We start from the raw sequence: 121,896 nt of genomic DNA, 5'->3' as shown, positions 1-121,896 counted from the left end.
GGACGCACATCTCTATGGACTTTATCTCGGACCTCCCGGTTTCTCAGAAAATGTCCGTCATTTGGGTGGTGTGTGACCGTTTTTCTAAGATGGTTCATTTGGTACCCTTGCCCAAATTGCCTTCTTCATCTGAGTTGGTTCCTTTATTTTTTCAGAATGTGGTTCGTTTACATTGTATCCCGGAAAACATTGTTTCTGACAGGGGGTCTCAATTTGTGTCTAGGTTCTGGCGAGCGTTCTGTGCCAGGATGGGCATTGATTTGTCTTTTTCGTCTGCATTCCATCCTCAGACTAATGGCCAGACAGAGCGAACTAATCAGACCTTGGAGACTTATTTGAGGTGTTTTGTGTCTGCTGATCAGGATGATTGGGTCGCCTTTTTGCCGTTGGCAGAGTTTGCCCTCAATAATCTGGCCAGTTCTGCCACTCTGGTTTCTCCTTTCTTTTGCAATTCAGGGTTTCACCCTCGTTTTCCATCTGGCCAGGTGGAATCTTCGGATTGCCCTGGAGTGGACACGGTGGTGGATAGACTGCACCGGATTTGGAGTCATGTGGTGGACAATTTGAAGTTGTCTCAGGAGAAGACTCGGCAGTTTGCTAATCGTCATCGTCGTGTGGGTCATCATCTCCGCGTTGGGGACTTGGTGTGGTTATCTTCTCGTTTTGTCCCTATGAAGGTCTCTTCTCCTAAGTTTAAACCTCGGTTCATAGGTCCTTATAAGATTTTGGAGATTCTTAATCCTGTATCTTTTCGTTTGGACCTACCAGCATCTTTCACCATTCATAATGTCTTCCATCGGTCGTTGTTGCGGAGGTACGAGGTACCGGTTGTTCCTTCTGTTGAGCCTCCTGCTCCTGTGCTGGTGGAGGGTGAATTGGAGTATGTTGTGGAGAAGATTTTGGACTCTCGCGTTTCCAGACGGAGACTTCAATATTTGGTTAAATGGAAAGGATACGGTCAGGAGGATAATTCTTGGGTGACTGCCTCCGATGTTCATGCCTCTGATTTGGTTCGCGCCTTTCATAGGGCGCATCCAGATCGCCCTGGTGGTTCTCATGAGGGTTCGGTGCCCCGTCCTTAAGGGGGGGGTACTGTTGTAAATTCTGTTTTTGGGCTCCCTCTGGTGGTTACTGGTGGTACTGGCTGACTTTTGTCTTGCACCTGTTCCCATCAGGAAACTGGGAGTTTCCTATTTAGTCTGGCTTCTCAGTCATTCTAGTGCCGGCAATCAATGTTACCAGAGCACCTCTGTTGCTTGCTATCTGCTCCAAGTCTGTAATTCAGCTAAGTTGGATCTTTGGCATTTTTTGTGTTTGTTTGTCCAGCATGCATTTATATTTCTCTTGCTGCTGGAAGCTCTAGTGATCTGAAATTACTACTCCGGTGTCATGAGTTGATAACGGAGTTAAAGTAATTTCAGGATGGCTGTTTAGGGTTTTGAGGTGACCGCGAAGTCCTCTTTTGTATTTTCTGCTATCTAGTCAGAGGGCCTCTCTTTGCTGAATCTATATTCATACTGCGTACGTGTTTTCCTCTTACCTAACTGTTATTATATGTGGGGGGCTACTATCACTTTTGGGGTTTCCCTGGAGGCAAGCCAGGTCTGTGTATTCCTCTACTAGGGGGTAACTAGATCTCCGGCTGGTGCGAGGTGTCTAGGGATAATCGTAGGCACACCCCCTGGCTACTATTAGTTGCGTGTTAGGTTCAGCATCGCGGTCATCTGAGATTCCATCATTCCTAGAGCTAGTCCGTTTTTGCCTGAGTCCCTGCCATTGGGAACCATGACAGAGGTTGGTGTATGTGTGGTGAAATGTGTGCTGAGGGTGGTATATGTGTTCGAGCACGTGGTAGTGTGTGGCGCATTTTGTGTGTGTGTTCATATCCCCGTGGTGGTGTGGTGATTATCCCATGTTGGGGCCCCACCTTAGCAACTGTACAGTATATACTCTTTGGCGCCATCGCTCTCATTCTTTAAGTCCCCCTTGTTCACATCTGGCAGCTGTTAATTTGCCTCCAACACTTTTCCTTTCATTTTTTCCCCATTATGTAGATAGGGGCAAAATTGTTTGGTGAATTGGAAAGCGCGGGGTTAAAATTTCACCTCACAACATAGCTTTGACGCACTCAGGGTCCAGACGTGTGACTGTGCAAAATTTTGTGCCTGTAGCTGCGACGCCTCCAACACTTTTCCTTTCACTTTTTCCCCATTATGTAGACAGGGGCAAAATTGTTTGGTGAATTGGAAAGCGCGGGGTTAAAATTTCACCTCACAACATAGCCTATGACGCTCTCGGGGTCCAGACGTGTGACTGTGCAAAATTTTGTGGCTGTTGCTGCGACGGTTCAGATGCCAATCCCGGACATACATACATACATACATACATACATTCAGCTTTATATATTAGATAGAGGAATGAACACATATCCCATATAAACAGGTGTATATTATATTCCCTGTGCTTGGTAGGTGGGGAATGCGTATTATCATTCATATCATTATTCATTCCCCACCAATGAGGAACAGGGAATATAATATACACCTGTTTATATGGGATATGTGTTCATTCCTCTATTATCTACATATAATCCATGTTCATTCCATGGCTAAGATACAGAAGAAATCTATAATACCTCTCTATATTTTTGGACCGATAAGTTATTATGCTCATTCTATTTATTTATTCCTTATTCTTTTTACTATGTGCCGTGTTATACCGGGGGGCAGGACGGGGCCATGACTGGATGTAGTGATCATGTGTCGCCGGTAACAGCTCCGGAGATTTCTTACATGGGATCTTTATGATGTTACATCGTCATCTTCTCCCCATTCAGGTCCCTACAATATCGGATCCTCTCAGTGGAGATCTTCTATATAAGAGAATTCTCCTGAGTGACCCTACAAGGATGGATAGGGACAGGGACAAGATGGCGGAGAGGATATTACACCTCACCCTAGAGATCCTCTTCCGGCTTACTGGAGAGGTGAGAGATTCTGATGACGTCACATTACATCATTCTTATCTATGGGAATAACAGATGGACAGAACTGGAGAGGTGAGGACTCTGGGAATGTCTGTAGTGAGATTTATTAATGTGTCTCTCCATAACCAGGATTACACAGTAGTGAAGAAGACCTCTAGTGAGTGCTGTCAGGCCCCTGTGTCTGAGGGATGGGGAAGACCCCTAAGCCCAATCATGGGACATCCACCTCACCCCCTGATACATGAGGACATCAATGACCAGAAGATCCTAGAACTCACCTGCAAGATGATTGAGCTGCTGACTGGAGAGGTGACACTGCTGGGAATGCTGGGACATTATACAGTAACGCTATGGAGGGATCGGGGGATGACGGTATCATTGTATGTGTCAGGTTCCTATAAGGTGTCAGGATGTCACCGTCTATTTCTCCATGGAGGAGTGGGAGTATTTAGAAGGACACAAAGATCTGTACAAGGACATCATGATGGAGGTTCCCCAGCCCCTCACATCACCAGGTAATAGACAGCACTAAATACACACGGCCTATAATTATCTGTATGTAAAGAATGAATTCAGTCCCTGTATGTGTTTCCTCCAGTTCTATCCAGTAAGAGGACAACACCAGAGAGATGTCCCCGTCCTCTTCATCCACAGGACTGTCAACAAGAAGACCCTGATGTTTCTCAGAATCAACAGGTAAATAGTGAAAAGGTGTCATGAAATCTTCCTAGCAGTGGTGCAGCTAGAGTCTAATGGGCCCTGGTGCAAGATTTTGTCCAGCCTGCACCCCCCCATCCTGGTATATATGTCCCTTATCCTGGACCCCTTGTTATTATATACAGGGTGATTATAAAAGATTCATTGGGTTTCAAATTGTATTACATGCACAATGGTGAATGGCACATAACGAACATAAGCTCTCCAAGTTTAGCACATGATGTTTATAAATGTTGTATTTATCGTCCTTTTGCCACATGACACACATCAATGCGGCAATCCAGTTCTACCCGACCACGCTGCACCACGTCCCCGTCGATATTAGAGCGGCTGTAATGCAGTCTCTGAGGTGATCCAGTGTTGCTGGCAAAGGATGCAAATAAACGGTCTTTGACATACCCCCAAAGGAAGTCACACAGTGTCAGATCAGGATACCTGGGGGCGATTCTCTTGCATAGTTGTCATTTTTGGATCTGATGTTACCTGGTGAGTTTCAAGTCAGTCTCAAAATCTGAGATGTGACCTGTTGATAAATTATTACAAACTGGTGAAATTTATGTCTTTGCAGTAATATAAATGCAAAACCAGATGAATCTTTCATAATCACCCTGTATATATCCCTCATTCTGGCCCCAATCCTGGTATACATAACCTACATTCTTCTCTGCACTCCTCTGCCGCGCTGCGATCTCTTCAGAAGCCGGCCTCCACCAGTCACGTGCAAGCCGATGTCAGCTGCTGGCCTCTGATTGGCCGGCAGTGTATATTGCTGCGTACAGACTGTACTGGTCTCTTTGCCACAATACACTTCAGCTGAATGTACGTTCTTGGACGCACATCCAGTTGAACATTGTGCTGTCATTGGCTGGGCCTCCACCCGCTCAGACCTGGTTGCCACCATGCTTCCCAGTGATATGTTAGAGGCTGTGAATGTCTTGTGTTTAGGTTTGCCACGGACACACATCACGTTGAAGATTGTGCTGGCGTCAGTGGGCTTTAACCTGCACGGGCCTGGTCGGGACCTTTACAACAGTGGTTGTTACTCCAAGCTTCCCAGTGATATGTAGAAGGCTGTGAAGGTCTTGTGTTCAGTCTTGTTTTATCCACCAGTATTATACACTGAATGGTCGATTTATTAGAGACACCAAAACTTTTCTAATATAATCTTTTGTGAATAGAAATGTGACCAGTGACTCCAGAGTGCAGCAGGAAATCCAGTGATCACTTTTCTGTGGACATTTGCAATCTGAATCTACAGTATAATGGGAACATAAAGTGATGTGATCGACTTTGACCATTTATTACATACAGTGGTGGTGAGATTATACTGAGAGTGTTGTGATTGAGGAAAAACATTCAGGAAAAAGAGATCCTATGGATACAAGAAACTCATCAACTGAAGAAGTAAGAAGCTTTCATGACGAGTCATTCTAAGAACAGGCGGTGCACAGTCATGTCCTGCAGCTGAATACAATGCTGGATCTACGACTAGGGTGTACAAATAAACAAGTCTTCAGCTCAGGAGCTTACCTAGGCTTTGTGGCCAGTGGTCAACGAAGTTCATCCTTTTCTGGCAGAAGGACACTTACGGCAGGACAATGCTTGATGCCACAATGGTCATATAGTCATGGATTGCTTCTAGGAACATGATGGTACATTTCTTCTTGCTTACCCGGCTCTTATAGTGTTTAGTTCTTAATCCTATGGAACATCTGCATTACGAGCAGGAACGGCTTGTTCAGAGCAATTCATCTATATTGTGGCAACTGTAAAAACCTATCCTGTCTTCAAGGGACAATATTCATGCAGAAGGATTAACACTTACTGGAATTTACAAAATAATAATTTGCTGAAGCTCTGAAAACGGGCTACTAGATGAGTGTTCCTAATAATGTGGCCATTCAGTGTGTGTTTTATACTTGGTGGAGATGACAGGATAAAGTTGATCATAGACATTAGATGTTGTCTGGAGACTTCTCACAATTATTTTTCTGGTTATGGAGACTGCTGGTTACAGTTAGAAGTCGACAGGTTGGATTTAGGCTGGGTTCACACTGCGTTAGTGTGACCCGTTTAACGGACTACATTACACCACGGCATAACGCGGTGTAACGTAGTCCGTTAAGGCCACCATTGAATGCAATGGCGGACGCATCGCTAGCGCACGCCCACAATGGGCGTGCGCTAGCGATGTGCCGTCATTGAGTGACGGACCCTGAGACGCGGGCTGCAGCGTTTCCGGGTCCGTCACCGCTAGCGCAGATAGAGCTAGCAGAGCTCCATCTGCGCTAGCGGGATGCAAACGCCGGCACTTGCGCTAGCAGCAGCCCGTTAGTGTATGTGCTGAACGGGCTGCTGCTAACGCAGTGTGAACCTAGCCTAATACAGGAGACCTGCATTTATCTCATCTTTTCTGTTCTTCTAAATAATTTCTTATGACTTTTTCATCTCTCTCTGACTTTTACAATATTTCTTTCAGGGTGAAGATCTGCCCCATATTAATACTACAGAGACATATGTGAGAGGTGATGAGCGGTGTAATGAGGAGATTCCTACAGATAACCGCACAGGTGAGTAGTGGCCACTAAATGCCGAGAAGTAACATTATTCTCAGTCACTGGATTTTAGAAATATGTGTTGATAATTTTAGGATCTGTAACACAGAATATTATTGTCTGATCGGACTGGCAGAAAAATTTGATTGCAAACTTTTAAATTGACTAAATTAAAAGGTGTGTTTTACACACAATAATCCAGAGCTTCATGATGGGCGACTATAAAATGATGCAGTATACTGAAGAAGAGCTTATGTGATTGCAGGTTTAGGTCCCCTTAGGTGCTAAGTAATATTGCTGTCACTCCTGAAAAAATAAAGTAAAAACAATAAAATTGTTTCAATAAAAAGATCAGCTCAGCAAGCAAAAAACAATCCGTCATACAGCTCCACTGACGGAAAGGAACGTTAGGAGTTTGAGTAAACGGCAACTTATACCAACTTGTTTTTTATTTTTTGCAAAATACAAGTTTTGCATCTCTGTAATTGTTCTGATCTGGAGAATCATGTTGCCGGATAATTTTTAAAGCACAATGAACTCAAAACCCAAAAAGCAATGGCAAAATGATTTTTACTGTTCTCCAGTTTGTTGTATGATCAAATAATTATTCAAAACGAGAATTAGTCCCACAAAAAAAAATTCAAGCCATCACATGAAAAAATAAAAAAGTTATGGCTCTTGGAAGAAGGACAAGAAAGAAAATGCAAAAACATAGGTTGAATTTACAGGAACTGGAGGCTTTTGGCCAAGAAGAGTGGGCAGCTTTACCATCTGAGAAAATAACCTCATCCACAATTGCCACTAAAGACTTCAAGCTGTCATTGATGATAGAGGGGGCAATACACAGTATTAAGAAATGGGGTATGTGAACTTTTGATCAGGGTCATTTGGATGTTTTGGGTTGTTATTATGATTCAAAAAGAGAAAACACAGTAGTTTGACAAGAAATGGCTTCACCCAACCACTAACCATGAGCGGAGTTTTGAGGTTATCATTCATATTCTCTGAAAAAAAGGCCAAGAAATCAAAATTTCTGCTGGTTTGTGTAAACTTTTGAGCACAACTGTATATGTGTGTGTGTGTTGTGAAGAATATTTCCTTGGAAAAGGATGTGTAATTGACTTAGAGAATTGCCCTATGTAAATCGGATGCTAGGTGTGAAAAATCGCCTGACACTCGCATTACACTCATGCGACTCCCGGCAGGGAGACTCGGACCGATTTTTCATACGTTTAGCGTGACTCCAGCCTTACTGTTAATCTCTTTAGGGTTTGTAGCACAGAATATTAATGTTTGATTTGACTAGTAGAATAAATTGGATGGCCAAGTTTCAAATTTAGTAAATGAAATGGTGTTTTTTTCCCCCACACAAAAATACAGAAAAAGAGCTTGTGTTATTGCAGGTTTCGGTCCCCCGAGGTGCTAAAAAAATTGCTTCCACTCCTGAAAGAATTAGGTAAAAAACTATAAAATTGTTTCAATAAATATATCAGTTCACCAAGAAAAAACAATCCATCATACAGCTTCAATGACAATAAATAAGTTATGCGTCTCAACAGATACCAATATTTTTCTTTTTACAATCCTACAAGATTTACATCTCTGTAATTCTTCTGACCTGGAGAATGATGCTACCGGGTAATTTTTACAGTAAAATTAACCCAAAACCAAAACAGCAACACATTCAAAATGAGAATTCATCAGAAAAAAAAAAGAATCAAGCCATCACATGGAAAAATACAAAAGTTTTGGTTCTTGGAAGAAGGTTTGAACCAGCCTGGCTTATCAAATATTTAGGGTCAAAAACCAAAAAATGCAATTACCAAAATCAGCAGGTTTTTGAAATAATAGAAACGTTAAAACGTAACTTTTACTATGTTACTTAGTAAAAAATGTGCTCTAGACAAACAGTGTCACAAAGGTGCTGGTGCTGACTTAAAAAATACACAAAACAAACCGACGAACCATATAAAATTTCACTGTCACTGATCACCTCTAAGGGCCAAGTGTGGTCCCTATAAAGACAGAAATATACAATCCACCTGTATTGGAGTCTACCGTGCCAACATAGAGGGAACTCCCCCTCCCAGCATACTCTTATAGTTATTGGTGATAACGTGCTCCACCGTAAATACGGGGGCCATATACTCCCGTGGGTATGACGGGGGACACCTCTCACGGGGCTCCTCTAGGGGAATATACAGTACAATGATGATGTATCCTATAGTGACAGTGCGCAGATTATATACCTGGATGCACATACAAGTATAGGACCTTAACTGCCATATGTTCTGGATGGGCTGAACATCCTCCAGCTCAGTGGCTAAACGAACAATCACACCGTTTTCCACTCAGGGAAACTTTCTCTAGGTGTTTGTCCAACAGAGGCCACTTAGTGGGATTTCGTGTCACGTCCACCCATTACTTATATACTCATCTGCTTATGCTGCTGGTCATCACAGTCCTCCTGCAGAATGAGTTTTCTCAGGACTCCCTAGCGGTTTTCACATACATCCGCCCTGCGGTCTCCTGTTACTGGTATGCCTCCCGACGCGTTTCTTCCTGAATGGGTTCATCAGGGGATTATGGCATGATACTGGACAATCGCTGGTCTACTTACATGCAGCCAGCCTTTATAGCAGAAATTCACCGGTGTTCATGGTGGCGTACTTCCGGACGCTGTTACCATTTCCGGTCTGGACAGGCGTGCACGCCTCTCGGCAGCGTGCATTCATGTGACCGGCCTTATGTAGTTCATGGATCCACGCTAGGATCCTGATATGTCAAGACGCATGCACCACATTGTGACATGCATAGTCTCCCTGGCAACTGGGACGCTCTTGCCCTTGGCGTAGCGTCATTTCCGGTTTCTTGCCAGTCCTACAATCCTCGTTCTGTGGATATCTATGCGTACCATACTAGTTGGAGAGGAGAAGCACATTCACGGTCATTCATTTACGATACACCATTTTCCCGTGCTATTTCCCTCCCTTATATTACGGGTAAACAAATACCCTCAAGCCGAAAGATAGTTTCATCTACCCGTACATATCTATCACACAAACACTATTAATACCCCCATGGACCACAGCCTCCATAGAAGTGTACATGTCGGACATAAGCTCCAAACCCAGATAGAAGCACAAACCCTAGATAAAAAATATATACAAAATGCCATACATCAGTAGATGCTCTACATGGAATGACACGTCAGACCTTTCATATTGGAAATGATACGCAAAGAGTGAAAACTACACAAAACCCTACTTAGCCCTCCCTATCCTGATCCCTACCTCACGCAGAGGTTGGCACCTAAACCTGCGCAGTGGCGCCCCCACTCAACGGCGGCTGTCCCTAGAGCATAACTGCCCTGGTGCGCCCTGCTTCTACAGGAAGGAAGAAAAGCTAAGTTGGTCATTCATTAAGACCATACGGTGTTATGGTTTGTAGTCGGAATATCCATTTACTCTCCCTTTGTAAGATGTTTTTGTCCCAGTCACCACCTCTCGAGCCTGGTATACTCTGTCTATCCCCATGAATTTAACAGCCTTTAAGTTGCCTTGGTGTACCCTGTTGATGTGGTTTGCCACAGGGGTGTTTCTTCCTTTAACCGTGTCCCCGTGGTGTTCCCCCACCCTCCTTCTCAGCTCTCTACTCGTTTTCCCCACATATTCCACTCCGCATTCACAAGTCATCTTGTAGACCACACCTTTGGTCTTGCAGTTTATGAAATGATTAATGTGGTAGACTTTTCCCGTCACGTTACTGACGAACTCCACCCCTTGGCTTAGTGCCCCACAGACCTTCTTCTGAAGCTTGAAAGTGTGGTACTTGATGCAGACATGTTGCTGTGTTCCATTGATGTGGAGGCACTTTATTCTTCTATCCCACACAACAAAGGGATTATGGCTGTGGAGTACTTCCTTAACACCAGAGGGTTGCAAAGAGAGCTGAGAAGGAGGGTGGGGGAACACCACGGGGACATGGTTAAAGGAAGAAACACCCCTGTGGCAAACCACATCAACAGGGTACACCAAGGCAACTTAAAGGCTGTTAAATTCATAGGGATAGACAGAGTATACCAGCCCCCGAGAGGTGGTGCCTGGGACAAAAACATCTTACAAAGGGAGAGTAAATGGATATTCCGACTACAAACCATAACACCGTATGGTCTTAATGACCAACTTAGCTTTTCTTCCTTCCTGTAGAAGCAGGGCGCACCAGGGCAGTTATGCTCTAGGGACAGCCGCCGCTGAGTGGGGGCGCCACTGCGCAGGTTTAGGTGCCAACCTCCGCGTGAGGTAGGGATCAGGATAGGGAGGGCTAAGTAGAGTTTTGTGTAGTTTTCACTCTTTGCCTATCATTTCCAATATGAAAGGTCTGACGTGTCATTCCATGTAGAGCATCTACTGATGTATGGCATTTTGTATATATTTTTTATCTAGGGTTTGTGCTTCTATCTGGGTTTGGAGCTTATGTCCGACATGTACACTTCTCTGGAGGCTGTGGTCCATGGGGGTATTAATAGTGTTTGTGTGATAGTTTCATCTACCCGTACATATCTATCTTTCGGCTTGAGGGTATTTGTTTACCCGTAATATAAGGGAGGGAAATAGCACGGGAAAATGGTGTATCGTAAATGAATGACCGTGAATGTGCTTCTCCTCTCCAACTAGTATGGTACGCATAGATATCCACAGAACGAGGATTGTAGGACTGGCAAGAAACCAGAAATGACGCTACGCCAAGGGCAAGAGAGTCCCGGTTGCCAGGGAGACTATGCGTGTCACAATGTGGTTATCAGGATCCTAGCGTGGATCCATGAACTACATAAGGCCGGTCACATGAATGCGCGCTGCCGAGAGGCGTGCGTGCCTGTCCAGACCGGAAATGGTAACGGCGTCCGGAAGTACGCCACCATGAACACCGGTGACTTTCTGCTATAAAGGCTGGCTGCATGTAAGTAGACCAGCGATTGTCCAGTATCATGCCATAATCCCCTGATGAACCCATTCAGGAACAAACGCGTCGGGAGGCATACCAGTAACAGGAGACCGCGGGGCGGATGTATGTGAAAACCGCTAGGGAGTCCTGAGAAAACTCATTCTGCAGGAGGACTGTGATGACCAGCAGCATAAGCAGATGAGTATATAAGTAATGGGTGGACGTGACACGAAATCCCACTAAGTGGCCTCTGTTGGACAAACACCTAGAGAAAGTTTCCCTGAGTGGAAAACGGTGTGATTGTTCGTTTAGCCACTGAGCTGGAGGATGTTCAGCCCATCCAGAACATATGGCAGTTAAGGTCCTATACTTGTATGTGCATCCAGGTATATAATCTGCGCACTGTCACTATAGGATACATCATCATTCTACTGTATATTCCCCTAGAGGAGCCCCGTGAGAGGTATCCCCCGCCATACCCACGGGAGTATATGGCCCCCGTATTTACGGTGGAGCACGTTATCACCAATAACTATAAGAGTATGCTGGGATGGGGAGTTCCCTCTATGTTGGCACGGTAGACTCCAATACAGGTGGATTGTATATTTCTGTCTTTATAGGGACACACTTGGCCCTTAGAGGTGATCAGAGACAGTGAAATTTTATATGGTTCGTCGGTTTGTTTTGTGTATTTTTTAAGTCAGCACCAGCACCTTTGTGACACTGTTTGTCTAGAGCACATTTTTTACTAAGTAACATAGTAAAAGTTACGTTTTAACGTTTCTATTATTTCAAAAACCTGCTGATTTTGGTTCTTGGAAGAAGGACAAGAAAGAAAATGCAACTGAAACTACAAGAAGGAAAATTGCCACAAAGGAATTAAATAAGCATTTAAATATTAAGCTATTGTTTTTCTGTTAACATCACAATATAAAAACTTCAACACATAGTGGATGAGAACAATAAAGAAGTGTTGGCGGGTATGTGTCCTGGACGGCCATGTGAGCGGACGCTGAGGAAAGAGCTCCCGCGGCCACAAGCATAATTATCCTGAACAGACATCGGTGGCTGCCATAAATCTAGCTGTACCTGGAAGCTGAATCACCCGAGCGTGAAGGAGAGCTGTGGGGACACCCAGAGAGGCTCACAATGACGCGGAGGAGGCAGAGAGATGCGGGTGCAGGAGAGGCTGGAGGGACTCAAGATGGCGCCGAGGCCAGAGTGGACCCTGAGAAGGAGAACTGTTGTGAATTCTGTTCTTGGGCTCCCTCCGGTGGTTGTTGGTGGTAGTGCAGTTGTCTCTGGGTTGTAATCCAGGGCAGGTGTTTCTGCTGATTGCAGCTCTACTGGGTATTTAGGTGTGCAGGATCCCTTAGTCCTTGCCAGTTGTCCATTGTTCTTGGAGGGATTGCATCTCTGTCTGGCTCCTCATGCCCTGCTGTCAATTCAGCTAAGATAAGTGTCTGGTTTTTTGTCTCTGCAGCACACATGCAGTGTGCTTTACAATTCAGTGCAATTCATTGTGTTTTTGTCCAGCTTAGACTTTGTTTGGATTTTTCAGTCATGCTGGATTCTCTGGAGATGCAGATATACATTCTATGTCTTTAGTTAGATGTAGAATATTTGTATTATCTGCTGTGGATATTTTTAGGGTTTTAATACTGACCGCTTAGAATTCTGTCCTATCCTTTTCTATTTAGCTAGAAGTGCCTCTTTTGCTAAATCCTGTTTTCTGCCTGCGTGTGTCTTCCCTCTTATACTCACAGTCAATATTTGTGGGGGGCTGCCTATCCTTTGGGGTTCTGCTCTGAGGCAAGATAGAATTCCCATTTCCATCTATAGGGGTATTTAGTCCTCCGGCTGTGTCGAGGTGTCTAGGACGTGTTAGGTACACCCCACGGCTACTTCTAGTTGCGGTGTCAGTTTAGGGTTTGCGGTCAGTACAGGTACCACCTACTCCAGAGAACGTCTCATGCGGCTCCAAGGTCACCGGATCATAACAGTACAACTGGCCAACAATGAGTTAAATGCATCTCAGAAGAAGGGAAGAAAGGTGTTGAGCCATTTTTTTTTCTGTAGTCTGTTTTGTCTTTCCTTCCCTCTTTTCCTCTGGGTGACTGAGGAGTCTTGTGCTAGCATGGATGTTCAGGGATTAGCTTCTCGTGTAGACCAGCTTGCTGCTAGGGTACAGGGTATTTCGGATTATATTGTTCAGACTCCGGTTTTAGAGCCTAGGATTCCTACTCCTGATTTGTTTTTTGAGGACAGGTCCAAATTTTTGAGTTTTAAAAACAACTGTAAACTGTTTTTTGCTCTGAAACCTCGTTCCTCTGGTGATCCCATTCAGCAGGTTAAAATTGTCATCTCCCTGCTGCGTGGCGATCCTCAGGATTGGGCATTTTCCCTGGAATCTGGGAATCCGGCCTTGCTTAATGTACACGCCTTTTTTCAGGCTCCAGGATTATTATATGATGAACCAAATTTTGTGGATCAAGCGGAGAAGACCTTGTTGGCCCTGTCTCAGGGTCAAGAAGCGGCAGAATTGTATTGTCAGAAATTTAGAAAATGGTCTGTGCTGACTAAATGGAATGAGGATGCTTTGGCGGCAATTTTCAGAAAGGGTCTTTCTGAATCTGTTAAAGATGTTATGGTGGGGTTTCCCACGCCTGTTGGTCTGAGTGATTCTATGTCTCTGGCCATTCAGATTGATCGGCGCTTGCGGGAGCACAGAACTGTGCGCGCTGTGGCATTGTCCTCAGAGCAGATGCCTGAGCCTATGCAGTGTGATAGGATTCTGTCTAGAACGGAACAAGGATTCAGACGTCAGAATAGGTTGTGTTTTTATTGTGGCGATGCTTCTCATGTCATTTCAGTCTGCCCTAAGCGTACCAAGAGAATCGCTAGTTCAGTTACCATCAGTACTGTACAACCTAAATTTCTGTTATCTGTGACCTTGATCTGCTCATTGTCGTCATTTTCTGTCATGGCATTTGTGGATTCAGGTGCCGCTTTGAACTTAATGGACTTTGAATTTGCCAGGCGTTGTGGTTTCCCCTTGCAGTCTTTGCAGAACCCTATTCCTTTAAGGGGCATTGATGCTACACCTTTGGCTAAAAATAAACCCCAGTTTTGGACACAGGTGACCATGTGCATGGCGCCAGCCCATCAGGAAGATTGTCGTTTTCTGGTGTTGCATAATTTGCATGATGCTATTGTGCTGGGTTTTCCATGGTTGCAGGTACATAATCCGGTGTTGGATTGGAAGTCTTTGTCTGTGACTAGTTGGGGTTGTCAGGGGGTTCATAATGACGTTCCTTTGATGTCAATCTCCTCTTCCTCCTCTTCTGAAATTCCAGAGTTTTTGTCTGATTTTCAGGATGTATTCGATGAGCCCAAGTCCAGTTCCCTTCCACCGCATAGGGACTGTGATTGTGCTATTGACTTGATTCCAGGCTGTAAGTTTCCTAAGGGCCGACTTTTCAACCTGTCTGTGCCTGAACATACCGCCATGCGGAGTTATGTTAAGGAGTCTTTGGAGAAAGGGCATATTCGGCCATCTTCTTCACCGTTGGGAGCGGGATTTTTTTTTGTTGCTAAGAAAGATGGCTCTTTGAGACCCTGTATTGATTATCGCCTCTTGAATAAGATCACGGTCAAGTTTCAATACCCTTTACCTTTGCTTTCCGATTTGTTTGCTAGGATTAAGGGGGCTAGTTGGTTTACGAAGATTGACCTTCAGGGGGCATATAATCTTGTTCGTATTAAGCAGGGTGATGAATGGAAAACTGCGTTTAATACGCCCGAAGGCCATTTTGAATACCTTGTGATGCCGTTCGGGCTCTCTAATGCTCCATCTGTTTTTCAGTCCTTCATGCATGATATCTTCCGGAGTTATCTTGATAAATTCATGATTGTATATTTGGATGACATTTTAATTTTTTCCGATGATTGGGAGTCTCATGTGAAACAGGTGAGGATGGTATTTCAGATCCTTCGTGATAATGCTTTGTTTGTGAAGGGGTCTAAGTGTCTCTTTGGAGTGCAGAAGGTTTCTTTTTTGGGCTTCATTTTTTCTCCCTCATCTATAGAGATGGATCCGGTTAAGGTTCAGGCCATTCATGATTGGATTCAGCCCACATCCGTGAAGAGCCTTCAGAAATTTTTGGGCTTTGCTAATTTTTATCGCCGTTTCATTGCTAAATTCTCCAGTGTGGTTAAACCCCTGACCGATTTGACGAAGAAAGGCGCTGATGTGACGAATTGGTCTTCTGCGGCTGTCTCTGCCTTTCAGGAGCTTAAACGCCGATTTACTTCTGCCCCGGTGTTGCGTCAGCCTGATGTTTCTCTTCCTTTTCAGGTTGAGGTTGACGCTTCTGAGATTGGGGCAGGGGCTGTTTTGTCTCAGAGGAATTCTGATGGTTCCTTGATGAAACCATGTGCCTTCTTTTCCCGTAAGTTTTCGCCTGCTGAACGCAATTATGATGTCGGCAATCGGGAGTTGTTGGCTATGAAGTGGGCGTTTGAGGAATGGCGACATTGGCTTGAGGGAGCCAAGCACCGTATTGTGGTCTTGACCGATCATAAAAATCTGATTTACCTCGAGTCTGCCAAACGGCTGAATCCTAGACAGGCTTGATGGTCCCTGTTTTTCTCCCATTTTGATTTCGTGGTCTCGTATCTTCCGGGTTCTAAGAATATTAGGGCTGATGCCCTCTCTAGGAGTTTTTTGCCTGATTCTCCTGAGGTCCTTGAACCGGTCGGCATTCTGAAGGAAGGGGTGGTCCTTTCTGCCATTTCCCCTGATTTACGACGGGTTCTTCAGGAATTTCAGGCTGACAAACCTGACCGCTGTCCAGTGGGGAAACTTTGTTCCTGATAGATGGACAAGTAGAGTGATTTCTGAGGTTCATTGTTCTGTGTTGGCTGGCCATCCTGGTATTTTTAGTACCAGAGATTTGGTTGGTAGGTCCTTTTGGTGGCCTTCTTTGTCGCGTGATGTGCGTTCTTTTGTGCAGTCCTGTGGGACTTGTGCGCGGGTCAAGCCTTGTTGTTCCCATGCTAGTGGGTTGCTTTTGCCTTTGCCGGTCCCTGAGAGGCCCTGGACGCATATTTCTATGGATTTTATTTCAGATCTTCCGGCTTCCCAGAGGATGTCGGTTATCTGGGTGGTTTGTGACCGGTTCTCTAAGATGGTTCATTTGGTGCCTTTGCCTAAATTGCTTTCCTCTTCTGATTTGGTTCCGTTGTTTTTTTCAGCCTGTGGTTCGTTTGCATGGTATTCCGGAGAATATTGTGTCCGACAGAGGTTCCCAGTTTGTTTCTAGGTTTTGGCGAGCCTTTTGTGCTAGGCTGGGCATTGATTTGTCTTTTTCGTCCGCATTTCATCCTCAGACAAATGGCCAGACCGAGCGAACTAATCAGACTTTGGAAACTTATTTGAGATGCTTTGTGTCTGCTGATCAGGATGATTGGGTGGCTTTCTTGCCATTGGCCGAGTTTGCCCTTAATAATCGGGCTAGTTCGGCTACCTTGGTTTCGCCCTTCTTTTGTAATTTTGGTTTTCATCCTCGTTTTTCTTCGGGGCAGGTTGAGCCTTCTGATTGTCCTGGTGTGGATTCTGTGGTTGACAGGTTGCAGCAGATTTGGGCTCATGTGGTGGACAATTTGGTGTTGTCTCAGGAGGAGGCTCAGCGTTTTGCTAACCGTCGTCGGTGTGTTGGTTCCCGGCTTCGGGTTGGGGATTTGGTCTGGTTGTCTTCCCGTCATGTTCCTATGAAGGTTTCTTCCCCTAAATTTAAGCCTCGGTTTATTGGTCCTTATAGGATTTCTGAGATTATCAATCCGGTGTCTTTTCGTTTGGGCCTTCCAGCCTCTTTTGCCATCCATAATGTTTTCCATAGATCTTTATTGCGGAAATATGTGGTGCCCGTTGTTCCCTCTGTTGATCCTCCTGCCCCTGTGTTGGTTGATGGGGAGTTGGAGTATGTGGTTGAGAAGATTTTGGATTCTCGTTTTTCGTAGCGGAAGCTTCAGTACCTTGTCAAATGGAAGGGTTATGGCCAGGAGGATAATTCTTGGGTTTTTGCCTCTGATGTCCATGCTGCTGATTTGGTCCGTGCCTTTCATCTGGCTCGTCCTGATCGGCCTGGGGGCTCTGGTGAGGGTTCATTGACCCCTCTTCAAGGGGGGGGTACTGTTGTGAATTCTGTTCTTGGGCGCCCTCCGGTGGTTGTTGGTGGTAGTGCAGTTGTCTCTGGGTTGTAATCCATGGCAGGTGTTTCTGCTGATTGCAGCTCTACTGGGTATTTAGGTGTGCAGGATCCCTTAGTCCTTGCCAGTTGTCCATTGTTCTTGGAGGGATTGCATCTCTGTCTGGCTCCTAATGCCCTGCTGTCAATTCAGCTAAGATAAGTGTCTGTTTTTTTGTCTCTGCAGCACACATGCAGTGTGCTTTACAATTCAGTGCAATTCATTGTGTTTTTGTCCAGCTTAGACTTTGTTTGGATTTTTCAGTCATGCTGGATTCTCTGGAGATGCAGATAAACATTCTATGTCTTTAGTTAGATGTAGAATATTTGTATTATCTGCTGTGGATATTTTTAGGGTTTTAATACTGACCGCTTAGAATTCTGTCCTATCCTTTTCTATTTAGCTAGAAGTGCCTCTTTTGCTAAATCCTGTTTTCTGCCTGCGTGTGTCTTCCCTCTTATACTCACAGTCAATATTTGTGGGGGGCTGCCTATCCTTTGGGGTTCTGCTCTGAGGCAAGATAGAATTCCCATTTCCATCTATAGGGGTATTTAGTCCTCCGGCTGTGTCGAGGTGTCTAGGACGTGTTAGGTACACCCCACGGCTACTTCTAGTTGTGGTGTCAGTTTAGGGTTTGCGGTCAGTACAGGTACCACCTACTCCAGAGAACGTCTCATGCGGCTCCAAGGTCACCGGATCATAACAGAGAACGCTGCCTGTCAGAAGTGCATGGAAGCTGCAGCAAAACTTCAAAGGTTTGCCTGGGTGGTCGGTGGGGAAGAGGCACAAGAGACTATGGAGGAGAGAGCTGAAGGAAAGAAGGAGGAGGAGAAAGCTGATGGAGCAAGGGGGGCACAGAAGGGGGAGGAAGAAAGTAGCATGGCTGCAGTAGGAGAAGCCGAGAAGGAAGTGGAATTGAGAGGGGAGCCAACCCTAAAGGACGTCTTTATCCTCTTGTAATCAGTCCCTGAATGATTTAACCCTTCAGATGAAGGAGGTGAAAGGGGAGATTATACAAATAAAGGCTGCCGTACAGAAAATGGATAAACGCATGGGGGAGGTGGATGAGAGGATGAGTACTGTGGAGGATCATGTGGTTCAACTACAAAAGGCAGAGAGGAAGTTTGCCCAACAGATATCGGAACTGGCGGCAAAAAATGAGGACCTAGAAAATAGATCCAGAAGAAATAACATCAGGATAAGTGGGTGTTACGGAAAAAACAGAGGGGAGAAATCCTACTGAGTTTATTGAAAACTGGTTGAAGGAGAAGGTTGGAGCCGAGGTTCTGACAAGGGTCTTTGCTGTGGATAGAGCGCACAGAGTTCCGCCGCAGCCCCCTCCCCCTGGAGCCAATCCTCGTACCATGTTCGCTAAGATATTAAACTACAGAGACATTGTACTTAGGAAGGCCAGAGAAATGGAGGATCTCACTGTTGACGGACAGAGGATTGCCATCTACCCGGATTACTCTGCTGCGGTCCAGAAACAGAGAATGCAATTTACTGGTGTCAAGAGGCGACTGAGAGAACTGGGGGTGCAATACTCCATTTTTTTTCTTGTGAGGTTGAGAGTGGTTGCCTTTAATAAAGCTCATTTAATCCAGAGGACGCTACCCAATGGATCGACATCAATGCCAAGAAACTACAAGCGGCGGGAGACTGACTTTCAGCGGAGGCGTGAGCTGTTATCGTTGCCAAGATGTTTGGGATAAGAGAACTGGGTTGCTATTTGTACCCATTTAATACTTGTGTCTCTTTCACTTTTGGAGGAGTGGAATATGACTGGGTTGAAGTATTACGCCAGTTAGAGTTGTGCTGGAAAATGAGGGGTGGGGTGGGGATTTTTAATAGGGTGCACTGCAAATGATGTTTGTTTTTTTTTACTCTTTTTATTTCACTGTTTCTGAACTGTTAATAATTAATGTAAAGAGATGTGGTTCTGACGGCCGCGGGAGCCAGTTAGAGGAGGTTACCTAGGTGAGAGTACTTCAAACGGGCCAAGGAGCCCCACTCTCGATGAGAGGAAAATGCTTTATCTTGGGGGGAGGTTGGGAGTTTAAAGGGTGGGAGAGAGGGGTTAGACAGCTCAGGTTAAGGAGTAGGATTTTCTTGATGACTGTTCTGCATCATGATGAGGGACTGTATTAAAATACTGAGTTGGAACGTTAGAGGCCTAGCGGACAAAACTAGACGAGCAGCGGTGCTACAATACGCACGAGACCAGAGGGCCTCACTGACATGTCTGCTGGAGACACACTTGGTTCGTGAGAAGGTGGACGTCTTACATAGGCGGTGGTTGCAAAAAACGTATCATTCCACCTTCTCTACATACTCAAGGGGGGTATCGGTCCCAGCAGGCGTGCGCTATGAAGAGCTGAAGGTGTATGCTGATGGACAGTATGTGGTAGTGAAATGCAGAATGCTTGGTGTTTTGATGTGTGTGGTGGCTATGTACATTCCTCCCCATTATTCGATTAAAAAACTTAGAGAAGTGTAGGAATTGATTGGACGGGAAGATCCGATGCCGCTTTTAATTATTGGAGACCTCAGCAATATATGTGATGATTTCTGGGATAAAAATAAAAATACACAAAACAGGTCGGAAAGCCATATTACGCCGTTCGGAACATATATTCGAGAGATCGGTATGACTGATTTGTGGAGAGTGCGACACGTGGGGGTGAGGGGATATTTTTGCTATTCACTGGCTCATGATACTTTATCCAGAATAGATATGGCGCTCGGAAACAATATGTTTGATTCTATGGTGGGAGAAGTGAGATACTTGCCACGGGTGACCTCTGATCATAATCCGATAGAGGTGGAGTTATGGCCAATGAGGACACAAGCACGGCATAGGGGAGAGTGGAAATTTCACCCTAACTGGCTGAATAGTGTGAGTTTAAAGGGCATACAGCGGGAGGTGGAGGAGTTTTTTGAGATTAACGAGGGCAGCTCGGACATACCCACTGTATGGGAGACGATGAAGGCATATTTGAGGGCTTTGCTGCTCAGGGACATCAGTAGATGTAAGCAGCGATCAAAACAGGCGCAGAATGCCGCAAGGGAAAGGCTGAGAATTGCTGAAGATGAGATGGCCACACTGGGTACCCCTGAGGCTGGGAAACGGTTAAGAGAAGCCCAGAATAATATGGATAAAATTATTTTGGAAAGGGCAGTGTCATGATTCTCAATGGCGAGAGAACATAGCCCAGCATATATGAGAACTAGCTCTTGGAAGATGGAAACTATACTGACCATGAACTAAACCTGCCGCCCAACTAGAAGTGGCCGGGTAGCATGCCTACGTTTTTTATCCCTAGATGCCCAGCGCCAGCCGGAGAACTACCTAATCCTAGCAGAGGAAAAGACAGTCCTGGCTCACCTCTAGAGAAATTTTCCCAAAAGGCAGACAGAGGCCCCCACATATATTGGCGGTGATTTTAGATGAAATGACAAACGTAGTATGAAAATAGGTTTAGCAAAATCGAGGTCCGCTTACTAGATAGCATGAAGACAGAAAGGGCACTTTCATGGTCAGCAGAAAACCCTATCAAAACACCATCCAGAAATTACTTTAAGACTCTAGCATTAACTCATAACACCAGAGTGGCAATTTCCGCTCACAAGAGCTTTCCAGACACAGTAACGAAACAGCAGCTGTGAACAGGAAGAAAATGCAAAAACACACAAGGACAAAAGTCCAACTTAGCTAGGAGTTGTCTAGTAGCAGGAACATGCACAGAAGGCTTCTGATTACATTGTTGACCGGCATGAAACTGACAGAGGAGCAAGGTTATATAGCGACTCCCACATCCTGATAGGAGCAGGTGAACAGAGGGGATGATGCACACAAGTACAATTCCACAAGTGGCCACCGGGGGAGCCCAGAATCCAATTTCACAACAGTACCCCCCCCTCAAGGAGGGGGCACCGAACCCTCACCAGAACCACCAGGGCGATCAGGATGAGCCCTATGAAAGGCACGGACAAGATCGGAGGCATGAACATCAGAGGCAGTGACCCAAGAATTATCCTCCTGACCGTATCCCTTCCATTTGACCAGATACTGGAGTTTCCGTCTGGAAACACGAGAGTCTAAGATCTTTTCCACAACGTACTCCAACTCACCCTCAACCAACACCGGAGCAGGAGGCTCAACGGAAGGCACAGCCGGTACCTCATACCTGCGCAACAATGACCGATGAAAAACATTATGAATCGAAAAGGATGCAGGGAGGTCCAAACGGAAGGACACAGGGTTAAGAATCTCCAATATCTTGTACGGGCCGATGAACCGAGGCTTAAACTTAGGAGAAGAAACCCTCATAGGGACAAAACGAGAAGACAACCACACCAAGTCCCCAACACAAAGCCGAGGACCAACACGACGACGGCGGTTGGCAAAAAGCTGAGTCTTCTCCTGGGACAACTTCAAATTGTCCACCACCTGCCCCCAAATCTGATGCAACCTCTCCACCACAGCATCCACTCCAGGACAATCCGAAGATTCCACTTGACCGGAGGAAAATCGAGGATGAAACCCCGAATTACAGAAAAACGGGGACACCAAGGTGGCAGAGCTGGCCCGATTATTGAGGGCGAACTCCGCCAAAGGCAAAAAAGCAACCCAATCATCCTGATCCGCAGACACAAAACACCTCAAATATGTCTCCAAGGTCTGATTAGTCCGCTCGGTCTGGCCATTAGTCTGAGGATGGAAAGCAGACGAAAAAGACAAATCTATGCCCATCCTAGCACAGAATGCCCGCCAAAATCTAGACACGAATTGGGTCCCTCTGTCAGAAACGATATTCTCCGGAATACCATGCAAACGAACAACATTTTGAAAAAACAGAGGAACCAACTCGGAAGAAGAAGGCAACTTAGGCAAGGGAACCAGATGGACCATCTTAGAGAAACGGTCACACACCACCCAGATGACAGACATCTTCTGAGAAACAGGCAGATCCGAAATAAAATCCATCGAGATGTGCGTCCAAGGCCTCTTCGGGATAGGCAAGGGTAACAACAATCCACTAGCCCGAGAACAACAAGGCTTGGCCCGAGCACAAACGTCACAAGACTGCACAAAGCCTCGCACATCTCGTGACAGGGAAGGCCACCAGAAGGACCTTGCCACCAAATCCCTGGTACCAAAGATTCCAGGATGACCTGCCAACGCAGAAGAATGAACCTCAGAGATGACTCTACTGGTCCAATCATCAGGAACAAACAGTCTACCAGGTGGGCAACGATCAGGTCTATCCGCCTGAAACTCCTGCAAGGCCCGCCGCAGGTCTGGAGAAACGGCAGACAATATCACTCCATCTTTAAGGATACCTGTGGGCTCAGAATTACCAGGGGAGTCAGGCTCAAAACTCCTAGAAAGGGCATCCGCCTTAACATTCTTAGAACCCGGTAGGTAAGACACCACAAAATTAAACCGAGAGAAAAACAACGACCAGCGCGCCTGTCTAGGATTCAGGCGCCTGGCAGACTCAAGGTAAATTAAATTTTTGTGGTCAGTCAATACCACCACCTGATGTCTGGCCCCCTCAAGCCAGTGACGCCACTCCTCAAAAGCCCACTTCATGGCCAAAAGCTCCCGATTCCCAATATCATAATTCCGCTCGGCGGGCGAAAATTTACGGGAAAAAAAGGCACAAGGTCTCATCACGGAGCAGTCGGAACTTCTCTGCGACAACACCGCCCCAGCTCCGATTTCAGAAGCGTCGACCTCAACCTGAAAAGGAAGAGCAACATCAGGCTGACGCAACACTGGGGCGGAAGAAAAGCGGCGCTTGAGCTCCCGAAAGGCCTCCACAGCATCAGGGGACCAATCAGCAACATCAGCACCCTTCTTAGTCAAATCAGTCAATGGTTTTACAACATCAGAAAAACCAGCAATAAATCGACGATAAAAGTTAGCAAAGCCCAAAAATTTCTGAAGACTCTTAAGAGAAGAGGGTTGCGTCCAATCACCAATAGCCTGAACCTTGACAGGATCCATCTCGATGGAAGAGGGGGAAAAAATGTATCCCAAGAAGGAAATCTTTTGAACCCCAAAAACACACTTAGAACCCTTCACACACAAGGAATTAGACCGCAAAACCTGAAAAACCCTCCTGACCTGCTGGACATGAGAGTCCCAGTCATCCGAAAAAATCAGAATATCATCCAGATACACAATCATAAATTTATCCAAATAATCGCGGAAAATGTCATGCATAAAGGACTGGAAGACTGAAGGGGCATTTGAAAGACCAAAAGGCATCACCAAATACTCAAAATGGCCCTCGGGCGTATTAAATGCGGTTTTCCACTCATCCCCCTGCTTGATTCGCACCAAATTATACGCCCCACGGAGATCAATCTTAGAGAACCACTTGGCCCCCTTTATACGAGCAAACAAATCAGTAAGCAGTGGTAACGGATATTGATATTTAACTGTGATTTTATTCAAAAGTCGATAATCAATACACGGCCTCAAAGAGCCGTCTTTCTTAGACACAAAGAAAAAACCGGCTCCTAAGGGAGATGACGAAGGACGAATATGTCCCTTTTCCAAGGACTCCTTTATATATTCTCGCATAGCCGCGTGTTCAGGCACAGACAGATTAAATAAACGACCCTTAGGGTATTTACTACCCAGGATCAAGTCTATGGCACAATCGCACTCCCGGTGCGGAGGTAGTGAACCAACCTTGGGTTCTTCAAAAACGTCACGAAAGTCAGACAAGAATTCAGGAATCTCAGAGGGAATAGATGATGAAATGGAAACCAAAGGTACGTCCCCATGAGTTCCTTTACATCCCCAGCTTAACACAGACATAGCTCTCCAGTCGAGGACTGGGTTATGAGATTGCAGCCATGGCAATCCCAGCACCAAAACATCATGTAGATTATACAGCACCAGAAAGCGAATAACCTCCTGGTGATCCGGATTAACACGCATAGTCACTTGTGTCCAGTATTGTGGTTTATTACTAGCCAATGGGGTGGAGTCAATCCCTTTCAGAGGTATCGGAGCCTCCAATGGCTCCAAATCATACCCACAGCGTTTGGCAAAGGACCAATCCATAAGACTCAAAGCAGCGCCAGAGTCGACATAGGCGTCCGCGGTAATAGATGACAAAGAACAAATCAGGGTCATAGATAGAATAAACTTAGACTGTAAAGTGCTAATTGAAACAGACTTGTCAGGCTTCTTAGTACGCTTAAAGCATGCTGATATAACATGAGTTGAATCACCACAATAGAAGCACAACCCATTTTTTCGTCTAAATTTCTGCCGCTCGCTTCTGGACAGAATTCTATCACATTGCATATTTTCTGGCGTTTTCTCAGTAGACACCGCCAAATGGTGCACAGGTTTGCGCTCCCGCAGACGCCTATCGATCTGAATAGCCATCGTCATGGACTCATTCAGACTCGCAGGCACAGGGAACACCACCATAACATCCTTAATGGCATCAGAGAGACCTTCTCTGAAAATCGCCGCCAGGGCGCACTCATTCCACTGAGTAAGCACAGACCATTTGCGGAATTTTTGGCAGTATATTTCAGCTTCATCTTGCCCCTGAGACAAGGACATCAAGGCCTTTTCCGCCTGAAGCTCTAAATGAGGTTCCTCATAAAGCAACCCCAAGGCCAGAAAAAACGCATCCACATTGAGCAACGCAGGATCCCCTGGTGCCAATGCAAAAGCCCAGTCCTGAGGGTCGCCCCGGAGCAAGGAAATTACAATCCTGACCTGCTGTGCAGGGTCTCCGGCAGAGCGAGACTTCAGGGACAAAAACAATTTGCAATTATTTTTAAAATTTTGAAAGTGAGATCTATTCCCCGAGAAGAATTCAGGCAAAGGAATTCTAGGCTCAGACATAGGTGCATGAACAACAAAATCTTGCAAATTTTGTACCTTTGTGGCGAGATTATTCAAACCTGTAGCTACACTCTGAAGATCCATTTGAAACAGGTGAACACAGAGCCATTCAAGGATTAGAAGGAGAGAAAGAGAGGAAGGCTGCAGTATAGGCAGACTAGCAAGTGATTCAATTAAGAGCACACTCAGAACTAGAGGGGAAAAAAAAAAAAAAAATTGTAGCAGACTTCTTTTTTCTCTCCTTTCTCAGCCAGTAATTTAACCCTTTTTTGGGCCGGTCAAACTGTCATGATTCTCAATGGCGAGGGAACATAGCCCAGCATATATGAGAACTAGCTCTTGGAAGATGGAAACTATACTGACCATGAACTAAACCTGCCGCCCAACTAGAAGTGGCCGGGTAGCATGCCTACGTTTTTTATCCCTAGATGCCCAGCGCCAGCCGGAGAACTACCTAATCCTAGCAGAGGAAAAGACAGTCCTGGCTCACCTCTAGAGAAATTTTCCCAAAAGGCAGACAGAGGCCCCCACATATATTGGCGGTGATTTTAGATGAAATGACAAACGTAGTATGAAAATAGGTTTAGCAAAATCGAGGTCCGCTTACTAGATAGCGTGAAGACAGAAAGGGCACTTTCATGGTCAGCAGAAAACCCTATCAAAACACCATCCAGAAATTACTTTAAGACTCTAGCATTAACTCATAACACCAGAGTGGCAATTTCCGCTCACAAGAGCTTTCCAGACACAGTAACGAAACAGCAGCTGTGAACAGGAACAAAATGCAAAAACACACAAGGACAAAAGTCCAACTTAGCTAGGAGTTGTCTAGTAGCAGGAACATGCACAGAAGGCTTCTGATTACATTGTTGACCGGCATGAAACTGACAGAGGAGCAAGGTTATATAGCGACTCCCACATCCTGATAGGAGCAGGTGAACAGAGGGGATGATGCACACAAGTACAATTCCACAAGTGGCCACCGGGGGAGCCCAGAATCCAATTTCACAACAGGGCAGGGAGGAAGAGAGAGTTCCAACGACTAGCCTTTTACCAGGAGGGGGAGGTAGTGGGGCATTTGCTCTCGCTGGTGGCGTCGGCCCAGAGGGGTACACCATTCGTACATTCACTAGAGCCTGTTAACTGTATAAAAGTGTCGGAGACCTCGGAGATCTTAAGGGTCTTTACGGACTTCTACGCGGATCTGTACTCCTCTAGTGTGGACCCATCGGGGACTGACAACGTGGCATTTCTAGAAGGTATTGTCTTACCTAGACTGAGTGAGGAGGATAGGGAAAGTTTGAAGGGACATATCACAGGTGAAGATCTAAGTCATGCTTTAAGAGCCATGGCAAGAGGTAAGGCTCCAGGTGCAGATGGATTGCCAGCTGAAATTTATAAGGAGATGGAGGAGGTGTTGCTACCCATATTACGAGTAGTTTTGGAGGAGGCTTGGAATGGGGGGATTCTTTCAGTCTCCATGAGAGTGGCCATAATAGTTGTAATCCCGAAGAAAGATAAAGATCTACGACTTCCTGAATCATATTGCCCGATTTCTTTGCTCACAATGGATGTTAAACTTCTGGTTGGGGTGTTGGCGGCCCGATTGTTGGGTGTTATTTCTAAGTTGATTCATTCAGATCAGTCTGGCTTTATGCTCGACAGGTCCATGGCAGTAAATCTTAGAAGGCTTTTTTTGATTTTACAATTGGGGGCTGATAACGGTGGGCATAGCGTTATTGCTTCTTTAGATGCCTATAAGGCATTTGACAGTGTGGAATGGGGATACTTGTGGCAGGTATTGCAATGCTTTGGCTTCGGCCCACAATTTGTGTCCTGGGTTCAGCTATTGTATGCGCAACCATCAGCTAGGGTGAGAGTGAATGGGGAGCTTTCTCATACGATAAGGCTACATAGAGGGACGAGACAGGGGTGTCCGCTGTCCCCTATTTTGTTTGCTTTAGCCGTGAAGCCCCTGGCCGCCAAGATCCGACAGTCCGCTGAGGTTTCTGGGTTTAAATATGGATCGATAGAGGAAAAAATAGCACTTTATGCAGATGATATACTGCTGTTCTTGAGTGATCCACATGATTCATTGAGTAATGCAATTCGGCTCATTGAGGGATTTGGTGCTTTGTCGGGGCTTAAAATAAATTTATGGTGGATGATGCAGGAGGTGAGCTTGGAGATTCTATGGAAGGGGGTAGACTTAAAGTAGCAGATCAATTCAAATATTTGGGGATACTAATCTCTTTGCCGATTACGAATTACTTGCATACTAATCTTACACCGGTGGTGGGAACTCTTAAGGCAAAGGTAGGGGCTTGGTCTAAGTTGCATTTATCTGTTGTAGTCCGAATTAATCTAATTAAGATGATTCTGATGCCTAAGACACTGTATGTTCTCCATAACTCACCTATCTGGATATCTGTTGTGATGACCCCGCATGGATTTATGTCCTTCTACATCAGCTAAGCAACTTGCCCCTCAGACTATGAGGGGTCATCGCAACAGAACCAGACCCCAATCAGAGGACAATAAAACATTCCTTATCTAAGAACTGGTCCAATATTTATGGACATAACTGTTTATCACTCATGGTAATTCTGCTTCATGTCACCTGTCTTATCCATGTTTTTTTTTCTGTGCTATGTTGTGCATAAATATGTGATTCTTCAGAATTTCTTTTAGTCTTTGCCTGATGAAGAGACCTGTGTAGTCTCGAAAGCTTGCAATTTGTTACCATCTTTTCAGTTAGCCATTAAAAGGTATCAACCACTGAGGACTCTCAATTCTAAATATTTTTCTATCTACTGGCTAACACGGTACCAAGATATATATCTTTCCTGTATCAAAATGGAGGATACCAGAATGTACCGCATCTTTATGGAACTAAAACCACTTCTGAAGAAATGTGCACAAGTGGACAGCGACATTTTTTCTTATCTAAATGCAAAAAGGAGAATTTATTTCCTAAAGGACTCTGGATTACAAACCCAATTCTTCATACCTACAATACCCATTATTCACAAAACCTGTGTCACAGGACTTCTGAGAGATTAAGGAATCATCTTTTGCATGTCTGCTACAGCATAAAGAGTAAATTCCAAGGGCAATTTGAAACTCTGAGGAAGACACTTACAGAAGACACAGAGCAAAAATTACAACAATATTACAACAAACTACGGGCCCTTCTGATTCATAACAAGGAAAAGAAACTGCACAGATTGTGCCTCAATTCAGGACTCTATGCAAACAGATACAAAACAAAGCCAAAACCTGACAACTTGGACAACCACTCCATTCCAGACACAAAAGCATCTAACTGTGTCATTAATCTCTCAGATTATAAACCCAACAAAGTGGAGCTGGCCATGCTTTCCAGAGGACTCTCATTTTGTCCTACTAAGGCCCTGGATAAAACTGAACTCTACAGTGATATGGAACATTTTTTCAGGAGACTGCACCTGAGGGAATATTTCAATGATACAGAAGATTCAGAATCCACCTGGACTGAAGGAAAAGGGATCCTAACAACAAAGAAGAGGTCAGACTGGACACCTCCACCTAGACACAACCCTCATTTGGATAAATATATAGACTCCTTCAGACATTTGATAAAATCCACCATCGTAGATACCGTACTAACAGGAGACAAGCATCCAACATCAGTGCCCAGGAGAGTAAGGCCATACAGTCTCTGAAAACCAACAAAGAAATCATCATCAAACCTGCTGACAAGGGAGGTGCAATAGTCATGATGAACACATCAGACTATATGAAGGAAGCAAACAGACAACTTATGGACACACGCTACTACAAAAAATTGAAGTCGGATCCTACACAGGACTATTACAAGGAACTAAACAAGTTGGTATCTTGTCTGCCCTACGAATCCATAAGAGCCAATGACCTGATACCAGAAAGTCCAAGAACAGGGACATTCTACATGCTTCCCAAAATCCACAAATCTGGAAATCCAGGAAGACCAATTATTTCATGTGTGGGCACCAATACTGAGCAGGTATCTGGATGGGTAGAGGGTATTCTTAAACCCCTGGTAAAGGATACACCCAGCTTCATTCAAGACACAACTGACCTATTGAATAAACTATCAGCAATAGGTCCTCTACCAGAAGGAACCATCCTGGCCACCATGGATGTGGAATCTTTACTCCAATATCCCACACCAGGATGGATTTTAATGCCTGCAAATTCTTCCTGGAAAACACAGGGACTGATGCAAATTCTGTGGTGAAACTTATAAAATTCATCCTCACCCACAATTACTTTGAATTTGATAAGAAGATCTAGCTACAGGAGACTGGCACAGCAATGGGAAGTAAAATGGCCCCACAGTATGCAAATCTTTTCATGGCCAAGCTTGAAAGTGACTTTTTGTCCTCATGTCCCATCAGGCCTCTGTCCTACTACCGCTACATTGATGACATTTTAATCATCTGGACGGAGTCTGAGCCACAGCTAAAGACGTTCCATGAACAGTTTAATCAATTTCATCCTACCATTAACTTGACACTCAACTACTCCTGTACTGAAATTAACTTTTTCAACACCATCATTAAGCCGCAGAGCAATAAAATAGAGACATCCCTGTATCAGAAGCCAATCGACCGTCCAACATACCTTAAATGGGACAGTTTCCATCCAAAACACATAAACTCAATTGTCTACAGCCAAGCCATCAGATACAATCGTATATGTTCCAACCCAATGGATAGGGATGAACACCTTGGTTGCCTCAGAAAGACCTTTTTGAATCAGGGCTACGATCCAAGAACAATTGAAAACCAGATTATAAGAGCCATCAGAAAATCAAGGAATCACCTGCTACATTACAAAGCTAAAGAAGAAAATAACCGGGTGCTTCTAGTAGTTACCTACAATCCGAATCTAGAGGTGCTAAGGGGAGCTGCACGGAAATTACAACCTTTACTACAAAAAGATGCCCGATTACAATCCATTTTTCCAGACCCCCCACTACTGTGTTTTAGGCAGCCCCCAAATCTAAGAAGCATCATTGTCAAGAGCTCCCTGTCCTCTCCAACAGCTGCAGGAACCTTTCCTTGCAATCAGAAAAAATGTAAAACCTGTCCATTTATAATGACCACGGACAAGATAAAGATCCCCAATTCACATCAGGACTACAAGATACCAGGTACTTTCAGCTGCGACACTTCTAATATGGTGTACCTAATTATTTGTACTAAATGTCCAACTGGGGGTCTGTATGTGGGGGAGACAGGGCAAAAGCTTAGAACAACCGCCACACAATAAGAGAAAAAATAATGGATCTACCTGTGGCAATACATTTTTGTCTCCCAATTCATAACATTATGGGCATGAAATTACTTGTTTTTAAAGGTAGCTTCAAATCTAAGAGAGACAGAAGAGTGTGGGAATATAAACTAATGATGACCTTTGACATTCTTAGTGCAGGAATGAATATGTCGCATGGATTTATGTCTTTTTACATCAACTAAGGAACTTGCTCGTCAGACTATGAGGGGTCATCACAACAGAACCAGACCCCAATCAGAGGGCAATAAAACATTCCTTATCTAAGAACTGGTCCAATATTTATGGACATAACTGTTTATCACTCATGGTAATTCTGCTTCATGTCACCTGTCTTATCCATGTTTTTTTTTTTCTGTGCTATGTTGTGCATAAATATGTGATTCTTCAGAATTTCTTCTAGTCTTTGCCTGATGAAGAGACCTGTGTAGTCTCGAAAGCTTTCAATTTGTTACCATCTTTTCAGTTAGCCATTAAAAGGTATCAACCACTGAGGACTCTCAATTCTAAATATTTTTCTATAAAAATATCAGAAATTTTAACAAAATTTTAAAAAATTTAGCAATTTTTGAACTTTTAACCCCTTCCTGACATCAGACGTACTATCCCGTCGAGGTGGGGTGGGCCCGTATGACCACCGACGGGATAGTACGTCATCACCGATCAGCGGCGCTCACGGGGGGAGCGCAGCCGATCGCGGCCAGGTGTCAGCTGCATATCGCAGCTGACATCCGGCACTATGTGCCAGGAGCGGTCACGGACCGCCCCCGGCACATTAACCCCCGGCACACCGCGATCAAACATGATCGCAGTGTACCGGCGGTATAGGGAAGCATCGCGCAGGGAGGGGGCTCCCTGCGGGCTTCCCTGAGACCCCCGGAGCAACGCGATGTGATCACGTTGCTGCGAGGGTCTCCTACCTCCTTCCTGGCTGCAGGTCCCGGATCCAAGATGGCTGCGGCATCCGGGTCCTGCAGGGAAGGAGGTGGCTTACCGAGTGTCTGCTCAGAGCAGACACTTGGTAAGCCTGCAGCCCTGCACAGCAGATCGTCGATCTGGCAGAGTGCTGTGCACACTGCCAGATCAATGATCTGTGATGTCCCCCCCTGGGACAAAGTAAAAAAGTAAAAAAAAAAATTTTCCACATGTGTAAAAAAAAAAAAATAATAATTCCTAAATAAATAATAATAAAAAAATATATATTATTCCCATAAATACATTTCTTTATCTAAATAAAAAAACCAAAACAATAAAAGTACACATATTTAGTATCGCCGCGTCCGTAACGACCCAACCTATAAAACTGCCCCACTAGTTAACCCCTTCAGTAAACACCGTAAGAAAAAAAAAAAAAAAAAGAGGCAAAAAACAACGCTTTATTACCATACCGCCGAACAAAAAGTGGAATAACACACGATCAAAAAGACTGATATAAATATCCATGGTACCGCTGAAAACGTCATCTTGTCCCGCAAAAAAAAAGCCGCCATACAGCATCATCAGCAAAAAAATAAAAAAGTTATAGTCCTGAGAATAAAGCGATACCAAAATAATTATTTTTTCTATATTTTAGTTTTTATCGTATAAAAGCGCCAAAACATAAAAAATGATATAAATGAGATATCGCTGTAATCGTACTGACCCGACGAATAAAACTGCTTTATCAATTTTACCAAACGCGGAACGGTATAAACGCCTCTCCCAAAAGAAATTCATGAATAGCAGGTTTTTGGTCATTCTGCCTCACAAAAATCGGAATAAAAAGCGATCAAAAACGGTCACGTGTCCGAAAATGTTACCAATAAAAACGTCAACTCGTCCCGCAAAAAACAAGACCTCACATGACTCTGTGGAGCAAAATGTGGAAAAATTATAGGTCTCAAAATGTGGAGACGCAAAAACTTTTTTGCTATAAAAAGCGTCGCTGGTTTCACACTTGCGTTTTTGTCTGCAGCGTTTTTTGCACAAAAAAAGCATGCGTTTTTTCCCTATATTTAACATTGAAAACGCATGCGTTTTTTTTGTACGCGTTTGGTCGCGTTTTCAAACGCATGCGGTTTTTTTCTGCATGCGTTCATTTTCAGAAATACAACCTGCAGTATTTTCTTGCGTTTTTAAGCGCATGCGTTTGTTTGCGTTAAAAACGCATGCATTTTTATCGAAAAAAAACAGAAAACACACTGAAAAGCCACCCACCACCATCAAGGTGATAAAGGGATCCAAACCCTAACCCTACCCCTAAACTCACCCCTAACCGTTTAATGAACATTTTCTGACAGTCATAGTGCCACGTATTTCAGTGCCACGTATTTCAGTGCCACGTATTTCAGTGCCACGTATCACGTATTTCAGTGCCACGTGTTTCAGTGCCACGTATTTCAGTGCCACGTATCACGTATTTCAGTGCCACATATTTTAGTACCACGTATTTCAGTTGCACGTATTTCAGTGCCACGTATTTCAGTGCCACGTATTTCAGTGCCATGTATTTCAGTGCCACGTATCACGTATTTCAGTGCCACGTGTTTCAGTGCCACGTATTTAAGTGCCACGTATCACATATTTCAGTGCCACGTATTTCAGTGCCACGTATTTCAGTGCCACGTATTTCAGTGCCACGTATTTCAGTGCCACGTATCACATATTTCAGTGCCACGTATCACATATTTCAGTGCCACGTATTTAAGTGCCACGTATTTAAGTGCCACGTATTTCAGTGCCACGTATTTCAGTGCCACGTATTTCAGTGCCACGTATTTCAGTGCCACGTATTTCAGTGCCACTTATTTCAGTCACGTTTAGGGTTAGGGCTAGGGTTAGGGCTAGGGTTGGAGGTAAAGTTAGGGTTGGGGCTAAAGTTAGGGTTGGGGCTAAAGTTAGGGTTAGGGTTTGGATTACATTTACATTTGGATTAGGGTTGGGATTAGAATTATGGGTGTGTCAGGGCTAGGAGTGTGGTTAGGGTTACCGTTGGGATTAGGGTTAGGGGTGTGTTTGGGTTAGGGTTTCAGGTAGAATTGGGGAGTTTCCACTGTCCAGGCACATCAGGGGCTCTCCAAGCGCGACATGGCGTCCAATCTCAATTCCAGCCAATTCTGCGTTGAAAAAGTAAAACAGTGCTCCTTCCCTTCCGAGCTCTCCCGTGCGCCCAAAAAGGGGTTTACCCCAACATATGTGTTATCAGCGTACTCGGGACAAATTGAACAACAACTTCTGGGTTCTCTTGTTATCCTTAGGAAAATAAAAATTTTGGGGGCTAAAAATCATTTTTGTGTGAAAAAAAAGATGTTTTATTTTCACGGCTCTGCGTTATAAACTGTAGTGAAACACTTGGGGGTTCAAAGTTCTCACAACACATCTAGATAAGTTCCTTGGGAGGTCTAGTTTCCAATATGGGGTCAATTGTGGGGGGTTTGTACTGTTTGGGTACATCAGGGGCTCTGCAAATGCAACGTGACGCCTGCAGACCAATCCATTTAAGGCTGCATTCCAAATGGCGCTCCTTCCCTTCCGAGCTCTGTCATGCACCCAAACAGTGGTTCCCCCCCACATATGGGGTATCAGCGTACTCAGGACAAATTGGACAACAACTTTTGGGGTCTAATTTATCCTGTTACCCTTGTGAAAATACAAAACTGGGGGCTAAAAAATCATTTTTGTGAAAAAAAAAAAGAATTGTTATTTTCACGGCTTTGCGCTATAAACTTTAGTGAAACACTTGGGGGTTCAAAGTTCTCAAAACACATCTAGATAAGTTCCTTGGGAGGTCTAGTTTCCAATATGGGGTCACTTGTGGGGGGGTTTGTACTGTTTGGGTACATCAGGGGCTCTGCAAATGCAACGTGACGGCTGCTGACCAATCCATTTAAGTCTGCATTCCAAATGGCGCTCCTTCCATTCCGAGCTCTGTCATGCGCCCAAACAGTGGTTCCCCCCCACATATGGGGTATCAGCGTACTCAGGACAAATTGGAAAACAAATTTTGGGGTCCAATTTATTCTGTTACCCTTGTAAAAATACAAAGCTGGGTGCTAAAAAAATCATTTTTGAGAAAAAAAATAAAAATTATTTTCACGGCTCTGCGTTATAATCTGTAGTGAAACACTTGGGGGTTCAAAGCTCTCAAAACACATCTAGATAAGTTCCTTAAGGGGTCTACTTTCCAAAATGGTGTCACTTGTAGGGAGTTTCAATGTTTAGGCACATCAGGGGCTCTCCAAACGCAACATGGCGTCCCATCTCAATTCCAGTCAATTTTGCATTGAAAAGTCAAATGGCGCTCCTTCCCTTCCAAGCTCTGCCATGCGCCCAAACAATGGTTTACACCCACATATGGGGTATCATCGTACTCAGGACAAATTGCACAACATTTTTTGGGGTCCAATTTCTTCTCTTACCCTTGGGAAAATAAAAAATTGGGGGCAAAAAGATCATTTTTGTGAAAAAATATGATTTTTTATTTTTACGGCTCTGCAATATAAACTTCTGTGAAGCACTTGGTGGGTCAAAGTGCTCACCACACATCTAGATAAGTTCCTTAGGGGGTCTACTTTCCAAAATGGTGTCACTTGTAGGGAGTTTCAATGTTTAGGCACATCAGGGGCTCTCCAAACGCAACATGGCGTCCCATCTCAATTCCAGTCAATTTTGCATTGAAAAGTCAAATGGCGCTCCTTCCCTTCCAAGCTCTGCCATGCGCCCAAACAATGGTTTACACCCACATATGGGGTATCATCGTACTCAGGACAAATTGCACAACATTTTTTGGGGTCCAATTTCTTCTCTTACCCTTGGGAAAATAAAAAATTGGGGGCAAAAAGATCATTTTTGTGAAAAAATATGATTTTTTATTTTTACGGCTCTGCATTATAAACTTCTGTGAAGCACTTGGTGGGTCAAAGTGCTCACCACACATCTAGATAAGTTCCTTAGGGGGTCTACTTTCCAAAATGGTGTCACTTGTAGGGAGTTTCAATGTTTAGGCACATCAGGGGCTCTCCAAACGCAACATGGCGTCCCATCTCAATTCCAGTCAATTTTGCATTGAAAAGTCAAATGGCGCTCCTTCCCTTCCAAGCTCTGCCATGCGCCCAAACAATGGTTTACACCCACATATGGGGTATCAGCGTACTCAGGACAAATTGGCCAACATTTTTTGGGGTCCAATTTCTTCTCTTACCCTTGGGAAAATAAAAAATTGGGGGCGAAAAGATCATTTTTGTGAAAAAATATGATTTTTTATTTTTACGGCTCTGCATTATAAACTTCTGTGAAGCACTTGGTGGGTCAAAGTGCTCACCACACATCTAGATAAGTTCCTTAGGGGGTCTACTTTCCAAAATGGTGTCACTTGTAGGGAGTTTCAATGTTTAGGCACATCAGGGGCTCTCCAAACGCAACATGGCGTCCCATCTCAATTCCAGTCAATTTTGCATTGAAAAGTCAAATGGCGCTCCTTCCCTTCCAAGCTCTGCCATGCGCCCAAACAATGGTTTACACCCACATATGGGGTATCATCGTACTCAGGACAAATTGCACAACATTTTTTGGGGTCCAATTTCTTCTCTTACCCTTGGGAAAATAAAAAATTGGGGGCGAAAAGATCATTTTTGTGAAAAAATATGATTTTTTATTTTTACGGCTCTGCATTATAAACTTCTGTGAAGCACTTGGTGGGTCAAAGTGCTCACCACACATCAAGATAAGTTCCTTAGGGGGTCTACTTTCCAAAATGGTGTCACTTGTAGGGGGTTTCAGTGTTTAGGCACATCAGGGGCTCTCCAAACGCAACATGGCGTCCCATCTCAATTCCAGTCAATTTTGCATTGAAAAGTCAAATGGCGCTCCTTTCCTTCCGAGCTCTGCCATACGCCCAAACAGTGGTTTACCCCCACATATGGGGTATCAGCGTACTCAGGACAAATTGTACAACAACTTTGGGGGTCCATTTTCTCCTATTACCCTTGGTAAAATAAAACAAATTGGAGCTGAAATAAATTTTGTGTGAAAAAAAGTTAAATGTTCATTTTTATTTAAACATTCCAAAAATTCCTGTGAAACACCTGAAGGGTTAATAAACTTCTTGAATGTGGTTTTGAGCACCTTGAGGGGTGCAGTTTTTAGAATGGTGTCACACTTGAGTATTTTCTATCATATAGACCCCTCAAAATGACTTCAAATGAGATGTGGTCCCTAAAAAAAAAAATGGTGTTGTAAAAATGAGAAATTGCTGGTCAACTTTTAACCCTTATAACTCATATATAACCTTACATCACCTTATATAAAATTTTGGTTCCAAAATTGTACTGATGTAAAGTAGACATGTGGGAAATGTTACTTATTAAGTATTTTGCGTGACATATGTCTGTGATTTAAGGGCATAAAAATTCAAAGTTGGAAAATTGCAAAATTTTCAAAATTTTCGCCAAATTTCCATTTTTTTCACAAATAAACGCAAGTTATATCGAATAAATTTTACCACTAACATGAAGTACAATATGTCACGAGAAAACAATGTCAGAATCGCCAAGATCCGTCAAAGCGTTCCAGAGTTATAGCCTCATAAAGGGACAGTGGTCAGAATTGTAAAAATTGGCCCGGTCATTAACGTGCAAACCACCCTTGGGGGTGAAGGGGTTAATGATTATCCCTTTAATCCAAGTACTCACACCACACAAAAACATTAATAAATAACATGTCCCTCGTGTCTGCTTTATATCAGCACCATTTGAAAAATGTTGTTTTATTTTGTTAGAATTCTAACAAGTCATGTATCAGTCATTTTTCATTTTTTCAAGGAAATTTACTAAACTTATTTTTTTTAGGGACCTGTTCAGTTTAGAAGTGATTTTTTTTGGTTTCCAATATGTAGGACCCCCAACGTGATACCACTATAAAACAGTACCTCTTAACATATTCAAAATTGCTTTCAGGTAGTTTATTAATCCTCCAGGTACTTTTCAGGAATTAATGCAATGTGGTATGACAGGAATTAAGAAGTTTATATTTAGCATCTAAATTTTGATAACTTCTGAACAGGCCACTATTGCCAGCAGAGTTTAAGGCCTTTATTTGGTCATGAACTGCCACTGAAAACATCAGGACCACACGATCAAGATCTCAGGGTGCCGATGGGGATAAATAGGGAGCCCCCACACTCTGTTAACCATCTAGATGCCGTACTCACTATTTACAGCAGTATTTAACGGCTTTAGTCGGTACCAACACTGATCATGGCTGATGCATAAATTGTCAGCTATAGTGTAAAGCTGATAGCTGCTGGATTGTCAATCATTGGGGGATGCTAGTCTCTTATATCGCAGGTCATTAAAAAGATGTATTGATGGTCACTAGGGAGTGATGGGGTTACTGCAATTTCTCAACAGGTTTTATTGGGCTGTGTTTTGAAAATATTGTGCTGATAGAAGCTCTGTTGCCACTGGTAGCACACACGCGCACACACACACATACTGTATATATATATCTCCCCTTTGGGCTTAGACTAGTTTGCTGTATTTTTAGTGGTTAGCACATGTGTCGCTTGTGTGTTTCATTCTGCACTTCGATATTGTTATCAGTGTTGTACAGTTATATGAAAAAGTTTGGGCACCCCTATAAGGGTATGTGCACACGTCAGGATTTCTTGCAGAAATTTCCTGAAGAAAACCGGACATTTTCTGCAAGAAATCCGCCTGCTTCTTTTTTCATTTTTTTCCCGTTTTTTTTTCACGTTTTTTTTTACCATTTTGCAAGTGTAATTAGCTTGCAGAATGCTAAAGTTTTCCAAGCGATCTGTAGCATCGCTTGGAAAACTGATTGACAGGTTGGTCACACTTGTCAAACATACTGTTTGACAAGTGTGACCAACTTTTTACTATAGATGCAGCCTATGCAGCATCAATAGTAAAAAGATATCATGTTAAAAATAATAAAAAAATAAAAAAAAGGTTATACTCACCCTCTGATTGATGGCCCCCGATCTCCTCAGCTGTTGCTCTGTGTGTAGGACCTGCGATGACGTCACGGTCACATGACCGCGACGTCATCGCAGGTCCTACACACAGAGCATCTATAGGAATGGAAGAGAGAGCATGCACCGATGAGAGGAAGACTCCAGGGGCCATCAGAAGGTGAGTATATCACTATTTTTTATTTTAATTCTTTTTTTTTTTACCAATTATACGGTGCCCAGTCCGTGTAGGAGAGTCTCCTCTCCTCCACCCTCGGTACCAACCGCACATGATCTGCTTACTTCCCGCATGGTGGGCATAGCCCCGTGTGGGAAGTAAGCAGATCAATGCATTCCTAGGTGTGCAGAATCCCCGCGATTCCGCAAATTTAATGAACATGTTGCTTTTTTTTCTACAATGCGATTTTTTTGCGGAAAAAAATGCAACATTTGCACAAGATATGCAGAATACACTGAAAATAATGGGAGGCATATGAAAGCATTTTTTTTCGCATTTTTATCACGATTTTATGGCGAAAAAACCACAAAAAATACTGAACGTGTGCACATGGCCTTAATCTTAAGCTTAATGTTTTATAAAAATTTTTTTTTTTGCAACAGCTATTTCAGTTTCATATATCTAATAACTGTTGGACACAGTAATGTTTCTGCCTCGAAATGAGGTTTATTGTACTAACAGAAAATGTGCAATCTGCATTCAAACAAAATTTGACAGGCGCATAAGTATGGGCACCTCACCAGAAAAGTGACATTAATATTTAGTAGATCCTCCTTTTGCAAAAATAACAGCCTCTAGTCGCTTCCTGTAGCTTTTAATGAGTTCCTGGATCCTGGATGAAGGTATTTTTGACCATTCCTCTTTACAAAACAATTCCAGTGCAGTTAATGTGCAGTGCAGTTTGATAGTCGCCGAGCATGGACAGCCCTCTTCAGATGTTCAATGGTATTCAGGTCTGGGGACTGGGATGGCCATTCCAGAACAGTGTAATTGTTCCTCTGCATGAATGCCTGAGTAGATTTGGAGCAGTGTTTTGGATCATTGTCTTGCTGAAAGATCCATCCCCTGCATAACTTCAACTTTGTCACTGATTCATGAACATTATTGTCAAGAATCTGCTGATACTGAGAGGAATCCATGCTGTCATGATATGTACTTTTGCCCTGTCCTGTATTTGAATAATATGCCATTTGATGTATGTAACTGTTCTCTGGTTTCTATTAGCTGTAATATATGTATTTTCTTGTGCTGGGAGTTCACCTGTAACAATATGTCTCCTTCCCCCAATACTTGCAGCCCTAAGCTATAATGTAATTAAGCTTTGTCAACTAGTGAAGGAATAGCCATTGTTCCTCACAGCAGGTGGCTAGTCAAATGTACATACTAGCTAGACTAAGCGGAGCCCACTAGTCTAGAATCTTCTGATGGACCCAACCATTGAATAGAAGGTGTGACCCCTACCCCCCTTCATGGGCAGATCCCAGGAGCTCAGACAATTCATTCGTATTTTGAGATCAGATGTGAGTTGATCTTTGAAGGAGAAGGAGTGGGGATTCTTAGCTGAGGCAAGACCCCATGCCCATCTGGGACTGCAGAAGCGAACGGGGCGAGACTTGAACTGAGGACATATCTCGTCGTTCGTGAGATTGTTTTGGGATCCCTTGGACTTGTGTGGACTATTGCTTTGTTAGCTGGCGCAAGGATTATCGGGAGGTGCCCCAAACCTGTTCCGTTGGACTAATTGTCGACTCTGTAGATCTACCTGCATGTGTTGTTCCAGCGTTCTTGATAATAAATCTGTGGAATCATCCCTTGGCCTGTTGTCCCTTCTTGCTCTGCCGTACACCCCGTCACACATGCGTCCCTCAACTTTAACAAAATTCCCGGTGCCGGCATTGGCCACACAGCCCCAAAGCATGATGGAACCTCCACCAAATACTGTGGGCAGCAAGTGTTTTACTTGGAATGCTGTGTTTTTTTGCCGCCATGCATAACGCCTTTTTGTATGACCAAACAACTCAATCTTGGTTTCATCAGTCCACAGGACCTTCTTCCAAAAAGAAATTGACTTCTCCAAATGTGCTTTTGCATACCTCAGCCGACTCTGTTTGTGGTGTGCTTGCAGAAATGGCTTCTTTCGCATCACTCTCCCATACAGCTTCTCCTTGTGCAAAGTGTGTTGTATAGTTGACTGATGCACAGTGACACCATCTGCAGCAAGTTGATGCTGCAGCTCTCTGGAGGTGGTCTGACGATTGTCCTTGACTGATCTCATCATTCTTCTTCTCTGCCTTTCTGATGTTTTTCTTGGCCTGCCACTTCTGGCCTTAACAAGAACTGTACCTGTGTTCTTCCATTTCCTTACTATGTCCCTCACAGTGGAAATTGACAGGTTAAACAGCTTTTTGTATCCTTCCCCTGAACAACTATGTTGAATAATCTTTGTTTTCAGACCATTTGGCAGTTGTTTTGAGGAGCCCATGATGCCACTCTTCAGAGGAGATTCAAACAGGAGAACAACTTGCAAGTGGCCACTTTAAGTAGCTTTACTCACGATTGCATATACCTGACTATGAAGTTCAAAGCTCAAAGAGGTTACAAAACCAAAAAAAAGTGCTTTAGTATGTCAGTAAAAAGTAGGTAGGAGTATTTAAAACAAAAAAATGATAAGGGTGCCCATACTTATGCACTTGTCAAATTTTGTTTGAATGCAGATTGCACATTTTCTGTTAGTACAATAAACCTCATTTCAAGGCAGAAACATTACTGTGTCCAACAGTTATTAGATATATGAAACTTCAATAGATGTTGCAAAAAAAAACAATTTTTATAAAACATTAAGCTTAAGATTAATAGGGGTGCCCAAACTTTTTCATATAACTGTATATTGTGACATGAACCTTTTCTGCATTATTGTTTGTTGGTTCCATATTTGTTATATGGGAAGTGAATGTTGTGGGATAGTTTTGAGGACCTTTTTAGAGGTTGACCAGGGCCGGCGTTAGGGGCAGGCAGACTAGGCAGCTGCCTGGGGCCCCCGCTGCCCTAGGGGCCCCCAGCCAGGGGCAGACATACTGTTGATGGCACTGCTCTGGGGCCCAGAGGTGGAGGGGGCCCCCTGCAGGCAGGCCCGGTATCATGCAGGATCGGGCCCCTCTCACTCCCTCCTGTAATCACGGAACACCGAGTGCCGGGGAGAGAGCAGGGCGCGAAGTGCAGGAGATCAAAAAGGGGGCGTGTCATGCTGGGAGAGATGCTGGCCAATGAACGCTTTCCTTACCTCACAGTGATCAGACTGAGGACAGCGCTCACTGGCTGGCGTCTGTCCCCCTGCATGGAGCGTCCCAATGGTGAGTGCTCACCTACAGTCAGGGGCCCCAGCTGCACAGCAAATAGGGACAGCAGTGGAGGAAGAGCAGGACTTCTTCTGCTCCCTCCACTGTTCTGTTCAGAGCAGGCTGCAGCGTCTCCTCACAGAGAAGAGATGGGGGAGGAGCTCACTGCAGGGGACAGCAGGGCAGCAGCAGGGGGCCGATATCAGTGCTGTCTGCTCTGTGCCCCATCCCCCACAGTGGGGTCTGCAGCCCTCTCCAGCTGAACTGACCTGCAGGGCTCATCTGATCACCTATAGAAGATTAGTATGTATGTATGTATATGCTTGTATATGTATGTGTGCATCTGTGTGTATCTATGTGTATGTTTCTATCTGTGTGTATCTGTGTATGTACAGTATATGTGTGTATGTATATGGTATAGTTGTATGGCTGTGTGTGTATGCATGTACAGTATGTGTGTATCTGTGTATGTGCAATAATTTATATGGATATATGGTATATATGTATGTTTATGTGCATGTACATACAGTATATGTGTATGTATATGTGTGTACGGTATGTGTATATGTACGGTATGTGTATGTGTATCTGTATGTTTGGTATATGTGTGTGTATGCATTACGGTATATGTATGTATGTACGGTATGTGCATTTGGGTGTATTTTATATGTATGTACGGTATGTGTTTACTATATGTATATAACTATCTGTGTATGTACGGTATATGTATGTGTATCTGTGTGCATGTACGGTATATGTGTGTACGGCATTTGTGTGAATGTACGGTATATGCATGTGTGTATGTACGGTATGTGTATGTATGATGGTATGTGTATCTGTGTGTATGTACGGTATATGTGTGTACGGCATTTGTGTGAATGTACGGTATATGCATGTGTGCATGTACGGTATGTGTATGTATGATGGTATATGTATGTGTATCTGTTTGTATGTATGATATATGTATGTGTTTGCATATACTGTATTTGTATGTGTATCTGTGTACGTACGGTGTATGTATGTGTATTTGTGTGTATGTATGGTATATGTATGTACGGTATGTGTATACTATATGTGTATATAACTGTATGTGTGTATGCATGTAATGTGTATGTCTGTGTATGTACGGTATGTGTATCTGTGTGTATGTACGGTGTATGTATGTACAGTATATGCCGGAACAAAAATCATTGTTCTCATCAGCACATCGCCCAGTTAAAACTGCAGATATTCTGCTAAGATGATACTGTATGGGGACAGATTGATTTACTAGTGATCATTCTGTCCCCAGCCAGTGTAAAGAGGCTGGAAACAAGTGGCGAATGACTTCAATATTGTTGATCACGCTCGTTTAGTGGCCTGAAATCAGCGCATGTAGCTACAACCAAAATGTTTCTGTTGGTGCAATATGTTAGCATTTGGGGCCCCATTTTAAACTTTTGCCTAGGGCCCCACTTTGCCTAAAACCGGCCCTGAGGTTGACCTCTATCTACTAGTCTTCACTGAATATTTCGCTAAATATAAATAAATATTTTATATTTCACAAAATTTTGGTGACCGGTACAGTAAAACATGGACCTATAAAGTGGCGAAGTGCAAGACGAAAAGAGCAGAAACCTAATGGTCTAACATAATGTATGAGTTCCTGCTTCGATATCTTCTATTGCCACCAGTGCCTTCATCAGTTCCTAATTGAATTTTAATACAATTTGCACTGAAATGTTCTAGAAAGTATAAATATTATAATTATTAATCTAATTTCATGGTTATGTTTTAATTTACATTTTATTCTTTGCAGCTGACTGCACCAGCCGATCGGGGACACATCTTACATTTTCAGAATTGACTGCACATGATCATACTATTACACCGGATACTTGTGAACAACATGACAATATCCCAGATTTATCCTCAGCCCTTCACAGTAAAGATCCACCATATGATACTTTTGAAAAGTTTCTGTCTTCTGATTCATCACAGACTATTATGCAAAGCAAAAATAACACAATTGGTTGTGAACATCAAATAGCTCACACAAGAAAGAAGCCATATTCATGTTCAGAGTGTGGGAAATGTTTTACAAAAAAATCACATCTTATTGCACATGAGAGAATTCACACATGGGAGAAGCCATTTTCATGTTCAGAATGTGGGAAATGTTTTACACAGAAATCAAATCTTGTTGCACATGAGCGACGTCACACAGGGGAGAAGCCTTTTTCATGTTCAGAATGTGGAAAATGTTTTACAAAAATATCAAATCTTATTGCACATGAGAGAATTCACACAGGGGAGAAGCCATTTTCATGTTTAGAATGTGGAAAGTGTTTTACAGCTAAATCAAGTCTATTTGAACATGAGCAAAGACACACAGGTGAGATGCCATATTCATGTTCAGAATGTGAGAAATGTTTTACAAAAAAATCAAATCTTATTGCACATGAGCGAAGTCACACAGGGGTGAAGCCATTTTCATGTTTAGAATGTGGAAAGTGTTTTACAGCTAAATCAAATCTATTTGATCATGAGAAAAGACACACAGGTGAGATGCCATATTCATGTTCAGAATGTGGGAAATGCTTTACACTAAAATGTAATCTTGTTAAACATTGGAGAAGTCACACAGGGGAAAAGCCATTTTCATGTTCAGAATGTGGGAAATGTTTTACACAGAAATCAAATCTTGTTGCACATGAGCGACGTCACACAGGGGAGAAGCCTTTTTCATGTTCAGAATGTGGAAAATGTTTTACAGCGAGAGCAAGACTTGTTAATCATCAGAAAAAACATACAGGTGAGAAGCCATATTCATGTTCAGAATGTAAGAAATGTTTTACAATGAAATCATATCTTGTTATACATGAGAGAAGTCATAGAGGCGAGAAGCCTTATTCATGTTCAGAATGTGGGAAATGTTTTATAATAAAATCACATCTTGTCACACATCGAAGAATTCACACAGGTGAGAAACCGTTTTCATGTTCTGAATGTGGGAAATGTTATACAGTGAAATCAAGTCTTGTTACACATCAGAAAACGCACACAGGGGTGAAGCCATTTTCATGTTCAGAATGTGGGAAATGTTTTACACACAAAAAAGGACTTGTAAGACATCAGAGATCTCACACAAGGGAATAGCCATATTCATGTTCAGAATGTAAAAAAAAGCTTTTCAAGTTTTAGTATGTAAACAATACCAGTCCAGTATGTAGTTAAATAAATATTTTTGGGCCTTCTACCTATGCAGAATTATTTTCCCCGCCTCTCATTCAACAAATAGGCTGAAATACAAAAATTGTGGGTCTCACATGTTCACACTATTTTCCTCCTATGGGAAGTAACGCCTTCCCCTGGGCAGCACGGTGGCACAGTGGTTAGCACAGCAGCCTTGCAGCGCTGGAGTCCTGGGTTGAAGCCCCACTAAGGACAACATCTGCAAAGAGTTTGTATGTTCTCTCCGTGTTTGCGTGGGTTTCCTCCGGGTACTCCGGTTTCCTCCCACATTCCAAAGACATACTGATAGGGAATTTAGATTGTGAGCCCCAATGGGGACAGTGATGATAATGTGTGCAAACTGTAAAGCGCTGCGGAATATGTTAGCGCTATATAAAAATAAAGATTATTATTATAGCCATATTCATGTTCAGAATGTAAAAAAAAGCGTTTCAAGTTTTAATATGTAGACAATGCCAGTCCAATATGTACTTAAATAAATATTTTTGGGCCTTCTACCTAAGCAGAATTTATTTCCCTGCCTCTCATTCAACAAATAAACTGAAATGCAAAAATTGTGGGTCTTGCATGTTCACACTATTTCCCTCCTATGGGAAGTAACGCCTTCCCCTGACCTAATCCTTCCCCGCCCTTCAACAGACTTACTGGATCCAATTAAATTTACCGGAGATGTATTTGTTAAAGGCAATAGACTCTTTTTTTTTTGTCCTCAAGCAAACCCCTAAAGCATGAATTCAGCCATGGTTCTTATTTGGTCATCGGTGAGCCTGTTCTGATTTGCAGATAAAGTCGACACCAACAGCTTTGTGGACCACACATCTTGGGGCATCATGACTGCAGGTATATTATGCTGATATTATGATGATCTTATGAGACCATTATATGGGAATATGTAACTGGGTTAGGTGCAATAGCTACCTGTATTTGAAGTACTCTATTTGTTATACAATCATTGGTGATATTTATGGACTTTATCAGAACGATCTAGTTAGAACAAGGTTTTTTGATGATTGAGACTTTATATTAAATGTAGCTGCTAGCAATTTTGTGATGACCAGCTTTGGTAATTATGGGCCTCGTATAGAAATTGAATGGAATGGCCATGACATTTATTGATGTGTGACTCCATTTTTTCTATTTCTGCAAAAATATCTACATTTTCTACGGTTTAGTAAAACCATCTGATGTGTACCAGTATGAGAACCGTCTGGTCTCCTATCAAAAATCTAAAAGCCACATGTTTAGACTAGGTGTTTTTGCAGCATCTTTTTTCTGCAGCAAAACATGATCTCTTGGCAGGAAAGAGGCTATAGAAAAAAAGCATATTTTCTTTGTTTTTTCTTGCTGCGTTTTTTTGCTGCAGTTTTCGCATGCTAGATTTCTCTCTTGCATCGTGAAGTTTAGTGTTGAAAAAAATGTCCTATTCTATAGAATCAGGTTTTGGCACAAAAAACTGCAAAAAATAGCAAAAAAGGCAGAGATGCTTACCTGCCTAGGCCTCCGAACAAATGCATTATCAGGATGCAGTGGACCCATGTGGTTAAGATGGCGGTTACACAGGTGCAGAAATACCAATAAGGCAGCCACTCACAACCTACCAAATTAATGGAGGGGGTGGCTGCTTGGCATATGACTGCACATTAGAGACTTGTATGTGGTGCTGTTCACACAATGGGAATGCACAGAATCCAGGTTAACAGCCCATTTGTGACGCCCTTCTATTAGCTCAGGCGGGCTGCCCAGCGCTATTAAGATGCATCCCATGTGAACAGACACCACAGTTTACAAGACAGAGTGGGCCCAACTGCACCCCGAAAAATAATGCAAAAAAACACATAAAAAATATGTGAGGTATTAGTTTATATTCTGGCCAAAATATGTAAGCTCGTAACCCAACGTCAAGGGTCCCCACTAGAGATGACCGGTGTTCGAGTCGAACTGTTCGCCAATTTCAAATTTGAGCTATTTTGGGCGGTTTTCGAGTCGTTCAATGAACCCGAACAATTTGCTTAAAATTCTGCTGTTCGGGGGGCGTGGCCTGGACTGCTATGGCGTAGGTTGTGCGGTGCTGGAGCTCCTGAGGAAAATCCTCTATAATCAACTAAAATCGCCTAACAACCGTTTTTATTGTCAAATCCTTGGTTGGATCTTATCCAGTGCCTCATCTGGGTCACTATGATCCGAAAATTATTTTAATTTTACCACATAAATTTTAGAAATCAGCCCTAGGAAAGTTTGGGCCTTCAAACTACAGGGTTGAGGTAATCCAGCCTCAGGAAGCTAATACCTTCTAACAAACGGCTCAGCTAATAAGCCAAAGGACCTGAGGTACAGTTATATGAAAAAGTTTGGGCACCCCTATTAATCTTAAGCTTAATGTTTTATAAAAATGTTTTTTTCTTTGCAACAGCTATTTCAGTTTCATATATCTAATAACTGTTGGACACAGTAATGTTTCTGCATTGAAATGAAGTTTATTGTACTAACAGAAAATGTGCAATCTGCATTCAAACAAAATTTGACAGGGGCATAAGTATGGGCACCCTTATCATTTTCTTGTTTTAAATACTCCTACCTACTTTTTACTGACTTACTAAAGCACTTTTTTTGGTTTTGTAACCTCATTGAGTTTTGAACTTCATAGCTAGGTGTATGCAATCATGAGAAAAGCTACTTAAAGTGGCCACTTGCAAGTTTTTCTCCTGTTTGAATCTCCTCTGAAGAGTGGCATCATGGGCTCCTCAAAACAACTGTCAAATGATCTGAAAACAAAGATTATTCAACATAGTTGTTCAGGGGAAGGATACAAAAAGCTGTCTCAGAGATTTAACCTGTCAATTTCCACTGTGAGGAACATAGTAAGGAAATGGAAGAACACAGGTACAGTTCTTGTTAAGGCCAGAAGTGGCAGGCCAAGAAAAACATCAGAAAGGCAGAGAAGAAGAATGGTGAGATCAGTCAAGGACAATCCTCAGGCCACCTCCAGAGATCTGCAGCATCAACTTGCTGCAGATGGTGTCACTGTGCATCGGTCAACTATACAACACACTTTGCACAAGGAGAAGCTGTATGGGAGAGTGATGCGAAAGAAGCAGTTTCTGCAAGCACGCCACAAACAGAGTCGGCTGAGGTATGCAAAAGCACATTTGGAGAAGCCAATTTCTTTTTGGAAGAAGGTCCTGTGGACTTATGAAACCAAGATTGAGTTGTTTGGTAATACAAAAAGGCGTTATGCATGGCGGCAAAAAAACACAGTGCGTTGTATAGTTGACCGATGCACAGTGACACCATCTGCAGCAAGTTGATGCTGCAGCTCTCTGGAGATGGTCTGAGGATTGTCCTTGACTGATCTCACCATTCTTCTCTGCCTTTCTGATGTTTTTCTTGGCCTGCCACTTCTGGCCTTAACAAGAACTGTAACTGTGTTCTTCCATTTCCTTACTATGTTCCTCACAGTGGAAATTGACAGGTTAAATGTCTGAGACAGCTTTTTGTATCCTTCCCCTGAACAACTATGTTGAATAATCTTTGTTTTCAGATCATTTGACAGTTGTTTTGAGGAGCCCATGATGCCACTCTTCAGAGGAGATTCAAACAGGAGAACAACTTGCAAGTGGCCACTTTAAGTAGCTTTTCTCATGATTGCATACACCTAGCTATGAAGTTCAAAACTCAATGAGGTTACAAAACCAAAAAAAGTGCTTTAGTAAGTCAGTAAAAAGTAGGTAGGAGTATTTAAAACAAGAAAATTATAAGGGTGCCCATACCTATGCACCTGTCAAATTGTGTTTGAATGCAGATTGCACATTTTCTGTTAGTACAATAAACCTCATTTCAAGGCAGAAACATTACTGTGTCCAACAGTTATTAGATATATGAAACTGAAATAGCTGTTGCAAAAAAAAACATTTTTATAAAACATTAAGCTTAAGATTAATAGGGGTGCCCAAACTTTTTCATATGACTGTAAAAAAACTCAGATTTTATTATAAACTCCCTCTCTGGCTTTGGCAGTGAGGAGAAGGGAAGTGACAAGTACAGGCACACACTGTGGAGCGGTCTCTGCACGGCTGCTGCTCCCTCCCCTATTGCCTGGGGATATACCGCCCTGTGCTCATTAGCATAAAGTGCTAAGCCTCCCCGGATTGAAAGACGGAGGCAGAAGAAAGCGATCCAGAAGCATCGGGGGAAGACCCGCAGTGATGTGATATCAGCTCCACACAGAAGCCGACGCTGACACTCCCCCGGACTTTGGAACAAAAGACGGGAAAAGACGGCTGCCATTTTATTGGTGGACGGCGACAGATCAGAAGGCGCGAGAGACCAGCGACAGCAAAGAAGAAGATCTGCGCTGGTCAACACATTGCAGGCTCCGGATCCAAGCACCACCGGACTCAAACAGCGGTAAGTTCCGGCCCCCTGCTGGGAACGAAAATACACCGGCGGTCCAGCGAGGAAGACAGCGACGACCGACGGCTCCCGTGCAGGACAATGGTGGAACCACACAGACAGCCATCTCTGCAGGAGCGACAGGAAGACTCCGGTGCAGCATAAACTGCTGTTGAAATAGCTAGGAGCCCTGCAGGGCTCACAAAGCAAAAGAGCTATAGCCTACTATATCAGTCTCTGGCAGGATCTAATCCAGGTAACTGGCTATTTTAGTGAAGCTGACTGGGAAGTCCTAAATCCAGTCATATTATTTGGAGAGTTTTATTTCTACCCTGGTTCCTTCCTTATTAGCACATGTCTCTAGGAGAACAATCAGTTCTTGAAAGATATTTGTTTGTTGTGGGGAATTAACCTGCACCCTTTAACTAACAAACACAAAGTGTTATATAAGCATGCTCTGTTAGGAAAAATCTATTTGTATGCCCCAATGATTTAATCTGCACTTTTTAATTCTCAGGTGCTAGGTATTATCTAAGCATATTCTTCTGTAATTACTGTGAAACTATATACGCCACCTGTTGACACAGCTAATTGCTTGTTTATATTCGGATGATATCTATTACCACACTCACAGGGGTATTTCCATAGTTGCTCCCCTTTTGCTGTTTGAGACCACTTTGTGGGGATTTTTTATATACCAGGGCCAGCCTCACCAGGATTATCCTGCGATCAACATAGAGGACATTGTCTACAATTCCAGCTTTGCTTGGGGCTACTATTTGTGGAAAATCTTTAATCTTTATTCTGAGACGGTCCTGGTAGACACTCTCTGCAAATCAGGCTATTGCTTGGGGATAAGAATGAGCAAGAACTCGTCTAAACCCCAATTCTTAAACATGGCCTCATCTATACCTCAAAAACCCCAAAGGTACAAAGGGTCTGGGCGCAATCCATCAAAGGACTTAATAACCACAATAAGTCCCAATAGATCCAGGTCTCCATTAAAAGACGATGAGGAATTAGACTATGATAAACTCCCCAATTCAAACAGAGTAAAAAGGAACCTCCCAAACACTTTTGTAGAGATGGACTCATCTACATCTTTAAAGAGGAAAACTCCAGGGGCTATAGGAGAGAAATACGCCACTCCTAATGATTCATCTGACGAGGTCTCAGAGATCTTCTCTCCTAATACAAGCCCCGCCAAGCCAAAACCAAAAAAAAGTAATCCAAACCCCGATGATACTCAAAGATTTGATATGAATTCTGTTGGGAAACTCTGTCTAATTTGACAGAAAAAATGGATAAGTTTGAAAACAGCATGAACGAAAGGTTTGATAAGCAAAATAAAATGTTCAAAGAATCATTATCCCTCCTCAGCAATAGGATGGACAAATTTGAAGATAGAATTAAAAAGATAGAGGAGAGGCCAGATAATATATCAAAAGTAAATAACGACATCATCAGAGAGATGCATAAGCTAAAGCCTAAGGTAGCAGATCTGGAAGACCGGAATCGGAGAAATAACATCAAAATTAGGGGGATTCCTGAGAATATAGGCCCAAATAAATTGGAAGAGTACACCAAGAAGTTATTCAGAAAAATAATCCCTACCCTGACTGATCAAGAACTAGAAATAGACAGAATCCACAGGTTGCGAAAACCACCCACTATTCCTAAAGATCTACCTAGAGACACGTTAATGAGAATCCATTTTTTCAAAACAAAAGAAAAAATTCAAAATTACTTTAAAGAAAATAAAAACTTCCCTGACCATTCAAAAAACTCAAATTATATGCCGATCTCTCCAGAGATACGATCGAAGGGAGGAAAGCTTTCCAGAATATCACCATACCTCTCAGAGACAATGAGATCTCTTATAAGTGGGGATTCCCGCTAAAATTACTAGTACATTACAGAGGCAATGTTATCGCCCTAAACTCCCCAGAGGAAGGCAGGGACTTCTTAAAATCCATCAATATCCCATTATATTCACGACACAAAGCTCACCCTGATTCTGACAGCAAGACATGAAAGGGTTTTGATATATTTATATTGAGTGATCTAAATGGGAAAACACCCGGGTACAATGCTATACCTTACCCTAGGATGTCTAACTATTCTATTAATTTGTTATTGGTAGTAACGAGTTTGTATTTAATATATTGAGTTTATGTTCATCAACAAAGAGGATGTTGCTCGGGAGCGAGTAACACGGACTTTTTCCCCCAACAGGTGAAGTCAGGTTCACTGAAGTGAACCCCTTCAAGTGGACATTCCAGTTTATTGTTACCACTTGTATTAAACACTTATAGGTTTGTTAAGATTTTCTTCACAGGTTTGCAAAATAGGCATCCATATAATTTAGATCATAATGAGTTTAAAACTACTATCCTACAATGTAAGAGGACTTAATAGTCCACACAAAAGACATACACTTTGGAAAGAAATAAGTAAAAGTCAAGCTGAAATAATTTGTATACAGGAATCCAAATTCAAAGACAAAGCCAACCCAAAATTCTCACATAAAAATTTCCCATATATTTACAAGTCTGACAATGTGAAAAAGAAAGCCGGTGTGATCACAATCAAAGGCACAATTTCATTTGAATTCCTAGAGGAGGTCAAAGATGTTAAAGGCAGATTCCATATTATTTGTTCATTAAACAACCAGGTATGCACAATTATCAATATCTATGCCCCCAATATGGGTCAAATACATTTCCTGAACAAAATAAATAAAAAAGTCATGTCAGTTAAGAGAGGTGCCATGATTTGGCTGGGAGATTTCAATCTGGTCCCAAACGCAAATATGGACTCCTCCACCCCAAATAGATACAGACCAAACAATTTAGACAACTGGATCTATCATAACGAATTATTTGACATCTTTAGGTGTCTTAACACCACATCAATTGAATTCTCCCATTTTTCTGACCCTCACCAATCAGCGTCACGTATTGACTTAATTTTATCAGACATTTTTACACTTCCCAAGTTCCATAGAATTAATATAGAAAGGAAAACCTTCTCAGATGGCACTAGAAGACTGATTAATTCAATCAAACTGATACACTCCTCTAAATTGCCAACGGTAATTATAACTTTAGATGCCGAAAAGGCTTTTGTCCGCCTAAATTGGCTCTATCTAACATCAGTTCTAAGTAAATTTGGTTTTAATGAAAAATATATTAACAGCATCATGGCACTTTACTCTAGGCCAAAAGCCAGAATATATACTAACAATTATTCTTTTGACATATCAAATGGTACAAGACAAGGTTGCCCCCTTTCTCCACTTCTTTTTATACTGTCAATGGAACCATTGGCGCAGTCGATCAGGCAAAACAATAACATAAAAGGTTTGAAAACACAAACACGTCAGTATAAGATTGGCCTTTTTGCCGACGACCTGATATTTACCCTGACTGATCCTTACGACTCAATCACAGAACTGCAAAAAACCCTTAAAACTTTCTCAAATCTTTCCTTTCTTAAGATTAACGAAAATAAATCAAAAATCTTGCCATTTTATTTGAGCGACTTAGAAACAAAGAAAATTGAGAACATATCTTCACTAAGCTGGTCAGAGGGGGATTTAGAATATCTAGGCACGATCATCTCAAAAAACCTAGAGGCAATAATGAAGAAAAATCTGGACAAACTTTTAGAGACAATTAACAAAGACCTTAATTTCTTTGGTACAAAAGACATATCATGGTGGGGTAGAACATTGGTTATCAAAATTTTTATCATCCCAAAAATCTCATATACTAAGAACACTCCCCCTAAAAGTCAACACATCTTATCTAACCAGTATACAATCCACAATTAATTTGTTCATCTGGAATAAAAAAAGGGCCCGAATACCCACAAACATATTATATAAGTGCAAAGAACTTGGGGGTATAGGCCTACCCAATATAACCGCCTTATACTTATCGAACCTTATCAAACAAAGCCAATATTGGTTCATGCAAGAGGACTATCCAAATTGGCTTGATCTAGAAATTACCCACAATCATAATAAACCTCCCAAAGAATTAGTCTTCAACCATATTCTAAACAGAACCAACGATATTCACGTTAAACACCCTATTTTCTCTTCCATTATATATGCATGGGACAAACTTTCTAAAAGGAAAAGAGGATCCAACAAGAAAATTCTTCTCTATAGATATTATTATGCTTACCCAAAACGCTGACCCCTCTCCCATGTGGCGAGAAAAAAGGATCCTAAAATTAAGCGATATTCATGATGGGGTTAAATTTATTAGTTTCAGCTCCTTGAAAGAAAAATTTAAAATTCCTTCCTCAGCCTTTTTTCCATATATGACACTGAAAGAACAAGCCCAAAATTTTATCATTAAAAAAACAAAAATCTCCGAAGCTACTACTAATTTATTAAAAAATCCCAAACATTACTTATTTTGGAGTAATAAGCAAATTTATCGGTGGTTCAACAACGACACAAAATTTGACAAGTTATCTTACATGAATAAATGGGAAAATGATTTGAACACGACATTTACTCCAGAACAGTGGGAAAACGCGATCCATTTTACCTATGCATCAAATATTTGCATGACATTACAAGAAGCATATTTTAAAATCATCACAAGGTGGTACTTCACTCTGGCTCGCCTCTCCCATCTACCTTCGGGAGGGTCTCCCCTGTGCAGGAGAGAATGTGGAGAATACGGAAGTTTGCTACATGTGTTTTGGAAGTGTCCAAGGGTGAAACCCTTATGGAGACAGGCCACAAAACTAATCAACAAAATATTAAAAGATAACATCATAGTTACCCCAGCAATGGCCTTGTTGTCTTTACAATGGGAAAACGTTGACACAAATGGGAGACCTATTATAATCCACATTTGTTTAGTGGTTAAACAAATTATAGCATTCCATTGGAAAAATCCAATTTTACCGGCCTTTACTGAAATTATAGACCAAATTAATCTACATAAAGCATATGAAGAAAACTTCGCAATAGCAAACAACTATTATAAGAAATATGATAGGAAATAGAAGAAATGGGTTGAGGTATATCCCAACTTTCCACATTAAAAGGAAAGGTGACAATTAATGTATACCTGTGAAGGTAATATATGTTAACTTGTTAATAATTGTTAATAATTAATCAAATTCTGTTATGACTGGACAGTATGTCCGCAATGTTTCTCTTACCGTCTTCCCATTCCCACTTCCCTCACCTCTCGCCCTCTCCCCACCCTTATTTCCTTGAAAGTTGAATATATGATTATCTACAAAATACAATATTAAATTTCAAAATGCTTAATAAAAATTATTTGAAAGAAAAAATAATAATTTGGCTGTTCCAGTTTCTGTTCGATAATTGTTCGTTCACCAAAAGCCTAGCTTGATTTGCACATTGAAACTGTTTATCATTGTTAATGGACTTTTTCAATGTATAGTGTGGGGGGGCGGGGGATAGATCTGTGCTGAAATAACGCCTATCTCCATTTTTTTTTTTCTTTCCCGCATTTACAGAGGGGCGGTGCAGTCTCTCAGCCTATCAGCAGTGCACACACACACAGCAATGTGCATGTGATGCACACAAGCAAGGGAATGTGTATGTCACATGTCCTTGCCCTATAAGAACCAGCAATTTGCCCCGTTGCCACAATTTCCTCACTGCTGCAGCTTAGTGTTAGACGGCACCGCTGCTGCTGCGGGCGCTATACAGACTTAGTCTACGTTCACATTAGCGTTCGGCGCCGCAGCGTCGCCGCATGCGTCATGCGCCCCTATATTTAACATGGGGGCGCATGGACATGCGTTGTGCTGCGTTTTGCGACGCATGGGTTTTTTTGGCCACAAGCGTTGGGCGCAGAGGACGCAGCAAGTTGCATTTTTTTGCGTCCAACTTTCGGCAAAAAAGGACGCATGCGTCGCAAAACGCAGAGTTTTAGCGTGCGTTTTGTTGCGTTTTTGTTTGCGTTGTGCTAATTGCTAATGGACAGCGTTGCACGGCAAAAATGTCGCAATTAACGCCATGCAACAGGTCCGTTAGCGCACCCATTGACAGCAATGTTGTTCCTGCCTGAAGCGCATCGCTAGCGCGTGCCTTTTTCAGCTCGCGCTAGCGATGTGCCGTTCTTTTGTGATGCGCCTCGGACGCTGCTTGCAGTGTCCGCAGGGCGCCCGAGGTCCGTTCCCCGCTCTCGCAGATCGGGGATCTACGAGAGCAGGGACGTTAGCGCGACACCTAAATGCGGCCCCTACAAATACATTGCGTTAGCGCAATCCGCTAGAGCTAAACGGATTGCCCTAACGCAATGTGAATCTAGCCTAAAGGCCATTTTCATAGGCTATATACAGCTCTGCGGGAACATCCAGAAAAATTCTATCTCTACTGTCGCATGACAATCCAAACATTTGATAGATTGTTGGAGATATTACGTCCAGGAATGACATATCAGGACACAAGGATGCGCAAAGCAATATCCGCAGAGGAGCGTCTTCTCCTTATCTTACGATATGTATTAGACATCCTCACATACTGTATGTTGATGATATTTTTTATTTATGTGTTTGTTTCTATCATGTATTTTCATGTATATGTGGACATTAGGTCACAAGCAGATCTTTAAAAGTTGGGGAAATTTTTCATTTTCCAGCGTTAAGCATGTGTGTGAAGATATAAAATATGATTGTGCTTCTTCATGTTTTGCGTGAACTCTTTAAACAGAACTAATATTTTCTTTTGGTCACTTTCAGCTTCCTGTCCACTGAAGTTTTTGATTGGCCGATCAACAATTTCTGGCATTGTGCGGTTAACCTGTAGGCAAATCTGGAATAGACTCAAGGACCTTGTGATGCCTGAGCCCAAACAGGATGATTGGCTCAAAATAGCCTGTGGGTTCCAGGACAATTGTGACTTTCCAAACTGCATTAGAGCGGTGGATGGGAAACATATCAGGGTATGTAAGCCGCCGAACTCTGGCTCCCAATTCTACAACTATAAGCAGTTTTTCTCTGTAGTTCTGTTAGCTGTAGTTGACAGTAACTACAGGTTTATAATTGTAGACATTGGGGCCCATGGGCGAACTGGAGACTCTAGGATCTTCAATTCGTCCATTATGGGTCGGCGGCTACGTGACAACCAGTTAGATCTCCCACCACCACAACAACTCCCAGGCTCCACTGCAGAAGCAGTGCCTTTTGTTTTTGTTGGAGATGAGGCGTTCGAACTGACCAGACACGTCATGAGGCCTTATCCCCGGCGCAACCTCGACCACCGTCGGAGGATCTTTAATTTGCGCCTTTCTAGGGCGCGGAGACTGGTGGAGTGCGCCTTTGGTATTCTGGTGGCCAAATGGCGTGTCCTCCAGACTGCCCTACAGCTCAGTGAGGCTACAGTCAATGAAGTAATCAAAGCCTCAGTAATTTTGCATAATTATACCCGGATACATGATTGCTTGACAGATGCTAATGATGAGCACATGTTGAGTCCTGGAATTAGGCCTACACCACATGGCCCTCCTCCGCGCCGTCCCCTTTCTGGCATAAAAGTTAGGAATGTTTTAACCAATTTTTTTGTTTCTCCTCAGGGTTCTACTCCCTGGCAAGATTATGCTGTTTCTCAGTTGTAATTTACTTATTTTCTTGATTTATTTGTCAAATATAATTTTGAAATACAATGAAACAGTATTGTGTGTGTTGACTTTCTTTAGTGACTAGATGTTTGTTTATAGCATATGTGTGTGATGTAATAATGATTGGTCCACAAACATAATTTGGCTTTCGTAAAAAATGTTTACTACCAGCAAAAGCCTTTTTTGTTAAACTTGTAACCATATTTTAGTCATATTTTTTTTTTTTAAGGCTTTTTTTTAGTTTTTTAAACAAGTAACCACAACAACGTGCAAATACTGCCCAAAATTCCTGATTTGAATATTTGCCAACCATATATGTCTTAATTCTGTTGTTGTTTAATAAACGAATTAAAAAAAAAATACTGCCCAAAATAGACAAAAACATGGTTGGCACAAAAACAAACAAACAAAAAACAAAACAAAACAAAAACAATACAGATCCCTGTAAGTTGGCGGGGGAGATGGCGGCAGATCAGGGTCCTGTTCAGGGGCCCTTTGTTGGGCCAATAGGCCTTCACCCTGTGAGGATGCTGTGGCTTGTGGCGCAGAATACTGGCCTTGACCATATTGGACAGTTGTGTGTTGGCCATAAGATAATTGTCTCTGTCCCTCATGCTGACGGCCATATTGGCTGGCCTCATACCCCAACCCAAAATGGCCATGTTGTCCAAACCCAGGTTGGGACAAGCCTACATCACTGGGTCTGGAAAAGTGGCCATATTGGGAATGTGGGTTGTAGGATGCCATTTGGAACAGTGCTGGCCTTTGTAGATTTTGGGGTGGGAGGGGTTGAGGTGTAGGCATACGTGGAGTAGGTGCTGCAAATCCTGATTGATCCTGCACCTGTTGAGTGAATTGAAGGCGCAAGAGGTTTGTTTGTGAAAGCTGCCTTCGCTCCAGAAATTCAAACACCACATAGGGGTTATTTGGAGGGGTGCTTAAATCAATCAGGATTTGCACACACCCTCTCACACGTAGCCTCACCTCACGGGGAAGGGGTCGAAGGTAACGGACAAGGCTGTGGGCAAAGGTGTTGTGAATTCTGTTCTTGAACTCCCTCCTGTGGTCATGAATGGTACTTCGGCGAGTTCTGTCCATGGACTCCCTCTGGTGGCTGTGAGTGGAGCTGCTGGTTCTGAGGTTCCTCCCTCAGCTGACCTCGCTTAGGCCTAGGCTGGCTGCTCTATTTAACTCCACTCATATCGTTACTTGATGCCAGCTGTCAATGTTCTAGTACTGGTTCAGTTCTCACTTGGATCTCTCTGGTGACCTGTTTACTCCAGCAGAAGCTAAGTTCCTGCTAGTTAATTTGTTGTTCATGTTTTCTAATCCAACTTGCTTTCATGATTTTGCCTTGCTAGTTGGAAGCTCTGGGATGCAGAGTGGCACCTCCGCACCGTGAGTCGGTGCGGGGGTCTTTTTGCACACTCTGCGTGGTCTTTTTGTAGTTTTTTTTGTGCTGACCGCAAAGATATCTTTCCTATCCTCAGTCTGTTTAGTAAGTCTGGCCTCCTTTGCTGAAACCTGTTTCATTTCTGTGTTTGTGACTTCATCTTAACTCACAGTCAATATTCGTGGGGGGCTGCCTTTTCCTTTGGGGTAAATTTCTCTGAGGCAAGGTAGGCTTTATTTCCTATCTCTAGGGGTAGTTAGCTCTTAGGCTGTGAAGAGGCGTCTAGGCAGAGTTAGGTACGCTCCACAGCTATTTCTAGTTGGTGTGCGATAGGATTAGGGATTGCGGTCAGCAGAGCTCCCACTTCCCAGAGCTTGTCCTGTGTCAGTTTAACCATCAGGTCATTCCGGGTGCTCCTAACCACCAGGTCATCATAACACAAAGGCCTCCTCTCCATCATCCGTGGCTGCCCTGGCCAAATAATTGAGGACCCCAGCGTCCACATCACTCCTTGTTGATATAGAAGAGAAACTGGCGCACTACCTACCTGAAATATCCCAGGGGTGCAAAAGGGTGGTAATAAAGTCTAATAGAAACCAAAAAGAGAAAGAACCACCAAGGACAATACACACCCCTGCTCAATAATTTATATAAAAAGTAAACTTTTATTGACAAAACCATAAAAACCAATTAAAAACAATGATAACCAAATCCCCCCCATGGTCCTGCAATTACACAGATATCTGGATGTGTATTCCATATAAATATGCAGACAATAATGTCAATAATACAATAAGTAAATTAACCAAACACCTTGATAATGATAACCACCTAAACAACCCCAATATATGAAAAAGTCCTAAATGCAAAATAGTGCAAATCGGGCTAAAAGAACGGCATGCATAAGTAAAAGAATAGCACGCCGGGACCCAATGGTCTGCTCTGTTGGAATAATTTAAGGACAAATGCCCATGTCAGAAGCTCTGATTGCTATAGAACAGATACTGTAAGCGCAAGGATAATAAATGATCCGTATGCAATCTGAAATATAAATGCACCCAGGATAAGTGCAGCAACATAACCATGAGGACGGTGGGCTACACAGGGCTCCAGGCTAATTCAGGTAATACAGTATGACCGGTTGATTCAAACTTTAAACTTTTTGGTGGTGATCTCAGAGGAGGTTTACAGCCCCTTTGGTGCCCCTGTTTGTTCTGTGGTGTGCACCTATATTCTGGGTTACATAATTATGAATTGACACACTATGGAGCAATCTTATTAATCTGTAAAGTACATACCTGGTGCTTGCCTGGTCTCTCTGTGCTTCTCCACCTTGTTTTGACTAACCCCTGTTACATCCCTTGTAATTTTACATATTTATTTTGTAATAAAGTTGTATACTTTTTATCTATGGTTCTTGGTGGTGCGTATTCTTTGTTTGAGTTCCGTCCAGTTTGCTATTGCAACTGTACAATAGCACTTTAGAGAGAGTGCGATTTCATTTGCAAGACTCTGATGCAGTTTGCTTAACTACAGACTCATGGACCTCATTAAATAACCAAAGTTATATTGCTGTCACAGCTCCTTTCATCAATACAGCATGTGAGCTACGTTCGGTGCTGTTAGAATGCCTTGAAATGCAGGAAAGGCACAGTTCTGAAAATCTTTGCAGGCGATTGAAGGACACAGTCCGTGAATGGGGGTTGGAAGATAAAGTGGTGGCTGTTGTCACAGACAATGCAGCTAATATTGTGGCAGGTGGCAGGATGTCCAACTGGCGATATCTACCATGCTTTGCGCATTGTGTAAACTTGGTTGTTCAGGCTGGAATTTCTGTTAATGGCATTAACAGCATTATTAATAAGATAAAAGGTATTGTAGAATTTTTCAAAAGAAGTTCACATGGCCTTTCGAAATTACATGATACCCAAAAACAAATGGGATTACCAGAACTGAAGCTCACCCAAGATGTCCCTACTAGGTGGAACTCAACTTTTGACATGATATCCAGAATGGTCATAATAAAGGATGCAGTAGTTGCCACCTTGGCTATGCTACACACAGAACTCAGTATGCTGACATGAGTGGACTGTTGCACAAAAAGCAATAGAAGTGTTGCAGATTTTTCAAGAAATCACAGTAGAAGTAAGTTCTGAAAAATCTGTGCCCAGATCAAAAGTGATATTATTTGTCAAAATAATGAGCAGGAAAATGGAGTCATTGCAGAGGGATTCAACAATTCCAGCAGAAATACAGTCAATGGTGACAACACTAAAGACACAACTTGCAACACGATTCCGGGACCTGGAAGACAACGAACTTAACAATCAGGCAACACTTTTCAGATAATGCTAAATTTAACCTGGCTTATGACAATCTAAAGCGAAAAGTATGTGGTATGAGAATTGCTGATGAAAGTCCAGCAATATCTGTGGAAGAAGCACAGACATCACAATCTACCTCAAGCTTATGGGAGGATTTCGATACAGAAGTGAGAAATGTCACTACAGTGCAGAATCCATGGTTAACAAAGGTGCGGAGGGCAACACTGAATATAACAGTATTGGGGCTCACCATGGACAGAAAAAACAGCAGATAATGACCAAGGAGAAGAGATCATGTCCATACAAATGGGAGCACCGCAAACCAAAATCAAAAAGATTAATGTACACAATAAGCGCTTTTATTAATAAATAGCACAGCAAAACACACAGAATCCAAGTTTAAAAACATTTAAAAGTGCAATATGCAACAACAACCTGCACATTGGTAATCTCCTAGTATAGGGAAAGATGACAAACCACATCCCTACCCTTTAGGTTTGCACCCCACATCCCTTTCCCCCTCTCTCATTGCTGGTTTGTTTCCATCTGCTCTTGCATGTATTGCATTTGCCAGGCTCAGTATTGGATCCATAGGGTGTATGTATACTTTTTTCATCTTGCACTTTTTTCATCTTGCATTTTTTGCTCACCCCTTGGTAACTTTTTTGCGGCGTCATTTAGCAGGCCAGGTGATACTGTGATACAGATAGGGCCCTGTGTATGTGCATACTGGGTGTATATATATATATATATTTGTATATTTCCACAGTTATGGGTCCAGATCTACAGGTTTATTATTTACACTCCTGCATTTTCTAATTACAGCATGTTTTGTCCATAATAGTCCAGTCAGTGCACTCTAACTTACTCAGTGGGAGAGGGTAGGGATGTGGTTTGTCATCTTTCCCTATACTAGGATTCTGTGTGTTTTGCTGTGCTATTTATTAATAAAAGCGCTTATTGTGTACATTAATCCTTTTGATTTTGGTTTGCGGTGCTCCCATTTGTATGGACATGATCTCTTCTCCTTGGTCATTATCTACAGTGCAGAATCCAGTGGCAGCGGGAATTATAGAACTGGACAAATATATGCAACAGCCCATTTTAGAGGAAGGCAGATCCCCTACTTTGGTGGAATAAAAGAAAAGCCATTTATCCAAGACTTTTTCAACTGGCAAAGCGGCGACTGTGTATTATGGCCTCCTCTGTTCCCCGTGAGAGAATATTTTCAAAAGCCGGACCAGTTGTCACTGAGAGAAGAAACAGACTCAAAACTTCCAAAGTTGGACAAATCCTGTTCTTGAATCAGAATATGAACCTATAGTTATTGAAGCAATATACACTCACTGGCCACTTTATTAGGTACACCTGTCCAACTTCTTGTTAACACTTAATTTCTAATCAGCCAATCACATGGCGGCAACTCAGTGCATTTAGGCATGTAGACATGGTCAAGACAATCTCCTGCAGTTCAAACCGAGCATCAGTATGGGGAAGAAAGGTGATTTGAGTGCCTTTGAACGTGGCATGGTTGTTGGTGCCAGAAGGGCTGGTCTGAGTATTTCAGAAACTGCTGATCTACTGGGATTTTCACGCACAACCATCTCTAGGGTTTACAGAGAATGGTCCGAAAAAGGAAAAAAATCCAGTGAGCGGCAGTTCTGTGGGCGGAAATGCCTTGTTGATGCCAGAGGTCAGAGGAGAATGGGCAGACTGGTTCGAGCTGATAGAAAGGCAACAGTGACTCAAATCACCACCCGTTACAACCAAGGTAGGCCTAAGAGCATCTCTGAATGCACAGTGCATCGAACTTTGAGGCAGATGGGCTACAGCAGCAGAAGACCACAGCGGGTACCACTCCTTTCAGCTAAGAACAGGAAACTGAGGCTACAATTTGTACAAGCTCATCGAAATTGGACAGTAGAAGATTGGAAAAACGTTGCTTGGTCTGATGAGTCTCGATTTCTGCTGCGACATTCGGATGGTAGGGTCAGAATTTGGCGTAAACAACATGAAAGCATGGATCCATCCTGCCTTGTATGGAGCATCTTTGGGATGTGCAGCCGACAAATCTGCGGCAACTGTGTGATGCCATCATGTCAATATGAACCAAAATCTCTGAGGAATGCTTCCAGCACCTTGTTGAATCTATGCCACGAAGAATTGAGGCAGTTCTGAAGGCAAAAGGGGGTCCAACCCGTTACTAGCATGGTGTACCTAATAAACTGGCCGGTGAGTGTATATAGGATGTAGCTTTTGTTCTACCTTTATGTTTCTGTTCTGTGGGATTCTTGATATTACATTTAATATTTAACATAGGTGTTACTGTTTTTCTGCTAGGTGGCTTGTAGTAAATTACCTACATAGTGACAAATTAATATGTTAGCTACTATACTGTACCTGTGGGCAGCTTGATTTGCTCTGAGGTCAAATGATAACATTTAGGATCTCAGAGCTCACCACTTGGACATAAATATAGGTAAATAGGGTAATATTGTGTAACAAAATAGGTATTTGCATTGCAGGTACCCAGTAAAGTCACAGGGGTTGTTTGAGATTAAAAAAATGTGTGCAAACTGTAAAGCGCTGCGGAATATGTTAGCGCTATATAAAAAATAAAGATTAATATTTTCTATGTAGGTGGGGGGGGTTAAAAGCAAAAAATATATTGCACTTACCATGGTCCCTGCAGCACTCAATCTGGCAACTTGCTGTTCCTAACATCTAGCTTTATCTGGGAGAACACATCAAAGCAGGGCCTTGCCAAAAGGTTAGACTCTGTGGCCATTGTTTTGCTGAGTGGGCAGGTCTTTCTGAGACAGGTTGTCCTGGATGCAACTAGAGGAGCTATGGGGGACTGGGGTCAGCAAGTGAAGTTTAAATTTTTAGCCACACCACCATTCATAACATTTTTAAATCCAGGCTGACCCCTTTAAAAGGGGTATGTGAAATCTGCATATTAATGGCCTACACCCAACAGGCCACCATTATCTGATCAGAGGGGCTAATAGGCTGAAAGAAAATGTTCTCAAATCAACTGGAGAATGATGAAAGTTATACATTTAAAAAAACAAAAATCATCTCCAGTGCTTATCAGCTGCTGTATGCCGGGAGTCATGTAATCTTCCCAGTGTGACACCGAGCTCCTGCAGCATGACATTCTCTGCTCTGGGACACACAGCAGCTGAGCAGCACTGGGAGGCTGGAATATTTCACAAAGAAAAAAAAAAAGAAATTACTAACTTGAATAAATAACTTTTGAATTTTTTTTTCTCCAGACTGAGTACCCCTTTAACAAGAGTTTGTTATGTAATGATCAGATGTATTAACTATTTCTGATCATTTTAACAAAACTATAATTCATCCTAGGAGCCACAGCTTCTGTGTAACGAACTAGAACTGATCCATCTCTTCTCAGCAGAATCCAGAGCAATACTGAACTAAATGAACTAATCTTTTGAACTAATCACCAAAATGAAAACAGTAATTAAGGGCGCTGCATAAAAAGCTCCCCAATAAACCTCCTGCAGCAAATCCTGGACACAACTACCACAAATTGTCCAATAATAGGCCCAAAAAAGGGCTTCAATCAGCAATATATATGTGTATTTGCGCTAAAGGTTTATATGACTCAAAACCTACAAAAGATTGACTCAGAAATTACCACAAAAATAAAATACATATCATTACCTTCCTAAAAATAAGTCCTGTAGTCCTCATAGAATGCTGCAATCCATCCACAGGTCCTTGCAAATAACTAGATCCAGATGTCCAAAGAATATGTATATCCTCCCGTGACAATAGTCTTTATGTCCACGATGAAGCTACGGAGAAGGGGTGCTAACCTGTCCCGACCGGTGACAGTCACCCCTTTGTCCTATAGATAATTCCCGGCGCCTTACTAGTAGCACACGCTTCCGCATACACTTGCCGGCGAGGTGCAGTGAAGCTGCAGGACCTCGCGTGACGTTACAAACACGTGATGCCTCACGTGATCGGCTTACAAGTCTTTACAGAGCGCACCTAGGACCACAATTCATCCAACGCGTTTCGGGGTCATCAGACTCCTTCCTCAGGGATCCCTCCGTAGCTTCATCTCCGTAGCTTCATCGTGGACATAAAGACTATTGTCACGGGAGGATATACATATTCTTTGGACATCTGGATCTAGTTATTTGCAAGGACCTGTGGATGGATTGCAGCATTCTATGAGGACTACAGGACTTATTTTTAGGAAGGTAATGATATGTATTTTATTTTTGTGGTAATTTCTGAGTCAATCTTTTGTAGGTTTTGAGTCATATAAACCTTTAGCGCAAATACACATATATATTGCTAATCACCAAAATGAACTAGATTTCCCATCACTACTGCAAACCCCTCCTGCAGACACTGAGGCCCCTGATCATGTGACCCCCTGACCCCTCCCCTCCTGTGACCTCATCCCAGGTCCTGTGCACACAGAACAGCCATATATGTGGTGTGCGGCTCTGCAGGTGGAGGTAGGTGCTGGAGATTCCCCATTACTGGGCGCAGGGGACATTAACCCCCTCAGTGCTGAGCCTGTGATAAATCTCTGTATGTGACTATAATGGGACTGTGTGTTATACCGGGGCCATGACTGGATGTAGTGATCATGTGACGCCGGTAACAGCTCCGGAGGTTTCTTACATGGGATCTTTATGATGTTACATCGTCATCTTCTCCCCATTCAGCTCCCTACAATATCGGATCCTCTCAGTGGAGATCTTCTATATAAGAGAGTTCTCCTGAGTGACCCTACAAGGATGGAGAGGGACAGGGACAAGATGGCGGAGAGGATATTACACCTCACCCTAGAGATCCTCTTCCGGCTTACTGGAGAGGTGAGAGATTCTGATGACGTCACATTACATCATTCTTATCTATGGGAATAACAGAAGGACAGAACTGGAGAGGTGAGGACTCTGGAAATGTCTGTAGTGAGGTTTATTAATGTGTCTCTCCATAACCAGGATTACACAGTAGTGAAGAAGACCTCTAGTGAGCGCTGTCAGGCCCCTGTGTCTGAGGGATGGGGAAGACTCCTGAGCCCAATCACGGGGCTTCCACCTCACCCTCTGATACATGAGGACATCAATGACCAGAAGATCCTAGAACTCACCTACAAGATGATTGAGCTGCTGACTGGAGAGGTGACACTGCTGGGAATGCTGGGACATTGTACAGTAATGCTATGGAGGGATCGGGGGATCACGGTATCATTGTATGTGTCAGGTTCCTATAAGGTGTCAGGATGTCACCGTCTATTTCTCCATGGAGGAGTGGGAGTATTTAGAAGGACACAAAGATCAGTACAAGGACGTCATGATGGAGGTTCCCCAGCCCCTCACATCACCAGGTAATAGACAGGACTAAATACACACGGCCTATAATTATCTGTATGTAAAGAATGAATTCAGTCCCTGTATGTGTTTCCTCCAGTTCTATCCAGTAAGAGGACAACACCAGAGAGATGTCCCCGTCCTCTTCTTCCACAGGACTGTAAACAAGAAGACCCTGATGTTTCTCAGAATCAACAGGTAGATGGCGAGAAGGTGTCATGAAATCTTCCTAGCAGTGGTGCAGCTAGAGTCGAATGGGCGCAGGTGCAAGATTTTGTCCAGCCTGCACCGCCCCCCCCCCCCATCCTGGTATATATGACCCTTATCCTTTGCCCCATCCTGGTATTATATACACGGTGATTATAAAAGATTCATCAGGTTTCAAAATGTATCACATGTACAATGGTGAATGGTACATGATAACGAACATAAGCTCTCCAAGTTTAGCACATGATGTTTATAAATGTTGTATTTATCATCCTTTTGCCACATGACCCACATCAATGCGGCAATCCAGTTCTACCCGACCACCCTGCACCACGTCCCCGTCGATATTAGAGCGGCTGTAATGCAGTCTCTGAGCTGATCCAGTGTTGCTGGCAAAGGATGCAAATAAACGGTCTTTGACATACCCCCAAAGGACGTCACACAGTGTCAGATCAGGATACCTGGGGGCGATTCTCTTGCATAGTTGCCATTTTTGGATCTGATGTTACCTGGTGAGTTTCAAGTCAGTCTCAAACTCTGAGATGTGACCTTTTGATAAATTGTTATTACAAACTGGTGAAAATTATGTCTTTGCGGTAATATAAATGCAAAACCAGATGAATCTTTCATAATCACCCTGTATATATCCCTCATTCTGGCCCCAATCCTGGTATACATATCCCGCATTCTTCCCTACACTCACCTGCCGCGCTGCGATCTCTTCAGAAGCCGGCCTCCACCAGTCACGTGCAAGCCGATGTCAGCTGCTGGCCTCTGATTGGCCGGCAGTGTATATTGCTGCGTACAGACTGTACTGGTCTCTTTGCCACAATACACTTGAGCTGAATGTACGTTCTTGGACGCACATCTAGTTGAACATTGTGCTGGCATCGGCTGGGCCTCCACCCGCTCAGGCCTGGTTGCCACCATGCTTCCCATATGATATGTTAGAGGCTGTGAATGTCTTGTGTTCAGGTTTGTCCACGGACACACATCACGTTGAAGATTGTGCTGGCGTCAGTGGGCTTTCACCTGCACGGGCCTGGTCGGGACCTTTACAACCGTGGTTGTTACGCCAAGCTTCCCAGTGATATGTAGAAGGCTGTGAAGGTCTTGTGTTCAGTCTTGTTTTATCCACCAGTATTATACACTGAACGGTCCATTTATTAGAGACACCGACACTTTTCTAATATAATCTTTTGTGAATGGAAAAGTGACCAGTGACTTCAGAGTACGGCAGGAAATCCAGTGATCACTTTTCTGTGGAAACTTGTAATGTGAATCTACATTATAATGGGAACATAAAGTGATGTGATCGACTTTGACCATTTATTACATACAGTGGTGGTGAGATTATACGGAGAATGTTGTGATTGAAGAAAAACATCCAGGAAAAACAGATCCTATGGATACAAGGAACTCATCAGCTGAAGAAGTAATAAGCTTTCATCACGAGTCATTCTAAGAACAGGCGGTGCACAGTCATGTCCTGCAGCTTAATACAACGCTGAATCTACAACTAGGGTGTACGCATAAACAAGTCTTCAGCTCAGGAGCTTACCTAGGCTTTGTGGCCAGTGGTCAACTAGGTTCATCCTTTTCTGGCAGAAGGACACTTATGGCAGAACAATGCTCAATGCCACAATGGTCGTATTGTCTTGGATTGCTTCTAGGAACATGACGGTACATTTTTTCTTGCTTACCCGGCTCTTATAGTGTTTAGCTCTTAATCCTATGGAACGTCTGCATTACGAGCAAGAACGGCTTGTTCAGAGCAATTCATCTATATTGTGGCAACTGTAAAAACCTATCCTGTCTTCAAGGGACAATATTCATGCAGAAGGATTAACACTTTCTGTTATTGACAAAATAATTTGCTGAGGTTTTGAAGACCAGAGGAGTCCAACAGGCTACTAGACGGGTGTCTATAATAATGTGGCCATTCAGTGTGTGTTTTATACTGGGTAGAGATGACAGGGTAAAGCTGATCATAGACATTAGATGTTGTCTGGAAACTTCTCACAATTATATTTCTGGTTATGGAGTCTGCTGGTTACAGTTAGAAGTCGACAGGTTGGATTTATACAGGAGACCTGCATTTATCTCATCTTTTCTGTTCTTCTAAATCATTTCGTATGACTTTTTCATCTCTCTCTGACTCTCACAACTTCTTTCAGGGTAAAGATCTGCCCCATATTAATACTACAGAGACATATGTGAGGGGTGATGAGAGGTGTAATGAGGAAATTCCAACAGATAACCGCACAGGTGAGTAGTGGCCACTATATGTAAAGATATCACAGATTCTTCTCAGTCACTGGATTTTAGAAATATGTGTTGATAATTTTAGGATCTGTAACACAGAATATTATTGTCTGATCGGACTGGCAGAAAAATTTGATAGCAAACTTTTAAATTGACTAAATTAAAAGGTGTTTTTTCCACACAATAATCCAGAGCTTCATGCTGGACTATAAAATGCAGTATAATGAAGAAGAGCTTATGTGATTGCAGGTTTAGGTCCCCTTAGGTGCTAAGTAATATTGCTGTCACTCCTGAAAAAATAAAGTAAAAACAATAAAATTGTTTCAATAAAAAGATCAGCTCAGCAAGCAAAAAACAATCCGTCATACAGCTCCACTGACGGAAAGGAAAGTTAGGAGTTTGAATAAACGGCAACTTATACCAACTTGTTTTTTACTTTTTGCAAAATTACAAGTTTTGCATATCTGTAATTGTTCTGATCTGGACAATCATGTTACCGGATAATTTTTAAAGCACAATGAGCTCAAAACCCAAAAAGCAATGGCAAAATTATATTTACTGTTCTCCAGTTTGTTGTATGATAAAACAAATATTCAAGCAAGACTTCGTCCTACAATAAAATTCAAGCCATCACATGAAAAATTATAAAAGTTATGGCTCTTGGAAGAAGGACAAGAAAGAAAATGCAAAAATATAGGTTGAATTTACAGGAACTGGAGGCTTTTGGCCAAGAAGAGTGGGCAGCTTTACCATCTGAGAAAATAACCTCATCCCCAATTACCACAAAAGACTTAAAGCTTTCATTGATGTTAGAGGGGGCAATACACAGTATTAAGAAATGGGGTATGTGAACTTTTGATCAGGGTCATTTGGATGTTTTGGGTTGTCATTATGATTGAAAAAGAGAAAACACCAAATTCTGCTGGGGTATGTAAACTTTTGAGCACAACTGTACATTTATGTGTGTGTGTTGTGAAGAATATTTCCTTGGAAAAGGATGTGACTTAGAGAATTGCTCTATGTAAATCGGATGCTAGGTGTGAAAAATCGCCTGACACTCGTATTACACTCATGTGACTCCCGGCAGGGAGACTCGGACCGATTTTTCATACGTTTAGTGTGACTCCAGCCTTACTGTTAATCTCTTTAGGGTTTGTAACACACAATATTAATGTTTGATTTGACTGGTAGAAAAATTGGATGGCCAAGTTTCAAATTTAGTAAATGACATGGTAGTTTTTTTTTCCAACAAAAAAATACAGAAAAAGAGCTCGTGTTATTGCAGGTTTAGGTCCCCTGAGGTGCTAAAAAAATTGCTTCCACTCCTAAAGGAATTAGGTAAAAAACAATAAAATTGTTTCAATAAATATATCAGTTCACCAAGAAAAAACAATCCATCATACAGCTTCAATGACGAAAAAATAAGTTATGAGTCTCAACAGATACCAATATTTTTCTTTTACAATCCTACAAGATTTACATCTCTGTAATTCTTCTGACCTGGAGAATGATGCTACCGGGTAATTTTTACAGTAAAATTTAACTCAAAACCAAAACAGCAATGGAAAAATTGATTTTACTATTTTCCTGTTTGTTGTATGATTAAATTAATATTCAAAACGAGAATTCGTCAGGAAAAAAAAAAAGAATCAAGCCATCACATGGAAAAATACAAAAGTTTTGGATCTTGGAGGAAGGACAAGAAAGAAAATGTAACTGAAACAGCAAGAAGGAAACTTGCCACAAAGGAATTAAATAAACATTTAAATATTAAGCTATTGTTTTTCTGTTAACATCACAATATAAAAACTTCAACACATAGTGGATGAGAGCAATAAAGAATGGTTGGCGGGTATGTGTCCTGGACGACCATGTGAGCAGATGCTGAGGAAAGAGCTCCCGTGGTCACAAGCATAATTATCCTGAACAGACATCGCTGGCTGCCATAAATCTAGCTGTACCTGGAAGCTGAATCACCCGAGTGTGAAGGAGAGCTGTGGGGACACCCAGAGAGGCTCGCAATGACGCGGAGGAGGCAGAGAGATGTGGGAGAGGTTGGAGGGACTCAAGATGGCGCCGAGGCCAGAGCGGCAGCTGAGAAGGAGAACGCTTCCTGTCAGAAGCACATGGAAGCTGCAGCAAAACTTCAAAGCTTTGCCCGGGTGGTCGGTGGGGAAGAGGCACAAGAGACTATGGAGGAGAGAGCTGAAGGAGAGGAAGAGGAGGAGGAGAAAGCTGATGAAGGAGCAAGGGGGGGCACAGAAGGGGGAGGAAGAAAGTAGCATGGCTGCAGTAGGAGAGGCTGAGAAGGAAGTGGAATTGAGAGGGGAGCCAACCCTAAAGGACGTCTTTATCCTCTTGTAATCAGTCCCTGAATGATTTAACCCTTCAGATGAAGGAGCTGAAAGGGAAGATTATACAAATAAAGGCTTTTGTACAGAAAATGGATAAACGCATGGGGGAGGTGGAGGAGAGGATGAGTACTGTGGAGGATCATGTGGTTCAACTACAAAAGGCAGAGAGAAAGTTTGCCCAACAGATATCAGAATTGGCGGCAAAAAATGAGGACCTAGAAAATAGATCCAGAAGAAATAACATCAGGATAGTGGGTCTGCCGGAAAAAAACAGAGGGGAGAAATCCTACTGAGTTTATTGAAAACTGGTTGAAGGAGAAGGTTGGAGCCGAGGTTCTGACAAGGGTCTTTGCTGTGGAAAGAGCGCACAGAGTTCTCACGCAGCCCCCTCCCCCTGGAGCCAATCCTCGTACCATGCTGGCTAAGATATTAAACTACAGATACATTGTTCTTAGGAAGGCCAGAGAAATGGTGGATCTCACTGTGGCCGAACAGAGGATTGCCATCTACCCGGATTACTGTGCTGCGGTCCAGAAACAGAGAATGCAATTTACTGGCGTCAAGAGGCGACTGAGAGAACTGGGAGTGCAATACTCGATGTTTTTTCCTGCTAGGTTGAAAGTGGTTGCCTTTAATAAAGCTCATTTCTTCACGACACCAGAGGACGCTACCCAATGGATCAACATCAATTCCAAGAAACTACAAGCAGCGGGAGACTGACTTTCAGCGGAGGCGTGAGCTGTTATTGTTGCCAAGATGTTTGGGATAAGAGAACTGGGTTGCTATTTGGACCCATTTAATACTTGTCTCTTTCACTTTTGGAGGAGTGGAATATGGCTGGGTTTAACTATTACGCCAGTTAGAGTTGTGCTGGAAAATGAGGGGTGGGGTGGGGATTGTTAATAGGGTGCACTGCAAACGATGTTTTTGTTTTGTTTTTTTACTCTTTTTACTTCACTGTTTGTTCTGTACTGTTAATAATTAATGTAAAGAGATGTGGTTCTGAGGGTCATGGGAGCCAGTTAGAGGAGGTTACCTAGGTGAGAGTGCTTCAAACGGGCCACAGAGCCCCACTCTCGATGAGAGGAAAATGCTTTATCCTGGGGAGAGGTTGGGAGTTTAAAGGGTGGGAGAGAGGGGTTAGACAGCTCAGGTTAAGGAGTAGGATTTTCTTGATGACTATTCTGCATCATGATGGGGGACCATATTAAAATACTGAGTTGGAACGTTAGAGGCCTAGCGGACAAAACTAGACGAGCGGCGGTGCTACAATACGCATGAGACCAGAGGGCCTCACTGATATGTCTGCTGGAGACACACTTGGTTCGTGAGAGGGTTGACGTCTTACGTACGCGGTGGTTGCAAAACACGTATCATTCCACCTTCTCTACATGCTCAAGGGGGGTATCGGTATTTGTCCCAGTAGGGGTGCACTATGAAGAGCTGAAAGTGTATGCTGATGGACAGTATGTGGTAGTGAAATGCAGAATGCTTGGTATTTTGATGTGTGTGGTGGCTATGTACATTCCTCCCCCTTATTCGAGTAAAAAACTTACAGAAGTGTTGGAATTGATTGGATGGGGAGATCCGATGCCGCTTTTAATTATTGGAGACCTCAACAATATACGTGATGATTTCTGGGATAAAAACAAAAATACACAAAACAGGTCGGAAAGCCATATTAAGCCGTTCGGAACATATATTCGAGAGATCGGTATGACTGATTTGTGGAGAGTGCGACACATGGGGGAGACGGGATACTCTTGCTATTCATCGGCTCATGATACTTTATCCAGAATAGATATGGCGCTCGGAAACAATATGTTTGATTCTATGGTGGGAGAAGTGAGATACTTGCCACGGTCGATCTCCAATCATAATCCGATAGAGGTGGAGTTATGGCGAATGGGGACACAAGCATGGCAAAGGGGAGAGTGGAAATTTCATCCTAACTGGCTGAATAGTGTGAGTTTGGAGGGCATACAGCGGGAGGTGGAGGAGTTTTTGGAGATTAACGAGGGCAGTTCGGGCATACCCACTATATGGGAGACGATGAAGGCATATTTGAGAGGTTTGCTGTTCAGGGACATCAGTATATGTAAGCGGCGATCAAAACAGGCGGACAATGCCGCAAGGGAAAGGCTGAGAATTGCTGAAGATGAGATTGCCACACTGGGTACCCCTGAGGCTGGGAAACGGTTAAGAGAAGCCCAGAATAATATGGATAAAATTATTTTGGAAAGGGCAGAGAGGAGGAGAGAGTTCCAACGACTAGCCTTTTACCAGGAGGGGGAGGTAGTGGGGCATATGCTCTCGCTGGTGGCGTCGGCCCAGAGGGGTACACCATTCGTACATTCACTAGAGCCTGTTAACGGTATAAAAGTGTCGGAGACCTTAAGGGTCTTTACGGACTTCTACGCGGATCTGTACTCCTCTGGTGTGGACCCATCGGGGACTGACAACGTGGCATTTCTAGAAGGTATTGTCTTACCCAGACTGAGTGAGGAGGATAGGGAAAGTTTGGAGGGACCTATCACGGATGAAGAAGTAAGTCGTGTTTTAAGAGCCATGGCAAGAGGTAAGGCCCAAGGTGCAGAAGGATTGCCAGCTGAAATTTATAAGGAGATGGAGGAGGTGTTGCTACCCAGATTAAGAGTAGTTTTGGAGGAGGCTAGGAATGGGGGGATTCTTCCAGCCTCCATGAGGGTGGCCATAATAGTTGTAATCCCGAAGGAAGATAAAGATCTACGACTGCCTGAATCATATCGCCCGATTTCTTTGCTCACAATGGATGTTAAACTTCTGGCTGGGGTGTTGGCGGCCCAATTGTCGGGTGTTATTTCTAAGTTAATTCATCCAGATCAGTCTGGCTTTATGCCCGACAGGTCCACGGCAGTCAATCTTAGAAGGCTTTTTTTGAATTTACAATTGTGGGCTGATAACGGTGGGCATAGAGTTATTGCTTCTTTAGATGCCCATAAGGAATTCGACAGTGTGGAATGGGGATACTTGTGGCAGGTATTGCAATGCTTTGGCTTCGGCCCACAATTTGTGTCCTGGGTTCAGCTATTGTACGCGCAACCATCAGCTAGGGTGAGAGTGAATGGGGAGGTTTCTCATACGATAAGGCTCCACGGCTTGTTTGCTTTAGCGTGGAGCCACTGGCCGCCAAGATCCGACAGTCCACTGAGGTTTCTGGGTTTAAATATTGATCGATAGAGGAAAAGATAGCACTTCATGCGGATGATATACTGCTGTTCTTGAGTGATCCACATGATTCATTGAGTAATGCAATTCGGCTCATTGAGGGATTTGGTGCTTTGTCGGGGCTTAAAATAAATTGGAATACGTCAGCTCTGTTTATGGTGGATGATGCAGGAGGTGAGCTTGGGGATTCTATGGAAGGTCGTAGACTTAAAGTAGCAGATCAGTTCAAATATTTGGGGATACTAATCTCTTTGCTGATCACGAATTACTTGCATACGAATCTTACACCGGTGCTGGGAACTCTTAAGACAAAGGTAGGGTCTTGGTCTAAGTTGCATTTATCTGTTGTAGGCCGAATTAATCTCTTTGAGATGATTCTGATGCCTAAGACACTGTATGTTCTCCATAACTCACCTATCTGGATACCATGTGTAAAATTCAAACTGATTAACTCTTAATTTAGAGGCCTGGTGTGGGGGAGGCAACACCCGCTAATGTAGCACAACTTTTGATAGAAAGGTGTTGTGAATTCCGTTCTTGGGCTCCATCCTGTGGCTATGAATGGTATTTTTGGGAGTTCTGCTCTTGGGCTCCCTCTGGTGGTTTTGAGTGGAATTTAGCAGCTGCCTTCACTAATCGGTTCCCTGGCCTTGTTATTTAACTGGGCTCTAGTCTATAGTCGATGCCAGCTGTCAATGTTTTCCTGTTGGATTCAGTCCTCTCCTGGAAGTACTCTGTTGGCCAGTCCATTTCAGCTTAAGATAAGTTCTGCTAGTTCTTGGGTGTATCCCTGCTTTTGACCTTCTGTTCAGGTTTAAGTTATGTCTCTTTTGTCCAGCTTGTCATTATGAAATATTCAGGCTAGTTGGAAGCTCTGGGGTGCAGATTTGCCCCTCCACACCGTGAGTCGGTGTGGAGGTTATTTTTGTAAACTCTGCGTGGATTTTAGTTTTTATACTGACCGCACAGTATCCTTTTCTATCTCTGTCTATTTAGATAGTGTTGGCCTCCTTTGCTGAAATCTATTTTCATTTCTGAGTTTGTCATTTCCCCCTCCACTCACCGTTAATATTTGTGGGAGGCTATCTTTCCTTTTTGGGGTTTCTCTGAGGCGAGATAGTTTTCCGTTTCCATCTTCAGGGGTAGTTAGTTCTTAGGCTGTGTCGAGGCGTCTAGGCAGAGTTAGGAACGTCCCACGGCTATTTCTAGTGTTGGTGTTAGGAGTAGGGATTGCGGTCAGTATAGCTACCACCTCCTCAGAGCTTGTACATTTTACCCACCAGGTGATTTCTGTGCTGCTCCGTAATCACCAGGTCATAACTGTGATTGTTGTCGGTGGAGCTGCCACCTCCTCGGAGCTTGTCCATGATTGGTTTTACCCACCAGTTCATCTCAGTGCTACTCCGTAACCACCAGGTCATAACAGTACAGCTGGCCCACAATGTGTTAAATGCATCTCAAAAGAAGGAAAAGAAAGTTCTGAATCATTGTTTTTTTTTTCCTTGTTGCCTGTTTGTCCTTTTTTTTCCTCCTTGATCTTTGGATGGTTCAGGAGTTTGGTGCTGATATGGAGGTTCAGGGTCTGTCTGCGCGTGTTGATCATCTCGCTGCAAGGGTACAGAGTATCCAAGATTATGTTATTCAATCTCCTGTTTCTGAGCCTAGAATTCCTATCCCTGATTTGTTTTCTGGGGATAGATCTAAGTTTTTGAACTTTAAAAATAATTGCAGATTGTTTTTTGCTCTGAGACCCCGTTCCTCTGGTGACCCCATTCAGCAGGTGAAGATTGTTATTTCTCTGCTGCGCGGAGACCCGCAGGACTGGGCATTCTCGCTTGAGCCAGGGAATCCTGCATTGCTCAATGTAGATTCATTTTTTCAAGCGCTTGGACTGCTTTATGACGAACCTAATTCTGTGGATCAGGCAGAATAAATCTTGCTGGCTCTTGGTCAGGGTCAGGAAGCAGTAGAAATATATTGTCAGAAATTTAGAAAGTGGTCTGTGCTTACAAAATGGAATGAGGATGCCCTGGCAGCTATTTTTAGAAAGGGTCTTTCTGAAACCCTGAAAGATGTTATGTTATGTTCCCCACGCCTGGTGGTTTGAACGAATCAATGTCTCTGACCATTCAGATTGATCGACGCCTACGTGAACGTAAGGTGGTGCACCATATGGCGGTGTCCTCTGGGCAGAGTTCTGAGCCTATGCAATGTGATAGGATTTTGACGAGAGCAGAACGGCAGGAGTTCAGACGTCAGAATGGGCTGTGTTTTTACTGTGGTGACGCTACTCATGCTATCTCTGACTGCCCGAAGCGTGCGAAGAGGGTTGCTAAGTCGGTTACTATCAGTACTGTACAGCCTAAATTTCTCTTGTCTATTACCCTGATTTGCTCATTGTCGTCCTTTTCTGTAATGGCATTTGTGGATTCTGGCGCTGCCCTGAACTTAATGGACCTAGAATTTGCCAAGTGCTGTGGTTTTTCCTTGGAGCCCTTGCAGAGCCCTATTCCCTTGAGGGGGATTGATGCTACGCCATTGGCCAAGGATAAATCTCAGTACTGGACACAGTTAACCATGAACATGGCTCCAGCACATCAGGAAAATATCCGCTTTTTGGTGTTGCATAATTTGCATGATGTGGTTGTGCTGGGGTTTCCATGGTTACAGGTACATAATCCAGTGCTGGATTGGAAATCTATGTCTGTGACTAGTTGGGGTTGTCAGGGGATACATAGTGACATTCCTCTGATGTCAATTTCCTCGTCCCCTTCTTCTGAAGTTCCTGAGTTTTTGTCGGATTTCCAGGATATATTTGAGGAGCCCAAATCCAGTCCCCTGCCTCCTCATAGGGACTGTGATTGCGCTATTAATTTGATTCCTGGCTGTAAGTTCCCTGAGGGCCGACTTTTCAATCTGTCTGTGCCAGAGCATGCCGCTATGCGGAGTTATGTAAAGGAGTCCTTGGAGAAGGGGCATATTCGCCCGTCTTCGTCACCGTTGGGAGCGGGGTTCTTTTTTGTTGCCAAGAAGGATGGCTCCTTGAGGCCCTGTATAGATTATCGCCTTCTCAATAAGATCACTGTAAAATTCCAGTACCCTTTGCCTTTGCTCTCTGCTTTGTTTGCTCGGATTAAAGGGGCTAGCTGGTTTACCAAGATTGACCTTCGAGGGGCGTATAATCTTGTCCGCATCAAACGGGGTCATGAATGGAAAACAGCATTTAATACGCCCGAAGGCCATTTTGAGTATCTTGTGATGCCTTTCGGGCTCTCTAATGCTCCATCTGTGTTTCAGTCCTTTATGCATGATATTTTCCGGGAGTATCTGGATAAATTCATGATTGTATATTTGGATGATATTTTGTTTTTTTCCGATGATTGGGAGTCTCATGTGAAGCAGGTCAGGATGGTGTTTCAGATTCTTCGTGCTAATGCACTGTTTGTGAAGGGGTCTAAGTGCCTTTTTTGGAGTTCAGAAGGTTTCTTTTCTGGGGTTCATTTTTTCTCCCTTGGCTATTGAAATGGACCCTGTTAAGGTCCAGGCTATTTATGATTGGACTCAACCCACATCTGTGAAAAGCCTCCAGAAATTTTTGGGCTTTGCAAATTTTTATCGCCGCTTCATTGGTAATTTTTCTACTGTGGTTAAACCTCTGACCTATTTGACCAAGAAAGGTGCTGATGTGGTGAATTGGTCCTCTACGGCTGTGGAGGCCTTTCAGGAGCTTAAGCGTCGTTTTACTTCTGCCCCTGTGTTGCGTCAGCCAGATGTTTCTCTCCCTTTTCAGGTTGAGGTTGACGCTTCGGAGATTGGGGCAGGAGCTGTTCTGTCTCAGAGAAATTCTGATGGCTCTGTGTTGAAACCGTGTGCTTTCTTCTCCAGAAAGTTTTCGCCTGCTGAGCGTAATTATGATGTCGGCAATCGGGAGTTGTTGGCTATGAAGTGGGCATTTGAGGAGTGGCGACATTGGCTTGAGGGAGCTAAGCATCGTGTTGTGGTCTTGACCGATCATAAGAATCTGATTTACCTAGAGTCTGCCAAGCGGTTGAATCCTAGACAGGCTCGGTGGTCTTTGTTTTTCTCCTGTTTTGATTTTGTGGTCTCGTATCTTCCAGGATCTAAGAATGTGAAGGCTGATGCCCTGTCTAGGAGTTTTTTGCCTAATTCTCCGGGAGTTCCTGAGCCGGCTGGTATTCTCAAGGGGGGGGTGATTCTTTCTGCTATCTCCCCTGATTTGCGGCGGGTGCTTCAGGAGTTTCAGGCTGATAGACCCGACCGCTGTCCTGTAGGGAAATTGTTTGTTCCTGATAGATGGACTAGTAAGGTGATTTCTGAGATTCATTGTTCTGTATTGGCTGGTCATCCTGGGATCTTTGGCACCAGAGATTTGGTTGCCAGGTCCTTTTGATGGCCTTCTTTGTCATGGGATGTGCGTTCCTTCGTGCAGTCCTGTGGGACCTGTGCCCGGGCTAAGCCCTGCTGTTCTCGTGCTAGTGGGTTGCTTTTGCCTTTGCCTATCCCTGAGAGGCCCTGGACGCATATTTCCATGGATTTTATTTCTGATCTTCCTGTGTCTCAGAAGATGTCTGTCATCTGGGTGGTTTGTGACCGATTTTCTAAAATGGTCCACTTGGTACCTTTGCCTAAGTTGCCTTCCTCCTCTGATTTGGTTCCTTTATTTTTTCAGCATGTGGTTCGTTTGCATGGTATTCTGGAGAATATTGTGTCTGATAGAGGTACCCAGTTTGTTTCTAGGTTTTGGCGGTCCTTTTGTGTTAGAATGGGCATTAATTTGTCTTTTTCTTCGGCATTTCACCCTCAGACAAATGGACAGACGGAGCGAACCAATCAGACCTTGGAAACCTATTTGAGATGCTTTGTGTCTGCTGATCAGGATGATTGGGTTACCTTTTTGCCGTTGGCCGAGTTTGCCCTTAATAATCGGGCTAGTTCGGCTACCTTGGTTTCGCCTTTTTTTTGTAACTTCGGTTTTCATCCTCGTTTTTCTTCAGGGCAGGTTGAGCCTTCGGACTGTCCTGGGGTAGATTCTGTGGTGGACAGGTTGCAGTGGATTTGGACTCATGTGGTGGACAATTTAACATTGTCTCAGGAAAAGGCTCAACGTTTTGCTAACCGCCGTCGGTGTGTTGGTCCCCGGCTTCGGGTTGGGGATTTGGTCTGGTTGTCTTCTCGTCATGTTCCTATGAAGGTCTCTTCCCCTAAGTTCAAGCCTCGTTTTATTGGTCCTTATAGGATTTCGGAAATTATCAATCCGGTGTCTTTTCGTTTGGCCCTTCCAGCTTCTTTTTCCATTCATAATGTGTTCCATAGATCTTTGTTGCGGAGGTATGTGGTGCCCGTGGTCCCCTCCGTTGACCCTCCTGCTCCGGTGTTGGTTGAGGGGGAGTTGGAATATGTGGTGGAGAAGATTTTGGATTCTCGTCTTTCGAGGCGGAAACTTCAGTATCTGGTCAAGTGGAAGGGTTATGGCCAGGAGGATAATTCTTGGGTTTTTGCCTCCGATTTCCATGCTGCCGATTTGGTACGTGCTTTTCATTTGGCTCGTCCCGATCGGCCTGGGGGCTCTGGTGAGGGTTCGGTGACCCCTCCTCAAGGGGGGGGTACTGTTGTGAATTCCGTTCTTGGGCTCCATCCTGTGGCTATGAATGGTATTTTTGGGAGTTCTGCTCTTGGGCTCCCTCTGGTGGTTTCGAGTGGAATTTAGCAGCTGCCTTCACTAATCGGTTCCCTGGCCTTGTTATTTAACTGGGCTCTAGTCTATAGTCGATGCCAGCTGTCAATGTTTTCCTGTTGGATTCAGTCCTCTCCTGGAAGTACTCTGTTGGCCAGTCCATTTCAGCTTAAGATAAGTTCTGCTAGTTCTTGGGTGTATCCCTGCTTTTGACCTTCTGTACAGGTTTAAGTTATGTCTCTTTTGTCCAGCTTGTCATTATGAAATATTCAGGCTAGTTGGAAGCTCTGGGGTGCAGATTTGCCCCTCCACACCGTGAGTCGGTGTGGAGGTTATTTTTGTAAACTCTGCGTGGATTTTAGTTTTTATACTGACCGCACAGTATCCTTTTCTATCTCTGTCTATTTAGATAATGTTGGCCTCCTTTGCTGAAATCTATTTTCATTTCTGAGTTTGTCATTTCCCCCTCCACTCACTGTTAATATTTGTGGGGGGCTATCTTTCCTTTTTGGGGTTTCTCTGAGGCGAGATAGTTTTCCGTTTCCATCTTCAGGGGTAGTTAGTTCTTAGGCTGTGTCGAGGCGTCTAGGCAGAGTTAGGAACGTCCCACGGCTATTTCTAGTGTTGGTGTTAGGAGTAGGGATTGCGGTCAGTAAAGCTACCACCTCCTCAGAGCTTGTACATTTTACCCACCAGGTCATTTCTGTGCTGCTCCGTAATCACCAGGTCATAACTGTGATTGTTGTCGGTGGAGCTGCCACCTCCTCGGAGCTTGTCCATGATTGGTTTTACCCACCAGGTCATCTCAGTGCTACTCCGTAACCACCAGGTCATAACAGAAAGGGTGGTGAAGTGAAGTCCAGCGGTACAGTGTCTGGAAGATGCATCCCTAGGGATACTGGGGAAGAAATACCCAACATTATTTCTGATATATAAAGTATGGGGGAGAGTTAAACAAATTTGCGGGGTTACTTGTCTGACCAGGTTTTCTCCTCTGTGGTTTAATAATAATCTACTGGAGTTTTTGGCGATGGGACATACACCAGAATGGCAAGCCAGGGGGATCCGGTATGCCTGTCAGATTTTAGAGCGACGGGGGTTGAAATCCTTTTCCCAGCTACAGTCGGAATATGGTCTTAGGACATCTGGGGGGTTCCAATATGCACAAGTACGGCATGCGTTTGTGGCCCAGAATGAGGGGGATTGTTTCCAAATTCAAAACGACTTAGTATTAGACTACATCTGTGGAGTGGGGACAACGAGGGGTGCTATTTCATCTTTATATAAGGATCTACTTCACACTCACCTATTGGGATATCTGATTGGCGCTAGGGCTAAATGGGAAAGAGCTGGGTCGTGGGAATCTGTATTGGAATGGATACCGAAACTATCACTGAATGAGCCATATAGACTTTCCCAGCTTTATATTGTACACAGAGTGTATAGATCCCCGAATGTCCTGTATAGAGCTGGGCTGAGATCTGAATCGGAATGCCCTAGATGTAGGAATGATAGCGCTGGAATGTTTCATATGTTATGGTCGTGTCCGAGATTGACTGCTTTTTGGTTGGTGGTTGTAAGCCGGATAGAAGGGGCATATAGATGTGTAATTCCAAGAGAACCTTTGGTGTGCGTGTTGGGGTACATGGAAGAGATAGCTGTGGATAACAAGCTGAAAACAGCAATCGCCAGACTACTATACATGGCTCGGAAGGTCATAGCCAGAAATTGGATCAAAGAGGAAGCTCCCTTGAGGGGAGAATATCTTAAATATGTGAAGCAGGTCATTACCCTGGAAAAGGGTGTATATCAGAAAAGAGGGAAGATGGGACTGTTCGAAAAATTGTGGACGCCTTGGTTGGAACTAGGCTAGGGGAGGCTAAGAGAAGTTAGGCCTGAGGAGGGTTCGTCTATATATTTACGGTGTATTTGTTTACAAATAAAAGTTATTGTATATGGTTAACGTATATAATACTACAGGATATGTTAAGAGGAAAGCGTGAGCTGTCTAAAAGGGAAGGAGGGGGGCGGGTTGGGTAAGGGGGGGTTAAGAGTGGGGAAAATGGAAATTTATGTCTTAATGTGAAATGTTTTATTGGACTCTTATATTTAATAAAAACATGTGAGTAAAAAAAAAGAATGGTTGGCATATATCGTGTCTGTCATGGTTTGATCAAGCAAAATTACCATTAAGTGTAGTTACCGATTTTCCCCACTTTTGACTTCTTTATTACCTGTTTTTCAGTAAATTAAATGGTAAAGTGAATGGTGTCAAACAAAACAACAACTCATACTGCAAAAAACAGAAACAACTGCCCTCATGATATCTATATTGTCAGGAAATTGAAAAAGTGGGCTCTCTGAGAATGAGAAGGAAAAAATGTAAATGCAAAATCAAATATAGGCTGCGTTCTTAACCTCTTAGTGACCGGGCCAAATTTTTCAAATCTGACCACTGTCACTTTATGTGGTATTAACTCTGGAATGACATATCCTATTGATTTTGAGACTGTTTTTTCATGACACATTGCACTTTATGGTAGTGGTAAATTTATATTGATATTTTCAGTGTTTATAAAAATATCAGAAATTTTCACAAACATTTTAAAAAATTTGTAATTTTTGAACTTTTAATGATTATCCCTTTAATCCAAGTAGTCACACCATACAAAAACATGAATAAATAACATGTCCCTCGTGTCTGCTTTATATCAGAACCATTTGCAAAATGTTGTTTTATTTTGTTAAAATTCTAACAAGTCATGTATCAGTCATTTTTCATTTTTTCAAGGAAATTTACTAAACTTATTTATTTTAGGGACCTGTTCAGTTTAGAAGTGATTTTGGGGGGTTTCCAATATGTAGGACCCCCAACGTGATACCACTATAAAAACAGTACCTCTTAACATATTCAAAATTGCTTTCAGGTAGTTTATTAATCCTTCAGGTACTTTTCAGGAATTAATGCAATGTGGTATGACAGGAATGAAGAAGTTTATTTTTAGCATCTAAATTTTGATAACTTCTGAACAGGCCACTATTGCTGGCAGAGTTTAAGGCCTTTTTTTGGTCATGAACTGCCATTGAAAACATCAGGACCACACGATCAAGATCTCAGGGTGCCGATGGGGATAAATAGGGAGCCCCCACTCTCTGTTAACCATCTACATGCTGTAGTCACTATTTACAGCAGTATGTAAGGGGTTAAACGACTTTAGTCAGTGCCAACACTGATCATGGCTGATGAATAAGTTGTCAGCTATACTGTACAGCTGATAGCTGCTGGATTGTCAGTCATTGGGGGATGCTAGTCTCTTATATCGCAGGTCAGTAAAAAGATGTATTGGTTGTCACTAAGGAGTGATGGGGTTACCGCTATTTCTGAACAGGTTTTATTGGGCTGTGTTTTGAAAATATTATACTGATAGGAGCTCTGTTGCCACTGGTAGCACACATGCACACACGCACACACACATATATGTATATATATATATATATATATATATATATATATATATATATGTATATATATATATATATATATATATCCCCTTTGGGCTTAGACTAGTTTGCTGTATTTTTAGTGGTTAACACGTGTCGCTTGTGTGTTTCATTCTGCACTTCGATGTTGTTTTCAGTGTTGTATTTTGTTACATAAACCTTTTCTCCATTATTATTTGTTGGTTCCATATTTGTTATATGGGAAGTGAATGTTGTGGGATAGTTTTGAGGACCTTTTGGGAGGTTGACCTCTACTAGTCTTCACTGAATATTTCGCTAAATATAAATAAATATTTTATATGTCACAAAATTTTTGTCACAGGTACAGTAAAACATGGACCTATAAAGTGGCGAAGGGCAAGACGAAAAGAGCAGAAACCTAATGGTCTAACATAATGTACGAGTCCCTGCTTTGATATCTTCTGTTGCCACCAGTGCCTTCATCTGTTCCTAATTGAATTTTAATACAATTTGCACTGAAATGTTCTAGAAAGTATAAATATTATAATTATTAATCTAATTTCATGGTTATGTTTTAATTTACATTTTATTCTTTGCAGCTGACTGCACCAGCCGATCGGGGACACATCTTACATTTTCAGAATTGACTGCACATGATCATACTATCACACCGGATACTTGTGAAGAACATGACAATATCCCAGATTTATCCTCAGCTCTTCACAGTAGAGATCCACCATATGATACTTTTGAAAAGTTTCTGTCTTCTGATTCATCACAGACTATTTTGCAAAACAAAAATAACACAATTGGTTGTGAACATCAAATAGCTCACACAAGAAAGAAGCCATATTCATGTTCAGAATGTGGGAAATGTTTTACACAAAAATCAAATCTTATTGCACATGAGAGAATTCACACAGGGGAGAAGCCATTTTCATGTTTAGAATGTGAAAAGTGTTTTGCAGCTAAATCAAGTCTTCTTATACATGAGAAAACACACACAGGTGAGAAGCCATATTCATGTTCTGAGTGTGGGAAATGTTTTATACAAAAAACGTGCCTTGTTGCACATGAGAGAAGTCACACAGGAGAACAGCCTTTTTCATGTTTAGAATGTGGAAAGCGTTTTACAAAAAAATCAAATCTTATTGCACATGAGCGAAGTCACACAGGGGTGAAGCCATTTTCATGTTTAGAATGTGGAAAGTGTTTTACAGCTAAATCAAGTCTATTTGAACATGAGAAAAGACACACAGGTGAGAAGCCATATTCATGTTCAGAATGTGAGAAATGTTTTACAAAAAAATCAAATCTTATTGCACATGAGAGAAGTCACACAGGGGAACAGCCTTTTTCATGTTTAGAATGTGGAAAGTGTTTTACAGCTAAATCAAGTCTTCTTAAACATGAGGAAACACACACAGGTGAGAAGCCATATTCATGTTCAGAATGTGAGAAATGTTTTACAAAAAAATCAAATCTTATTGCACATGAGCGAAGTCACACAGGGGTGAAGCCATTTTCATGTTTAGAATGTGGAAAGTGTTTTACAGCTAAATCAAGTCTCTTTGATCATAAGAAAAGACACACAGGTGAGAAGCCATATTCATGTTCAGAATGTGGGAAATGCTTTACGCTAAAATGTAATCTTGTTAAACATTGGAGAAGTCACACAGGGGAAAAGCCATTTTCATGTTCAGAATGTGGGAAATGTTTTACACAGAAATCAAATCTTGTTGCACATGAGCGACGTCACACAGGGGAGAAGCCTTTTTCATGTTCAGAATGTGGAAAATGTTTTACAGAGAAAGCAAGACTTGTTAGTCATCAGAAAAAACATACAGGTGAGAAGCCATATTCATGTTCAGAATGTAAGAAATGTTTTACAAGGAAATCATATCTTGTTATACATGAGAGAAGTCATAGAGGCGAGAAGCCTTATTCATGTTCAGAATGTGAGAAATGTTTTACAATAAAATCACATCTTGTCACACATCGAAGAATTCACACAGGGGAGAAACCGTTTTCATGTTCTGAATGTGGGAAATGTTATACATTGAAATCAAGTCTTGTTACACATCAGAAAACGCACACAGGGGCGAAGCCATTTTCATGTTCAGAATGTGGGAAATGTTTTACACACAAAAAAGGACTTGTAAGACATCAGAGATCTCACACAAGGCAATAGCCATATTCATGTTTAGAATGTAAAAAAAAAGCTTTTCAAGTTTTAATATGTAGACAATACCAGTCCAATATGTAGTTAAATAAATATTTTTGGGCCTTCTACCTATGCAGAATTTTATTCCCTGCCTCTCATTCAACAAATAAACTGAAATACAAAAATTGTGGGTCTCGCATGTTCACACTATTTCCCTCCTATGGGAAGTAACGCCTTCCCCTGACCTAACCCTTCCCCGCCCTTCAACAGACTTAGGCCGGCGTCACACTCAGCGTAAGACAATACGGTCCGTTTTTTACGGCCGTAATACGGAGAAATGTTCCCAAAATAGTGATCCGTAGGCAGGGTGTGTCAGCGTATTTTGCGCATGGCATCCTCCGTATGTAATCCGTATGGCATCCGTACTGCGATTTTTTCTCGCAGGCTTGCAAAACCGACATCTAATGGATTTATGTGCTCAAATGTTCGGTAAAACATATATACAGTGTATATATATATATATATATATATATATATATATATATATATATATATGTCATTGAGACACATATATATATATATATTCTGTATTTATATTTACTTCAGCGCGATGTATGTGATAAGCCGGTAATTCAATTGCCGGCTTTTCATTTCTCCTTCACAAACCCGACATGATATGAGACATGGTTTACATACAGTAAACCATCTCATATCCCCATTTTTTTTGCATATTCCACACTACGTTAGTAGTGTGTATGTGCAAAACTTGGGCGCTGTAGCTGCTAAAATAAAGGGTTAAATGGCGGAAAAAATTGGCGTGGGCTCCCGCGCAATTTTCTCCGCCAGAGTGGTAAAGCCAGTGACTGAGGGCAGATATTAATAGCCTAGAGAGGGTCCATGGTTGTTGGCCCCCCCTGGCTACAAACATCTGCCCCCAGCCACCCCAGAAAAGGCACATCTGGAAGATGCGCCTATTCTGGCACTTGGCCACTCTCTTCCCACTCCCGTGTAGCGGTGGGATATGGGGTAATGAAGGGTTAATGCCACCTTGCTATTGTAAGGTGACATTAAGCCAGATTAATAATGGAGAGGCGTCAATTATGACACCTATCCATTATTAATCCAATTGTCTGAAAGGGTTAAAAAACACACACACACAATATTAAAAAGTATTTTAATGAAATAAACACACAGGTTGTTTTAGTATTTTATTGCTCTCTCAATCCATCCGGAAGACCCTCGCTTGGGAAAATAATAAACCCACAATATACATACCCTCTGATGACCTGTCACGTCCCACGAGGTAATCCATCTGAAGGGGTTAAATCATTTTACAGCCAGGAGCAGTGCTAAAGCACTCGCTCCTGTCTGTAATCCCCCGGGTGCTGAAAGGAAAGCTGAGTGATCTTTACATACATTGAGTTGCGGTGAGGTGCCCTCTGGTGCATGAACTCATATGAACTCGAGCGTGGGAACTTTTCCAAGGCTCCAGTTCATGAGAACATCCAGCAGAGGGCGCCTCACCGCAACTCAATCTAAGTAAAGATCACTCAACTTTCCTCAGCCCACGCCAATTTTTTCTGCCATTTAACCCTTTATTTTAGCAGCTACAGCGCCCAAATTTTGCACATACACACTACTAACATTAGTAGTGTGGAATATGCAAAAAAAAAAGGATATGAGATGGTTAACTGTATGTAAACCATGTCTCATATCATGTCAGGTTTGTGAAGGAGAAATTAAAAGCCGGCAATTGAATTACCGGCTTTTCACTAACACCGCTGCGTATTTCTCGCAAGTCACACTGCTGGTCCGTGTGGAATCCGTATTTTTCTCGCCCCCATAGACTTTCATTGGCGTTTTTTTGCGCAATACGCTGACAAACGCAGCATGCTGCGATTTTCTACGGCCGTACAAGACCGTATATTACGGATGCGTAATATATGGCTGATAGGAGCAGCCCCATAGAGAATAATTGGGCCGTGTGTAATGCGTTTTTTACGGACGAATGTTCGGCGCTCATACGTCCGTAAAACTCGCTAGTGTGACGCCGGCCTTACTGGGTCCAATTAAATTTACCGGAGATGTATTTGTAAAAGGCAATAGACTCTTTTCTTTGTCCTCAAGCAAACCCCTAAAGCATGACTTCAGCCATGGTTCTTCCTTGGTCATCAGTGAGCCTGTTCTGATTTGCAGACAAAGTCGACACCAACAGCTTTGTGGACCACACATCTTGGGGCATCATGACTGCAGGTATATTATGATGATATTATGATGATCTTATGAAGCCATTATATGGGATATGTAACTGGGTTAGGTGCAATAGCTACCTGTATTTGAAGTACTCTATTTGTTATGCAATCATTGGTGATATGTATGCACTTTATCCGAACGATCTAGTTAGAATTAGTCTTTTTTGATGATTGAGACTTTATATTAAATGTAGCTGCTAGCAATTTTGTGATGACCAGCTTTGGTAATTATGGGCCTCGTATAGAAATTGAATGGAATGGCTATGAGATTTATTGATGTGTGACTCCATTTTTTCTATTTCTGCAAAAATATCTAAATTTTCTACGGATGGGTAAAACCATCTGATGTGTACCAATATGAGAACCATCTGGTCTCCTTTCAAATCTATAAAAGCCACATGTTTAGACTAGGTGTTTTTGCAGCATCTTTTTTCTGCAGCAAAACATGATCTCTTGGCAGGAAAGAGGCTATAGAAAAAAGCATGTTTTGTTTGTTTTTTCTTGCTGCGTTTTTTGCTGCAGTTTTCGCATGCTAGATTTCTCTCTTGCATCGTGAAGTTTAGTGTTGAAAAAAATGTCCTATTCTATAGAATCTGGTTTTGGCACAAAAAACTGCAGCAAAACCTGATACCTGTGTTTTTGGTGCTTTTTCAATTCAATGGGTGAAAAATGCTGAAAGAAGTGACATGCTCCATTGTGCAAAAAAGTATACAAAGCACAAAATTCTGATGACAAAAGAAAACAAGCTGTGTGCATGAGATTTCTGAAATCTCATAGACTTTTCTGGTACTGTGAAACCCAGCTGAAAATTTGCATTGAAAAACGCATCAAGAAAACGCTGCAAAAACGCCTAGAGTGAACTTAGTAGTACCTCTCTCACTCAAGGAGATAAAGCATTTTGCTCTTTCACTTCCTACTTATGTCTCTCTCGCCACCCCTTTTGAGAATATATGTAGGGGATCCCCTTCTATTAAAGGTCTAATATCCCAAATTAAACTACATAAGTGACTCCCTACTTTCCCTGGCATCCCTAAATATGTATATGATTAAATGGGAGATCTCTTCCTCCCTGACAAACTATTTTGGCAAGAATTACTGAAACTTTGATTTGTACAACAATTAAAGAGAACCAGTATAAAATAAAGGTGTTCTGGTACCACACTCCAGAATCAGCTCTCCTCCTCTACTCGCACTGTAAGTTGTGTTGTTCTGCCCCTTCCCCCAAATTATCTGTGAGGAAATGTATCAGTAATCACAGTTACATCTTTTGTGCTCAAAACCTGATTCCATCACAACAAACTCAAAGGGGTTGTCCACTACTTTCAAATAACCCCCCAATGTATCCCCCCGGGGCCCCTGATGAATTGTGTAATTACCTTGCGTTGCCGTTTTCGCCTGTGAGCGGCGCTATTCCGGCGGCTGAGTCCGGGTCACGTGACCCCCAGGCTGCAGCCACCGCTTATTTCCGCCGACGTCACGTCAATTTCCAGACTCTGGAAATTGACGTGACGTCAGTAGCAGGCGTGAGCCAGCCTCACAGTCAGCAGTCACTCATCAAGAGTGACTGGGCTGTGGGCGGGGCTGAGGCTGCCTGCGGGGCTGTGCTGGGGGCGGGCAGGGCTAGGCAGAGCCAGGGATGATTGTGCGGGTGCCGGTGCTGTGCGGTCCCGGGCGCCGGTGCTGTGCGGTCCCTGGCGCCGGTGCTGTGCGGACCGGCGCCGGTATGTGCTGGGGTCTGCTGGGGGGTGGTCTTTGGGGTGTGTGTGTGTGTGTGTCTCTGTGTGCAGGCATCGTCCGATGGGACTACAAGTCCCATCGGGCTCTGCCTGTGACAGTGAGTGACACATTAGCCAATGATGGGACAGTAGTAGTCCCATCATCCGGCTAATGTGTTGAATGTATATAAAAAAAAATAAAAATACACATATACAGTACATACGTACGTACGTACATACATACATACATACAACACGCACCATGCGACGACATATGACATGCGCCATGCGGCGACATGCACCATGCGACGGCATGCGACATGTACCATGCAATGACATGCGCCATGCGATGACATGCGGCGACATGCGCCATGCGACGGCATGCGATATGTACCATGCTATGACATGTGGCGACATGCACCATGCGACGACACTGACCATGCGGCGACATGCACCATGCGACGGCATGCGACATGTACCATGCAATGACATGCGCCATGCGACGACATGCACCATGCGACGACATGCACCATGCAATGGCACTCACCATGCAGCGACATGCGCCATGCGACGGCATGCAACATGTACCATGCAATGACATGCGCCATGCGACGGCATGCACCATGGACCATGTGACGACATGCACCATGCGACGACATGCGCCATGCAACATGCGCCCTGCGACGACATGCAGCATGTGCCATGCGACGACATGCAGCATGCGACGGCATGCAGCATGTGACGACATGCAGCATGCGACGACATGCGACATGCAGCATGCGACAACATGCACCATGCGACGACATGCAACATGTGACATCATGCGACATGCCACATACAGTACATACATACAGTACATACATACAGTACATACATACAGTACATGTAACATAGAGTACATACTCACCATCACTTGGCACTTTGATCCCCGAAGCCATTGTCATCTGTAAAAAATATTAAAATAATAAACAAACAATATACTCCCTGATCCGCAGAAATCCAATTAAAATGAGTGTCCCTCGACGATCTCCCGTGGAGAGCAGGAGCATCAGCTGATGCAACCACTCTCCAGGGGCTCCAGGAACACAATGAGGGGAGGAAGGTATCCTTCCACAATATATTCCCCACAATGTATTCCTACGCCCCTGTGAGAAAATAGTCCCTAGTCTCACTTTATGGCATTGCTGTGTGAGGAAGTTCCCACGCAGCTTTTTGCCATAAAGTGAGACCAGTGAACTTTAGTAACCTCTCAGTGATGCACTGCAGGAGCCATTGCCTCCTGTTAGTGTGTCACTGAGGGTCCTATAGAGCAGTGACATCACCCAATGTCACTGTTCTATAGGGGAGATCGTTGTGGGACACTCGTTATTAATTGGACTACGGCTGACAGGTAGTATACGGTTTATTATTTTACGTTTTTTGCAGGCGCTGAAGTATGGTAAGTATGGTGAAATGAAGAATATTAAAATACTTTTTTCCTAATGTGTGTGTTTTATTAACCCTTTCTTATTATTGGATTAATAACGGATAGGCGTCTTATTGACGCCTCTCCGTTATTAACCTGGCTTAATGTCACCTTACAATAGCAAGGAGACATTAACCCCTTATTACCCCATATCCCACCGCTACACGGGAGTGGGAAGAGAGGGGCTAAGTGCCGGAATTGGCGCATCTTACAGATGCGCCATTTCCGGGCCGGCTGCGGACTGGTATTTGTAGACGGGGGGGGGGACCAATATCCATGGCCCCTCTAGGCTATGAATATCAGCCGGCAGCTGTCTGCGTAGCCTTTCTGGCTATAAAATATAGGGGGACCCCACGTCATTTTTCATTTTTTTTGGGGGGGGGTCCCCCTATTTTAATAGCCAGTAAAGGCTACGCAGACAGCTGCGGGCTGATATTCATAGCAGGCTACAAATATTGGCCCCCGGCCGTCGGCTTTCCCCCTCTGGCGCAGAAAATTGCACGGGAGCCCACGCCGTTTTTTTTTTAAATTACATAAACATTGTTTATTAACCCCTTTCTGCCAGCTGACGGAATAGTACATCAGCTGGCAGTATCCCCCACTTTGAGGTGGGCTTCGCGGTGAGCCCACTTCAAAGCCGCAACATGTCAGCTGTTTTCAATACAAAAATAAAAAATGTACTTGATCGCTAAACGGCATAGCGAGAAAAAAAATCAAAAGCCAAAATTATGGTTTTTTGGTCACCGCGACATTGCATTAAAATGCAATAATGGGCGATCAAAAGTACGTATCTGCACAAAAGTGGTATCATTAAAAACGTCAGCTCGGCACGCAAAAAATTAGCCCTCACCCGACCCGATATCTCAGAACATATAGATGCTACGGGTATCGGAAAATGGCGCAATTATTTTACTTCTTTTTAGCAAAGTTTTGAAATTTGTTTTACCACTTAGATAAAAAATAACCTAGACATGTTTGGTGTCTATGAACTCATAATGACCTGGAGAATCAGAATGGCAGGTCAGTTTTATGCTGTATCAACACGTTGCAGATTTGGGTGCAGAATTGTCTGCACAAAATCTGCATCTCCTTGCAGAAAACGCAGCTGCATTTTGGATGCATTTTTTTCACGTTTTTTCATGTTTTTGCGCGGTTTTGATGCGGCTTTTTTGTGTGGTTTTGATGCTGTTCTTGGTGCGGTTTTTGGTGTGGTTTTTGCGCGGTTTTGATTCAGTTTTTGGTGCAGTATTTGGTGCGTTTTTTTGCATGGTTTTGTTTCAGGTTTTTGATGCTTTTTTATGCAGTTTTTGGTGAAGATTTGATGCAGTATTTGGTGCGGTTTTGATGCAGTTTTTGGTGCGGTTATGAAGCAGTTTTTGGTGCAGTTTTTGCGCGCTTTTGCTGCATTTTTTAATTTTTCTGGTGCGGTTTTTGTGTGTTTTTTGTGTGTTTTTGTATGTGTTTTGTTTTTTGTGCGTTTTTGTATGCGTTTTTGAAAGCTAAAGATGTATTATTGAACATTATTGAGTGATGTTATTTCTGTCCAACCTCCTCTTTTACATTTGTCCAACCCACACTCAATTACACACAGATAGATAGACATATAGATAATAGATGAAATGGATAGACAGAGCTACATATAGATAGATCTATAGATGCATACATCTATCTATTCCTATATCTATCTATAGATATATGTGGATAGATATATCTATTGATGGATGTATGGATAGTGTAGGGTGCGTGTCCACTGTCAGGATTACATCCGAATTAGCTGCAGATTGGATGCTGCGTACTTGTAGTCCCATTGGATGATCCCCGCACACACCCGAACAGTCCCCCACAGCGTCACACACAACCGAACAGTCCCTCACACACCCAAACAGTCCCGCACAGCGCCACACACATCCAAACAGTTCCCCACAAGCATCCGAACAGCCTGCAGACCCCGCACACACCTGAACAGTCCCTCACAGCGCCGCACACATCCGAACAGCCCGCAGACCCAGCACACACATACACGCACACCGTCACTGCCCACATTCCACCCACCAGGGCCGGACTGGCCATCGGGCACTTCTGGCAAATGCCAGAAGGGCCGGTGTCAGTCGTGGGCCGCTCGATCCTCCTCCCCCTGCGGCCGGCAACTCACCCCCTGCCGTCGCATTCAACTATACCTGCGTCTATGACGCCGGTACAGTTGAATGCAATGATGGAGGAGAGAGCGTCTACAGACGCTCCCTCTCCCATCATTCCCCGCTCTGCCTCTGATACTGCGGGTGCGCGATGACGTCATATCATCGCGCACCTACTGTGTCGTGGGCAGACTGCAGCTGCCGAGACAGGAGCAGGAAGCAACGCGGGCAAAAGGAAAGGTGAGGAGTGTTTTTTGTTTTTTTTTACTGGACTGTAGGGACATTTTCGGGGGGGGGGAGGAGGAGGAGAGATGCGGGCTGTGCTGTATATAACACTGTGCGGGCTGTGCTGCATATACCACTGTGCGGGCTGTGCTGTATGTACCACTGTGCGGGCTGTGCTGTATATACCACTGTGCGGGCTGTGCTGTATATACCACTGTGCTGGCTGTGCTGGATATACCACTGTGCGGGCTGTGCTGGATATACCACTGTGCGGGCTGTGCTGGATATACCACTGTGCGGGCTGTGCTGGATATACCACTGTGCGGGCTGTGCTGGATATACCACTGTGCGGGCTGTTGTGATTTTGCTTTTTGCTCCCTCTAGTGGTCATTAGTGATTTTACTCTGGAGCTTCTGTCTTTTCCTATATCCTCACCTGGGCCGTTAGTTCAGGGGCGTTGCTATATAAGCTCCCTGGACCTTCAGTTCAATGCCTGGCATCGTTGAAATCAGAGCTAATCTGTTGTGCTCTTGTCCTATGATCCTGGTTCCTGTATTTCAAGCTAAGTCTGCTTCCTTGCTTTTTGCTTTTGTTTAGTTTGGTATTTTTGTCCAGCTTGTTCCAATCTGTATCCTGACCTTTGCTGGAAGCTCTAGGGGGCTGGTGTTCTCCCCCGGACCGTTAGACGGTTCGGGGGTTCTTGAATCTCCAGCGTGGATTTTTATAGGGTTTTTGTTGACCAGATAAGTTATCTTGCTATATTCTGCTATTAGTAAGCTGGCCTCTCTTTGCTGAACCTGGTTCATTTCTGTGTTTGTCATTTCCTCTTACCTCACCGTTATTATTTGTGGGGGGCTTGTATCTTGCTTTGGGGTCCCTTTCTCTGGAGGCAAGAGAGGTCTTTGTTTTCTTCTCCTAGGGGTAGTTAGATCCTCCGGCTGGCGCGAGTCATCTAGCGATCACCGTAGGCATGATCCCCGGCTACTTCTAGTGTTGGCATTAGGAGTAGCTATTTGGTCAACCCAGTTACCACAGCCCTATGAGCTGGATTTTTGAATCTCGCAGACTTACACGTTCCTCTGAGACCCTGTCCACTGGGGTCATAACAGTATGCCAGGCCCGTATTAAATGTTTAATGCATTGCAGAAGTGGGATTATAAGAAAGAAAATTTTGAGTTTCTTTTTCCCTCTCTCATTTTTTTTTTTTCTTTTCCCCTTTACCTCAGAGTGGCTTAAGCTTGCTGCAGACATGAATGTCCAGACCTTGATTACAAGTGTGGACCAGCTTGCCGCTCGTGTGCAGGGTATACAAGATTATGTTACCAGAAATCCTAGGTCTGAACCCAAGATTCCGATTCCTGAACTGTTTTCAGGAGACCGATTTAAGTTTAGGAATTTCAGGAATAATTGTAAATTGTTTTTGTCCCTGAAACCTTGTTCGTCTGGAGACTCTGCTCAACAAGTAAAAATTGTTATTTCATTCTTACGGGGTGACCCTCAAGATTGGGCTTTTTCGTTGGCGCCAGGAGATCCGGCATTGGCTGATATTGATGCGTTTTTTCTGGCGCTCGGTTTACTTTATGAGGAACCCAATCTTGAGATTCAGGCAGAGAAAGCCCTGTTGGCTATGTCTCAGGGCCAGGACGAGGCTGAGGTGTATTGCCAAAAATTTCGGAAATGGTCCGTGCTGACACATTGGAACGAGTGTGCACTGGCCGCTAATTTTAGAAATGGCCTTTCTGAGGCCATTAAGAATGTTATGGTGGGTTTTCCCATTCCCACAGGTCTGAATGATACCATGTCCCTGGCTATTCAAATTGACCGGCGGTTGCGGGAGCGCAAAACCGCAAATTCCCTCATGTTGTTGTCTGAACAGACACCTGATTTGATGCAATGTGATAGAATCCTGACTAGAAATGAGAGGAAAATTCATAGACGCCGGAATGGCTTGTGCTACTACTGTGGTGATTCTACACATGTTATCTCAGCATGCTCTAAACGTATATCTAAGGTTGTTAGTCCTGTCACCGTTGGTAATTTGCATCCTAAGTTTATTCTGTCTGTAACTTTGATTTGCTCACTGTCATCTTATCCTGTCATGGCGTTTGTAGATTCAGGTGCTGCCCTGAGTCTTATGGATCTCTCATTTGCTAAGCGCTGTGGTTTTATTCTTGAACCATTAGAAAATCCTATCCCTCTTAGGGGTATTGATGCTACGCCATTAGCAGAAAATAAACCGCAGTATTGGACACAGGTTACCATGTGCATGACTCCTGAACACCGCGAGGTGATACGTTTTCTCGTTCTACATAAAATGCATGATTTGGTTGTTTTGGGGCTGCCATGGTTACAGACCCATAATCCAGTCCTTGACTGGAAGGCTATGTCAGTGTCTAGTTGGGGCTGTCGTGGTATTCATGAGGATTCCCTGCCTGTGTCTATTGCTTCTTCTACGCCTTCGGAAGTTCCGGAGTATTTGTCTGATTATCAGGATGTCTTTAGCGAGTCCAGGTCCAGTGCATTGCCTCCTCATAGGGAATGTGACTGTGCAATAGATTTGATTCCAGGCAGTAAATTTCCTAAGGGAAGACTGTTTAATCTGTCGATACCTGAACATACCGCTATGCGTTCATATATCAAGGAGTCTCTGGAGAAAGGACACATCCGTCCGTCTTCTTCCCCTCTTGGTGCGGGATTCTTTTTTGTGGCTAAAAAGGACGGATCTTTGAGGCCTTGTATTGACTATCGGCTTTTAAATAAGATCACTGTCAAATTTCAGTATCCTTTGCCGCTGTTGTCTGACTTGTTTGCCCGGATTAAAGGTGCCAAGTGGTTTACCAAGATAGACCTTCGTGGTGCGTACAACCTTGTGCGCATTAAGCAAGGGGATGAATGGAAAACCGCATTCAATACGCCCGAAGGTCATTTTGAGTACTTGGTGATGCCTTTTGGGCTCTCTAATGCCCCTTCAGTTTTTCAGTCCTTTATGCATGACATTTTCCGGAACTATCTGGATAAATTTTTGATAGTTTATCTGGATGATATTCTGGTTTTTTCTGATAATTGGGACTCGCATGTGGAGCAGGTCAGGATGGTCTTTAAAATTTTGCGTGAAAATTCTTTGTTTGTCAAGGGCTCAAAGTGTCTTTTTGGTGTACAGAAGGTTCCCTTTTTGGGGTTCATTTTTTCCCCTTCTGCTGTGGAGATGGACCCAGTCAAGGTCCGAGCTATTCTTGATTGGACTCAGCCCTCGTCAGTTAAGAGTCTTCAGAAGTTCTTGGGTTTCGCTAACTTCTACCGTCGTTTTATCGCTAACTTTTCTAGCATTGTGAAACCTTTGACGGATATGACCAAGAAGGGCTCCGATGTGGTTAATTGGGCTCCTGCTGCCGTGGAGGCTTTCCAGGAGTTGAAACGTCGGTTTACTTCGGCGCCTGTTTTGTGCCAGCCTGATGTCTCGCTTCCCTTTCAGGTTGAGGTGGATGCTTCAGAGATTGGAGCAGGGGCCGTTTTGTCGCAGAGAGGCCCTGGTTGCTCTGTTATGAGACCTTGCGCCTTTTTCTCTAGGAAGTTTTCGCCTGCGGAGCGAAATTATAATGTGGGCAATCGGGAGTTGTTGGCCATGAAATGGGCATTTGAGGAGTGGCGTCATTGGCTCGAGGGTGCTAAGCATCGTGTGGTGGTCTTGACTGATCACAAAAATCTGATGTACCTCGAGTCTGCTAAACGCCTGAATCCTAGACAGGCCCGCTGGTCATTGTTTTTCTCCCGTTTTGACTTTGTTGTCTCGTATTTACCAGGTTCAAAAAATGTGAAGGCCGATGCTCTTTCCAGGAGCTTTGTGCCTGATGCTCCTGGAGTCGCTGAACCTGTTGGTATTCTTAAGGATGGTATTATCTTGTCAGCTATTTCTCCAGATCTGCGACGTGTGTTGCAGAGATTTCAGGCTGATAGGCCTGATTCTTGTCCACCTGACAGACTGTTTGTGCCTGATAAGTGGACCAGCAGAGTCATTTCCGAGGTTCATTCCTCGGTGTTGGCAGGTCACCCAGGAATTTTTGGCACCAGAGATCTGGTGGCCAGATCCTTTTGGTGGCCTTCCTTGTCTAGGGATGTGCGGTCATTTGTACAGTCCTGTGGGACTTGTGCTCGAGCTAAGCCTTGCTGTTCTCGTGCCAGCGGGTTGCTCTTGCCCTTGCCTGTCCCTAAGAGACCTTGGACACATATCTCCATGGATTTCATTTCTGATCTTCCGGTGTCTCAAGGCATGTCTGTTATCTGGGTGATATGTGATCGCTTCTCCAAGATGGTCCATTTGGTTCCTTTGCCTAAGCTGCCTTCCTCTTCCGATCTGGTTTCTGTGTTTTTCCAGAACGTGGTTTGTTTGCACGGCATCCCTGAGAATATTGTGGTGTCAGACAGAGGATCCCAGTTCGTTTCCAGATTCTGGCGATCCTTTTGTAGTAGGATGGGCATTGACTTGTCGTTTTCATCTGCTTTCCATCCTCAGACTAATGGACAGACGGAGCGAACTAATCAGACTTTGGAGGCTTATTTGAGGTGTTTTGTCTCTGCTGATCAGGACGATTGGGTGACCTTCTTGCCATTGGCCGAGTTTGCCCTTAATAATCGGGCTAGTTCCGCCACCTTGGTTTCGCCGTTTTTCTGCAACTCTGGTTTCCACCCTCGTTTTTCTTCGGGTCATGTGGAACCTTCTGACTGCCCTGGGGTGGATTCTGTGGTGGATAGGTTGCAGCGGATCTGGAATCTTGTGGTGGACAACTTGAAGTTGTCACAGGAGAGGGCTCAGCGCTTTGCCAACCGCCGCCGCGGTGTGGGTCCCCGACTACGTGTTGGGGATTTGGTGTGGCTTTCTTCCCGCTTTGTTCCTATGAAGGTTTCCTCTCCCAAATTTAAACCTCGTTTTATTGGTCCTTACAAGATATTGGAAATCCTTAATCCTGTATCCTTTCGCCTGGATCTTCCTGTGTCGTTTGCTATCCACAACGTGTTTCATAGGTCCTTGTTGCGGCGGTACGTTGTGCCTGTGGTTCCTTCTGCTGAGCCTCCTGCTCCGGTGTTGGTTGAGGGCGAGTTGGAGTACGTGGTGGAGAAGATCTTGGATTCTCGTCTCTCCAGGCGGAGGCTTCAGTACCTGGTCAAGTGGAAGGGCTATGGTCAGGAAGATAATTCCTGGGTGGTCGCCTCTGATGTTCATGCGGCCGATTTAGTTCGTGCCTTTCACGCCGCTCGTCCTGATCGCCCTGGTGGTCGTGGTGAGGGTTCGGTGACCCCTCACTAAGGGGGGGTACTGTTGTGATTTTGCTTTTTGCTCCCTCTAGTGGTCATTAGTGATTTTACTCTGGAGCTTCTGTCTTTTCCTATATCCTCACCTGGGCCGTTAGTTCAGGGGCATTGCTATATAAGCTCCCTGGACCTTCAGTTCAATGCCTGGCATCGTTGAAATCAGAGCTAATCTGTTGTGCTCTTGTCCTATGATCCTGGTTCCTGTATTTCAAGCTAAGTCTGCTTCCTTGCTTTTTGCTTTTGTTTAGTTTGGTATTTTTGTCCAGCTTGTTCCAATCTGTATCCTGACCTTTGCTGGAAGCTCTAGGGGGCTGGTGTTCTCCCCCGGACCGTTAGACAGTTCGGGGGTTCTTGAATCTCCAGCGTGGATTTTTATAGGGTTTTTGTTGACCAGATAAGTTATCTTGCTATATTCTGCTATTAGTAAGCTGGCCTCTCTTTGCTGAACCTGGTTCATTTCTGTGTTTGTCATTTCCTCTTACCTCACCGTTATTATTTGTGGGGGGCTTGTATCTTGCTTTGGGGTCCCTTTCTCTGGAGGCAAGAGAGGTCTTTGTTTTCTTCTCCTAGGGGTAGTTAGATTCTCCGGCTGGCGCGAGTCATCTAGCGATCACCGTAGGCATGATCCCCGGCTACTTCTAGTGTTGGCGTTAGGAGTAGCTATTTGGTCAACCCAGTTACCACAGCCCTATGAGCTGGATTTTTGAATCTCGCAGACTTACACGTTCCTCTGAGACCCTGTCCACTGGGGTCATAACAGCGGGCTGTGCTGGATACACCACTGTGGGCTGTGCTGGATATACCACTGCGGGCTGTGCTGTATATACTACTGTGCGGGCTGTGCTGTATATACTACTGTGCGGGCTGTGCTGTATATACTACTGTGTGGGCTGTGCTGTATATACTACTGTGTGGGCTGTGCTGTATATACTACTGTGTGGGCTGTGCTGTATATACTACTGTGTGGGCTGTGTTATCTACTATGCGGGCTGTGTTATATACTATGTGGGCTTTGCTATATACTATGGGGAGTATATTATCTTCTATGGGGAGGCAATGTTATGTGCTATGTGGCTGTGGTATATACTATTGTGGGGGTATATTATATTCTATGGGGGAGGTTGGGTTATATACCATGGGGGAGGTTGTGTTGTATACTATGGGGGGCTGCATGATATTCTATGGGGGGCTACATTATATATTATGGGGAGGTGGGCTGTATTATATTCTATGGGGTTACATTATACTCTGTGGGGTGGCTGCATTATACTGTGGGGTGGTTGCATTATACTGTGGGGTGGCTGCATTATATTCTGTGGTTGCCGCATTATATTCTGTAGGGTGGTGGCTACATTATACTATATGTGGGCTGCATTATACTGTATCGAGGACTATGGGGAATACGTTATACTATATGAAGGACTATGGGGTGCATTATACTATGGGATGTGAATTGTACTACATGGATGACTATGGCGGTGCATTATACTATATGGAGCACTATGAGGAGTGTATTATGCTATATGGAGGACTATGAGGAGTGTATTATACTATGTGGAGGACTGAGCAGTGTATTTTAATATATGGAGGACTATAGGGAGTGTATTATACTATATGGAGGACTGCGGAGCACATTATAATATATGGAGGACTATGGGGTGTATTTTACTAAACAAGTAAAATGCTGCATCTTCAGATTGTTTTTGCAGGAACAAAAATCCTTGTTCTCAGCAGCACATCGCCGCTGTAAACTGTAGATGTGCTGCTGATAACATGATACTGTATGGGGATCGGTTAGTGATCTGTTAGTGATCGTTCTGTCCCATCATTCTTTCTCAGACGGTGGAAAGAGGCCGGGAAACAAGCGTTGAACAACTTCAGTATTGTCGATCAAACTCATTTAGCGGCCTGAGATCAGCGCATGTAAATACAACTGAAATGCTTTTGTGTGATGTGCAATATGTTAGCATTTTGGACCCCATTTTAAACTTTGCCTAGGCGTAGCGCCCCACTTTGCCTAAAAAAACGGCCCTGTCTACAAGTGTACAAAGATATTATACAGTCACCATGTGACAAGTGGGCCTGTGTAACTTCAAATGCCAGGGCTGAATTTTAGTCCCAGTCCGGCCCTGCCGCCCACACACTTCCCTCCTCCCGAACTGCAGCGTTTCTCGGACCCACATCCGCATCTAAACTGCAGATCTTTTTTACATCTGCGGTTTTGCTGTGGATGTGCCCGACTCCATAAAAGTCTATGGGTACAGAAATGCTGCAGTTCGGCACAAAAGAAGTGACATGCTGCAGAGAAAAAAAAAGCTGCGTTTCGGTGCGGCCTTTTCTGCAGCATGTGCACAAGTCTGCGGCTCCCATAGACTTACATTGGTTGTGCACTGCACTGCGGATTTGATGCAATTCTGTGCAGCAAAAAACCCTGCGGATCTGCAATCAAATCCACAACGTGTGCACAGCCTTAGCATTTAGTGAACCTAGCAAAAAAGCCAAGCAAAAATCAAGTGTCGGATTGCACTTTTTTTGCAATTTCATCGCACTTTGCCTTTTTTTGCACATTTTCTGTTACACGACATGCTAAAACCAATGGTGTCGTTCAAAAGTAGAACTTGTCCCGCAAAAAATAAGCCCTCACATGGTCATATTGATCGAAAAATTATGGCTCTGCAAAGAAGGGGAGCGATAAACGAAAACAAAAAAGCTCCAGGGGTGAAGGGGTTTAGAAACATGGATATGGACATACCTATGGAAATAGACATAGATATATAAATATATCTGTATCTATCTATCTATCCATCCATATCTATCTATCTATCTATCTATCTATCTATCTATCTATCTATCTATCTATCTATGTGTAATGGAGTGTGGGTTGGACAAATGTAAAAGAGGAGGTTGGACAGAAATGACATCACAAATCTTTTTGAAGCTAGAGGAGGGAAAGGTTGGGGTGTGTTTTGCAGTGGGTGTGCTAGGTTCGTGCTTAGTAGCAGTGCAATGCATCATGGAACTTGTAGTATTAGAGCACAATAACTCAGGAGAAAGGAAGTTGTCGATTAACCCCATGAGAGCTGAATCCAGCACTGAAAATGTGCTGCTATAGCATGACAAAAGGTAATATTGCTAAAATAAACACAGTGGATGTTTTCAGTGGCACATAATAGCAAGATTTATGGAAAAAAAAAAAAGTTTATTGTAGTGGACAACTTCTTTAACCCCTTTACCCCCAAGGGTGGTTTGCATGTTAATGACCAGGCCAATTTTTACAATTCTGATCACTGTCCCTTAATGAGGTTATAACTCTGGAACGCTTCAACAGATCTTGGTGATTCTGACATTGTTTTCTCGTGACATATTGTACTTCATGATAGTGGTAAAATTTATTCGATATAACTTGCGTTTATTTGAGAAAAAAATGGAAATCTGGCGAAAATTTTGAACATTTTGCAATTTTCCAACTTTGAATTTTTATGCTCTTAAATCACAGAAATATGTCATGCAAAATACTTAATAAGTAACATTTCCCACATGTCTACTTTACATCAGCATGATTTTGGAACCAAATTTTTTTTTTGTTAGGGAGTTATAAGGGTTAAAAGTTGACCAGCAATTTCTCATTTTTACAACACCATTTTTTTTTGGGGACCACATCTCAGTTGAAGTCATTTTGAGGGGTCTATATGATGGAAAATACCCAAGTGTGACACCATTCTAAAAACTGCACCCCTCATGGTGCTCAAAACCACATTCAAGAAGTTTATTAACCCTTCAGGTGTTTCACAGGAATTTTTGGAATGTTTAAATAAAAATGAACATTTAACTTTTTTTCACACAAAATTTATTTCAGCTCCAATTTGTTTTATTTTACCAAGGGTAACAGGAGAAAATGGACCCCCAAAGTTGTTGTAAAATTTGTCCTGAGTACGCTGATACCCCATATGTGGGGGTAAACCACTGTTTGGGCGCATGGCAGAGCTCGGAAGGAAAGGAGCGCCATTTGACTTTTCAATGCAAAATTGACTGGAATTGAGATGGGACGCCATGTTGCGTTTGGAGAGCCCCTGATGTGCCTAAACATTGAAACCCCCCACAAATGACACCATTTTGATAAGTAAACCCCTTAAGGAACTTATCTAGATGTGTGGTGAGCACTTTGACCCAACAAGTGCTTTACAGAAGTTTATAGTGCAGAGCCGTAAAAATAAAAAATCATATTTTTTCACAAAAATGATCTTTTCGCCCCCAATTTTTTATTTTCCCAGTGGTAAGAGAAGAAATTAGACCACAAAAGTTGTTGTGCAATTTGTCCTGAGTACGACGATACCCCATATGTGGGGGTAAACCACTGTTTGGGCGCATAGCAGAGCTCGGAAGTGAAGGAGCGCCATTTTACTTTTCAATGCAAAATTGACTGGAATTAAGATGGGACATCATGTTGCGTTTGGAGAGCCCCTGATGTGCCTAAACATTAAAACCCCCCACAAGTGACACTATTTTGGAAAGTAGACCTCCTAAGGAACTTATCTAGATGTGTTTTGAGAGCTTTGAACCCCCAAGTGTTTCACTACAGTTTATAACGCAGAGCCGTGAAAATAAAAATTATTTTTTTTTTCACAAAAATTATTTTTTAGCCCCCAGTTTTGTATTTTCACAAGGGTAACAGGAGAAATTGGACCCCAAAATTTATTGTCCAATTTGTCCTGAGTACGCTGATACCCCATATGTGGGGGGGAACCACTGTTTGGGCGCATGGCAGAGCTCGGAAGGGAAGGAGCGCCATTTGGAAAGCAGACTTAGATGGATTGGTCTGCAGGCGTCACATTGCATTTGCAGAGCCCCTGATATACCCAAACAGTAGAAACCCCCCACAAGTAACCCCATATTGGAAACTAGACCTCCCAAGGAACTTATCTAGATGTGTTGTGAGAACTTTGAACCCCAAGTGTTTCACTACAGTTTACAACGCAGAGCCGTGAAAATAAAAAAATCTTATTTTTCCCACAAAAATGATTTTTAGCCCCCCAAATTTTTATTTTTCCAAGGATAAAAAGAGAACTGGGACCCCAATAGTTGTTGTCCAATTTGTCCCGAGTACGCTGATGCCCCATATGTTGGGGTAAACCCCTGTTTGGGCGCACGGGAGAGCTCGGAAGGGAAGGAGCACTGTTTTACTTTTTCAACTCAGAATTGGCTGGAATTGAGATCGGACGCCATGTCACGTTTGGAGAGCCCCTGATGTGCCTGAACAGTGGAAACTCCCCAATTCTACCTGAAACCCTAATCCAACAACACCCCTAACCCTAATCCCAAAGATAACCCTAACCACACCCCTAACCCTGACACACCCCTAATTTTAATCCCAACCCTAATCCCAACCGTAAATGTAATCCTAACCCTAACTTTAGCCCCAACCCTAACCCTAACTTTAGCCCCAACCCTAACCCTAACTTTAGCCCCAACCCTAACCCTAACTTTAGCCCCAACCCTAGCCCCAACCCTAACCCTAGCCCCAACCCTAACCCTAGCCCCAACCCTAGCCCTAACCCTAGCCCCAACCCTAACCCTAGCCCCAACCCTAACCCTAACCCTAGCTCTAACCCTAACCCTGGGAAAATGGAAATAAATACATTTTTTTAATTTTATTATTTTTCCCTAACTAAGGTGGTGATGAAGGGGGTTTGAGTTACTTCTATAGCGTTTTTTATATCGGATTTTTATGATTGGCAGCCGTCACACACTAAAAGACTCTTTTTTATAGCAAAAAGATTTTTGCATCTCCACATTTTGAGACCTATAATTTTTCCATATTTTGGTCCACAGAGTCATGTGAGGTCTTGTTTTTTGCGGGACGAGTTGACATTTTTATTGGTAACATTTTCAGACACGTGACAGTTTTTGATCACTTTTTATTCTGATTTTTGTGCGGCAGAATGACCAAAAACCAGCTATTCATGAATTTCTTTTGGGGGAGGCGTTTATACCGTTCCGCGTTTGGTAAAATTGATAAAGCAGTTTTATTTGTCGGGTCAGCACGATTACAGCGATATCTCATTTATATAATTTTTTTTTGTTTTGGCGCTTTTATACGATAAAAGCTATTTTATAGAAAAAATTATTATTTTGGCATCGCTTTATTCTGAGGACTATAACTTTTTTATTTTTTTGCTTATGATGCTGTATGGCAGCTCGTTTTTTGCGAGACAAGATGACATTTTCAGCCGTACCATGGTTATTTAGATCCGTGTTTTTGATCGCGTGTTATTCCACTTTTTGTTTGGCGGTATGATAATAAAGCGTTGTTTTTTGGCTCGTTTTTTTTTTTTTTTCTTACGGTGTTCACTGAAGGGGTTAACTAGTGATATAATTTTATAGGTGGGGTCGTTACGGACGCGGTGATACTAAATATGTGTACTTTTATTGTTTTGTTTTTTTTAGATAAAGAAATGTATTTATGGGAATAATATATATATTTTTTCTTTATTTAGGATTTTTTTTTTTTTTTTACACATGTGGGAATTTATTTTTTTTACTTTGTCCCAGGGGGGGACAGCACAGATCGCCGATCTCACAGTTTGCATAGCACTCTGTGAGATCGGCTATCTCATTCATTGCTGCAGCGCTACAGCTGCAGCCTGCTCCTGACCCGGAAGTCCTCCCTGCAGGACCCGGATGCAGCCCTGCGGCCATTTTGGATCCGGGGCCTGCAGGGAGGAGACGCTCGGTACAAGGTGAGTACATTCCCTTGTACCGATCGTCTCAGGGAAGCCCGCAGGGAGCCCCCTCCCTGCGCGATGCTTCCCTGTACCGCCGGCTGCGATAGGCAGCTGACACCCGGCCGCGCTCCCCCCGTGAGCGCGGCCGATCGCTATGACGTACTATCCCGTCGAGGGTCAGATAGGCCCAGGTCACCTCGACGGGATAGTACGTCTAAGGTCACAGAGGGGTTAAATGTGATTAATCTCCAAACAGTGTGGAGGAAGGAGCTGTAGCAGAGCTGACAGTGCTATGAGAAGAGAAGAGTTGACTGAGGAGTTTATAAGGTGACAGTTAAACTCAGCTGTGCTGCTCCCTGAAGTTCACCTGATGAATGGGAGAATGTATGAATGAAAGGAAGGGTTATAGGCAAAGCCATAATGCATTAACTAATCTTCCCTAAAATGGCAAACTTTCTTTTCTGATCCCGTATGTTGGTAAGTCTGGCTTCATAAGAATTCATAGTTTTTAATTCTAATTATTAATCTAAACATTTTTATACCATTGATAGTTTGCACTATGACAAGATCTTTAGATAGTTACTGCTAGTTTAGTCTAGTACTAGTACTTGTCACTACTCACGGACAGACCGTGAGGCAGAAAAGTCAAATGTTCCGGTGTCAGTACCAAGAGAGCACATAGATAACCAATGGAAAAGACAAAGGTGTAAATCAGGTCACTGTCCAAGGGTTAAAACACAAGGGGATAGCCGATCAAAGCAAAAAGACAAGACTATGGGAATAGTCCAAAGGGTCAGGCAGCAGAAGATCAGGTATTATAAATATCTTAGGAACACTAGAACCCTCTGATAAGATATTAGATATCCAAAGACAAATTAATATAAGATATCGCACTTCACTGATAGTATGTCTAAGAGGTCTCAATAGGTGTCATGCAGGGGTGGGATTCAAATTTTTAACAACAGGTCCTCTAAGTCGCGGCGGCCGGAATTTTGGCCACGCCCATTTTCAATAACCCCGCCCATACTATATATTATAATTCTAAGAATGCTAGCACCAAAGAACAGGGCGCTGATACTGTATATGGGAGAGGGGTGTTATACGGGTTGTGTACTACAGCTCTGCATTTCTCTATACATTATTCAAAGACCAAACAAACCTTGAGGAGTCTTCCATGATGTCAACGTGGCATCCACTGTGTTTCTAGCCAGCAGCTTCAGCTGGTAGCTAAAAATAAGAGAGAAAGTGTTAGGGGCACTGTGATGTCTATATGAACACGATCGTGTCATATACACATCAGCTTCTCCCTCCTATATACATACACATTTCCCCGTATACACAGCTCCACTTTCCAGGATCCTCCACCTTCCCCCATCCTAACCCATCATCTTCTGCAACCTCTGCCACTGTTCTGCATCCCCCCCCCCATTCACCGACCCCAGCAGCTGGCCCCCCGCACATTCACCAACAACAACGGCAGCACATGCACTGTCATCGTTCGTACCCCCGAGGCCACAGTCATGACCCCAGCGCAGCAGTTGGCCCCCACTGCCGATTGGATCGCCCCCCCGGGCCGCACAATCACCCCCCCCCCCAGCGCAGCAGCTGGCACCCCTCCCGACGATCGCCCCCCACCCCCTAGGCTGCACAATCACACCCCAGTGCAGCAGCAGCTACAGCCGGCACCACCCCTAATGACCCCCCCCCCCCAGCGCAGATACAGCCATCTCGACGTTCGGACCCCTGCCCGGCCGCACAGTCACACCCCAGCAGCACACAGCCGGCCATGGCCGACAATGGGGCAGGGGCGGACCATACTGTATAACGGCCACACATGATGCTCCATACTGTATAACGGCCACACATGATGCTCCATACTGTACAATGGCCACACATGATGCTCCATACTGTATAAAGGCCACATATGATGCTCCATGCATACTGTATAATGGCCCCCCCTCCCATCATGTATGCATGGCTCATCTCCCCCTCCCTATATGCATAGGTAACTCATCCCCCCCCCCCGTATGCGTGGCTCATCTCCCCCTCCCTGTATGCATGGGTGGCTCAGGCACTGGCTCATCTCCCATCCCCCCCCCGTATGCGTGGGCCACGCATACAGGGGGGGGATGGGAGATGAGCCAGTGCCTGACCCACCTATGCATACAGGAGGGGGAGATGAGCCACGCATACAGGGGGGGGGGATGAGCCACGCACTGGCTCATCCCCCCCCCGGCGTATGCGTGGCTCATCTCCCCCCCCCCCCGGCGTATGCGTGGCTCATCTCCCCCCCCCGTATGCGTGGCTCATCGCCGGCTCCCCGACGCTCCCAGTCCCATCTTGTATCATTCATGGGCATGGTTCCCCGTCCTGGCCGTCCACCGCGGACCTCCTCCTCCCCGCCGGCTCCCCCGTCCTCCCTGGCTGGAATGATTCATACTCACTAGTGTTGAGCGATACCGTCCGATACTTGAAAGTATCGGTATCGGAAAGTATCGGCCGATACCGGCAAAGTATCGGATCTAATCCGATACCGATACCAATACAAGTCAATGGGACTCATATCGGACGGTATCCCTGATGGTTCCCAGGGTCTGAAGGAGAGGAAACTCTCCTTCAGGCCCTGGGAACCATATTAATGTGTAAAATAAAGAATTAAAATAAAAAATATTGCTATACTCACCTCACCGAGGGAACCGGCAGCGTTGTTTGCTTAAAATGCGCGCTTTTCCTTCCTTCCGTGACGTCACGGCTTCTGATTGGTCGCGTGCCGCCTATGTGGCCGCGACGCGACCAATCACAGCAAGCCGTGACGTAATTTTCAGGTCCTTCTAGGCATTCAGTATTTTAAAATTACGTCCCGGCTTTGTGATTGGTCGCGTCGCGGTCACATGGGCGACGCGACCAATCACAAGTCGTGACGTCACGGGAGGCAGGAGACGCGCGCATTTTAAAATGCACGCGTGTCCAGCCTCCCGTGACGTCACGGCTTGTGATTGGTCGCGTCGCCCATGTGACCGCGACGCGACCAATCACAAAGCCGGGACGTAATTTTAAAATACTGAATGCCTAGAAGGACCTGAAAATTACGTCACGGCTTGCTGTGATTGGTCGCGTCGCGGCCACATGGGCGGCACGCGACCAATCAGAAGCCGTGACGTCACGGAAGGAAGGAAAAGCGCGCATTTTAAGCAAACAACGCTGCCGGTTCCCTCGGTGAGGTCCAGGCTGCGTCGGAGAGGTGAGTATAGCAATATTTTTTATTTTAATTCTTTCTTTTACACATTAATGTTGTTTCGATACCGATACCCGATACCACAAAAGTATCGGATCTCGGTATCGGAATTCCGATACCCGCAAGTATCGGCCGATACCCGATACTTGCGGTATCGGAATGCTCAACACTAATACTCACCTGAGTCACCTCACAGGCTCACACACCGCCGGTTTCAATTACCGGAACGCTGGCAGATAGAAATTTTAGTAAACGGCTGCCCCGTACCGGGTCGTACCGGCTGAATCCCACCCCTGGTGTCATGGGATTACCGCAACAGAGAGGAGCCAGAAGACCGCAGTGTCTGATTGCTCCTACTCCTGCGCTTAAAGGAAGCACTTCACCTTCTTTTTAAATGGTGTTTATTTCTTTAGGCAGAACAGGGTTTAATCGGCCATATTGGGAGTTCTGGGAGTCTGAGCTCTCAGCTGAGCTCCGTTAGCCACTCCTATCACCTATATAATGTGTCCTAAGTGAAACGCAACGTTAAAACTAGCCTATGCTACTTGGCTTGGAGGAGAGGTGTATTGGTGCTTATTATGAGGAGTTTGGAGGAGTTATCTGTGACTGTTGCATAGGTTTGTAAGTGTGATAATTCCCTTCCCTCTTATTTAGTTTTTTCCCCATTCTCCACTCCCTGGTGCATTCCTCTGTTATATGTGAGTGAATATTTGTATGCCTATGCCTGGTATTTTCAGTTACCCCTTGTTCATGTTGCGTTGTTTGTCAGGTTGGTGAACGGTGGTGCACGGCAGCTTCCCTGGGTGAGGGATGGGAACAGACGGAAGGCTGATTCAGTAGATAAGGAAACTGTTGTGAATTCTGCTCTTGGGCTCCCTCCGGTGGTTGTTAGTGGTAGTGCAGTGGTCTCTGGATTGTAAGCCAGGGCAGGTGTTTCTGCTTATTGCAGCTCTATTAGGTATTTAGGTGTGTAGGATCCTTCAATCCCTGCCAGTTGTCCATTGTATCTTGGAGGGATTGCATCTCTGTCTGGCTCCTCTTGCCCTGCTGTCATTTCAGCTAAGATAAGTGTCTGGTTTTTTGTTCTCTGTTGCACGCATGCAGTGTGCTTTTATGTGCAGTGCAATCTATTGTGTTTTTGTCCATCTTAGACTTTGTTTGGATTTTTATGTCTTGCTGGATTCTCTGGGGATGCAGATATACATTCTATGTCTTTAGTTAGATGTAGAATATAGTATACTCTGCTGTGGATTTTTCTAGAGTTTTATACTGACCGCTAGAACTCTGTCCTATCCTTTTATATCTAGCTAGAAGTGCCTCTTTTGCTAAATTCTGTCTTTCTGTCTGTGTACGTATTCCCTCTTAAACTCACAGTCAATATTTGTGGGGGGGCTGCCTATCCTTTGGGGATCTGCTCTGAGGCAAGATAGTATTTCCCATTTCCATCTTTAGGGGTATTTGGTCCTCCGGCTGTGTCGAGGTGTCTAGGCCATGTTGGGAACATCCCACGGCTACTTCTAGTTGCGGTGTTGGTATTAGGATTGCGGTCAGTACAGGTACCACCTACTCCAGAGATAGTCTCATGCGGCTCCAGGGTCACCGGATCATAACAGTACAACTGGCCAACAATGAGTTAAATGCATCTCAGAAGAAGGGAAGAAAAGTGCTGAGCCATTTTTTTCTCTGCAGTCTGTTTTGTCTTTCCTTCCCTCTTTTCCCCTGGGTGACTGAAGAGCTGTGTGCTAGCATGGATGTTCAGGGATTAGCTTCTCGTGTAGACCAACTCGCTGCTAGGGTACAGGGTATTTCTGATTATATTGTTCAGACTCCGGTCTTAGAGCCTAGGATTCCTACTCCTGATTTATTTTTTGGGGACAGGTCTAAATTTTTGAGTTTTAAAAATAACTGTAAACTGTTTTTTGCTCTGAAACCTGGTGATCCCATTCAGCAGGTTAAAATTGTCATCTCTCTGCTGCGTGGCAATCCTCAGGATTGGGCATTTTCCCTGGAATCTGGGAATCCTGCCTTGCTTAATGTAGAAGCCTTTTTTCAGGCTCTAGGGTTATTATATGATGAACCAAATTCTGTGGATCATGCTGAGAAGACCTTATTGACCCTGTTTCAGGGTCAAAAAGCGGCAGAATTGTATTGTCAGAAATTTAGAAAATGGTCTGTGCTGACTAAATGGAATCTTTCTGGGTCTTTATTGGTCTTTCTGAATCTGTTAAAGATGTTATGGTGGGGTTTCCCACACCTATTGGTCTGAGCGATTCTATGTCTCTGGCCATTCAGATTGATCGGCGCCTGCGTGAGCGCAGAACTGTGCGCGCTGTGGCGTTGTCCTCAGAGCAGATACCTGAGCCTATGCAATGCGACAGGATTCTGTCTGGAGCGGAATGACGGGGATTCAGACGTCAGAATGGGTTGTGTTTTTACTGTGGCGATGCTTCTCATGTCATTTCGGTCTGCCCTAAGCGTACTCAGAGAATCGCTAGTTCAGTTATCATCGGTACCATACAACCTAAATTTCTGTTATCTGTCACATTGATCTGCTCATTGTCGTCATTTTCTGTCATGGCGTCTGTTGTTATGAACTGGTAGTTTAGGAGCGACATGCGACGAGCTCTGAGCAGGTGGTATCTATACTGACCGCAGTTCCTGATCTTAACCCAACACTAGAAGTAGCCGTGGGATGTTCCTGTCACTCCCTAGACACCTCGTCACAGCCGGAGAACTAACTACTCCTAAAGGTAGAAACAGGAAAGCTATCTTGCTTCAGAGAAAATCCCCAAAGGGTAGGCAGCCCCCCACAAATAATGACTGTGAGTGGAGAGGGAAATTACATACGTAGAATGAAACAAGATGTAGCAAAGGAGGCCACTTCTAGCTAGATAGATAGTACAGGACAGAACACTGTGCGGTCAGTAATAAAAACTAGAAAAAGTCCACCGCAGAGAATGCAAAAATCTCCACACCTGACTAAAGGTGTGGAGGGCAAATCTGCTGCCCAGAGCTTCCAGCTTAGCTGAATAGATCCATACTGATAAGGTGGACTAGAAAGAAAAACATACAATGTGCTGAACAATTAAGTCCACAACAAGTGGACTGCAAAAGGACAAGCAAGGACTTATCTTTGCTGAACTAGTCTGAGTGTCAGGGAAATCCAAAAGAGATGTGACTCCAAGCAGGAACCATTGACAACTGGCACTGACTGAGGGATAAGGCCAGACTAAAATAGCCGAGCCAGAAAGACAATCAGTGGAAGCAGCTGCTGATGCTAAATCCAAGGAGCAGCCATACCACTTAAAACCACCGGAGGGAGCCCAAGAGCGGAATTCACAACAGTACCCCCCCTTGAGGAGGGGTCACCGAACCCTCACCAGAGCCCCCAGGCCGATAAGGACGAACCAAGTGAAAAGCACGAACCAAATCAGCGGCATGGACGTCGGAGGCAACAACCCAAGAATTATCCTCCTGGCCATAACCCTTCCACTTGACAAGATACTGAAGCCTCCGCCTCGAAAAACGAGAATCCAAAATTTTCTCAACCACATATTCCAACTCCCCCTCAACCAACACCGGGGCAGGAGGATCAACAGAGGGAACAACGAGTACCACATATCTCCCCAACAAAGATCTATGGAAAACATTGTGGATGGCAAAAGAGGCTGGAAGGGCCAAACGAAAAGACACTGGATTGATAATCTCAGAAATCTTATAAGGACCAATAAACCGAGGCTTGAACTTAGGGGAAGAAACCTTCATAGGAACATGACGAGAAGATAACCAGACTAAAACCTCCACCCGAAGCCGAGGACCAACACACCGACGGCGGTTAGCAAAGCGTTGAGCCTTTTCCTGAGACAACGTCAAATTGTCTACCACATGAGTCCAAATCTGCTGTAACCTGTCCATCACAGAATCCACACCAGGACAATCAGAAGGCTCAACCTGCCCCGAAGAAAAACGAGGATGGAAACCAAAATTACAAAAGAAAGGCGAAACCAAAGTAGCCGAACTGGCCCGATTATTAAGGGCAAACTCGGCCAACGGCAAGAAAGCCACCCAATCATCCTGATCAGCAGACACAAAGCATCTCAAATAGGTTTCCAAGGTTTGATTAGTTCGCTCAGTTTGGCCATTTGTCTGAGGATGGAACGCCGAAGAAAAAGACAAATTAATGCCCATCCTAGCACAAAAGGCCCGCCAAAACCTAGAAACAAACTGGGAACCTCTGTCAGACACAATATTCTCCGGAATGCCATGCAAACGAACCACATGCTGAAAAAACAATGGAACCAAATCAGAGGAGGAAGGCAATTTAGGCAAAGGTACCAAATGGACCATTTTAGAGAACCGGTCACAAACCACCCAGATAACAGACATCTTCTGGGACACAGGAAGATCCGAAATAAAATCCATGGAAATATGCGTCCAAGGCCTCTCAGGGACAGGCAAAGGTGAAAGCAACCCACTAGCGCGGGAACAGCAGGGCTTAGCCCGGGCACAAGTCCCACAGGACTGCACAAAAGAACGCACATCCCGCGACAAGGAAGGCCACCAAAAGGACCTAGCAACCAAATCTCTGGTACCAAAAATCCCAGGATGACCGGCCAACACCGAACAATGAACCTCAGAAATTACCTTACTTGTCCATCTATCAGGAACAAACAACTTCCCCATTGGACAGCGGTCAGGTTTATCAGCCTGAAATTCCTGAAGCACCCGCCGTAAATCAGGGGAGATGGCAGAAAGAATCACCCCTTCCTTAAGAATGCCAACCGGCTCAAGGACTCCAGGAGAATCAGGCAAAAAACTCCTAGAGAGGGCATCCGCCTTAACATTCTTAGATCCCAGAAGATACGAGACCACAAAATCGAAACGGGAGAAAAACAGGGACCATCGAGCCTGTCTAGGGTTCAGCCGCTTGGCCGACTCGAGGTAAATCAGATTCTTATGATCCATCAAGACCACAACGCGGTGCTTGGCTCCCTCAAGCCAATGTTACCACTCCTCAAATGCCCACTTCATAGCCAACAGTTCCCGATTGCCGACATCATAATTGCGTTCTGCAGGCGAAAACTTTCGGGAAAAGAAGGCACACGGTTTCATCAAGGAACCATCAGAATTCCTCTGTGACAAAACGGCCCCTGCCCCAATCTCAGAAGTGTCAACCTCAACCTGAAAAGGAAGAGAAACATCCGGCTGACGCAACACAGGGTCAGAAGTAAATCGGTGTTTAAGCTCCTGAAAGGCCTCAACAGCCGCAGAGGACCAATTTGTCACATCAGCGCCTTTCTTTGTCAAATCGGTCAGGGGCTTAACCACACTGGAAAAGTTGGCAATGAAACTGCGATAAAAATTAGCAAAGCCCAAAAATTTCTGAAGGCTCTTCAGAGATGTGGATTGAATCCAGACATGAATGGCTTGGACCTTAACAGGATCCATTTCTATAGACGAGGGAGAAAAAATAAAACCCAAAAAAGAGACCTTCTGAACTCCAAATAGGCACTTAGACCCCTTCACAAATAAAGCATTATCACGAAGGATCTGGAATACCATCCTGACCTGCTTCACATGAGACTCCCAATCATCGGAAAAAATCAAAATATCATCCAAATACACAATCAAGAATTTATCAAGATAATTGCGGAAAATATGCATGAAGGACTGAAATACAGAAGGAGCATTAGAAAGCCCAAAAGGCATCACAAGGTATTCAAAATGGCCTTCGGGCGTATTAAATGCAGTTTTCCATTCGTCACCCTGTTTAATACGAACAAGATTATATGACCCTCGAAGGTCAATCTTAGTAAACCAACTAGCCCCCTTAATCCTAGCAAACAAATCGGAAAGCAAAGGCAAAGGGTATTGAAATTTGACCGTGATCTTATTCAAGAGGCGATAATCAATACAGGGTCTCAAGGAGCCATCCTTCTTGGCAACAAAAAAAAATCCCGCTCCCAATGGTGAAGAAGATGGCCGAATATGCCCTTTCTCCAAAGACTCCTTAATATAACTCCGCATGGCGGTATGTTCAGGCACAGACAGGTTGAAAAGTCGGCCCTTAGGAAACTTACAACCTGGAATCAAGTCAATAGCACAATCACAGTCCCTATGCGGTGGAAGGGAACTGGACTTGGGCTCATCGAACACATCCTGAAAATCAGACAAAAACTCTGGAATTTCAGAAGAGGGGGAAGAGGAGATTGACATCAAAGGAACATCACCATGAACTCCCTGACAACCCCAACTAGTCACAGACATAGACTTCCAATCCAACACCGGATTATGTACCTGCAACTATGGAAAACCCAGCACAATAGCATCATGCAAATTATGCAACACCAGAAAGCGACAATCCTCCCGATGGGCTGGCGCCATGCACATAGTCACCTGTGTCCAAAACTGGGGTTTATTTTTAGCCAAAGGTGTAGCATCAATGCCCCTTAAAGGAATAGGGTTCTCCAAAGACTGCAAGGGAAAACCACAACGTCATATAATCTTGTTCGTATTAAGCAGGGTGATGAATGGAAAACTGCGTTTAATACGCCCGAGGGCCATTTTGAATACCTTGTGATGCCTTTCGGGCTCTCCAGTGCTCCATCTGTTTTTCAGTCCTTCATGCATGATATCTTCCGGAATTATCTTGATAAATTCATGATTGTATATTTGGATGACATTTTGATTTTTTCTGATGATTGGGAGTCTCATGTGAAACAGGTCAGGATGGTATTTCAGATCCTTCGTGATAATGCTTTATTTGTGAAGGGGTCTAAGTGTCTCTTTGGAGTGCAGAAGGTTTCTTTTTTGGGCTTTATTTTTTCTCCCTCATCTATAGAGATGGATCCGGTTAAGGTTCAGGCCATTCATGATTGGATTCAGCCCACGTCCGTGAAGAGTCTTCAGAAATTTTTGGGCTTTGCTAATTTTTATCGCCGTTTCATTGCTAAATTCTCCAGTGTGGTTAAACCCCTGACCGATTTGACGAAAAAGGGCGCTGATGTGACGAATTGGTCCTCTGCGGCTGTCTCTGCCTTTCAGGAGCTTAAACGCCAATTTACTTCTGCCCCGGTGTTGCGTCACCCAGATGTTTCTCTTCCATTTCAGGTTGAGGTTGACGCTTCTGAGATTGGGGCAGGGGCCGTTTTATCTCAGAGGAATTCTGATGGTTCCTTGATGAAACCATGTGCCTTCTTTTCCCGTAAGTTTTCGCCTGCTGAACGTAATTATGATGTCGGCAATCGGGAATTGTTGGCTATGAAGTGGGCATTCGAGGAATGGCGACATTGGCTTGAGGGAGCCAAGCACCGTATTGTGGTCTTGACCGATCATAAAAATCTGATTTACCTCGAGTCTGCCAAGCGGCTGAATCCTAGACAGGCTCGATGGTCTTTGTTTTTCTCCCGTTTTGATTTCGTGGTCTCGTATCTTCCGGGTTCTAAGAATATTAAGGCTGATGCCCTCTCTAGGAGCTTTTTGCCTGATTCTCCGGAGGTCCTTGAACCGGTTGACATTCTAAAGGAAGGGGTGGTCCTTTCTGCCATCTCCCCTGATTTGCGACGGGTTCTTCAGGAATTTCAGGCTGACAAACCTGACCGCTGTCCAGTGGGGAAACTGTTCGTTCCTGATAAATGGACTAGTAGAGTGATTTCGGAGGTTTATTGTTCTGTGTTGGCTGGTCATCCTGGTATTTTTGGTACCAGAGATTTGGTTGGTAGGTCTTTTTGGTGGCCTTCTTTGTCGCGGGATGTGCATTCTTTTGTGCAGTCCTGTGGGACTTGTGCGCGGGCTAAGCCTTGTTGTTCCCGCGCTAGTGGGTTGCTTTTGCCTTTGCCGGTCCCTGAGAGGCCTTGGACGCATATTTCTATGGATTTTTTCAGACCTTCCGGTTTCCCAGAGGATGTCGGTTATCTGGGTGGTTTGTGACCGGTTTTCTAAGATGGTTCATTTGGTGCCTTTGCCTAAGTTGCCTTCCTCTTCTGATTTGGTTCCATTGTTTTTTCAGCATGTGGTTCGTTTGCATGGTATTCCGGAGAATATTGTGTCCGACAGAGGTTCCCAGTTTGTCTCTAGGTTTTGGCGAGCCTTTTGTGCTAGGCTGGGCATTGATTTGTCTTTTTCTTCCGCATTTCATCTTCAGACAAATGGCCAAACCGAGCGAACTAATCAGACTTTGGAAACTTATTTGAGATGCTTCGTGTCTGCTGATCAGGATGATTGGGTGGCTTTCTTGCCATTGGCCGAGTTTGCCCTTAATAATCGGGCTAGTTCGGCTACCTTGGTTTCGCCCTTCTTTTGTAATTTTGGTTTTCATCTTCGTTTTTCTTCAGGGCAGGTTTAGCCTTCTGATTGTCCTGGTGTGGATTCTGAGGTTGACAGGTTGCAGCAAATTTGGGCTCATCTGTTGGACAATTTGGTGTTGTCTCAGGAGGAGCAACGTTTTGCTAACGTTTTGCTAATCGTCGTTGGTGTGTTGGTTCCCGGCTTCGAGTTGGGGATTTGGTCTGGTTGTCTTCCCTTCATGTTCCTATGAAGGTTTCTTCCCCTAAGTTTAAGCCTCGGTTTATTGGTCCTTATAGGATTTCTGAGATTATCAATCCGGTGTCTTTTCGTTTGGCCCTTCCGGCATCTTTTGCCATCCATAATGTTTTCCATAGATCTTTATTGCGGAAATATGTGGTGCCCGTCCTTCCCTCTGTTGATCCTCCGGCTCCTGTGTTGGTTGATGGGGAGTTGGAGTATGTGGTTGAGAAGATTTTGGATTCTCGTTTTTCGAGACGGAAGCTTCAGTACCTTGTCAAATGGAAGGGTTACGGTCAGGAGGATAATTCTTGGGTTTTTGCCTCTGATGTCCATGCTGCTGATTTGGTTCTGGCCTTTCATCTGGCTCGTCCTGATCGGCCTGGGGGCTCTGGTGAGGGTTCGGTGACCCATCTTCAAGGGGGGGTACTGTTGTGAATTCTGCTCTTGGGCTCCCTCCGGTGGTTGTTAGTGGTAGTGCAGTGGTCTCTGGATTGTAAGCCAGGGCAGGTGTTTCTGCTTATTGCAGCTCTATTAGGTATTTAGGTGTGTAGGATCCTTCAATCCCTGCCAGTTGTCCATTGTATCTTGGAGGGATTGCATCTCTGTCTGGCTCCTCTTGCCCTGCTGTCATTTCAGCTAAGATAAGTGTCTGGTTTTTTGTTCTCTGTTGCACGCATGCAGTGTGCTTTTATGTGCAGTGCAATCTATTGTGTTTTTGTCCATCTTAGACTTTGTTTGGATTTTTATGTCTTGCTGGATTCTCTGGGGATGCAGATATACATTCTATGTCTTTAGTTAGATGTAGAATATAGTATACTCTGCTGTGGATTTTTCTAGTTTTATACTGACCGCTTAGAACTCTGTCCTATCCTTTTCTATCTAGCTAGAAGTGCCTCTTTTGCTAAATTCTGTCTTTCTGCCTGTGTACGTATTCCCTCTTAAACTCACAGTCAATATTTGTGGGGGGCTGCCTATCCTTTGGGGATCTGCTCTGAGGCAAGATAGTATTTCCCATTTCCATCTTTAGGGGTATTTGGTCCTCCGGCTGTGTCGAGGTGTCTAGGCCATGTTGGGAACATCCCACGGCTACTTCTAGTTGCGGTGTTGGTATTAGGATTGCGGTCAGTACAGGTACCACCTACTCCAGAGATAGTCTCATGCGGCTCCAGGGTCACCGGATCATAACAGGAAATGGTGGAGGCCCCGGAATCTTCACCTTCAGAAGAATAGGCAAGCTAGGATGCCGCCTAATGTTAGGGACAGGGAAGGAGCCCCTGATACTGGGTTACCCGACAGCTGAGTCGTGACATTATCTCTGACCATAACCATTTTTTGATCCATTATGGATCCTATTACTGCTCTGACAGAGCAACTGCAGCATCTCAGTCTGGAGGTCACTGATCTACGCACTGTTCTTTTGCAGCACCCTAATACATCTGGTGTACGAATCATGTCTCCGAGTGAAACCGTAGTGAAACCCAAGATCGATTTGCCTGACATGTTCTCTGGGAGGTGTTACAAGTTTGTGGTTTTCAGAGAGGCCTGTAAATTGTACTTTAGATTAAGTCCTGTTTCCTCAGGTACAGATAAGCAAGGGCGTTTTCTCTCCTGTCTGACTCCCAGTCGCTTCAGATGGTGGAGGAATCTTTTCTGACACTGGGCCTTTGGACGAGGACCCTGTCCGCATCTCCTTGGCAGAGTCCACACTGCGCCAACTTCAGCAAGGAGACCGGCCGACGGAGGAGTATTGCTCTGATATTCGTAGCTGGGCCACAGGCTCTAGGTCGAATGACCTTGTACTCCATAGCCAGTTCTATGAGGGGCTTATAGTAAGGGTGAAGGATGCCTTAGCCCTGTATGAGACTCCTGTCTCTATTGAGGTGGCCTATTCTCTGGCAATCTGGGTTGATGACGGTCTTCGCCAGAGACATAGGGTGACATTCCATTCAAGGGAGATTGACACTGAGTCATCTGAGTAACCCATGCAGCTGGGTGTGGCAACTCATTCTGGAAAACTGTCTTGTTTGGTGCAAAGGGGAGCATGTTTTTACTGTGCTGAAAAGGGCCATTTTGTGTGTATGTGTCCTTCCCGACCTCGCAGTATACAGCCGCCGGAAAACTAAGAGGCCCTGGTTACGGCAGGTTAGTAACTCGGGCGTACTCATCAACTGCGTGGGTAGGACACAATTTTTTCTGCCTGCTTAAATTCACCTTGGTGAAATTAAGGTACATATGCCTGCATTTCTGGACAGTGGGATGGGGTTTAACTTGATCGATGCTAGGTTCGTCCAGGTCCAAGGCCTCAATCCACTTACTCTGTCCAGATCCATACCCATAATTGCTATTGACTCCGCCCCTTTGAGACAGGGGTATTTTACTCAAGTCATCCGAGGTTTACATCATCAGGTAGAGACCATACACTCTGAGGTAATAGACTGTTATGTGCTAGAGGATCTGTCCTCACCTCTGATTCTTAGACTTCTATGGTTCACTCTGCACAATCCTTTGGTAGATTAGCAGACTTAGGAACTAGTAAAGTGGAATGAGTATTGCGGGACACTGCTTGAGTACCCAGCTTGCTAGGGTGGATATCCAGTCTATGTCAAAATACTTGTCTGACTTTGGGGATGTGTTTGGAGCAGGGATGCTAAGAACTTCCTCCCCATCGTCCTTATGATGGCGCCGTGAATCTTGTTCCTGGGGCCAAGCTGCCTAAGAGCAGACTATAATATCTTTGTTCCTGAGTGGCAAGCCATGAAGAACTATATTGCGGAAAGTTTGGCAAAGGGTTAAATTAGACCATCCTCATGCCCTATTGCCATGGGATTCTTTTTTGTAAAGAAAAAAGATGGAGGGTTACGCCCATGCCTAGATTTTCGCAAACTCAATACGATCACTGTCCGTGTTCCGTATCCGCGCCCTCTCATCTCAGACCTCTTTAATGAGATTGTAGAAGCTAAATGGTTTTCAAAACTAGACCTCAGGGGGCATATAATCTCATTCACATTAAAGAGGGGGATGAGTGGAAAACAGCATTCAATGCGCCTGAGGGACACTATGGGAACTTGGTGATGCCATTTGAGTTGACAAACACGCCCGCCATCTTTCAGCACTTGGTAAATTCTTCTTTAAATCTTTAGTCACCTGGCAGGCTGTTTTGTGGTTATCTATCTAGATAACATATTAATTTATTCACCTGACCTTGAGTCATATTAGGTACATATCAGGCAGGTCTTACTTATTGTTTTGTTAAGGTTGAAGGAATTGTGATGAATAAATAAATGCTAACACGAAAATTGAATAAACAAAAATGAATTTACTTAATAAAAGATAATAAATACAAACAGTTACTCAAAATAGCACATAATGAATAAAGTCATACATTACATTGGAATGGTAGGAGTCAGTCAGCCTGGTCTCTCTCTCTCTCTGTCATTTCTCTTCCATCTGTCTGTCTCTTCCCTCTGTCTCAGGCATACCTTCATTTATATGATAAAACTGACCATTCAACGTCATCTGAAGGCTTTGATCTAAACCATGGTATGCCAGTGTGAAACCCCCCTTAAATCATAGATAACTCTTCACCACCTGGTATTCCTGGGGGCTTTAACGACCTCCAATCAACATATATGTAGCATAGTCCGCCCCCTCACAAAAACTCCTCCCACCACGTCATAGGATACAAACTTAAAAACAGTGAATTAAAAACACAATTAAAAACAAAACATCTATTGCACCATACATTTGAAAGTTGACACAGTCACCAAAACAAGGAAATTATTTACATTTGCATCTCCTAATACCATTTGCAAAACTGACGCATGAATTAAGATCCTCTTCCCACATCTCTAGAATGCACGATCCCTTAAACCGATATGTGAATTATAAATCCGTGTTCGGTCAAAAAAATACTGCCATATCCAGTTTGTCATTCAATCCCATCAGACTCATAGCATTAGTGCGCATAATCCATTTCGCCTCATGTCTAAGAAGGAGATTGTTCCAGTCCCCACCCCACACAGGTGAGTAGACCCTCTCAATCCCCGCGAATGACAAAATATTGGGGTTTCCCCCATGTATTTCTTTTACATAAGTGATTAGCCTAGGAACTCCTTTACCCAAACTAATTGACTTATAATGTTCCCGGAATCACGCATACATCGGATGTATTGTTTTTCCAACATAATAGTACCTGCACGGGCAGAAAAACACATAAACTACATGGTCTGTCTTGCAAGTGATAAAATCTGTGACCAGATGTTCTATGGCCCCTATCTGTAACACCCGACTGGTGTCATGATGTTTACAAAAGGGGCAATGCCCGCATTTATAATTACCCTTGGGAACCCCCATACTTTTAGCCAGTTTTTATCTTGTTTTTCTATGCGGTTTCTCACCAACTTATCCTTCAGTCTAGTGCTACGTCTATTTGATATTACAGGACCCCTAGCTATTACTTCCACTATATCTTTATCCCTTTCTAAAATATGCCAATTCCTTCTTAAGGTACCGTCACGCTCAGCGACGCTGCAGCGATATAGACAACGAGCCAATTGCTGCAGCGTCGCTGTTTAGGTCGCTGGGGAGCTGTCACACAGACAGCTCTCTCCAGCGACCAACGATCAGGGGAACGACTTCGGCATCGTTGAAACTGTCTTCAATGATGCCGAAGTCCCCCTGC

At 43.7% G+C, this 121,896-nt stretch overlaps 2 protein-coding genes across 2 annotated transcripts; both read left to right on the top strand.

Moving 5' to 3' along the window:
* Positions 1 to 3,134: 3,134 nt before the first annotated feature.
* On the top strand, positions 3,135 to 85,829 carry LOC143767417 (uncharacterized). The gene is given in 6 exon segments (XM_077255751.1): positions 3,135 to 3,295; positions 3,378 to 3,501; positions 3,585 to 3,682; positions 6,183 to 6,273; positions 43,753 to 45,091; positions 84,310 to 85,829. Coding segments are annotated over 6 exon segments (3,099 nt in total). The 5' UTR covers positions 3,135 to 3,199; the 3' UTR covers positions 85,661 to 85,829.
* On the top strand, positions 65,406 to 84,031 carry LOC143767412 (oocyte zinc finger protein XlCOF8.4-like). Its single transcript, XM_077255744.1, has 7 exons — positions 65,406 to 65,418; positions 65,632 to 65,781; positions 65,911 to 66,090; positions 66,173 to 66,296; positions 66,380 to 66,477; positions 68,664 to 68,754; positions 83,831 to 84,031. Exons 2-7 carry the CDS (start codon positions 65,704 to 65,706, stop codon positions 83,902 to 83,904), a joined length of 645 nt encoding a protein of 214 aa, XP_077111859.1. The 5' UTR covers positions 65,406 to 65,418; positions 65,632 to 65,703; the 3' UTR covers positions 83,905 to 84,031.
* Positions 85,830 to 121,896: the final 36,067 nt, after the last annotated feature.

The sequence above is a fragment of the Ranitomeya variabilis genome, chromosome 4 (assembly GCF_051348905.1).
Source record: "Ranitomeya variabilis isolate aRanVar5 chromosome 4, aRanVar5.hap1, whole genome shotgun sequence".
Lineage (NCBI taxonomy): Eukaryota > Metazoa > Chordata > Amphibia > Anura > Dendrobatidae > Ranitomeya > Ranitomeya variabilis.
Note: the sequence above shows the minus strand (reverse complement) of the source record. Positions and strands in the feature narration are given on the sequence as shown.

Coding starts and splice junctions, on each gene's coding strand:
- LOC143767412 (XM_077255744.1), top strand. CDS start 65,704: ATGGAGAGGGACAGGGACAAGATGGCGGAGAGGATATTACACCTCACC. Junction 65,782..65,910: donor TCTTCCGGCTTACTGGAGAG/GTGAGAGATTCT, acceptor CTCCATAACCAG/GATTACACAGTAGTGAAGAA. Junction 66,297..66,379: donor CCAGCCCCTCACATCACCAG/GTAATAGACAGG, acceptor TGTTTCCTCCAG/TTCTATCCAGTAAGAGGACA.